Raw genomic sequence first — 129,249 nt, forward strand, 5'->3', positions numbered from 1 at the left:
TGTAAATGCGAAAACAAATACAACTGTTGTTGGTGGAATTTCTTAACTTAGTTTCACCTCTCATCTGAAAGGTTTTAATTCTAGCTCACCAGCTGGGGATCCCAGATAGTTAAACCCTGTTAAGTTTCCTTGAGTTGTTGACCCAACCCAGCCATTGTGTGAGTCGTTTGCATCGCCTGAATGAAGTTGTGAACGGGCTGCATTGTCAACTGATAAGTGGCTTTGAAGGCCATCCCTTTGTTTAGCTCCAGTTGAGCATTGATGGTTTCTTTCCTCTCTCTTTTAAACAATCAGTGTTTGCATTGTTGTCCTCAAATGAGTGTTCCTTGTATTTCAAATGTGGTGGTTTGCTGAGTCCCGATCTCCTATTTTGCACTTTGTGTTTGTGAAACAGTTCAGTTTTCCTGATGTACAGATCTGTACATTCCTCACTGTACTAAACAGTGTACATTACATTGTTCTGCTTATACATGGATGTGCACAGGGATGCAGTGTTTCTAGATGATACACATTTCCTTTTGAGTTTTTCAAACAGCTCTGCAATACAACGAATAACAGTGCTGTTCAGCTGATTTTCTTTTCCCACTTTGTCTGATCTCTGTCTTTTTGAGCTTTTGCAGAGGTCCAGTAACTTCATGTTTCAAGTGTTTCAGTCAGTGATGGGAATCAAATGGTTAATATTGATCTTTGTGCGTGGGTTTTCTGAATGCTGAGGCTTCACTAATCATTCATGTGCACTGTTCACAAAAGCCAGAATATTTTTGTCTGACATCCTCCCAAATTAACTTTCTGTCCACTGCATTGTTTTGTGAAAATGTCAACGTAACATGTTTTCAACCTGACCTAGCTGTCATCCACATACCTAAATCAGGAGGTTAGTGTATTTCCTGCAAAACAACAACAACAAAGAAACAAGAAGGACCACTGCTGGATGATATGTGCACGTGTCTGCCTGTGGAAACTCTCATTATATTAGAAGGAGGTGGTGATCAGGCTGAGATCGAGCAGCAAACATTGAGCAATTATTTCCTCTAAATCTTTACAGCTTCTGGGGTGGAGGCGCACATGTGGATTACCACAGTTTCACAAAAGTCCAGTTTTGTTTCTATGAACCTCTTGGCAAAATCATGAGACTTTTTAAGGTTGCATAGAGTGTTATCAACCAGCTAGGATGTGGCCCAGTGTGTGGTAATGTTAGGTAACCAAGCTGCAACAGATGATGGGTCTGAGTGATGCTCCTGCAGTGTGTATTTTAGGGACATCATAAACGCAAGAGGTGGATACCCTGGGGTACAAACGGTAATACAGTGGTCAGTCAATGTGTTTGTCTTTTTCCAGTCATTGCAGGCAGTGTAATACATCTTCTTTAGCTTAGCTTAGCATAGCAACTTCACATAGAGGCTGCTGCTAGCTCTTTGAATTCCTTTCAGCAGATTCTGTTATGGGTCTATTTCTTTCTTTCTTTTTTTTACACTTTAAGTACAGCCTCCAGAACACATCTTACACATTAGAGGGAAATATTATCAGATTGAAGTGTTTACGTATTTGAACTATGGTGGTTTGTTTATGGTACATTTTGTACTCAACAAAAATATAAATGCAACACTTTGGTTTTTGCTCCCATTTTTTATGAGATGAACTCAAAGATCTAAAACTTTTTCCATATACATAATATCACCATTTCTCTCCAACATTGTTCACAAATCTGTCTAAATCTGTGATAGTGAGCACTTCTCCTTTGCTGAGATCATCCATCCCACCTCACAGGTGTGCCTTAGACTGCCCACAATAAAACAGAGATGAAACACTTTTTAATTGTGATGTTTAGAGTAGCTTTGAGGCTTGATCACAGCAGGAGGCACATTTAAGTAATTTGAAACTTCTTTAGTAAAGAATTAGCAGCTTTACTGTGACAGTTGGAAAAACAAAGAGTGAAAATTTTGCTTTATAAATCAACAATCCTCAGCTCAGCATTTAGGCTGCCAACCAAATCAGTGACCACATCATAAAAACCAAGATCTGCACTTATTTTCTCTTTCTCCGATAAATCCAAATTGAGCAGAACATAAAAAAGCCCTTCATGCCTCAGTAACTGACAAAAGGTTGAAACTAGAGGTGCAGGTCATAGCTGAGGTCATAGGTCAAATGAAAGCTCCAGTGAACTGCCAGTTGTCAGAAATGCTCCTATAGGTGCAGTGACCTCGGGGTGAAATCTCAGCCTCAGCTGACCTGAATGTCTACGCCCATAAACAACTGCATCTGCATGCAGCAACACCAGAGTGTCCTCATTGTAACACAAAACTGGTGCTGAGTGGGGAAAGAAAAAATGAATTAAGTTGGTCAGGAAAACACAGATGACAGAGCACATGACTAAAAAGTAAGAGAAATACATAAAATTACTGCACAAACATTCTAGCCACAATAATAAAAAAACATTTGCTGTGTTTTTTGTGATCCCTTGTACCTTACTATGTGATGATCGGTGTACGTTTGTCTGTTAGTCTGTCTGTGCGCAACATGACTCAAAAACAGACAGACAGATTTAGATTAAATTTTAAGGGATGGTCAAAAATGACACAAGGACCAACTGATTAGATTTTGGCAGGTTTTAAAGTTTAGACAAAAACTGGGCCTTGAGTTTCTCCTTTTCTTTCATTTTGTTTTTGCCAACTATAGAATTAGTTTCTCACCATGCTTGTGTGTGTTTGATTTTTGTTCCGTGAACAAATAGTGGGAAGTTGCAGTGATTGGAACCTGGAGATGGATGTGTATGAGGAAATTATACTGAAAAAAGATCAGAGCAGCTCAGTAAGGCAGCGATAAGAAAAAGAACAAACGAACAGGAAGTACTTCAATTTTTGGGACTGCGAATGGAGTTCAAAATCCATAATTGTGAAATATGAACATGAAGTAGTTCATCGTATGTGATCTGTGTGAACTGCACTTTGAGCTAGCTGAATAGAAACGTTTCACAACTCTGGCACTGAGACTTTACAGTCCATCTTCCCAGAAAGGCCAAGGAAATCCAGCAAAGGAAGAACCTCATGATTTAAGGGAATCAGTAAAAATCTCTGTCTGAGTGAAGTTACTTATCGAAGGTACAGGCGAATACAGAAACAAATCAGAAAAGACTCTTCTTTTAGCAGTCAAAATCAAATTGTGATACTTACATTTAATTTTGTTTAAAACAGGCAAAAAGCACCTGCCAAGAATACATCTGGTATCTGGTGGCATTTAGAAATTACATCATATCTTGAAATCGTGAATTGATGCAAAGTTGGAACCTTTTTACCGAGAAGATTAAACATACCAAAAAACGGACATTTGTGCTTCTTTAATTGTTTATCTGATCTAATTCTAACAGTATATTATAACATATCATAAAATATTCAGTTACTTTACATTCAGGCACTGAGCACAGAGTATATTGAGTAAAAAATCCTTGTTTTGATTTTTATTTTTAAATGTCAGATAAAAACAGAGTTTGCTTTGAATGCCACAGTCCCTGTGGTTAAAGTTCATCTGACTACGTGGCAACCTATCAGAATTTTATACCACAAAGCAAGTCTGGGTGAAAACATTGTTGATGACGTGTTTGTTTTATGAACCTAAGTATGGGGACATTTACCGACTGCAGCAACTTACTGATATTTATATTTCTGTCGATAGTTCCTGGTAGTAAATAATTATTTGAACTGACAGGATTACTCTGTTAGCAGACCTAGAGAAACTGAATCTGTGAATTTTAGTAATTTATAATTTGACTGATCAACTTTACTGGGGATTTTTTATCAGTAAGACCTTTGTCCCAAAAATGTAAGACTGAAGATATGAATTTGAAGACCTTGAAATAAATGTTTTTAAGACCTACATATACCCTGACCGGTGAAAAATTATCATGGGTAGCAAAGTGAAATGATGACATATTTAAAATGCCTCTATTGCTTTATATCCCTGTCAATATAATTTTTGCAAGCTACATGTACTTTAGTCCCTCCTGGGATTTTGGACTCAATTCTTCCAGTGATCTGATTGGTAAACTCATGCTGTCGGCAGATCTGATCCTATGATTATACCTTCTCCAGAAACACATGGACACAGAGCCCAGTAAACCCGACTTAACATCAAAGATCGCTGGATAACAGATTAATATGATTTTGTAATACAGGCCCCTTGGTTAGAATTCAAAATTCATTACTTTATGACAAAAAGCTGAAAACCCAGACCTGCCTGGAAGGTGGGTTGTGGAGACTGCTGACAAAGTAAAGCTTTGACCGCTTTTCATTCATCATCACATTCAAACATTTTGGCTCCAAACAAAAGCCGCGAGCGAACACTTGAACAGCTCCCAAAAGCTTCCTCTAAAAATACCTGCTGGTCACTTTGATGTCAACAGACTATGAAGAATGTTACAAAACCGTCTCGTTTCAGCAGGACTGTCAATGGAAATCTTAGAAGATGAAATAAATAAGGATCACTGAGCGTCAGTTTCATCTCTTTGTGCAATACCACTGTCTCCACTTAGCGTCCTCGGTCCTCCTGACAGTTACAACCTCCCTGAGTGTGACGGAGACCAGATTTCATCCTGAGAGTCTGAGTCGTCCAATTCAAAATCCCCCGTCCCAGACACTACAGCTTTGTTTCTGGTGCGTGAAGCAGCTCCGTTGATGTCGGCCAGCGGGACATAGGAGTAGTCCTGGCGCTCGGGGAAGTGGGACGCCACTGAGCTGCAACATGCCTGTATGATGTGAACCAGCAGGCTGAGCGACAGGAGAAAGGCCAAGATGAAGGTGATTATCAGCCATGTTCTCCTGAGGAAAGAGGAAGGCTTGATTAATTTGACGACTCTGCAGCTCAGTAAGTGGAACTACAATCGTGGAGGTGGCCACAAAAATCTAGCAATTGTCTCGTATGTGCATGTAAACACAGCAACAGTCAATAAATTACGAGAAATGATAATTAACGTGCAGCATTCCCTGAGCGCATGTGCAGGATGTATTACAACTCACATAGGGTCCTTTTCTCCTCTGTCTTTATATGTCAGGTCTAATTTTACTACAGTGACTAGCAACTTTGACTTGCAAAGATCCCTTGTACATTTAAGTAAATTCTCAAAGTCACTGACATACAATTAATGATGTAATATATGTGCAGACACAGCATAACTTATCTATCTTGTCTGTTACTAAAAGGAGGGAAAAAAAACTAGACACAGAGATGGACAGCTTACCTGTTGGTGAAACACTGTTCAGGGAACTAACTAAGAAAAAAAAGCAGTAGCCCCTGAATGAGCTGAAAATATGAACTAAACTTAACCCTATGCTTGTAAAACACAACAAAAATGGCACTTTAACAACTCTTGTTTGAATTACTGCAGCTTAAGTACAACCAGTGAAGCAGCCAAATGCAGCGGACATCGTGGTGACTACAAAGATTCCCAAAATAAAAATGAATATGTCTATAACTGTTTGCTGTCTCATCACTGAGGATAGGAGTACATTCTATCAGAACTAGTTTGTCGGGTGCACTCTCAGACATGTTGGAAATAAAAAGCTTTCCCCATGTGTACCTGATCCGAACAACTAAACTCCAAGATGGACGGAAAAATTGCCAGTAACAGAGATGGAATATTGTTTAAATATTAAATATGGGATCAAAAGTGTATTAGGGGTGCGATGGATCACAAAATTTGAGGTTCAGATCAAATCACAGCTTTTGGGTCATGACTTAAATCACTGTTTGGGTCAGCAAAAAAAGTAAATTAAAAAGTAACAAAGAGATAAAGAAAATGCCATGGCTGCCACTCCCAGCTGCTTCTACATGCCCTGCTGATGTGAACACACAACTGCTTTGTGTCTTGTCACTGTGACTCTGCATCAAGATTTAGTCAATTATTCCCCACTGAGGCAGAGGAATGTTTGTTTGTCTGTGTGTTTCTCTGCTTGCCTCTTTGCAAACAGGATTACACAAAACAAACGAACAGATGCAAATTGTGAGATAGGGCATTGGCCTTACTTTAAAAAGTAACGGGCCTGATGATTCTGAGGTTGACATACGTAACAAATCCTGGCGAGGATTCATAAGACGTGACATCAACTACAGTCCACTATAGCACCAACACGCATGTTTTCAAACAGAATCTCCTAGATCACATTCAGTCTTCAGCTTGGCTGGTCGAAACAAACAATAAACAGATACTTTATTCAATCCAGAGAGTGAGCCAATTATGGCATGTAGTGGTTTCAGAAAGTTGCCAAAGATTGGTGATGTCAAAACGGCTCGGGGGATGGAGGTTTCCAACGTTATCTAACACACACTTTGGACAGACCATCAGACTAGCCTAAAATTGCCAGTGACAGACAGAAGTTCCAATTTTCTGGTCAAATAAAGCTTAAAACTATTTTTTAAAAATCTTTTCTCCCATGTCCATGACCAGTGTCCATTCAAAAAGAGCTCTACAGAAACCATAGCAACAACTAACAATCCCTAACTTGCATGTGAAAGGTGAGGAGGCTAATGAATGCATCCCATCCTCCGAGTGTCAGCCTTGTTTACATGTTAAAGAGAGCCTGAGACAAAAGGCCAAATGCATGTCTGGACTGCCTTGGAGATTTTTTTGTTGTTGTTAGTTTTTGTTATTTTGATTTTTTTCATTGACAGCAGGAAGCCGACATCTTTTAGTTTTCAAAATAGAATTATTTCTTTTTAAACAAAAACTGTCACATTGAGAAATGTAGCATTGTTGTTCTGAGCGTCTTGAAAAAGACTCTGCTTGGACTAGCCTCGAAGCATTTGACATATTTTTGATTTTCATAAAGAACTGGTGGGTGTAAATTTAAGGCACACTGACAGAAAACAGAGCAGCCATAAAATGGGTGTTTAGACGGCTGGGACAGAAGACAGCACGACCAGCTGAGTGTTAAATAACATGCATTTGGAAAACAGATGGGGCAAATTTTCTGCATCTGAGAGATGTTTAAGAGTCTTTTTTTTGTATTTCCCAGCTGTCATTTATGCAAGGGAATAGATTCTATTATTTCCCCTTATTTATTTTAGTACATAATTGGGAGTATTTGTCTCGCATGCTGAAAATAAATCAAAAGCTGATACTGCGGAAAAAAAGTGCTAAAACTGCAAAATGCCAGAGTTTATTGAGCGGGTATCAAATGGACAGCAGAGGTGAAAGGTCAAAGGTTAGGGTGGGTTCATGTGACTTGTTCTTTGACACTTACTCTGTCAGATAGGGCTGTTCTCTGTTAGCTTCTTTCTCTCGTCTCCATGATGTAAACATCTGTTTGGCCAGACAGTGTCCAGCTGTAGAGAAAGAAGAAGAGGTCAGTAAATTACAGAGGACATCGGCCATTCCTGGTCACCGTTTTTTTTTTTTTTAATCCCATCCTGAGTGAGAAAGTAATTTTCTGCACTGGAAATAAGTTAAACCACAGGTACCTTCAGTTTGTCTGTGAACTGGCTGCTTCCTTTGTAATTAAAATCCCATCCAGACCGACATCTTTGTATTTTAAGGTGTTTTTCTTTCCTGCATAAAGAGCTGCTGGTCCAGTTTTGTGTTGTTTTCTTATCAAATAGGTCAGCGTGAAATCTGAGAAATATCATGACAAGACCCAGTAAAATGCTCAGCAAATTTGCTGGAAGAAATTGCAGTTATTTGACTGTATTTTTGGAATATATTTGTTAACACCAGACCAAATTGTTACTTTTAAAAGTCATATGAGATATTAAAAGCTGCTGTTTGCAAGGTACTCACAGAGATAACAGACGGTAAAGAAAACCTGAAAATGTATTTATTATCAGGTATCAGGCAACTTCATTCTAGGACTTCCAAGCAGATTTATGAATGTTTTTTCACAACGGGTATTAGAGATGACGAGGAAGTGAAAGTCCTGCTGAATGATTTAATATGTGTGCTCAGACTGAGTTATGGCTCTGAGAATGAAGATCAGGTTTAGCTGATAACACAGTGCTGCCACAATATTTTCACAGAAAGCTGCTGACTACGAATTCAGAATTCACTTGCTTATAGACAGAAAACGCTCAAATGTGTGGTTTTGAATTGAAGCAGCATCATTTTTGACTCTTTCTGATATGTACTGGTTAATCTTTACATGTATTGGTTAATCTTTACAGCCTTTATTTCTACTGTGCTATTGCTTGGGAATAAAATTTTCATTTTAAGTAATTTACATTTTTGTGTTTAGATTAGAGGCAGAGTCGAGGTAAAGACAAAACCTAGTAGTCATGCAATGCCATTACCTATACACAACATGCACTAATAGGCATTTCTATTGGTTTTTGCCCACTCTACATGCATCATGATGGAAGGTTTAATAGCATCTGTCAGTATAATATATTACAGCACCACAAGCCAGTTGCAAAAAGCAATCACACAGCTGAATCAATACGCCTCTAAAACCAATGTAAAAATAAAAAACAGAGCATTATAACCTTCATGAAGGGTGATTTTATTGCAGACCTGTTGAATTTGTTTTCATGAGATGAACCTAATGAACTGGTAATAAACTGCAGAACAGAAGGTCATAAACAGTGTGAGTTGGAGCTACAGTACTGAGCATGGAGTTTCTGAAGCTGATATACAGGTGAGTAATATTTGCAGTTATCCCAGTTGAGTCACCACATTGCTGCTCTGTTTGGATACATAGCAACAAAGACAGAGCTGTTTCCAGCTCTGCTCTATGTAAACAGTCAAACATTAGCTAAACGTGAGCACACACACACACATTTGAAAACAATAAGGAACACTGTCTCTTCTCTGTGTCCATATTGAGGCTAATATGCACATTTAGTGTCACTAAATTCTGTCATACACACCCTTTCACCGTTACACTTTGGTAGAGATGCATTTAGCCTGTGAGTACCTCCAAGTATTTTCAGAAATGGATGAAAGGGCAGAGAAATAATAAATCAACAATGAATGAAAGTAAGTTAGTTAAAAAGGTTCACCTGTCATAATATGTTACTAAACTTCCAATCTGATCTATTGTCTAATCAGTGTAACTCTATTTCTTAATCTCGGTTAGTGTTTTTCTACCCTGAAACCCAACCTTTTCCAAAACAGTCAGTGTAGTGAGTAATTCTAGAAACATGACCCTTTATGCTGATTAAGCTGTCTGACAACAAAAGCAGCAAAACATGTAAATGAGAACAGTTACACCTAGAATTCATTTGCATTAAAATAAAGTATAGATGACCCACAGAGGGCAGAAGGACACTGAAGAGATGCCTTAGGCCGTTTTACATCGTATGTCAGGAAAAAGGACAATTTCCTACTGTCTAAGTTTTTGTGTAATCACATAACAAATGTTGACATAGGTGATAACACAGTAAAGATTTGTTCGTTAACCTGTGTTTAGATATATTTTATCAGAGGGTCTGCTGTAAATAAGGATTTGGTTCATTAGCCTCTCTCATTGCCAGACGCTTGCTGTGATGCCATTTTGTGCAGTTTCCAATAGAAAAGCAGGCAATGAAGACGACAATGAGTGGTTTTCATGTTATTCAGTTGTTCACTGTGGACAGAGCTCTAATGTGGACGCCCCCACATTAGAGCTCCACCACCCTAACATGAGTAATACAAGCACATACACTATCAACCAAAAGTTTGTCACATCTTCTCATTCAGTGATTTTGCTTGATTATTTCATAAATTGTAGAAAACAACACTGAAGACCTCAAAACTATAAAATAATACATATGCAATCATGTTGTAAACAAAAAAGTGTTAATCTACAATGTAGTAAATAATACAAATAAATAAAAAGCAAATGTATCCAAACGTTTGACTGGTAGTGTCTGCAAATTCAGACAAAACCACATCTTTAGGTGCAGGTGGGAACAGGGAAGAGGAAGCAACTGAGATGTTTCATGTAGATAATCATCTCAACATTTAATTCAGTCGTGAAAACCCTGAATCTACTCATCAGCTAGATGAGGCAATGATGTGACCCATGTATGCTTATGTGTGTGTGTGTAGTTGTTTAAAAATGCATGCACCTCTGTGTAAGGTGGAATTGGTTTCTTCTCTCAGAGTGGCATTACAGCTGCCAGTTTGCGGGTCACATGGACACAGGTTATCACAGTGACATTCCTGAGTACAGTTTGGACCGAAGAATCCCAGAGAACACACTGATAAAAAGACACAGAGAGAAACAAAAATAAAGTGGCATGGCATGTTTTTCACATTTTAGCAAAGACAAGAACAAATTTAGTGCCAGAAAAGCACACTAAATGTCATGAAAGCTACATTATTTTAGTGGTTAAGCAAAGAACAGTTTTGTTTCTGAAGGTTTCGCACAGTAAAATTTAAGACCATCTAGACCTCTTAACTATAGCATAAAATGCAGTTTTAAAAACCTGCTCCCCTGCCACACCAGCAACAATATAAAGTAGGATTTAATAAAACCTAAGGCTGTAATGGCGTGGAAGGATTTATTACATGATAATTTTTGATATTTCCCATCAGTGTAGACTATGACAATATTCTTTGCTTTTGCTAAAATTGATACAGGCTATTACGATGTTCCTCAATATTGCAGCTAGCAGTAGCAACAGTATTTATATTTTATTTATTTATTTCCAAAATGGAACAGTTCGTAACAATGAACAATTACATGTAATAATGAGAGACTACAGCCATACAGCTAATTTCCATCTCGAGTCCCATTTGCAGTGGCTGAACTCATATGTAGTGAAGGACATCTAGTGCGACGTAGTGCAACCTGTAGTTACAGGAACTGAATTGACACAAACGTTAACTGTACATTATAAAAGAGCTTACGTTGTTGACAGGTGTTACCCCGGAAACCAGGAGGGCATGTGCAACGGCCAGAAACGGGGTCACAGGAACCACCGTTATTGCAGGAACAGGTCTGATTGCAGCCGTCACCATAGAAACCTGGGAGGCACTCTTCAAAGATAAAAAAATAAAGCCATGTAATGAATGAATGAGTCATATTTTTCTGTCCTTTAATAAATGTTTACAGAAACAATAATCCCAAACCAAAGCAAACAATCGAGTATGTAAGCCCTCCAACACAAAGTACCGTAAGCAAAATTATGTGCATTGCACTGTGCAACTTAAAACCATGTATATTTGATTGAGTTCATCAATAACTCCAATTCATAAGAAACTAAGTGTGAAATAATATGTGGACAAATAAATCTTACAGCATTTTCCAAAGAAAGCAAAGGAATTAAAATAGGTGCAATTATTTTCACAAGTGTTTGAGAATTTATTAGACACACAGTGCTTATTTCCTTTCACAAAAATATGGGAAGTGCTGACATAAATCTCGGATCAAATACAGATGTACCATAAGTCCAGCTTTCAAAACATTTTTTGTAAAGAATAAAAGGTTTATTTCTCTGCTAATTTAGACAATTCCACTTCATCACAAAAGCTGAACAAAATAAAGATGGCACTTCATGAACTTTATTTTAAGTGACTTATCATTAACTATTTTAGTCAATCGATTCTGACTAAAACATAGCTTATGACTCTTTTTTATCAATTTTTCCCATGACACAACCTCCTCTTCCCTCACTACTTGGGATATCAATTTACTCCTTTCTGTGGTGCTTTTCTCACATGATCACAACAAGATCATAAAATGTGATGCTGACGTTGCAGAACCTAGAATTGCTCGTTTTGCTGTCACTCTTTGTTAATGAGATTTCACAGTATTTATAAAAGGAGTGCAACCAGCAGAGTCTTTCTGTTTTATCTGTACAAACTGTTTTGAACTGAAGAACTGAAGACCATTCAAGGGTAAATCGTAGAAGTAGAAATCAGTAAAAATCAACTGGACTTTTCTTGTAGGTTCTTGAAACCTACAAGGTTTCAGACAAGGTCTGAAACTGCTTTGGAGATGACACCTGTGTCAAAATCGAACCCCAAGAAGTAGAAGACGTCACAAAGCACATCAACTCGGTGGATAGCACTTAACTTAAAACACATCAATCCCAAGGATAAAACACCAACAACATTGTTTATGCAGTCCAATGCAGTGAAGAGTGCACAGACTTGTGCAAACAAAACAACAGCTTCACAAGTCTATTTGAGGACAGCAATGTACACATTTTGGACTGAGAGAACAGACAGTTTGAGAGAAGATTGAAGGAAGCCATGTATGTCAAACTGGAACAGCCATCTCTAAACAGAGAAGGGGGTTTGGAACACTGTGATAAGGTCTCTCCCCAGAAAGTTTCGCCATAGTAAACATCTTGAGTCTCTCCTGACTTGGCAGATTCACATCCTCTGTTGTGTAAACTGGCAGATCCACCACCATGATTGCTGCTATTGTTGGAGGACCATCTGGTTTCACAACAATTCACACCTTAAGGCATGTGAATCCTGGGTCGTCAATGGGCTGTTAGCCATGTGAGTGACTATAAATTCTGTAACTTTTCAACTTGAGAAAAAGGCAGTTTATAATCCAACAGAGGAGCCAGAGTTAATTTTATGACTTCCTTCAAGGGTTAGCTGTTTTGAAAAGTTTTGCTGTTGGTAAATGGAGCAAAAAAAGCCATTTTAAAAGCTGATGTCACGCGCGCGCGTGTGTGTGTGTGTGTGTGTGTGTGTGTGTGTGTGTGTGTGTGTGTGTGTGTGTGTGTGTGTGTGTGTGTGTGTGTGTGTGTGTGTGTGTGTACATGTTTATCTATACCGGTGGGGACTTGGTGGGGACTTTGACCTGACTCCACGCTATCTCGGTGGGGACTCGCGTCACGGTGGGGACCAAAAATGAGGTCCCCAAGGGGGGAAACAATGTTTTTTTGGCCATGTTGTTGTTACTGAAAAAAGTAAAAGTGCAAAAAAGTTTCTTTCGGGTTAGCCATTGTTTTGGTGTTGGTTAAGGTTAGGGTTAGGGTATGGGTTAGGGGTTAGATATGAATGGGAGTCAATGGTAAGTCCCCATGGGGATATAAGAACCAGACACGTGTGTGTGGATGTGTGTAGGTGTGTGTGTGTGTCCCTAGATAAGGTTTGATTACCTTGGCTACAGTTCTTCCCTCTCCATCCAGCATCACAGGCACAGCCATCTGCAGCACAGAGGACATAGACAGAAAGACGTCAAACACTGCAGAACAACGAGTCACCAAGCAGTGATAGAAAAATGTCGATCCATAAGTTAAAATCTCCCCTAGACATGTTTGCAAATACATAAACACTCGGTTCTTCTAACAAGTTTTACTTCTGAATTAAATGTCTTAATATCTAAGGATGCCAAATGCTTTGATATTGATTATGTAGAAATAAAAACATCAATTTTTACCTCCGCCAGGAGGTTATGTAATCATCGGAGTTTGTTTGTCTGTCTGTCTGTCTGTTAACAGCATAACTCAAAAAGTCATGGACGGATTTTCACCAAATTTTTACAGAATGTCCGGAAGAGCAAAAGTAACAATCGATTAGATTTTGGAGGTGATTCGGATCACCGTCTGGATCCAGGATTTTTTTTGAAGGACTCTGTACAATTGAGAGAGATGACCTTCTGTTGTGCTGTTAACAGACAAACAGACAGACAGATGGCCTGGCGGAGGTCTGCGCTCTCCGAGTGCTTTTCTAGTTGTTTGTATTTTTTTTAAACCAAACCCTAAAATTCTCGCAAATGTCCCCTATCCACAGATGTAGAGTTAATTTAATATGGCTCTGAAACAAAATCCCCCCCAAAGGATGGCCTGATGGGGTTGAAAAAAGAAGAGGCAAACAGAAACATCTAAACAAAATCTAAAACTTCACATTCAGTCTCTTTTTTCACCACCTGTGGCACTTGAGCTTCAGCTTCACACTTACTGGGAGTGCAGAAGCCATGGGGTCCACATGTCTGACACACCAGAGAATCACAAGCAGCACCCTGCCAGCCCTCCTGACACCTACAGTGTCCGTCCACACAGTCACCGTGTCCACTGCAGTTTGCCGGCCGGCACCGACGCTGATGGACACAAAGGATGGTGGAGACATTCCGACCACAGCGCCACCTGTTGTCTGGATTACTGGGAGGGAAGGATGACAGGTAGAATGTATGGACAGACAAAAGAAGAGCACATATAGGATCAAAGAAGTGCCATTTCAATCAAATGTGTTGTACACATTTTCACATCACATGGTATAGAAAAAAACATTCCAAATGTAAAGTTTCAGACATATGAAGCATTTCCTGGCTTACCAATGATCGGAGGGGTAGCTGGCCAATGAGCCATTAACCACAAAGGTGGAAGACCCACCTCCATCCAAGTTAATGGCATTGATCACTCCATACTTCTTCAGGAATTCTGCCACCTCCCAAAGACTCATTCTGTACGAACACAAAAACAAGTCTAATGCTGACGGAAAGCTGGAGACAAACACTCAAAACAGTCAGCCATTCTGGCAGAATGACACTGACAGTGACTGCCAGACACCATTCCCTCAGTCAGTCCTTCACAACAACTCAACTCAGTTTAGCAAAGGCATTCAAAGACTGCAGAAGAAAAATCCCACTGAATTTGGTAATCCTCTGACTATAGCAGCGCAAAATTTGTGTCTATGTATAGCCACTATGTTACAAGCAGTAGTATATATGCTTGGCAGTAGTATGCAGTTGCGGAATATATACATAGATGCAGATCTACTGCATGTGTATAAAATGTAACCTCTTTGCAGCCTCAAAGCAAGCTATAAAGTAGTATAACTTAACAGAAAAGGTACAAAGTATTAACATAATACATGTACCTGAAAAGTTTTCATGGCAAATGTAGTTTTTTAAACATCACCAAAGGATTTCTTGCTTAACACGTTCACAAAGGGTTCACATACTAAAATCAAGAACAGTAGTAGATGCTTATATGCAGAGTAAGCCCTTAAAAAGAAATTGCACCAAGCTGAAGAAGCTCGATGCTAAGCCAGATATGATGTCAAGACTTTCAGTCATCATGAAAAAGTGCCAACATGCGAAATGTTGCACAACAATAATAAAAGCTGGCACATTAACTTTTTTTTTAAACTCTGGCATACAAGCATTTGTTTGTTAACAACACTACATGTTGACCAGCTAAAGTCACAGCAGAATATATGGGTTGCCATTTGTCATTTATTTGCTGCCAAATTTCAAAAAGGCCTTTAACACGATACATGATAGGACGTGAGAGTGGAGAAAGAACAGAGGTAAGAGAGATGACGCTGTAAACAATGTAACTGTATGTTGATGCTGCTATGAACAATGCACTTTGCTTTAATTTGTGTTTGCTAACCTATTTTGAATTGAAACTATCGCTGACCTCAGCACATTGATAAGATTGCCAGGAGTAAGATGAGATAAATGACTAAATGGTCCCTGAGGGAAAATTTGTCTTGGACCATTTCCACCGGGCCGCTTGTGCCTCAAAGACAAACAAGCACCTTCAAAACAACAGCCATCAGCCAAAGAACAAAATACACAGACAACAAGCTAAAAGATGTACTAAATAAATGAATATGTGGATGTACACAAAGAGTAGCAGCACAGAGATTTTGCAAATCTGCTCAGCAAAAAATAGTCCATACATTGCAACATTGACATTAAAATGTGAGCAACTGAATATATGCAAAACAGAAAATCTAAAAGCAGCGATGACACAAAAAAATACTTGAGTTCATGTGGTAAATTCAAATAATCTTTTCTTGTTGTTAATGCATTTAGTTTAGGAGCTTGTCTGGCTTAGTGATAATAAAGGCCCCTCACCAAACAACAAATCCTTTTACCAATCAGGCAGAGAGATAAGCCTGACCTGACATGTCCTAAAATAGTGACCATTCAGAGGGCAAGTGATAAAGACACTGGTCAGTCCAGCTGTCTCACAATATCCCATTCGACACTTGTGTTTTGTGGTGCATGGAGTGCATTTGCTTTAGGGTGTTATTCTCTAATTAATAAAGAAAATGATTAAGCAATTATTACAGCAGTCATTAATTACATTTATGTTGCTGACTAACCTTTAGGCATCAAAACACATCATTTCTTTTTAGAGCCTATCTTCCCTGTGAATTTTCAGCTTTCATAAAGTAAAATATGCAAGTGGTAAAAGTAAATACAACACATAAATCCATTTTTAGTCAACAGTCATAACCAAGATGTGTACACGCTTTGAGACACCATGCCACATTTTCAGCAGCCTCCACTAGAAACATTTGACAATTTGAAACTGCAGGCTTGTTGTTGTTGAGGACAAAGGGTCCGTCTCGAGGTCACTTCTTTTGAATTTTCCATGTTTTATTGAGCAGGTGGAGGCGTGATATTGATCTAAGATACACAGAGAGCAAGCGGACATATGCAGACATGCCAGTTTGTTGCGCTTCTAAAGGCGAGATCATTAACAACAACACATTAATCTTTGGAGTCACTTCAGGTTTGCAGGGTCACCGCATCGAGGGTAGAAGGAAGGTCAGATCAATACAAATCGATCGGTGAAGGGGGCTTAGTGGGCTGAGCTGACATGAGCCTGACAGCGTTAGTTCATCTCACTAACTCGCTCTTTCAGGGCTATAAAACGACCTTTTTTTACAGCACCTCTATTCATCACATTCGCCATCAGATTATTTTCATTCTCAGCCTGGAGGCTCTTTATTGATGCTTCCTTCCCCACAGTCTGTAATATTGTAGCATTTTTTGTTACAGTAAACTGTCTTTGTCACAACAATCCATTAGGAAGCAAACAAACAGGTTGAATAAAATTATTTAGGTGAGTACGCTTCCGTTTCTGTTTGCTCTTATATTGTATTTATATCTGTCTACTAGGTTTTAGGGTTGGGCATTAAAGTTGTGTCCCAATAAAAATGTGTTTGTTGTGTCAAGTTTTGAAAAGCATGTGGAAAATTGGCATTGAGTGCTTGGCCAGTTTATTTGGCACGTTTACTTGTTTAATGATAAGATATTTCCTGAGCTAAAGCAACAAAACTGTTTATTTAGGCAAAGTCCTCGTAGAGGTGTTTGTGTCGTGAGAACATAAAACACTGATGCAAAAAAAACAAACATTGGCTTCTTTAGTTAGAAGGAAAGCATTTAAACTTCTATTGAAAACAAAGAGGCATTTGTTTTTAAAGAAAAATTTGTAATTACAATGATTTTACATGTATTTTTTACAATTATGTCAAAACTTTCACTGATCTGCTATAAACAACTTTTTTCGGTGAATGAACACAATCCAGAGAGCATGAAGGTCGCTCTGCTCTGTGTTTGGTTCAATAGTGGCTCAGGTCTATGAAATCAAACCCTGCATATTTAATTCATACTTGGGGCACTTTGTGTTAACTCAAAGGCCTGTGAGTCTCTTTAGGCTAATGGAATAAATTATCATACGTTTTTTTTCCTCATTCACATCTGTATCGACTCTTTCTTTCTCCCTGGAAGGAGACTACCTCTCTCATCCAGTTACTGGGTGGTAAATATAAAAGTACTGCCTCCATTTCATCAGTATTTCTTGCTGACTAAATGTTTAGAAGAAAACAGGAGCGAGCTATAAACATCCTTTAGCACTCTTCTTTTCTTACCCTCTTTGTCCCGTCTGTCCGTCGATGTGAAACAGGATTAGCTTTCCCTCTGCATCGTGGCCCACTGCTGTCCTGGCTGACACCACATCTACGAAAGTGCTTAGAAGCCCTGCAAACATAAAATAAAAAGGTTTGCTCTTAAGGCTTATTATTAAAAGAAGTTCAAGAAGGCTTATTGTATCACACTGTATTAGTCTGTCTTGGAACAGCTAATTTGTGTCATTTTCTATAAAAAGTCTTGGAAGAGCCACAGAAATGTGCATTTAATATACATTAATTCTATTTGTTTAACAGTTTTTTGTTTTTAACACAGTGTTTGGTATTTTTTATATTCATCTCACGTTTGGAAGGTCTAACACCTTGTCTTAACAGCATCTGTACATCCAATTCCAAATCAAAGTCACAACGGCATGGGGCTCTCTGCACTGAAAATGTCAAGTCGTTTTTCAAGATAAAGACAAAACCAAAACACAGAACTAATGAAAGTGTCCCTCCTTATCTGTTTGTGCATAATACAGCAGGTGATCAAGACAAAATCCATCAGTATTACACAATGTGAAACACACCATGTAACACGTTTTGCAACACTAATGGAAAAACGTCATTAATACAACTCAGCACAACTATTTCACTTCAAAATGTACTGCTTCCTCTGCAGGCTTGACGTTACATCAAGGTGTTCAGCTGCTGCATCAAGTTGTTCACAATTTTAAAGTGTTTCCAAAGTCATAATCTAGACGACTTAACCAAATTATTACTTTTCACAACTCAAATTAGCTCTTGTAGGGTTCAGCTGTTGTGGAGTATTTACAGCCATTGCTTGCTCAACGCCACTTTGACATGCCTAACTGACACCCATACTATCAATCTGTCGCAATCCAATCAAGTAACCATCCAGCTTGGAACTAGCTACTTCTTTGTAAGAACTTTGGAGGAACTTTGTGCAGAAATTTAGTGATGAATTAAAACAGTTTGTGCAACCTGGTCCAGGGTGTTTGCAATCTAAAACTGGAACTTAATTTGAGCTCTCCAGTATTTTTAGACTCAACACTCGACTGTCTGCGGTTGAGCTGCATGTCAGTGGTGTCGGCACCAGGCATCATAGAGGAAGTGCTTCACCGAAAAAATAAAAAAACAACTTAAAATATAGGCCATCAAAGAGGTAAATATTTTCTGTGTTGAAAAAAACATTTCGCAGTAAAGACCTGAAAATCAATTCCTTAATTTGGAGATAGATATTCCAAATAAACAACATGTTACCAATGATAAGGTCAAGTTTCAGGGTTATGTAAACTCCTACAAATCACTTCTGGGAAAACTCATCCTCATCTATTTTACAGTGTGTTAGTGCGCATGTGTGTTTGTGTGTGTGCACATGATTCTGGCTTACTAAGTTGTGTACATTTAACAAAACCTCGTGAACTTTGGCGGGTCTACACACTTTCACTCTTGTTAATCAAACATGGCTGTGTTGGTGTTTCGGTGGTGTGATGTGGTTATATCAGGTCACGGACGAGTTTCTGTGCTATGCAAACATTGGAGAGCAACATTGGTGATTTGGTTACATTTAATTACTGCTGAACTGAAGCTGATCTAGTTGCTACCTCCCAGCCTGGGCTGAGGTCAAGTGAACTGATCCTAGACAATGGGAGAGTAGTCTAGAAAGGACTGGAATGTTAATTCAGTCTGTTGAAGTTAAACATTGGAAAAATTCTTGAGTTATTTTGAACAGTCATGATTACAAGTCTATTGACAGCCTGTGTGATGTTAAGCAGTCGGTTGGCTTAATCTTAAACTGCCTTTTCTACATTATTTTTTATTTTTCTGATTAATTCTTTCCTTGTTGAAGAGGTGGCAAAGCCTTCAGTGTTTGAATTAACCAAAACCTATTTGCTGTGTTTAAAGACCAATTTCTGCAGGTTAAAAAGAAACATCGCTTTCAGCTGTTTATTTTTGCAGTCAGGACATGGATATACAACACCTACCTGTCTCCTGTGTCTTGTCACACTCAGCCTCCATGCTTTGGTTGATGTAAACCTCACCATCCCTCAGCAGCCAAATCACACCACTGACCAACTGGACAAACGGGTTGGACTGGTCCAAAACATCTTCCTGTGACAGATATCTGAAGTGCCAAAAGAAAGATAATACATCATTACAACAGCCCACAAAAACTACTATTATATTTCTAAACTTGACATTGTTGACAATCAGCCAGTCAACAATGGGCAAATTGGGTCCATTGCTGACTGGCCCGTTGGTCAACACTGCTGGTTTAGAGCAGGTATAAAAGCAGGGATTGCATTGTCATGGTTAAATATGGTGAAATTAACCATCTCTGCACTCTTCTGAGCTGCAGAACTGAAAGACACTGTACAGAGATATGAGACTTCAATGAATTTGCTGAAAAGGGGTACAATTTGGGACCGTTCAGAATAAGAAGCTAATTGCTAGCATGCTACTTTACAAACAGCCAACATGTTGTGCTCTGAGAAAAAAAACATTATAGGCAGCAAAGTGAGGGAACTAAAAAAAAAAAGAAAATCTAATTTTCAAAACAGTTGTGCATGACATCACCAGTACACCAAACACATTTAAATTCAGAAGGTTTGAGGAATGGCAAAAGTAAATGTCTTCATACCTCTAAAACATTTACTTTACACTTCAAAGATTTAAAAGACCACAACAAAAATGCATATGAATTTTAACCATATGGGATTTTCAATACACAGTCACTTCAAGGTCTACTTTTTGTTCTGTCTGACAAAAGAGGTTCAGCCCTTCACAACACATGATTTGCCACAAGTTAACTTATGGTAGCAACAGTGGCAGACCAACCCGTTTACATCTTGCAGCAGCTGTTACTCTTTGATAAAGTCCATAAAAACACTTATCGATCTGATAACAAACAGATATCAACATTTCAGATCCAGATTAGTCACGTGGTAAAACAGCTGGTAGTACTCTGAACTTTATTTAACTCAGCAGGGCGAGGCTACTTAGCAAATTGACGTTGTTTTTAACATGGAAAAGCTAAAGATCAGATTAGATAAAGTTCGCTGAGACAGAAATTTCCATTACCAGAATTGTTTTCACAATTTCATACATATCTTATTGGTGTTATTTGTGAGAAGCCAGTGTCCACAGGAGGTGTAAACACAGCTTTTCCGTTGCATCGCACTGAGACCACAAGTGGCCATTTTATGGATGAAGCAATATTTTCTATTTTAAAATTAGAGGTAGGTTTGTTATTAGCCTGACTTACAGGTGCAGAACAACATATTAAAACTCCTCTGTGTGGTTGTGAGGCAACAACCCAACCACAGAGAGTGTTGCATCAAGTAGGAATTCCTGGCATTTGTGACCTCAGTTATCAAACAAACAAGTTAAATAGACCTCTTATATGTTAACGGTGAGAGCACAGATGGTTGTTTGTGTGGGTTATTGAAATGTGTTCACCTTCTAGTGGCAGTGTAAAATGTGGCTCTATAATAGGGGAGTAATCAAATAATCCTTTTGGAATGAAGTTTTTTTTTTTTAAACTCTTATCTGTTTTAACCTTTGGGTGGATCTTCAGTGAGCAATCATTTAAAAAATGTCCTCCGTTATTGACAAGACAATTGGATAGAAGTTTCAAGCATTTCTATTGTCCATTCTCTATACACCGCTTTATCCTCACTAGGGTCGCGGGGGGTGCTGGAGTCTATCCCAGCTGACTCGGGCGAAGGCAGGGGACACCCAGGACAGGTCGCCAGTCTGTCACAGGGCTGCATTTCTATTGTGATTTATTATTTTACCATTACAACCCACAGGTTCAGCTGTGAGTCATGCAGACTTTGTGGATTGCTTTCAAGTTGTTCCTTAAACTAGAACACAGGTTAAAAAGCTACAGGCCTGTGCATAACAGGAAGCTACAAATTTGCAAATGTGGTTCACATGACATAAAACCAGAGAAGAGGCCAGTGGCAGGGGCAGACATGAGAAGAGATTACATACTAGAAATGTGAGGTCAGGTGCAAACCAGCAAAGAGAGGTCACAGACAGTGTGTTGTGTTTCTGCAAAATGGAACTTCTGTTTAAAGACATGTCTGTGCACTCATGATAACTTTCATACAGGCGGCCCGTGTCTTATCAAAATAAAAGCAGTTTGCATGCTGAATGTTGTAATCTGGCAGCTTGCCATAGCTCGCCTGCAGCATTTCTAGGATTTCTAGGATTCTTGTTTCTAACAATTGTCAACTAGCTTTGAGTTTCACTTCAAACTTCAAGTTCACTTAAAGTTCACTTGAAGTTTTTAAACTTTGTATTATATTATAGTATTGATTGTATTATTTACTGGAACGGTGCTAACAATATTCCGCTGCATCTTAGAACAAGGTATTAAAAAAACAGTTTACATATCATCATAGTTAATAGGTGGCGCACATAAATGGGGAGTGGGTGAGCAGGCATGTTCAAAACCAAAACTGTGGAGCAAATACTATGTAAAAAGGTCCATTAGGTGGCAATATTTTTCCCTTTTTCTGTGCCACAGCTGGCTGCTGAAAATCTTTCATACTATTCATTCTTTGAATCTCTAAAGTTCTTTTGATCTCTCTAAAGACAGACAGTCTTTCTGTGATTACTAGACTACCTTCTTATTTGTGAATTACTGATTGATTGCTGCAGTTTTAAAAGAAATCAATATGAGAAATGTGCCAATTATGGGGTCTCCCATTTCATGCAACTGCTTTATTTCGGTAGGTAAGGTGAGGGTTAACATAAAAGCGGAGCTAGCAGACTGACGAGAAGAACTGGTTAACAGGAAAGAAAGACTCCACGCATGAAAGGAGCTACTACAGGGAACTAAAGTTGCAGAAGCTGTCTGTGGTTTTGAGTTTTATTATTAGTTTTGTCTGCACCTCTTTATGTATACAATAACACAGGGCTCAGCCCCAAAGAAAATAAAACTATTTTATTCAGTAGAACAAGTGTGTTACCTTTTGTCTACATCGTCAATTAAACAAGTGTTAAAAATGGTGCATGTGGAGGTCCTGGGCTGGTGTGGTTACACGTGGTCTGCAGTTGTGAGGCTGGTTCGATGTACTGCCAAATTCTCTGAAACACCTTTGGAGACGACTTATGGTAGAGAAATGAACATTCAATACACGAGCAACAGCTCTGGTTGACATTCCTGCTGTCAGCATGCCAATTGCACGGTCCCTCAAATCTTGCCACATCTGTGGTATTGTGCTGTGTGATAAAACTGCACATTTCAGAGTGTCCTTTTATTATGGGCAGTCTAAGGCACACCTGCGCACTAATCATGGTGTCTAATCAGCATCTTGATATGGCACACCTGTGAGGTGGGATGGATTATCTCAGCAAAGGAGAAGTGCTCGCTATCACAGATTTAGACAGATTTGCGAACAATATTTGAGAGAAACGGTGATATTGTGTATGTGGAAAAAGTTTTAGATCTTTGAGTTCATCTCATAAAAAATGGGAGCAAAAACAAAAGTGTTGCGTTTATATTTTTGTTGAGTGTAGAACTGTATATTGAAGTGACTAAGTAAACCTGGTACCCGAAAAAGAACATACTGACAATTTGAAAAAGTGGCACTTCTTTGGCTCAAACTGAGGCCCTTAGACTTCTCTTCCATCTGACATTAAACACTAATGCGAAATACACAAGAAACACACAATGTCTCACTTATTTTGAGTGACATGAGGCCATGCAGAGTTCTGATCACTTGGATGAACCTACCCTTCCACAATAGAAGCGTGATTGTGTTCAAAGTCACAAGCAGTGTTTTTCAGTGTCACAGATCCAAGATGGATTTCTTACCCGAACACCAGGCTGCCATCCCTCCGGATTCCAAACTGGGCGTTTTGCACTCCGTGGCTGTCCTTAACCATCCTGCTGTTGCTCACCACATTTCCCAAACATGCGCCTGAACTTGTGTTGAAAAAGCCGGCATTCTGGGCATACAGACACCCAGCAGCTTTAGCGGTCTCCTCCACTGAAACCCTCTGATTCATCTTACAGCCGTCAGTCCCTCCTGGCTCCAACACTGACACCGTCCTCAACGGGTCATGGACCACCGTCATGTGACCTGGACACAAAGACGCAGCAGGATGAGATGAAATTAATTCTTTGGGGACACAACGTAAAACTCCCACACTCAGAATTACAATAAAACATGAGCTGAACTCAATGCTCACTGTCATACAGTATATACTAATTAAAGTCTAGTTCAGTGAGCAGTATAATGTTTTTTACTTTAATAACATTGTTTCATCAATATCAGTTGCTGTTAGTTGCAATATTTGTTCCACACAGAGAATCCAATCAGTCCAAAACATCCACACTGATGAAGTTATTTTGCATTCCTGTAACTTCAGACATCTTTACTAACCATAAACCTGTCTGGAGCTTCCTGGCACATCCGACACGAAGAGCATGGACTCAGCGACCGGCCCGCTGTGGTTACTCGATGGCCAGCTCTCGTGGGTGGTGTTGCCATGAGTGATGGACTGACAGCTTCTGACATGGCGGTGAGAGTGGGTGGGTCCGTGGCCATCAGCATAAGGCTGCAGGAGGTCATCATCCATAGAACCTCTGCAAAAGGAAATATTTATTCCTTTTAATTGCGGGGAACAAAGACCAACTGGAAATAACAACTCTGTGTATGGTTCGATAATTTGCATATACATCGATGTATGTAGGAGATTTGCTTCCAAGTTGTATCAAAGTGCTTGTACATCGTCATCTGCAGAGAGAGCCAATCAGGCCCAGAATTGATCAACATTTCGTCACAATTTAATTTCTTGCGTTTCTTCGTCATTAATGACAGTCAATGAATGTCTTCGGGTTTTGGGCTGTTGGTTGTTCAAAACCAGTATTCTGAAGATGTCATCTTGGGTAATTACAGGAGACTTTATTTTAACTCAATTTGAACAACTTACAGGCAAAACAGAAATTTCAGAAAATATTCAGCCGATTGTTACAGGTTATTATCTTGATAATGAAAATAATCAATAGCCACAGGATGAATTAGTGATTGTTCTGCATAATGGCTAATTTATAAAATTCCAAACATATTTAGCATATTAAACATATTAATTAAACATATTCTTAACTACTGTTAAGAATTATCACACGTGACTGTTTTGCAATCATATTAGATTTTGGTAACAATTAAATAAATGTTTCATTTGCGTTGTCAGAGATATACAGTGCATCCATCTGTTTTTGCCTTCACTATTTACATCAAATTACAAAATACAAATACTGCAATAGCTGATATTACCTCTGTTACCCACTGGTATGTTACCCATTGGTATTTTTCAAGGAAAATACAAACCCAGAATGAGCTCTGTTATTACCATCCACAACAACACAGCAGTGTGTTCAGTAATGTCAACAAATCCTGTCATATTTCATTGTGTCTTGCTGACTCACAGTGGAAGGAAAACATTCCCACAATTCTGAAAGAGATAAATAAAAAAAAACTTCCCTTTGGGGACTCTGTGGAAATGGTATATGTTTTTAGTGTTGCTTTTTAAAATATAAAGAAATCCTGTGTTGATTCATCTAATGGGGTAGATTTCATCACACTGGTCAAATCAGAGTTTCATCATTTGTTGGAATGTGTTTTCTAAAGAGCTGAGCTGCAGTTTCTCTTAAGCCTCAAGTAAAAACAGTCCATGTCCAATCTAGCTTTTCAAAACTTTAATATCTCATCATTATTTTAATGTTTAACTTATATCCGTGACTTCCTCTTTTAGTCATGCTGCTATTTGACACAAGTGGATTTGTCACGTGCCATTTTTCCCTAAAGAACTACTTCCTTGAAGAACTGAACACTAGAGATGCTGATGGCAGTATAACATAATTTAAACAATAAATCAGCTATGTTTTTTCTGCAATCTGACATTGAAACTGTGCAAAGTTCCCTAAAATACATGAATTGGGCTTGAAAGTTGCATTTGCAGTTTCTCTGCTGAAACAATAATATCTTCAATTTGCTTGTTTTCACTGTAAAATCGTACACAAACACATGATATTTAATTCAGTTTAGGTTATTTGACTTTAACCCTGCTGGATTGACAGCTTGAACTCCTGTATCGGATTGGAAACTGGACAGATGATTGCCAGATGAAGATCAGCTGACTGTCTGTTAAATAATAACAAAATATGAGAGTTTCTTTTAAAGGAGATGGCAGCAAACAATTTGAGTCAGTGGCGATTCTAAAGGTTTTTGTAGAAGAAAGACTTTATGTAGACTTGTGAGAATTTAAATCCCCAGATTGTTTGCCATATGAAAAGCCTAATTATACTAACAGATTTGTTTACTTCCCTCACGTAATTAATGCGCTCTTTCAAATTAAGTGGTCTTCTTTAGTTCATATTCAGAGAAATATATTTTTTGCAACTGAGGCATACAGCTGTAGTCAAGTGAGACTCTTTATGTGTTTTTTGCCACCAAAAAAATCTAATTACCTTCATCATATACAGAGACATTTTGCTAACCTTATACCATTGTGCATGACCATTCTCCATCAATGATTAAAAATCGGGGTGCAACAGAGCCATTTCCTTTCATATAATCGAGAAATAGTAGTGTCTCAAGAGTTAAATGTCTGTTTTTTGACAAAGAAACCAGCAAAAGTGATCTATTGACTGACGAATCAGTTAGTTCCAATACATATACTGGCAGTTCCACTCATTCTGAAGGTATAATGAAGGGTTGACACTACTACTACTGGGTGCAGAATCAGACATAGACTGTTAAGCACTCTGGCATAAAAAGCTCTATGCAAATGTAGTCAAACTATCATTTACTAAACAGAAAATGGCATGCACTAAAACAAGATCAGACTGAGGTCACCTCCACAGTGGGGGAGGGTCCACCGTTATGAAACTGCAATCTGGAGTAAAATGACATGGCTGTCTACAGGCCAACACTTGATATGGAGCTCCACATAAAATTAGCTTACATGCACTTCATCACATTTACATGTTTCTTTTTTAATACTACTGTAGTTTTTCTAATATCCATGCAGGCCTGGGTGATGCTGAGCTTATTTTTATTAGCTGCATCACATTTTTACTATTTTGACTACTTCGCTCCTCATTCAGGTAAATATGAGTTATTTTATCATTTTTTTTGTACGATTAGATCCCCTCCATATTTGTCCATTTCTTCAGTTTCAATTTAAGTCCAGGATTTTCAAACCTCACATACCTTCTCTATCACAAGATGTAACTATCTCTTCCTACAAGGCACTGCGGCGAAGTTATTATTATCATTTAAAAATGAAGAAAAAGACTTCTGCTAATCCCACAGCAAGAAAAGCATATGAACACAGGGGAACACTGTATTATAAAATAGCAATGGTTTAAATAATACACACTGATGTCTGAAATAGCTTCCTCTTTCTTGGGTTAAAAGTTACGAATGCAACAAATTATTTTCATTGTCTTGTAATCTTGAGATTATTTTTCAGATTGTTTTTTCTTATATAAAGTCTGAAAATAGTAAAAAAAAAATGCTGATTGAAATTAGTTATTAGTCATTAGTCAAATTAGTCACATTTCAAAGGGATGCATACGGATTTCCTGACTTGCTAAAACAATAGTTTAAAGGGTAAAAATATTCTTTTTTTTTTTTTTTAAATAATCACCTTATATAATAAGAAAGGTCACAAATTCATCCATTTGAAAAGCTGGAAAAAGAAAACTACAACAAAAACTTATACAAAATATTTGTTGATTAATGTTCCATCAATTAAGAAACTTTTTCGCAGATCTGTGCATTTTTATTAAAAAATGAAAAATTGTTTGCATGATGTTAATAACGTTTAACTTGTTTACATTGCACGTGAGTGGTGCAGCAGCGCCATCTTGCGGCTAACTGGTCGAACTGCAGCAACATTTTCAGAGAAGCTGTCAGCTTCCTTGAAAAACGAAAATAAAACTTGATGGCTCATCTTGTGACTCAAAGTTTGGTCTAAACAAGTCTTATATGCAGTTGAAATCATGAAAAAGCATGAAAAGTGAAATGTACCAAATGTGTTCAGTATGACAGATATAGTTATACCATTCGCTGTATTTATTATTTAGTAATAAACGCATAAACGCATTTCAAGTTATTTTTTTAAAATATGTATTTTTATTAAAATGGTGGTCTTGGGGGCTTATTTTATTTGGGATCAAACGACACACATGAAATGTCTGAACTTTGAACCACTCTAAGATATAAGTCTGTAAACACCGGATGCTGTTACCCAACAGCTGGCAAGTCAGGTTAACATGAATCGATGCGCTTACGTGTAAGCATGAAAACACTGCGTCATTTTAATTTTTAATAGATTTTACCCAAAATACTCTCAGCCAGGTACCTTAACTGTCAACCACGATGTAAAGAAACACATGTGGACACACTTCTCTAAACCCTCAGACTTGGCCAACGGCAGCTAGCAGGCTAACGTTAGCATTTAGCTCAAACATGAACCAGATTCTTACCGGGTGTTTTTGGTGTCGGACAGCCGAACGCAGAGCCACAGCAGCAGCCACACACGCGTACATTTCACCGACCCTGCTGCCATATGAGGAGGAAAACTAACCTGCCACACTCCTCTCTCCTCCTGCTGGATCCGACATTATCCAGCTAGCACTCAACACACAGCACCAGAGTAAACGCCACACAATGTACTTCCGGTTACTATACAAAATAAAAGCCAGCAGCTGGGAAGTAAAATCAGCGTTTTGAATTCATTATTTTTATTTTCTTAACAGGAGGTAAGAAGAAGAAATTAAAGCTGCAAGCAGTGTTTGTTGGGTCCTCGCATGCGCAGCCTGGCTGGCCCACGCATGTCCGCTACGTGGCGCTAAAACTGAGAGTGTAAAGTTTCAGCCAGATTGTTCCACGCATAGATATCCATAGAAAGGCTAGATAGCTTACAGACGCTCTAGGCCCATACACACGGAGGCCAAGGTGGCTGCAGCGTGAAAGCGGTGGACGCGACAATGTGCTGAGGTTTTCAACTGTTCGAGCCAGAAAATGTGAACGTTTGTACCCAGGCACACACAAGTAAGAAGTTTGATCTTCTAAAAGACTTTATGAACAAAAGGGACAATTTTTGATCGCTTAACCCGTTTAATCCCAAAATTTTCCCTGAAAAATGGGTGCAGGCAGGAAGTAAAGAGGCCTAGTCATGTGACCATTCACACTAGTTACACGACATTGATGCAATTTATAGGAGACAACCTTTTCTTTTCTTTTAAAACTTGCATTAGCTGTCCAAAGCCAAAACAACACTTTTAGAGAATACAAATTAAAAGAAAACGAGCGGCAACAGTTGTTGCCAGTGGGATTAAACGGGTTAATTACCTCCTCATCTCTGAGAAACGCACCTGCCGGTATCAACGCAATTAGAGCTACATGGCCGACAAGCGGGCTCGGGAGCACAGTAGGGGCAAGACCGATTTGTGGCACTGGCAGCTAGGAGTGACACTTTTTGTGGCACCGCTGCGGTGCCACGGTTAATGCCACTGTGCAGTGACACTTTTTGTGGCACCGCTGTGCCACGGTTAATGCCACTGTGCAGTGACACTTTTTGTGGCACCGCTGCCGTGCCACGGTTAATGCCACTGTGCTATAGGTCTGTTTTATTGTGTCCACAGATATTTCTGATAGTTACTAACGTTCATTTATCAGAGATTGTCTGTTCAATTAAATTGTTTGGTTATAAGTGGTCTTGTGCTCTGGTTAAAATTTCTGCAGCTGGACAATACATTTTATTAGACAATAAGAGATTTCAAAAGGGCACATCTTTTGCTCTTTTACTGTAGACATTTTACCTCACAGACTAAGTCCTCATTCTTGCATGTTGCATAACTTGAACATTAACAATAAAGCAAAAAGTCAAGTGGCACTGTTGCATATCCATATAAAACAAAATATGTATTAACAAGACTAAGGATGTATCTCTTGCAAAAGCTAGGGCATACTATTAAAAAACTGAACCCGGCCAGAACCGAAAGTAGTGCAAAACATACACATATTGTAAAGTATATTGCAAATTGTGAATATATAATTTTTGTAGGCAATACATTTCAAGCAAAATGGCCATTATGGATCAACGAAAATAAAGACATAAAAAAAGAAACATGGATAGAGAAAGACTGTAAATCAAGAGGCGTTTTAAGCGTGAACTTTGTATAATGAAAATATTTCATGAATGATGTGCTTTTACTTTGAAGAAAATAGCAGCGCTTCCGAAATTTTTGACACAATACACAAACTTGACGTAGTGAGGTCACATGACTTGTCTCCGCATGGCTAAAGCCACAAGTCTGTCACCTGTTCTGCATCATATACATATATGGACAAACTGAATGAGGAAATAACTTGACAGCTACAGAGAGGACATGTTTTATTCTGTTTTCTGCCTTTGCTCACATGACATGTTTCTGCTTGCATTAATTTTCTTAGCGTTGTACTTTTGAGTTTCACATTTGTTTTTTCAAGTTAGTTGAACTAAGAAAAGGGAAGGGGGTGAGGACACAATCATGTTTTAAATGCTGAAAAAAAGTCACATTTCCCTTTTCATTTGCAAAATTTCAGTTTTATTTGTAAAATGTCATTTTATGTAATCAGTGAAGCTGAAGCAAACTCTCTGACAACGTATCTTCCTCGACATCAGTTAATAGGACAGGTTTGTAGAAGACACCATAGAGAAACCATCTCCGACTCGCCTGCAGGAGGTTAAGCGCCTGTTGCTTCAGCAGCAGAGAGGCCAGTATGACAGTGATCATCAGCCAAGTCTGTCTGTGGAAATAGGGAGCCAGTGGCGTATCCAGGACTTTTTTACTGGGGTGGCCTTGATGGGACACAAAGGTAGTGTGGGGTGGCTATGGCATAGCGGAGTTTAATGCCATGTACGCAGCCGACCACAGTTCAAATCCCAGTACTTTGCTGCATGTGACATCCCCTCTTTCTCCCATGATTTCCTGTCTCATAAGTGTTGAATAAAGGTGTCTATTCTGGTTTATTTTTAAATTCCATTTCCCATTATTACAGTCCTCAATTATATCTGGTTATTTTAACTACTCTAAATCAGTAAAATATGTTCAGGATAGGGTACAAATTTTCTAAGAGCCATTTCCTTGGATTAAAGTCCTCATCTCTTCACAAATTAGATTAGATTAGCAAAATTCAACTGCTCTCAACTCGTCCTGTAGAATAACATTATCAGTCATCAGCTCATCAACTGTGTCACCTGTACTGTTGCTTTACTAACTGAAGCGCCATCTTGTACCAATTACTGCAGTAAGTTGCTAGGAATGCTAGATTCATAACATCGAATTTTAAACAAAAAATTGTCTCAGATTAGTTATTTCACCGGTAAGCAGCTGTGTAATACACAGTATGATGTAGAGAGCCGGTTAGATCATGGGTAGTAGAAGCCAGACACGGAGCTGAGGGGTTCTATCCGTCTTCTTGGCGTTTATTTCACTCTAGCTATGACAACCTGCTAACAATATATTATTCCTTACATACATCTTACATGTGAAAAGTAACCCCACAAGCTCTTGTTTCCTTACAGCGCTCAGAGCATCCATAGGCTGAACAGAAGTCCGGCATCTAAGTGTTGAGTGGCAAAACCAGCATTGTAAAAAAATATCCGAGCACCTTGTATAGTAACTACACGTGTGACGTTTCTATCATTGATTGACAGAATTTCTCTTGTTTCTCGTGTTGACGAACTTGACCAACCATGGCCAACCACCATCTCAGAAGTGAGGGGGACAAATTTTTCAGAGCGATTTATCATTCTCTTACATTTAATTGCACCGTCCTTAGTGGCTAAAGAACCACATAATCCCAAACAGCCACAGTACAATACCAGGGGACCAACTAGGCTAGTTCTTTAAACTATAAAGTATAAAACTTTAAACTATAAAATCTAAAGTTTTAGTGGCCAAACTCTAGTTGAGTTGACAACAATGTCCCTTGAACATCTACTGGACGAGTAGCCAAAGGTGCCAAACACTGAACATGAAATGATCAGTACTGCCTGGTTTCTCCCTGCAATAGATATCTTATTCTCAGGAAGTTATAATCTCTCCTTACCTGTAAAGACCCTACATCCTTGTCCCTGCTGCTGGCCTCTGATCCATCTCCTCCCTGACTCTGCTCTTTCTGTTATGGCAATAAACATAAAAAATGTGGTAAGAAAAATTCTGAAATAGCATTAGGAAGAGTAAAAATTGCAGTAGAATTTAACCTCAAAATCACTTTAACCCATAGATACATATTTTTTTCTCAGCCACATATATATTTTTTTCACCTCTGCAGACCCTGCATGGTCAACATTACTGCTGGCCGCTGCCTCTGGTCCATCTCCTGTCTGACTCTGCTCTTTGTTATGGAAATAATCATTAAAAAAATGAAAATCAAAATTCTGAGATAGAATTAGAACGAGAAGCAGTAAAAATAGTTGTAAATTTATACCATAGATAGCCTGTTCTTTTTTCTCCTCCCTGACTCTCCTCTTTTGGGACCAAAAGACTTAAATACATGGAGAGCAATTGTGAGCACATCTTCTGCCCAGAAATTAAAGAGGACTGGGTTTATTCCAAGAATAAACTAATTAGCAGTAATGTAACAGAGGCAACAACATTTAAATTATTGTTAACTAGCTTAACATATTGATATATTGCCACGTTTTACCTTGTCATCATTTAGCTAACAAGTCTAACATTGTTTGCATCGAACAAGGTCACACAACTTAGACGGTTTGTTTGGAAAAAACTGTGTGAAGATTTTGCTTCTTGCTAGCTCTGGCTGGTTTGCTAAACATTACTCCAGACACACGTTCAGCACTGCTCAGCACAGCAGCACGTCTCCTGTGGAACACCTGCGTTAGCATGCGCTCATGGTGCATTCAAAGACGGCTCGGGAAAACACGTTGCTGGATGCTAAAAACGGGTTTAGCTGTTGTAACGGCTGAAAAAAAGTGCGGGGGACAGATGTGGAAAGTGCGGGGGACATGTCCCACGCGTACCCCGCGTCCGTTACGCCCATGTGACCAACTACCTATCAGATCTGGGGTGGCCAATGAGATTTCAGGGGTGGCCCCGGCCACCCCAGGCCACCCCCTAAAATCGCCATTGGTACCCGGAGAAAACCCACGCATGCACAGGGAGAACATGCAAACTCCATACAGAAAGATCCCAGGCCCACCCCGGGATTCGAACCAGGATCTTCTTGCTGCAAGGCAAAGCGCTAACCACTTACTCCACTGTGCAGCCCCCAGGTGGTTTAGAGTTCACTAAATACCAACACTTTAGCCTCATTTAGTAGCTTACTAATGCACTAACGTGTAGAATAGTTTCAGATGCCTCAATAATTATACAGACACTACACTCATAAAACCATAAACATGAAGAATTTACTTTGAGCAGGAAGCAATTGTTTTACACCCTAAAATGTGTTATTCCATGTGCATGTAAAGGATACTTCTTCAAAAAGTTTGGCCAAATGAACAATGGTTTTCTAGAACCAACTAACCCACAGACTCTCCCCTAAGGGATATTTTCAAAAGGTGAAATTTTTAAATCTGTGATTCTGTTCAAGGTGTCAAAGTACAGTCATCGCAATCCTTAAGATCCAGTAATTATTCAGGGCTAGTAACTCTTGATGCTTCAAAATCTTTTGAAATTTGAAATCTGAATTTTTTTTCAGACAAGGAAACAATATTTTTTGGTGCCTGTAAATGAAGACAACAGGAGGGGTAAATAAAAAAAAAAGCCAAATGAACTTGATTGTGATTCAGTTTTGAATAGCTGTAAGCAGGGAAGCTTCTGTGGGGGTTGAATACTTTTTATAGGCATCATTTACATGCACTTTTCACTGCATTGGACTGCAGTTCTCAGCTTGTATTTGGTTGGTAGAAATTGAGAGCGGATTGTATTTTAAAGTCTTAACATATGAAGGTGAATCCATCAGCATGGCTACTAGTAAGAGGGAGTGAAATAATCTTTTGTAATGTTTTCAAAAAAAACATGAACAGCTCTAGACATGACGTATGCAGCAATATGAACAGACTGTGTTTTGGTATTATTATTATTAAATCACATTTGTAATAAAAAAAAATTCTTGAGTGAAGTCATGAACGGGAGAATCACAAAGATGAGTTTCACTTTTAACAATCATTTTATTAGCAGTCCCAAGAGGCAATGAAAAAAAAAAGAATCAAAGAAAAAAAAAGGGACAGAAGTTAAGATTACAGTCAAGACGGTGGGTCAATTAAAGTCAGTGAACAGAAAGACGGAACAGAGGGCTGCACACACACACCAAACACAAAGCCACGTTAAAAAAGAAACAAAGTGATAACTGAATGTAATCTCATGGGTAGTGTGTGTGTGTGTGTGTGTGTGTGTGTGTGTGTGTGTGTGTGTGTGTGTGTGTGTGTGTGTGTTGGCTGATCCCTCTGTTCCTCACGAGAAATTCACCAGGACCGACCCCACATTCACACTCGCACACAAACATATCAAAAAGCCTGTCTTCCCCTCTTCAGTAAAAAATGATTTTATATGCATACATGCAGCGAAACCAGCAGAGCACAGCCTGGGCTTTGCTTCCACCCTGTGTTCAACAGGCACAGCTGCAGGACGGGAGACGAAAAACAAGTGTGACCTTATCAGGAAGACAGTTGTTCTCCACACTAATGACAAAGTTTTATATTGTGGTAAATGGAAGGAGGTTTATTAGAATGGATTTTTGCATACTGTAGATTTTTGTCTCACGTTAGATAAAGAAAATTGTAAAATCAAAATGAACCCCTAAAGCTCAATATTTTAGCCAGGCATTATACTTTCCAAAAAACTTACAGCGCCCTCCATAATTATTGGCGTCCCTGGTTAAGATGTGTTGAAAACCTTAAAATAAATTCAGTTTTTATTGCCGAAGCATGCTCTCACACTGAAAATTGTAGAAAAATGTATTATAGGAGAAGATTAGGTGCTGTTTTGTTGGTAAATAGGGGGTTGTACAATGTATTAACATTAGTGGTGCCAGTGGCGTCACTAGGCTGAAGCCCCCCTAAAATATTCATAAGCCCCCCCTAAATAATTTTATGTTCATCTATTTTAAATTTTTTTTTTTTTTTTTTTTTACAAAAAAAGTGTCAAAAAGTTCCATATAGTGTGACCAGAATATGAGTTTAAATACATAATTACATAACCAGTCATTTTAACTTAGATATGATCATAAATCTTAGTTTCTCTTCACTTCATAGTGGAAGGTAGAGAGTCTGAGTCAGTGCGTCGTTATCCAGTCAATTCCACTTGTTCATATGGAGCACGCCCACATCACTGAAATCAGTCCATGTTTTCCCTCCAACCTAGGCTGCTCTCGGTACCTGCAGCACAACGAGCGCACAGAACGGACGAGACCAGCATTAGCAGAAGAACGTGAACAAGAATGGATATGCGAAATGTTTTCAGGAGAGTAAGTATTTATCACTGCTGATAGTAACAATAAGTTAGCTCCAGCCCCCCAGCTAACAGCAGAAAATCCCAAGTAATTAATGAACCAAATGCTCCCTGTTTACTTTGTACACAGGTCGTGAGACATTAGCAGCCCAGCAGGTGACAAAGACTGATATGGACTTTTGTTGATTTTCATGTTTACATTCTCTGCTTGTCGGATGTAAACCCAACCGTGTATGTTTTCTTTTTTAGCGATGAACCTAGACCCTCCACCAGCCTGTCCATCACGGTTAAGCCTGCAGACCCAGAAAACAGAATCAACCTGACAGGCTTGCCTGATGAGGAAAGTGACCTGAAGAGCAGTGAACATGAGGACAGTGACACTGCTAAAGACATTGAGAACAGCAAAGACAGTAACAATGATGAAGACACTAAAGGCAATGAGAAGGAGCAGAGAAAAACAAAGACAAAGAAGAAGAACTGCTTCCAACGCATCTTCTCCTGGAGAAAGAAGACGTTCTGCTGCTGCTGCTGTGTTCAAGTTTAAGGATGTGATATGTCTGACGTGATGAACTGAGCAGCACTAATGGACTGGATCCACATTTTCGGACTCACAGTTTTTTTTGTTTTTTTTTTTTAAATCAACAAAAGTCCGTATCAGTTCCTGACCTCAGCATCTTTCGCTGGGTTTACCCTCACCCCAACCGGTCGAGGCAGATGGCCGCCCTGTCTGAGCCTGGTTCTGCCAGAGAGTTCTTCCTGAAAAAGGGAGTTTTACCTCCCCACTGTCGCCAAGTGCTTGCTCAGACAGGGAATCCAAAGGAAACTTTGGATTTGTTGGATTTCTCTGTATAATTTTGTCTTTACTGTTCTCATTGAAGTGTCTTGTGATGACCCATTTGAAATGGTGAATAAAATGTATTGAAAATGAATTGAACGTTTCACCTAAAAAGTGTCTGGATTTTGGTCACATGGTTGATGCTCACAACTGCCCTGAGTCAGTCGTGGCTTCTCAGTTGCCGTGCAGAGCAGAGTCTTTGGGTTTCTTTTTTTACAATTTCCATCGTTATTTTTGGTGAATTTTTAAATTTGACATTTTAAATAAAGTGACTACAATGAAATGTGACAATTTTAGGCTTATTTTCAAGATGTTTTCTCTATGTAACCACACAAAACTGATGGTATTTATTACAAACAGCTGGAAAGTTGAACCACTCTTTCCATTTTTCCAATTTCTGGCTCTAAAAAGAGTGTGCATTTTGAAGATTTTTTAAAAACAAAACATGCCTTGAAAACAAAGTGGTGCTACAAGGGTTAAAAGGGACAAGCACATCTCATTGCAATGAGTGATGAAGTTATTTTTCCTGCACTCTGCAACTTACAAGTCTCCCATAACTATCAATCTTAATCATTTGTAATCCTTTACATTTTCATTGTGCAGTTAATTTTGCAGAGCTCATTGTTTGCTCAGACGGTCAGGCATTTCCTCATGGAGCTAAAATAGAGACAGTATTGGTTGTCATTGAAAAAAAAAAAGAATTTACCATTGAAAAAAATTGTCATTGAAAACACAATTTCCTCTGCTATAGTCTTGAAGGTCGGACTTCCCCAAACCAAAGAAAAATAAATTACAAATCTAAAACAAACACATTTTCAAGGCAAAAAAATATATATATTATTGAATTTTTTGGTTATCCACTCATTCATTTTGCTGTCAAACTACAGTTCCAGTAGTTTCTCTTCTGTTTTCTTTTTTCCACCATGTTTGTTTGTTTGCTGGGTCACTGGAAAGCAGGTGAGGTGAAGATAACCATATTAAGAGCTTCACAATAATCTTAATCCTTCTAAATTCAAACATGGACAGATGTTGACCTCAAACCTCTGAAAGTCAGGCCAAAATATCTGCCGTACTTATTCAACCAACCCAACCTGAATCTGGCAGAGACGGCAGTGAAGTTAGTTTTAGCCAGAACACCAGCAGCTGTAATGCTGCTGACGTTACAGCTGCATCCACCAACAAGCTCAGCAGGACAGAATAGGATCCATCTTGGCTCTAGATTACTGGTATTGGTAAGATTAGGTGCAAAAGTAAATTAAAATACACATTAACTCAACTTCATATTTTTGTTGCACATCAGCTCTAGATAACTGATAACTGATGGGTGCGGCATAGCTCAGTGGGTAGAGTGGCTGTCTTGTAACTGGAAGATTGCTGGTTCGATCCTCAGCCTGTCAGGTTCATGTTGAGGTATTCCTGAGCAACACACCTAACCCCTAATAGCTCCTGGTGGGTCGTGGTTAGCACCTTGCATGGCAGCTTCTGCCATCAGTGTGTGAATGTGATGTATGTACAATTTCATTTAGCAGATGCTTTTGTCTAAAGCGACGTACAACACAAGCAAGAATTCAGACATAAGAACAAACCTGTAGTAAGTGCAAAAAGTGCGAAGGATGTATTATGTAAAGTGCTTTGGATAAAAGCGCTATATAAATACAACCATTTAACTGATCCAATATAATAAAAACAGTGCATGTTAACTTAAAAATCTTTATTACCACCTGACCATATTCTGTAATATTAAAATGAACAAAAGCTTTACTTATAGTAATAGGAGATGAGTGCCAGCCTTTGTAAATGTCATATATTTTACTAATACGCTGGCCTAGCCACGCTAGACCCAGCTCTGACGACGCAAGGGTCTAGTTACCCTCGGTAAGCCTAGAGGCTGGATGCTCCTAAAACTGGCCGGACGAATCACCATGAAGTGTAGAGTCAGAAGGCGAGCGTAACTAAGTGACGACAGAGGCGCGATGATTCTGACAGAAACAACCGGAAACAACTAGCCTAGCCGCGTTAGACAACCCACGGCAACGAATTTAATTCTCTGCCAGGGTCGACAACAAAAACGACAACAGTCATTGAGCTCCATTAGCACCGAGTCTGAATAATCTTTCTGTTAACATGTCTGTAATATACTTGAGCTTCACCCATTGACTGTATAAATAAGGCTTCACCGAACTCCCTCATCCTCTGATTTCCGGCACTCTAGCAACTACGTCAGCCTATTCGTTGTGCTGATTGGTTGTATACCTACCCAATTGCTGCAGAGTGATTTGAAAGACAACCTTTTAGCCTGCCTCCCTCCCTGCCGAGGGTAACTAGACCCTTGCGTGACAGGCACCAAAGTAACAGCCAGTAGCGAGTCAGGTAGCAAACCATGTAAAACAAATCCAGTAAAACATAGTGCTAAGAGTACAGCAGCTTTTGGGCTAGCATACTTTAGATGCTCTGCTGTAATATTATCAGAGCCAGTAGCTTTATTGTTAGACAAATGAGCTACAGCATTGTGGACTTCACAAGGGGTGATAATCACTGTCTCATTGTTCTCAACCTTACCCATTTTATAGGGCTCACTTTGAACACAATTAAATATATCAGAGTAGTGCCGCCTCCAGAGTTCAGCAATATTCTCTGACCCAGAGATGCCCTCTGTAGAACTGGGAAGTAATATATTTACTCTACTCTGTGAGCGGACATCATTCCAGAAGCCAAATACATTATTAGATTGCAATTTTTGAGCCATTACGTTCACTCTCATATTTTGTTCACACTTTGTGATGTACCGAATGGCATATTTATACCTTGCATTGGTAAACTTTTTATATTCTAACACAGGCCCAGCTCTGGGTTTACCAGCAAACACCCATGCTCTATGAGCTTGCTTAGCTTCTACATGATGTTCCGCTACATGCATATTCCAGCCTGGCTTAATGGTTTTAGCCTTAGGTGTAAAGTATGGACAACTACTCTTAAAGACAGCATCAACAATCTCCTCATATAATGCACACAAATCCTTACAGTGTGATTTGTCACTGCAACTAATATTTGTACATTGAACAGCACGTTTAGGAAAAAGTATTTTACTAAGTGCAGCCTCAGTTCTCATACAATACATCTTTACATCAACCTGTGAGAGTTTCCTCCACTCCACCTTAGTTTTAGGATTTTGATTAACTATATGTGTTAATCCGGGAAGATTTTTGACATCCAGTATCATAGATAATGGTATGTGATCAGAGACTGAGTGCAGGTACAATATATCAATGGATTTTACAACAGCATGTGCATCAGCAGTGCAGATACAATGATCTAACCATGATGTTGTATGCCACGCTTCACTAATATAAGTGTAGCTATCTGATTGCAACAACAGCTGGCTTGATAGCACCAAATTATTTTCATCACAAAACTGTAACATATGTTTGGCAAATAAAGACTGTCCATCAGATACACACGTGGACAAAATTGTTGGTACCCCTCAGTTAAAGAAGGAAAAACCCACAATTCTCACTGAAATCACTTGAAACTCACAAAAGTAACAATAAATAAAAATTTATTGAAAATTAAATAATCAAAAACAGCCATTACTTTTGAATTGTTGATTAACATAATTATTTAAAAAAACAAACTAATGAAACAGGCCTGGACAAAAATGATGGTACCTCTATAAAAGATTGAAAACTATTTGACCAGAGTGACATGATTAACTCAGGTGTGTCATTTAATTGACATCACAGGTGTTTCCAAACTCATAATCAGTCAGTCTGCCTATTTAAAGGGAGACAAGTAGTCACCCTACTGTTTGGTGAAAAGGTGCGTACCACACTGAACATGGACAACAGAAAGCGAAGGAGAGAATTGTCCCAGGACATCCGAAAAAAAATGATAGACAAACATCTTAAAGGTAAAGGCTATAAGACCATCTCTAAACAGCTTGAAGTTCCTGTGACAACAGTGGCTCATATTATTCAGAAGTTCAAGACCCACGGGACAGTAGCCAACCTCCCTGGACGTGGCCGCAAGAGGAAAATTGATGACAAATTGAAGAGACGGATCGTTGGAATTGTATCCAAAGAGCCCAGAGCAACCTCCAAAGAAATTAAAGGTGAACTCCAAGGCCAAGGTACATCAGTGTCAGATCGCACCATTCGTCGTTGTTTGAGCCAAAGTGGACTTCATGGGAGACGACCAAGGAGGACACCACTGCTGAAAAAAAAACTCATAAAAAAGCGAGACTGGAATTTGCAAAAGATGCATGTTGACAAGCCACAAAGCTTCTGGGAGAATGTCCTTTGGACAGATGAGACCAAACTGGAGCTTTTTAGTAAGGCACATCAACTCTATGTTCATAGACTCAAAAACCAAGCATACGAAGAAAAGAACACTGTCCCTACGGTGAAACATGGAGGAGGCTCAGTAATGTTTTGGGGCTGCTTTGCTGCATCTGGCACAGGGTGTCTTGAAAGTGTGCAAGGTACGATGAAATCTGAAGACTATCAAGGCATTCTGGAGAGAAATGTGCTGCCTAGTGTCAGAAAGCTTGGTCTCAGTCGCAGGTCATGGGTCTTCCAACAGGACAACGATCCAAAACACACAGCCAAAAACACCCAAGAATGGCTGAGAGAAAAGCGTTGGACTATTCTAAAGTGGCCTTCTATGAGCCCAGATCTGAATCCCATTGAACATATGTGGAAGGAGCTGAAACATGCCATTTGGAGAAGACACCCATCAAACCTGAGACAACTGGAGCTGTTTGCTCATGAGGAGTGGGCCAAAATACCTGTTGACAGCTGCAGAACGCTCATTGACAAATACAGAAATCCTTTAATTGCAGTGATTGCCTCAAAAGGTTGTGCAACAAAATATTAAGTTATGGGTACCATCATTTTTGTCCAGCCCTATTTCATTAGTTTGTTTTTTTAAATAATTATGTTAATCAACAATTCAAAAGTGATGGCTGATTTTGATTATTTAATTTTCAATAAATTTTTATTTATTGTTACTTTTGTGAGTTTCAAGTGATTTCAGTGAGAATTGTGGGTTTTTCCTTCTTTAACTGAGGGGTACCAACAATTTTGTCCACGTGTGTATATCTGCGTTGAAGTCACCCATCACAAAGATGCATGTAGAGACTTAGCGGTCTAGAGTTAGATCAACAGCATAAACACAGGCCTAATCACGACAACTATGCATCTCTGTCCACATCACATTTTCACAAGAAAGCATTATCAAAGCTTAAAGTTCTTATAAAGACACTTTCACCCAAGAAATTCTGTCTGAAAAGCTTGCGTCCACAGACTTTTTAATACAGTCTATGGTATGAAGTAAGAAATGTGCATTGTGTTTAAGTATGCATCCTATATATACATGTATTTTGGGACATTGGAAGTATTACTTCACTGCAACTTAAAGAAGTAATCTCCTTTCAAAAATTGTCGTTTTTCGGTTCCTGGTTGTTTTTTCAAAATAAACGACTAGAAGTAACGTGTGAACCTGTAGTGAAAACCAATCCATCCCGTGTTTGGCCGAAGTTTCTGTTGCACCACAAAGCAAGCAAAACAAGTGATTACTCTGTTTTTGTATTTATTTATTTATTTATTACACAGGGACAGATCCATGTGTAGTGAGTGTAATATTTCCTACCCTTATTTTGGCAGTAGAGTCCAGTTCCGGTACAGTTGTCGCCAACAATAGTACGCTTGACCTAGTGGTTTCTTGTGATTCTAACGTAACATTTACCACATTTCCTGTTTTATTCGGGTTTTTTTGTCATAGTTTCTGGCTCTGTTATGTTATTAAGCAATTAGCGAGCCAAATTAGTCAAATTGAGAGAAATGTAAAGTCTCTCGGTGTCGGGTGTGCGGGGGAATGTTTTGATGTAACACAAGGAAAGGGTCCAAGGGGAACATGGCAGCTTGCATCAGTGCTAAATCTGGATTATTAAGCAGTAAAACCTCGCTGATTCACGGTCTTTACAGAACGATGTCCCCGAATAGTGTTTGTATCCAACGGGCGGCTGAAATTCAGAGTGTGAGAGCTTCAGCTAATGCAACAGTAGACCCACAACACAGTGAAAAGTACTGTCTGGACTTGGTCAGGTGGGTCTCTACACTCAATGCTAACACAAGCTAGCCAGCCAGCTAGCTAGCTAGTTAGTTAGTTACAGAACAGAAGCTGAGTTCAGGCTGAGAAAATCCCTCGTATGTCCCCTCATTTTAAAAGCTATAGTAGTTCTATACAATGATAACCCTCAAATTTAGTTCAGCCTAGGTTTTGTAAGGGGACATTTTCCACACCAACATACATTCAAATATTGAGTAATGCAATATTTTAAAACAGCAGTGAACGTACTTTGAAAGCCTGGCATACTGGTAAAATAATTTGTGTTCACTCTTCATATCGGCTGACAAATCCTGCACTCATTGTTGCAGCCCCTAAAAAGTATGTTTGAAGGAAAGAACAGTGTCTTGGTTGTGTATATTTGACCAGTAATAAAAATATTTTTGGGGAAAATGAAAACATCTGTTTTACAAACACTTCAGTAAGTCTCAAACATACTTAAAACTGTTGTAAGAAAATAGGGTGGTGGCTGATGTGGATATTTTTTGGTGTTTCCTCTCATGTTTTTTTTGTCTCTGTTTGAAAATGTTGGATGGACTCTTGACTATTGTACCTATTTAATAGTTTTGTTAACCTCAAGCATATTAAAATGTTGTCAAAATGTTGTGCACATGTGGCAGAGTAATGAAAGTTTTTGAATGAAAGTATGAAAACATTTTAAAAATACAGAAAGAAGTGCATTTACAACTTGAAGAGAATTAGATCTGCTACGTCTCTTCACTCTCACGTTGTTGGCATCTTTCTCTTTCCTCCCTCCTCTTACTTCCTCAGGTCCAGAGACTATGAAGGCTTCATGTCTTCGCTCCTCCTCCCGTTGGAGGCACGGCGCTCCTCTCTGGCTCTAAGAGCCTTTAATGTGGAGCTGGCACAGGCAGGTATTCCTACAGTCATGTTGGATGGGAAGTGATTACCGATAATACTGCTGTTAACATTTCACTGCAGGAGTCACTCTCACTGCTGCTACTGCACCATTACTCCTGAAAGTGCTGCTGCTCCTGTTGCTGCAATAATAATAACACAAATAATGTTAAGTAAAAATAAAGGGGTTTCAAAAAAACTCTAAATTTTGGACATCCTATATTTGTTTTCCCATAAGGTGAAGGACTCAGTTTCCCAGAAAACCATTGGTTTAATGCGAATGCAGTTCTGGAAGGCAGCCATAGAAGAAATCTACAGGGATGAGCCTCCAAACCAACCAGTCAGTTTGGAGCTTTGGAGGGTAAATATCAGCCTACAGAGTTCAGAATTATTAAATGTCTTACACTTCTGTTGTCTATAAGCTCTTGATACATTTCCGGAAAATTCTGAGAACATGAGCAGTGTCCTCAGCTGTACTTTTGAAATGTTTTATTGTTATGTAAACAATTGTTAGGTGTTGGATGTCTCATTTGAGTTGTGTGCTCTGCAGTCTATTTTGGTGTTTTGGTTCCTCAGCTTTGTGGTTAGCTGATTCACAGCAAGTTCAGTAACTGTTGCACATCAGCTCATTAACAGTTTGGATGATGTCTCACAGGCAGTGAGGACACATGACCTGACCAAAAGATGGCTGCTGAGGATCATAACAGAGAGAGTAAGACACATTGTTTCTAGTTAAGATGATGATTAGGAAACTTGTGCTCATGCTATATTTTGTTGTCAGCGATGCCATTGATTGACAATTTAGAAATAATTACTCAGTGAAAAAAATATAAATGAAACATTCTACACTTGTCTTTGCATGCAGATAATTTGTGATTCTGTTATACGGAATAACTGTGCTGCCTAAAATATTTTAGTACTTTGTCTAACTTCTTGATGAATTCCTGCATTGTTTGATGACCTTCTTGAGGCAATAATTAATTTCACAAACCATAGACATTTGCAACCTGTGATCATCACAAGTACAGTAAACAGGGCTTTAATTTCAGGATCTATTTGTTTATTGTAATTAATTCAATAAATAATGACTTTCAAAGTTAACAATCATCCAATCTGTCTGCTTCACCAGGAAAAGGATCTGGATGATAGAGCCTACAGAAACCTTCAGGAATTAGAGGCATATTCAGAGAACACACAGTCCTCCTTGATATACCTGCTGCTGGAGTGTTTAGGTAAGGACAGACAAAGCTGCTAATAGCTGAAGCATAAATGAAAATGATTGTAAGTTGGAGACGTCCCAAGCTAATCTAACAATTTGTTTCAAGACCAATCCCAGGCATACTTTAATGAATCGGCATCAACTTCAAAAAGAAAAAAGCCAATCATAATCTGTTTGTTTCTTTTCTGTGCGTTCTAACCGCACTCAGCTCTTGTGGCTGCTGCATTTCTTAATGATAACTGGGCTGTACGCTGCAGCACTTCACTAGACATAATATAAAAAGAAAGAACGCGTAAACATGAAAAATGATTTGGTCACACCAGTGATTGACTGTTTTTGCTTCCTAGCTTAACAAATCTGTTATTTCTCCTCTTTCTCTTGTTCGCAAAGATAAAATGTACAGGGTGCAACTTCTCATTTTAGCTGGCATTTGCACTGTTTAAAATCACAATAACAATTCCATGTGTTGAAAGCAGGCTTAAATATAATTGGACCATCGGTGGGGCTCTGTGGTCTCTGCAGTCAGTCATCCACAGGTTGTTTATGAGGTCGTGAATAATCGTCTTATAACTTTGTGCTACAGCCTCAGAATGTTTCTGTATTCCCAACAACTCCAGCAAAGAGAGATATCCTATTTGTATCAGGAGTTAAATCTTTCCAGTTGAACTTTTTGAACCAAATTGTTGGTTAAGTAGCTAAAAAAAAGTAAGATGTGCCCAATTTAAATGGCGGTAGCTTCAGATTGTCTGATACATACATCACCAACAGTGAGATGAGTATCAGGTGAGATTCTTTTTAAAGACACTCAGTTTGAAGGATTGAGACTGAGGCTGAGCCCAAACACTACTTGTTATGAAGACATTCCATGTGTGCTAAGACCTGTAGAAGTTTTCTGGTTCCAGAAGTAATGTAGATTCTTTTTTTGCTTTTTTCAAATCATCCAGCGATTAGTTATCAGTGTTAAGCAAGCTGCTTGGAAAGTCAAGAGCTACGCTAGCAGTAACTCTCCATTAACGGAAGCTTCATGTCACTGAATTTATCCAAGAGACGTGCAGTAAGCTATGGGACCCCAACATGGCAAAAGTAGTTTATTTCATTTGTTTAGTTATCAAGCAGCGAACTAGTGTTTACAGACCGCACTAAAGAATAGTATATGATGTCATGATCATGTAAAGGTACTAATGTGCTGCTGGCCATGTACTGATTCTTAGTTTTATTTCAGACCCTCACAGAAAGCTCCACTGAGCTTGTCACTTTAGAATTGCTCAAGAAAATACAAGTAACGCTACTTGCAATGCCAGTGCCCCACACTGTATTATTTTCAAAACAAAAACTTAATTTTGCTTCAAGCAGTGAGAATTACAGAGAAAGTGTGAATAACTTCAACAGAGAAATTGAGTTAGGTAAATAATGCCAAACTGTGTGTGTGTTTGTCTTTGCAGGCGTTAAAAACGTCCATGCAGACCACGCAGCGAGTCACATTGGCAAAGCTAAAGGAATCGTAACGTGTCTCAGAGCTACTCCTTATCACAGCAGCCGGCGGAAAGTCTACCTGCCCATGGACATCTGCATGCTGGTGAGTTGAGGATTCACAGTGACATCAACTGTTGAGAACTGAGGAAGAAGTTTACTGAAATGTCTGCTCAGCTGATCAGAATTTGATGAAACTCAGGAAGGTGACACATCTCAATCTCAGGATGATCAACACTGAATGAAGTCAAGTTAAAAGCATCCAGTTAGAAAACACAGACAGCCTCAGATCTAAACCCGCCTGCCGGAGATAAACACACACTGCAGATAAACTAATGACACGCAAACAGGTTTCAACCCTTCAGTTTGGCCATCCGTCAAACACGGAGAGAGCAACAAGCTGTTAGAGGAGGGGAAGAGATGGTGTATTCCCTGTGCTGCTGTTTGAAGCATGTCTGCTCTGCCCTTTAGCTGAAAATAAAATGCTTCTGATCTGAGACCTTCTGAGCGGTCTCACCTCGCTTCACCTCTGCTCTGCTGCCTGAAGGGGGCTCTGGTGTTTTGCTGAAATACCTTTCGCTCATGCAGAGGAACCCTTTAGCTCATGTTCTTCATCCAGTCAGCTTATCTACATGGACTGTTAAGATTACATTTAATATTTTCTTTGTTAACAGACGGTCATTTGCCTCTGTCAGACAGAAAACATACGGAGTACATTATTCTGATACCTAACTAATCATTCATTCTCATAATGGGAAAAAGTACAAGCTGAGGAGGGATAAGATAAGCCCACTGAAGAGCCACATTTATTTGCATAATCAGTTCACAGCAACAAAACCACCCCTTCATTGAATTGCTCACTGGTAATTTCTAATTTTCAACTTGAATATTCTGTTTATTTCACTTGTGTTTCCTCATCTTTTTTTAATTTCTTTTAAATCGGGCTACTTCATCTAACATTTACTTTCCTGAATGTAGTTAAATTTCATAGTTTGTACATCAGTGTATTCATTTACAGTTACTTTTATCACTAGAAAGAACCTGTAATTTCTTTTCTTGGGAGAAGCAGGATTCTGGTGTTGTGAGAATTGCATTCAAGAGCCACATGAATAAAAAATGAGCAAAATTCGAGCAAGGAAGTTTACATTTTTGCAGATTAAATGTGCAGTCACACCATCAACTATGAATATTTTGCCCATCCTTCATTCACTGACATCGACTTTTTTGCCATGGCACAAATATCAGTTAAATGTTATGAAACCATCAAACAGACAAGCCAAGGTTTTGGAAAAAAATGTGAATTAGATTGAATGCATCTTATCTCAATGCATAAATGATTGTAAGCCCTATTGATGCAACTGATTTAATCATGAAAGAGACATGAAGCTGCATTTTGTGTGGCATTAAAAAGGTCTTTAACAGTCTTAGAGTTAATGTGCTTTAAAATATACAACAACTGACAATGAATAATTGGCCACTTTTAGACACAGTGTGAAGTAGACCTGAACAGTATGCAAGAATCCAAAATCATATTGGTATTATTTTATTAAATATTATGATCTGAGTCAGAATTTCAGTGGGAGTGAGAATTTGAGCCCGCATGTTTGGTTCCAAGTTGAATATTTTGGCTTTTGAACTTTCGCTTAGACAAAATATGCTGCATTTTAGGGCTGAGGGAAATTGTGATAACTAAGAAAAAATGAAAATGAATTTATGCATATGCAAATCATGAGAATAAACAGTCACTGCAGCACTTAGACACTTTTTTTTCACCATTATTGTGAAATAGTCTGGTTGCAAAGTACAGTTTCCAACTTTACAAGGTGACAAGAAGCACCTGAAAGCATCACTACTGGAGCTAATTTCTTGAATATGTGTGTGTACGTGTGTTGTTTTTTAATCATTCAGGCACTCAGAGGAATTTGGAAGGTTTTGATTAGACACAACTTGACCCCAATCTCAACATTAGCAGGAGCGTTGGTAATTTATGAAATTGCTCTCTCTTCATGGGGTAAACCGCAAAGAGCAGAAATCCAATGACTCAATCAAGCCTCTTAGAGAAAAGTTAAAACTTTATTCATTTTGAAGCAATTTCTGTGAAAAATCATGTTTGAAACAGAATCAGTATGTGCAGTATACGGGTTAAAATACAGTTTAAACAACAAGATGCAATTCATGCGTTTCAGATGGAACCTATTGTTTGCTATGCTGTGCATTCAAAGCAATGAAGCAAATCAGTATAGTCTATAAATATGCACCAATGTTCCAAACTACTATTGGATATGAGAAAAAAACAGCAGGAGTCAACACTCAATCACTGGAATGAGACATTTCTTCCTAGTCCGCTCTGATCTTTCAACTTACTAGCTAAGTTAAATTATTTTCCATTAAAGATTTTCAAAAAACAAAGGTCTTACCCTGCAGTGTGGGTTGGTTCAAGTATCAGTGCAGGGGTGGCATCCCCCATGGCATAATGTCACACTTCATTACTGTCGCACCAGACCACAATTGGTGCAGTTTAACTTTCTTTTTAAACGGATTAAAGAAAACACTTGGCCAGGGTGTGAAGTGGGTTAGCTGAACTACAGAGATGAGCTGTGCTGCTTAATTGATATTATAGCTATGACCTCGAAACACAGACATCATGGGTTTCGTTATCGTGTGTTTCTCCAGCATGGAGCTTCTCAGGAGGACTTCATCCGTGGCAGTCGGGAGCAGAACATTCGGGATGTTGTGTATGACATCGCCAGTCAGGCTCATGTGCACCTGCAACACGTATGTACCAAGATCATACGTATGTGACCGTTTAACCTGTCATTGGAAAGTAATTAGGATTTATTCTGTTACATACCAGTTTCTGGATCCTGGTTGTAGGTATTTAAATGCATACAGAGGTTTATATTCACTTGGCCGACACTTTTGTCAAAACCAAGGCACAGTAGATTAAAGAATTGCTTTCAGGGAAAATGTTCTCAACCCTCAGTTCCATCCACCAGCTGACACAAGTTCCACAAGGCTGCAGGTGCGTGACACACAAAGTGCATAGCAAATTACTCCTTTTTTCTTTTGCAAGAGAAGAAAGGAGAGAGTGCACATTCAGTACCCTCAGAAGAGATGGGGTTTTCAGTGATTTTTAAAGACAAAGTGGGATTCTGCTGACCGACACAGAGCAATATTCCAGCTATACAGTACCTGGCAATCCTTGTCGATATTCTTCTTTTAATGAGATTTGTCAACGAGGAAGAAAAATATTGAGCATGAAGCCCTTAACACTCTCAGGGCGTGAATTAATGAAAGAAGCTGGAAATGTGTTTGTGCCGCAGCATTACAGTCATGTCACACAAGCTCGCAACTTATTTTTGCCTCATACAACTGCTGTCCAAAATTATGACATTATGAAAATTATTCACCGACAAGATAAAATTACTTTCACACCCGTTGCAGTCGTGTTGTGTAACACTCTTGAATACCTCTTAAGCCACTCAGTGGCTCCTTGTTTTGTAAATTTAAATGAACATGAGTGATCGTTAATGTGTAGACATTCTGTCTTTCTAGCTCAATACGTAGCTAATTAAAAATGTCCTTGGAGCAGCTTTACTTTTAGCACTAACTTGCTAATGAGATTCAAGTTGGGAGATTTATTAGCCTCCACTTACATGCCTCAGTTTTTTTTATTTTTGCACTTTTGGAGATTTTTTCGTTAAGCGGCTGCTCACACATTCATCAGCATTTATGTTTTATTTTGTTTATACTAATTAAGGATGTCAGCAACAGCTAAAGTACACATGATGATATTAGGTGTAAAAAAACTGGATTATAAATGAGAACTTCTTTGTCCTTGATAGATATAATGTGTCTTGGCTATGAGCAAGCTCAAAAGTGTCATACTAATTAGCTTCAGAAAACCACACAGCACAGGTTAATGCGGTCAGGTGGTAGAGCGGGTCGATTCCCGCTCTCGCCCAGTCATGTGCTGTTGTGTCCTTGGGCAAGACACTTTACCCGCCTTGCCTCCAGTGCGGCTACTCACACTGGTGTATGAATGCGTGTGAATGTTGGTGGTGGTCGGAGGGACGTAGGCGCGGATTGGCAGCCACACTTCCGTCAGTCTGCCCCAGACTATCATGTGGCTACAAATGTAGCTTACCACCACCAGAGTGAGAATGCGTGAGTGAATGAATAATGGATCCACTGTGAAGCGCTTTGAGTGCCCAAAAAGTGCTATATAAATCTAATCCATTATTAATTAGGGTCCGAGCACCGAGGTGCCGAGGACAGGCGGTGCAAGGGCACCGGCTGTCCAAGGCACCAACGGTGCCGTAGGACCCTATTGGAACCCTACGGTTTATTATTATTATTATTATTATTATTATTATTTGTCTCTCAGAACAACTGCATTTTTGAGGGCCTAAACATGCTCAAAAACTCATGAAAATTTGTACACACACCAGAACTGGTGAAAAATTTTACATTCTAAAGGAATTGTGGTAGTGTATGACAAAATGGCTCCATAGCGCCCCCTACAAAATTTTAAAAAGTGGTATTAGGCCAACTCGGAGGGAATTTGGCCGAGAGCTAAAAAATTTGGGAGGCATATGCAGCACATCAGGAAACACAAAAAAGTCAATCACAGCCATGCTCTACACCCAACAGGAAGTGCGCCATCATGTGTTAACTGTACAAAATCTATGATGAACTCCTCCTAGGGGAAAAGTCTGAGCGATCTGAAATTTTGCCAGTACATACAGCAGACCTTCCTGAGGAAAAGTTATCAAAATCTTCCTCCATAGTTAAAGGGTGTGGTCGTGGCGGCCTGTCGAAATTTGATCCTTCGCCATGAAACAGGAAATGCTGTCTAACTCTCCTGAACATGCTCCGATCTGAATGAAACTTTACATGTATGATCACAGACCTGCCTCGATGACATCCATACAGCAAGATTCATTCACAGTCACAGCGCCACCTTGTGGTATCAAGAATTTGACATTTTTTACACTTTCATGTACTATTCTTAGCCTGTTGCTCAGATTCACCTCAGATGTTGTGACATAAGCCTGAACACATTGATGATGAAGCACAGAAAAAATGGTGACGTGTGATGAAAAGGCGTGTCTGTGGCGGGACGGCAAACTTTCATGTTTCGCCATGAAAATTGAAGTGTTCATATCTCAGCTGCAAAGGATCCTATCTGCCCCAAACTTCATGTGCTGGACACCAGAACCAGTTTGAGGACATCCACACTGAAAAATTTAGAAAAAGTCATAGCGCCACCTCTTGGTAACAAGCAGTTTAGAAATTACATTTGCACACATCATTGCTCCAAACTTTGTCATATCATTCTGAAAATTGGTCAGCTGATTCTTCACCCCCAGACAATACCACAGTGTGAAGATTTTGATTTTTGATGAAATGCTGTTGCCGTGGCAACGCGTTGTTTTTGTGACAAACAAAGTACTTTTTGACAGGCTTAGAATGTTCAACAGCTCACCAAAATTTACACACACATCACAGTCGTCTCAAGGAATAACACTGTATGCATCTCTGCAGGGCATGTGCTATAGCGCCCCCTGCAGTATGTTTAATAAACAGCCCCGGCAGCATGTTTGACCTGCATCCACAAAATTTGGGAGGCCTATAGAGCACACCAGGACACACAAAAAAGCCTCTTGGAGCCATCCCCTAAACTCAACAGGAAGTCCACCATTTTGAATTAAGTGGATAAAATTTCTGTATTTTTTTCATTTTTGAGAGCGAACTCCTCCTCGGGGTTAAGGTCTAGAGAGCTGAAATTTTGCCAGGATATACAACACGATGTTATGATCAAAAGTTATCAAAGGCTTCTTGCAGAGTCAAAGGGTGTGGACATGGCGACCTCCAGAATTTTGATGGTTCGCCATGAAACATCAAGTGCTACCTAACTATCCTCTGCATGCTCCAATCTACCTCAGACCTCACATGATTAAACACAGTCCTGTCCTGATCACATTTATAGGCCAAAATACATCCACAGTATGTGTCATAGCGCCCCCTACAGAATTTTTAAAAATAGCCTCCACACAGACTTTCACCGAGGACTATGAAATTTGGCATGCATATGTAACACGTCAGTGCAAACAAAAAAGTCTCTTGGAGTCATTCTCTAAACCCAACAGGAAGTCCGCTATTTTGAATTAAATGTCAGATTTTTGGTGTTTTTGATCATTTTCAACAATTCATTTTTCACAGGCAATAGCTCCAAAACATCTGAAATTGGGACAATATATAAGAAACGCCTTCAGGTTGCATATTTGGGAAAATTGTGCACAAAACTCAAAGGGCATGGCCATGGCGGCCAACTGAACTTTAATGTTACGCCATGAAGCAGGACGTCTTGTGTAAATCCCCTGTACATGCTGTAATCTACCTCAAACTTTACATGTTTGATCAGAGTCCAGGCCTGATGAGTTTCATAGACCACTATACAGTCACAGACATAGTGCCACCTGGTGGATGGACACAAGGTTCTGCAAAACAGTCTGTACATGCTCCAATCTGTCTGAAATTTGACCTGAGTGCTCAGAATCCCGTCCTCGTTACATCCATGAGCCGAAATACACTTTGTTGCAGCATTGCCTGGTGGACATGCCTGGGGTCGCCGACCAGCAAGGATGCGAGGACCCGTCCAACGCTGCTCGCAGCTTTAATTATTATTATTATCGGTAGCGGCTGGTGGTAAAATTTGTTGGGTGGGCTAACAAATGCATAATACCAATTAAATAGTTAACATCACCTATGATACACACAGTTACATCAATTACAGGTACACTATACTTTAGTTCTCTCTCTCACGCACACACACACACACACACACACACAGATACACATGCCACATCGGTTGTCTCATCAGCTTGCATAGCCACAAATGCCTTCTGCGATATTTCATCAGTCACTTTTTGTTCATAAACAGCTAACATACAATCAAGCAACTCATTTTGGCTAGTCTTGGAAGTGTACTTTGCAACTTGTGTGTTTGACAGGTGATCTGCTGTCTAAAAAAAGAAAATTGGCTAACCAGGTCCAGAAATACGCCGCGTTGGGTTGAAGTGGGGGATTCGTCAGACCCCCGTAAAGCTAGCTCGTGTGCTCCACAAAATGTAATACAGTCCACAATCCTTGATAGTGAATGTCTATTTTTTTCACCAGCTCATTGTGCCTCTGTACAGCGATGCAGTGGCCCTCATCCAGGTGACAGGCGATGTTAACTTTTCCTAACATGGACAGCTTGACGCTTTTTCCGATGTGACTTGTGCTGCATTCATGTTTTCTGATTTTGTCCGACAAATGTTTCAAATCCACAATTCCTTATTGAGTCCATGCGGTATCTCCTCCAAAAAGTTAGCATGGGAAACAGAAAAGTGAATTCTTAGCTACACTTGCTGTTAGCCAGTCCTTTCTGTCAAACCAAGAAACGCAAAACTTACGATTTTGTCGTTTGTCCCGTTGAGTTATCATTTGGCCGATGTGATCCCAGTCTCTTAACTTCCAGCTTTTCCTCCAAAGACATTGAGGAAAATGGACAAGAAAGCAAATAATCCACCTCATTCATGCAAACACCTGTCATAGCTTAACTTTTTCTCCCTCCTTCCTAGCTCTGGCACAAATAGCAGCACCGCTGTGTTAACTTGCTGTTATTGGTCAAAAGTCAGTGGCCTCTGGGCTGACTGAAGTTAGCCCAAATGATCAGTAAATCACGGGCGCGGGACATGACACCTGTCAATCACTTACAAGAACGAAATCTGTATCTGTATCTGCTGGGGCTGTAAAAAATATGGCCATTTAGAGATATTCTATGTTTTTCTTTTGACTAATTGGTGCTGTTGCTGCCTTTGGTTTCACCTAAACTTAAAACAATCTGTTGTAAGTTATTTAAAAAATAATTTTCTCATCTTTTTTGTGTTTGCTTGGGAGGGCTTATCCCTGTTAGCCCATTTATACCAGCCGTCCCTGATTATTATTATTATTATTGGGGAAACACCTATCAGGGTTAAGAGTCTCTGTGCAACAAAATGCGAGTTAATTGATATAAGCTGTGTTTCACATTTAAATTAGATATCCAGAATGAGCAGGAGAGGTTTAAACAGCTTTAACCAGTTGACACTCGGCACATTTAGCATGGATGATGATTTTGCTTGCAAGTTGATCATTTGTTTAATGTCTGTATTGTTTCCTCTCCTTCAGGCTCGATCTTTTAGCAACAGTGTTCCAGCAGCGGCCACTCCGGCCTTCCTTCATACAGTAAGTCATCAAACATCAAATAACAGGATCAGAATATACTCTAAGGACAAATTTATGGGGAAAGTTATGATATATATGGGATAATTATTAAGGTCAGTTGTCCAATTGTTTCATTGAGTTCTCGTGAAAAGCTTTCCAACACTGGCTGCAATATTTAGGAGCTGTGAATGTCAGTTTATCCAAATGAGTATGAGAGAGTATAGTAGTAGAAAACACATCTCCAGCCAGACTATAAGCACATAAACCTCTTCACTTGTTATCGTGAGGTAAATCGACATCTCAAACATCCGTTAGAGTTAAAAAAACAATCTGACTTTAAGATTGTGTATCTGTGAGCCTTAAAGTTGTTAGTGAAAAACTGTAATAAAGAAATACAGAAACCTAGCATAAGTTTCACATTTTTCCTCTCTGATATATAGATGAACAAAAGCAAACTGTCCTTGATGTGGATTAGTTATTACTTTTCTCTCTTTAGGCTGTGTGCTCTGGATAAGATCGCGTTTGGAAGTTTAAAAACCGCCTATAGAAACTGAAAAGTATTGCTTCTGCTGACAGAAAAGGAGACAGATGACACACATCACACATCTAATTATTCTGTCTTGAAGGGAGTCATTATAAACAGTTACGACAATCTGCTTAAAGAAGAAAATGTTTAGAATTATATTTGTGTCTGTCTAGTTATACTTAAGGGTCAGTTCATCTGTCAGTCACATATGAAAACACTACTTCATTTTGGATAGTATTTTGAATGATCTTTGCTTCATTCTTGGATATTTTTGGAGGAAGCAAGTCAGAGAACTGAGAGGACAAGACGATACCAAGCAGAAGCAAACAGCATGCTTTATTATGCTCCCAATACATTCAGCTGTCAGCTGCATAAAGCCAATAACTAAATGTGTTTTCAGGCTTGTTAGCCTGTGGAGTAACAGCAGTAGGTCTGCTGTAACTCTGGTAGTTGATATCTTAGAGTATTCTCTGAAACTCCAGGCAGTAAAAGCACTTCTTGATAATGTGCAAATGCATCATTATCTGTAATCCAGTATCAATCAATTTCTGAATTTTGAAAGTGCAATAATAGCAATACCAAAATCTATGCAGCTTTGAAGTGAAGTTTATAAATGAGCATAATTTTAACAGCAAATCCTTCCCTGAAACACAGGACTGCTCTTGTCTATTCTAAAACACATGAAGTGCAGCTGGAAACCTGCTGTAACTACAATGCAGAGCTGAGAAGAACAGCAGAAAGCACTCTGCCCTCCTGAATGGAAAATCTTGATTTTACGCTGCAGTGGACCTCCGCTGTGTAGGGGTGGTTATTTGTACATATGTGAGCATCTTAGTGTGTGCGTGAAGTTCTTCCACCTCAGTGTGCTTCTCCACGTGAGAAAGCCGACAAAGCCACTTGAAGTTTCTTAACCTGCTGAAAATTTAATTCGCAACGGATCACACTTTTGGATGCGTGTCATGTGAAACAGCAGGGAAGACAAAGCAGAGCTGCTAAACCACATCGACTAACCACTGGAGCTCTTTAATTTGAACACAGGACCATTTATTTAACCTGACTGAACCAATAAGGTCAATATAAAGTTTTCAATGTTAATACTATATAATCTAAAATGTAAATATTCTTTTTGATGTTATACGAACATTTCTTTCAACTGTAAGTTCACCTAACTGTCTGAAACTATTTTTAACAAACACTGGTATCTGCTGTAGTCATGCATATAATTTTAGCCCAATTTGGTACAACTTCAATTTTGTTTTTCATGCTCAAATGGGAAAATTCAGCAGCACACATTTATGGTTCCAGGAAAATATAGCATCCTCTGATAGACCTCCAGTTTTTTCAGTGACACACAGGGGTCAGAGATAGGATCAACCAGTCAGAGGTTTGTGGGTAGGATTAGAATGTTGGTGTCATTTTTCTGTATAGCTTCTTAGTTACTTCACTACTCTCATGAAGAATGGATGAGATGGATGCAGATCTACAAGTTTGACGATCAGCTTACACTAATAACTACTTAGATAAGTACTTGCAAGTTGATCATAGTGATAAACTTTCAGAAAATGATAGCCTCAGCTTTAGTCTGAAGTTTTCAGGTCAATGTTTTGAGCTAGTTGGAGGCCAGCCGGTTAACATAGTGGAATATATAGCAGTAAAAGAGCTGAATGTTTCTCTCAGGAGGTGGTGGAGACCAAAAACAGAGCCAGAAATATAACTCTTGGACTTGGAATTTTACAGGAACTCCAGAAAGTAAAACATTTGTCCTGTTATTTTCATTCATTCGTCTTTAAAGATGTAAAGGATGTGGTCAATGTGCTCTTTGCAGCCACTGCCTCAGCTTCTTTGTTTGAAAGTTCTGTCCATATGTTGCCTGTTATTGATTGGTTAGCAGAAAACAAAATACCCTCCCTTCCAACGAGAAGTTGAACATATACAATGTTAGGATAAGTGAATAAAGTTTAATCATTCAATAATCATTCATTAATCTTTCATCAGTCTAATCATTAAGCTAGAATAATGTTTTGTTTTCTCTGCATAGTCCAAAGGGTGTCCAGGATGAATCTCACTCAGTCAAATCTGATGCAAACTCACTTAAACTCCTTGTAAAATGTGTGATGCAGGTGGTGTTGGAGGACTACCTGCAGAGAGTGCGGAAGGCAGATTTTGATGTTTTCCACAAAAGCCTGCAAACCAGAAACCCACTCCTTCCCATCCAGCTGTATATCCGCTCCTGGAAGAAGACCTACTGACTTCAGTTCTCCTCCTCGGCCAGTCGTCCCGGTTTGTTTGCAGCCTCTAGGAGCTGCAGGACTAAATCCCAGAGACTTCACCTCTCTGGGGATTTCTGCCAGTCGACTGCCCTAAAGCAGGCTTGGAAACATTTTGAACCTCAGTCCTGCCACTGAAGTCTGCCTTCAGAGAAAAACACCAAAACCATGAGCCAATCCAGACCGTTGTTTTCAGACCTCTGGTTCAAGCAGCAGCTTCGGTCGGTAAAAACGTCAGTGATTTAGCCAGAAGAGTTCGCTGGGCATGCGGATTATGTCATACATCAGACAGTATTTAATGAATTATTTGAAAATGTGCAAACAATGTCATTCTTGAACATATGTCTTTTAAATTATAATCCTGGTTAATTACATCTTGGGTCTTTTTTTGTAGTTTTAGCTAACACTTTAATAAATAACTTTAAAGATAAACTGCACTGTAGTTGACACAAGTAGTTAATGGGAGTCCTGGCTTATATTTACAGTTGAGTTTCAGATCTGCCACGCTGGACTCATTTATTGTTTGTGATCAGGCCGTGTCATTCCCCAGAGTAAGTGCGTTAATATTTTCTCATTTACAGTGTATCAACATTTTACCACTGAATTAGCACCTGCCAAGGTAATGAATTTGTATTTCACACTGTCTAGTCACTGAATGAGAGGCAACCACTGAGTAATCACCTCGTTTCTGTTCATTCATTTACACGGAGAGCACAAACAGGGTGAGCAGAAGGTTTGTAGTTTGATCACTGTGGTGGAACTTCTGGTGTAACCTCACATCCTATGCATGCAGCCACTGTAGGGTCTCTTACCTCACTATAAATCCAGCTGTAGCTCCTCAGATCTGTAAAAATGGCATCCCTTAAATGCAGCGTGCAAATGTGATCCACTAGTTTTTGTGAAATTCAGTATCTCCTGACAGTCACTGGCTGTCCATTATGTGTGTCTGTTGCAAAAAATAGTCTTATATTCATGCACAAACCTGTCCTGTGTACGTTAATACTTGAGCAAAGGGAAAAGCAGCGGGAGGGAGTCTGTCTGGTACATCTGAACCATCTAAATGCGCTTTGAATTCGGGCAAACTTACCTGAAAGATCACACAAACTGTCCATAGTTCACGCTTATCGCAGGTTACACACCAACATCTTTGCTTTGACATGGACCGAATACATGCAGCAAGCAGACTTCTCATTCTGTAGTACTTGTCCAGAGAATGGTTGCTAAACCTCACAGCATTGTGCTGCTGACACAACTTGCTCTGTATGTGCATTGAACAGGAAAAATGAGGGAGATTGCTCTGTCTTTATTACAGTACAACCATGAGGGCCAAAGTGTATGATATTTAATTACAGAAACACGTGCAGGATGTGTTGTATAGCGGGGCTTTATCTTCACTGCAGCAAAGTCAGGAAACCATGCAGCTGGTAAACATTGATAAATGACTGTCCTCGGTGTTGGTTGTGTTATGTTGCCTGTTTTGTCATGCCCAAATGGTTCATTCATTCATGTTTTTTCACACATGCACATCTCCTATTTGTGTGTTAGCTTCAGGACACCTCATCTACAAATCTGAGATGTACAGAATTCACTTCTCTGCGCCGTTTGTGTTAGTTCAGTTCTCGTACATCCGCCTGCAGTACGTCGTATTTTAACAGTAAAACTCATTCTGTGTTAGCTTAATACGAACATGTCCATTCTTCATAAGGCAGGGGGAGCGTTCTGGTCATAGTTCCTGAGCTGCTGACAGCTGAACACCTGCTGGTTTAACCCATTTGTCTGACTTCAGAGCACACAAGCTGCCTTCTCACCCTTCTTCCATCACAGTTTAATTTTTTGATTTGAGAAAAGATTAATGTTTTGAGGGTGCAGGTTCACTGCCTGGTCTTTGATAATGTCCAAATCAGCTTGAAAAGGTCTTGAATTGCTGAATTTTAGGGGGACACAACTTGAATATCTCACTGCTTTTAATGGAAGAACTATAGAAATAAGACCCATGTTATAACAAGCTCATATTATCCGTTACATTTTTTGGTTACAGTGGAATAATGAGAGGAACAAGAAGAAGATAGAGGAGAGATGGGAACGTCTGGTGGAAAAGCTGCTGTACAACCATAATGGTTGCTATGGTAACATGAGAAAGTCTCTTATCCATACATTCTGCAATTTTTACAGCGTACTCGGCTCCTAAATGTGAATCTTCAGTTCTGAAATTATAAAAAGAAAATTTACGCTGTAATTGTCTCCTCTGTTCATCAAACACAGAGTTGCTATAGTGGAAAATATAGCAGAGAGCTTTGATATGATTTGTTCTAAAGTTCTGGAGGCCCATGGGACCACTGAGAGGAGAGAAACGATCAATAGAAAGATCAGAATCTCCAGAGATAATGAGACAGAAGATATTCACTCAAGCGGCAGACAGTATCAAATAAGAAACATTTCATCTTTGAATAGGCTCGATACAAAGTGCCCCTGCGGAGAACTGTTTGAAGTTTGCTACTGCACAAAATAGCTCGGTATGTTCAAACTGTCTGAGAGTTAGAGTCCCTTTATCAGATGAATCCGGTCTTCTGCTGCTGTTATACAACCAAACAGAGCCCTAAACAGAAAGAAAGGAGCTGGTCCGAGTCAATTTTACGTCACGCTGTGACCGGAAAACCTCCAGAACTTTGGGACCAATCGCAGCTCTGGAAACTGAAACACAACGGCAAATCGTTTCTGTAGGATAAAGTACCACCAGCATCTTTAAATAAAAGATCATTTGGGACTGTTTCTTATCTGACCTGTCTGGTACAGCTTCTTTGGTCCTCTGATATAAAGTGTTGTTATTTTAGGTACCTGTAGTCTGTGTTACTTGATTATTTCTGTTTCCTGCCAGTTTAAATATTTACTTCATTACATTTCAGTAGGAAATATTGTACTTTTTAACTACATTTATCAGACACCAAGAGTTCATTTTGAAATTAAGATTTTATGTTTGAAGAACAAGAGCTTACAAAAGTGCCATTGAGACTTTTTAGAAGAGGAATCATTTCTAAAGCCCTGTAAGGCAATTATCACCCCTGAAGGGAGCTAGGGTAGGAGCCAGATCTTTAAAGCTTTTTGTTTGTTTGTTTCTCAGTTGGTTGTTGCTAGAGGTACGGACCCGTACCCGTAGCCTGTGGACTACGGATACGGCACTTGCCAATCAGATACGCGAGATCTGATCACGTGACTCCCGGTAGACGCTAGCGGTACGGACCCGTAGCATCGGTACTACAGGTACGGACCCTAAACCTGACCCAAACACTAACCTTAACCTTAACATTTGCTTACCTTTCAACAGTTTGCAGTGGTTAGCAGCTTTTTGACTCGCGAGACTCGCGTACGGGTCCGTATCTGTCTGGCAAATGGAAAGTGACGTATCCGTGGCCTGTAGACACTACCTTCTCGGTTTTGTTTTTGTTTTTGCTGTTTTCACTAGATTTTTTAAAATCTCACTCAGGACAGAGAATCTTAGATTTCAAAACTTTCCCAAGTGTCTCCTATCAATAGAGGCCAAGGTTTTTCATTTCTACCATGCAGTTATACACCTGGAGCTCAACTTAAGAGGAAATTATCATGTTTTTTTTTCGGTGGAATTAAAGGAAAAAAACTGTCTTGGGCTTAGGGGCACCTGAAGAGATGAATGGATCCACTATTTAGTGAAAAACAAATATTAGTTTGGGCAGTGAATCAGTGAAACTAGCTAACTGAATACCTAGAATTTTAGTACCAAAAATTCACTTCTAAATCCATGACTTTCACCTGTCATTGGATGTTTTTTGCCTTTTCACCTAAACAAATGTTTGTTTTTTTAAATGGTCTGACAGCAGCTCTTAGACCATTTGGAGTCATCTAACAAACGTCAGTGAGCCTTTGACTCCAGAGCAGCTGCTGTGAGTGTGAACATGTTAAACGTGTTTGAGTTAAGTTGGTTTGAAAATGAGCTTGTAAGTATTTAGCGTATAGTATAGTGTATCAGGCATCAAGTGACCCCTTGGTGCCACGGAATAATTTGTACACCACAAGGCGAATGTGGAAGGAATATTTATGTAATCCTGATTAGAAAATTATTCATATATTAATTAAGTCCACCTATGACTCAGAGTGCTTTCATACACTTGACTTTTCATGCCAGACGAGACTCAAGAGTCTACAGAAGACGTATACGTACTGCACACCTGATTCTGAAGTGAATATCATTAGTTTTGCAGGCAGTGAGTCATAAACTAAGAATTACGTCATCATGAAAATTACATAAGATGATGCATGCATGTGACTGTAAATTCCCAACCTAGTTCGCCACACACACAGGTACATATCCAGAATACATGTGACAAGAGCCCAATGGCTGGAAAAGAATTAAAGACTTGAAATTTACTTGAGGGTGTAGCTCATACGGTGAAGAGAAAATATAAGTCCCAAGGCAGCTCACTACTACTGTACATTCTAGCAATCACAAATCGTATGCTCTTGCACATAAGAGAAAATAATAGGTATCTTAACACTGATGAAAAGGGAATTGCTAAATTTATATGAAGCCTTTAACTCAAATGATTAAACTGCAATTTGAGAATTGCCCAGCACTCAACAATATTGCATTTTGTCCAATTTCAGTTAATAAGAAAAGAACCCTGAAAATAAGGGAGAAAAAAATTATTTAGAATACAAAAAGAAGCCATTTACACCTGGACAAAGTAAAATTTTGATTTGATTGCTAAAAATTGTCACAATTGTGTGTCTGTAAACAACATGTTTGCTCTGTTTTTTATGATCAACTCTGATCTCATAGTATTACACATGACTTTTTTTTTAGATGCATTTCTGACCAGTAATATGTACAATCCTCCAGTTGGTAGAACAGCAATGCATCAAAACAATTATAATCTTAATCAGATAGACTTAACATTCAGTGTACAGATTGTGTCCTTTCTGATAGATTGTTATATTTGCGTCTTTTCTACAGGGAGAATTGCGCTTTACTGTCTTACTTCTGACTGATGTTCAGTTCTAGTCTGTTATAGGAGAACAATAACTGTTCATCTCTTTGCATTTCAGGAAAAATGGAGTTATCAAGGCTTTTCTTGCAATCCAGCCCCAGCAATTTCCTGTAAAGGGAGAATCTCAACCACCCTGCAAGGAGTGCATTACATGAGCAACTATGACAGCCGACGGAAACTGTGGAAGGTTAGTCTAACAGTTGGGCTTAATAACTAAATTCCATCAAATTCCACATTCGACATGACGATCAAAATACATAGTTTACAAGCTGTGAAATATGACTCCATATGACCCATAGCAATATTAAAGACCCCCTCTGGTTTATGGCAAGTTCTTTTATTTACCTTGTTAACATGATTATATGGTATTATATAGATGAAAAATCTATCATGAGTGAAATATTCAATGCCATGGCTGAGAATTTTTGACCTGAAACTGCAGTCTGTCGATGACCGTCTCAAAAACACAGATTCAGACTCAGACTCAGGAGCCAATCCTGTCTACGTATGCATTGCTACTGTCTGTTTGGAATGTTTCCAGTACTAAAAATTTCCATTGTGTGGCATAGAGATTAATGGTGTTTGACTAGAGTCATAGTTGAGCTGGTGTGCTTGAGCAGGTGGGGAGGACAGAGTAAAGAAAGAATCAAGGACTTCATAGATGTACACATTACAGAGGAGGCGACAGTGGAGAGATACATTTACACTATTTTAAGGCAGAAACAAAGAAAGAAACATTTTGAAACACGGAAATTAGTTTTTAGGGCTTTTTTCAATACCTGGAGAGAGACATTTGTATAGATTTGAATGCCAAAATGTTAGATTTCCATATAGCTTTGAAAACATTTGTTCAGTTTCTTGTTCAGATATAGAAATGGTGATGATCTGGTCAAAACTGACCATTCAAAAAGCAAAAACATGCTAACTTCCTCCATTGTCCGTGTCGTAGCTGTCCCCTGCTGCAACAAGTTAGGAAAATCAGGATGTAACCTGAGAGGCAAGATGCAGGGCAACAAAGCCCACGTTGCTACTTGCAGGGCTGAGTCAACTCAAGCTGGTGGGCCAACACTTTTCCTTTCATTACTAAACCTCTTTAAAACAACCTGAACCCCTCAGACAGCGCTGTTTGCGTTATGGAGATGATTCCTCATGAAAAGGAGCTTATCCATGCCTGAGATGGTTGGATGCAGAAAATGTGGGGTTTAACATTGTCTGCTTTGTACAAGTGTTTGTATGAATATTTGATGAATGCCCACTTTTCCAGAGCAAAGACGTAGGCGGTACTTATGCACAAGTTCAGAAGATATTCTGAGGTCATCTGAACACATTTTGTGTCAGACATGCTAGTATGCTAATGATGCTACTGATATGAATAACGATGTACTAATTATGTTGTTCTATAGCATGTAAGTGGGTAATTTACATAATGACTACAGTGCGTTCCACACCACATAGCGTAACCTGTGACCTGTATGCATGCCTGAACAGACACCCTCTAGAAAGATCTTGAACCGAGGCGTTTCTGCATGGACTTTAATGGATCTTTGAGGTGGAAGTATTATACTTACATCCACTTGATCGCTTCTTGAGAACATTCATGTGTATATTACAAAAAAAAAAAAAAAAATTCTCTGAACTGGAAAGAAGAGCAGTTAAACCAAATATTAGTGTATGACATGTTGCATAAGACTGAATGCAAATGAAAATGTACAATTTCTAAGCTATGACTGGTCCTTATGGCATATGGACTGAAGTGGTTTGAAAATGCATTATTTATACATTTAAAAGAGTTAAAAGTAGAAAAAAAGTAGAGTGAGAAGTGTGTTTGTCTTTGGTGAAATAATGAAACAGACTTACAAATATTAGAGTAAATACAGCACCTTAAAATATTCATCCCCTTTTAGGGTTTTCCCCTTTTTCACGTTGAATACCGTTCTGTTTACCTAGTTTTTGTGATGATAGTTTACAAAAATACTCTTTCATGTCAACGTGAAAACAAATTTCTGCAAGACACTGTTAATTTATTAAAAATACAAAATGTAATCACATCAAACTATTTATATTGACCATTATCCAGTGTTAAAAACTGCTTGATAGTTTGAAGTCCTTTAGAGTTTTCTATATTTCTGCATGAATATGGCCTAAAACACTATCACAAATCTAAACGTAGAAAATGAGAACCCAACTGAACAAATAAGGCAAAGCTTTTACACTCAGTAAATATTACTGAGGAGAAAGATCCAATATCTGTGAGTGGCAAAAGTATGTTAACCTTTGCATTCAGTGTCTGGTATGATCCCTCTGTGCAACAATCACTCCAACTTAATGTTTCCGGTGTTGTGGAATTACCTCGATGTCGAGAGAGGATGAGAAGGCAGACAGAGAGAGACACTGGAGACTAAGATGGCTTTGGTTGAGAAATAGGTTTACTGACATCAAGAGAAGTGATACAACGAAGTAGCACATTCATGTGAGCATTGCCAGCATCAATTCTCCTGATTCTCTTTAACCTCCGAGTATGTATTGGGTTGGGAAGAATGCCAGATTTAGATTACAGACTAACATGGGGACCACTTATAAGCTCAGGCACGTCAGACTAGACGATATCTAATCTTCAGTCCTGACATATCTTCTTCCTACAGCAGTTGTCTTTCTCATTTACATACAAGCAGAAGAGAAGGCCTGAATGTGCTCACAGCCTTAGTTTGAGAGAAGTAAATAGGAACAGGGTTCAAAGAAGATAATTTGTGCGATAATTTGATGTGACTCATAGGATCTATAGGATGATTTAAGTTGACTGCAGTTTACAGTTGCAACCTGTATGATGTCTTTAGCTAACAGCTAAGAACTACCTGCTAACAGGTGCAAAAAAATTCCTTAGAAGGAAAAAGAGTAATTTTTCCTTCACAGTAACTGTTGATCAGTCCTGCACCTCCGGATGGACTAATGTTAGTCCATTTCTTTGTACAGAACAACTACAACTCTGTGATGTTGGTTTGTTTCATCACATAAACTGCTCGCTTCGTTTCATTCTGCAACATTTCCATTGAATTCAGGTCAGGATTTTGACTTGGTCATTGTAGAACATCCACTTCATTCTTCTTTAACAATTCTTTGGTAGAATAACTTTTTGCTACATGACATACTTTTTCATGACATCCAGTCATAGACAGATGCCTTGACCTTTTCCTTTGTAAATTCATTGCTTCAATCAATGATGTTGGACAGTCCTTGCTCAGTTGACGAAACACCATGTGCCACTGTAAGAAAGGAGCGTTTTCCTTTCTTCAGACACAACACTTCTCATTCAAACCTAAACAAAAGATCTATTTTGGTCTCATCTGTCCACAAAACGTTTCCAATAGCCTTTGCTTGTCCCTGTGCATGGGCAGCAATGTTCCCCTTTTGTCCTTGCAGCCCTGCCGAGCACACCGTCATGGTTCAGTGTTCTCTTGATGGTGAACTCACAAAAACATTACCATTGTGAAAAGGGCTTTTAGCTGTTTGTGGCATTACATGACTTGATCTTTGTTCGCCGAGCACTTTTGGGGAAAGTAACAATGTATTTTCATCATTTGCAGAACTGAGGTGATTTTGTAACCTTTTCCAGCGTGATGACCTTTAACAGCTCTTTTTCTGAGGTTCTTCGAAGTCTGTTTTATTCCTGTCATGATGCACATCCACACGTGAAGAACAGACTTTGATTGACTGCTGCTCTTTAAATGAACAATCACACCTGATTGCCATCCCACTGATTGAAAACGTGATTATAATTTCACCTCCAAATGAATTGCTAATCTTAGCGGTAGAAATCCCATTCTTTAGGTAATATTGTTTCATTTTTCTTAAAATATAAAGGACCACATATATTTGTTTTCTTATTTGTTTCACTGGGTTCTCCTTATCTGCTTTTTTGAATGTGTGAAAATCGGAGAACACTTTAGACCATAATTGCGCAGCAATATAACAAACTTTAAAGGATTTACAGACTTTCAAGCAAATACTTTGGAAATTCGCAAATACTGTCCGTGGCTGAATAAGATGTAAATAGTTGTAATGCTGCACAGTGATTATATAACTGCTTTGTTCTTACCGTTAAGATCTTTGTCAGACATAATGTCTGCCATCTTATCATCTTTTTGGTCCAGCACTTGCATTGTGCTTGTTTTTGTTTCGGTAATTTTCTTCCTAATTCTGATTATTTTATGCTGATTAAAGTATGTGATAGGAAATGGCATTATGGTGGAAAACTGTGAGGTGAAATTGTCACTTCACCTTTATTATTCAGTGTAATATTTATGATACTCTGCATGCTATTTTCTCTTATGTAGGGGAAAATTCAAATTTACATTACAAATACATTGTTCCAATGTGAATAATTCTTACACAGCCATCAGAAACTATAGAAACCAGCAGGATTGATGAACTCCCTGAAGACTGTTTCTCATGTAATTTAGGTGGGATTCAAAGTGCTGCTGCTTCAGTTTTTTGCTCGATTCTGCTGTTTTGGATGATTTGTGCATACACTGTGCATGCTAATTTCGTTGCCATTGTTTCCATGTTGGCACCTGCATTTGTGTTTCTAAATCCGTCACTGAGGAGACACTTTACAAAGGACTGCAATGAAAATTAGCCAGCTAGCAATAACAGAAATGTTTATTAATGTGCACTGTCCATAATGTTGAATATTATACAAAAAAAAAAAGTTATGTCCATGTCTGACAAATGTTTAACCACTGCAGTGGTATTTTTGGCCCATATGTGCTGGATGCAGCTTTTTATGACCAAGTTCATGTGCTTTTTATGAAAAAAAAGCAACACTTCTGTGCACCCCCATACCCACAAAAACTGAAGTGGAGGCAACCGGTAAGTGTGCCAGTTAGGTAAATTATACAAGGGGTTGCAGATCTAAACGGTTTGATGTCAGACGTAAGTCACTGGTTTGCGTGGGGTCATTCAGTTGGCTCTTTGTGACCTGGCAGGTGCCTTGTTAGGCCTTAATTAAGCCCCAGCTGCTCTGCCTTTAGCTGGCACTGTCAGCACAGAGACCAATGATTATCAACTCTGACCTGGGAAGCCCTGCTGTTCACATCAGCAGATTTATACTGCGGAGAGAAAGCATTAATTAGGTTATATCTGCCCCATTACGAGTTATTAGAGTCAGAGGAGGAGACATTTCTTCACCTTCACTACTTTAAAGTCACTGAACTGCTGCTCTAACTTTAAAATTGCAATTTAGGAGGCAGCAGACCTTCACACATCCCCGACTAACACAGGCCTGAGTATAAGACAGTATCTTTCACTTGAAATTAGGTTTTAAAATAGTGTTGGCCATTTGATATATATAATTATTTATTTAGAGCATTAGAGCATTTAGAGCATGTTGATTTTGAATAGACAGCGTTAACACAGTGTTCTGCACAGACTGCTGCATGATGTTGCTGGGCTAGTGAGTGTTTCAGTGTCAAGGAGGCAGATTTGAACATACATGTGCACACGCTTGCTTACATGCTTTCTGTGCAGACATGTGAGAAGGAGTCTGCACGGACAGAATCCTCGCTGAATCTATAAACTGACCTTCAGTCAGCCATAAAAGTGTTTGGTGAGTGCACCTTAATCTTTGGGGGTTTCTGAAGGTTTGTGTACCATGTTTTGCTTCCACAGGTGAAAGAAATCCATAACAAAAGTGAAAGAAGTTCGTAGCGTCTCCTAATATCTTCACTGCAGAATTGAAGCAGTAGAAAAATCTGTCAAACAGCCAAGCTGCTGTCATAGTTGATGAACTCAAAAAGGCAGTTTGAACAGTCAGCGAAAATGACTCTGAGCCTGTGACTGATAGATAAGATACACCAGATTTAATGTATTTCATGGTTCACAGGAAGGAAAAGGGATTCAATGTTGAAAGCTTCTTGGATTTATACTATTTCAGGCAAACTTCACCAAAAAGATGATTGTCAAAGAGTTTATCCTCTAGAAATCTCATATGTTGAGAAGAGTCCCCTATAAGCAGGGACAATATTGACTGCTTCCACTATGCTGAAAGCACCCCACAGCCCAACTTTATTTCTGAGGCTTTAACGTGAAGCTTAACCTCAACCACAGAGGACAGATAATATGAAAAACATCAGCTATTTGATAAACCATGCAACACCTCATAGCATTTGACTGACACCCATTTGGAACCAAAAATCAAACTTAAGTTAAACTAGACGTCAAAATTCCATAAAAACAAAACCATTAACACTTGAGCTGCCACCAGGACAGTGCATCACCCGAGGCTTAACTCAACCGTGACCATTTTTTCCTGCCTTGAAGAAACATTTCATACTCAATTTTCCAATCCTCAGATACTGGAGGGACACTATTATTCACATATATCCACGTGGCATCGCTGTAGAGCCACTGCAGCATCAAGAAAGCTTTTTTATTCTTGTCAGTTCCATTGAATTTGCTGAAACAAGATCAGTTCTTAGATAAATTACGACACATCACTCCAATTTAGAAGATATAAAAGCAACAATTTCGCCCTTTCACAAAGATGACAGGTTCATTCATCTTGGGTTCCGACACATTTGCTGAAAGCTGAAAGTAAAAAGCTAAAATTGGGACCCGGTCACAGCAAAAGACAATGAAACCTACTGTCAGCTGTAATTGTAGGATGGACACTGAGGATGAAATAACAACTCATACTGATTGGTAAGCAAATGTATGCAAATTACATTCAAATGAGGAAACATAAAGAGGGTGTGTATTTAAATACTGGACAAAAATAACAGACTTGTCACATCAAAAGAATAGATCTGTTTGTCCTGACAAAACAAATGCGAAAAGAGATAATAAAGAGCACATTTTCAAACATTTAGCTGTGGCCTTCACTTCGATTGGCGTTACAAAAGAAGCAACACATCGCAGACCTCACAGGTGATAATATTTGCGAGGTTGAAAGTGAGAGGCAACAAATGGAAAAACAATATCCAAACTAAAGTAGATATGAGGAGTCCAAGCAAAGACATAAGATCTGAGAGAAATAATTAAGGTTGGCTTGAGTAATATCATTCATTTTAGATCCTTTCTTAAAGCACACACTGGATCTTGGCAGGATGTGTTCAAGTTTCTGTTTTTTGCATACTGTGGCATGTCTGTAATGATCAGTTAAATAATTTGGGGGTTATTTAAAGGTCGTGTAAGAATATTGGGCAGTTAAATGCAGGCTATGGAACTGAGCAGTTTTCAGTACTGTGATAAAGTTTACTGTAGTAGACTTATCTGGCCTGCTGCAGGACAAGTTGTTGCATCAATGATCACCATTAGATTTGGATCAAGGTTTGCAGTCATAAATCTGAAATTAAGCTCTGTCGTCTGGTAGCAAATTGTTGTCCAATTTTGGTGTGCCTGTACGAATTGTAGCTTCAGTTTCCTGTTCTTAGTTGACAGGAGTGGCACCTGGTACAGTCTTCTGCTGCTGTAGTCCATCTTCTTCAAGGTTGGACGTGTTGTGCAGTCAGAGATGGTATTCTGCATTCCTTGGTTCTAACAAGTGGTTATTTGAGTTAGAGTTGCCTTTCTATCATCTACAACCAGTCTGCTCATTCTCCTCTGCCCTCTCACATCAACAAGACATTTTCATCCACACAACTGCTGCTCACTGGATATTTTCTCTTTTTTAGACCACTCTCTCTAAACCCAAGAGATGTTTCTGTGTGAAAATCCCAGTAGATCAGTCGTTTCTGAAATACTCAGACCAGCCCATCTGGCACCAACAACCATGCCATGTTCAAAGTCACTTTAATCCGCTTTCTTCACCATTCGATTGCTCAGTTTGAACTTCAGAAAGTTGTGCTGACCACGTCTACATGCCTAAATGCATTGAGTTGCAGCCATATGATTGGCTGATCAGCTATTTGTGTTAACAAGCAATTGAACAGGTGCAGCTAATAAACTGGCCGTGAGTGTAAGGTCCCTCTTTTATTTTCTTTTTTTTGGCATTTTGTTGGCTTCATTAGATAGGTTAGTAGAGAGGTAGACGGGAAAGTCGGGAGAAGGATGGGGTGAAAACCTGCAGCAAATGCTGCAGCTGGAATCAAACACAGGGACTGTAACCCCTGTTAATGGGCCGCCCGCTCAACACTTACCTGAGCACCCACTAAGGTCCCTCTTTAACCTCCATCCCACTGATGAGTCACAACCTTCAGCCTCCCACTGACGCTGTTGTTGTTGTGGACAATGAGAGGATGCATTAGTAAACATTAAAGCCACACTGGTACTAATGACTGACACTGCTGCATAGAGAACACAGTGCAGGAGACTGACTAAAGCTTTTAGCAGAGCTTCTGTGTTGGTGAGAAGCACATAAACCCTTAAAAAAAATCTGATTGTTGTGTATTTTGTAAAGGATGTTTTTTTTCTTACAATAATTACCATCAGTGAACCAAACAGTATAACAGCATCATGATGCATGTTTAGCCCGTTAACTCCACATGTAGATTACATATCATTATTTTGACATATTTTACACAGAATATTTTAAAGTCTTATTTGTCTGCAAGGTTTAACCACAAAGCTTTTATTTTCATCTTTAAAATTGTGCTGTCGGGAAGAATATTTAGATATGAAAAGTTACACAAACATGCTCAATATTTTCCTTTATCCACAGTAGCCTTTTTAAAATGTCAAACAGGAGGAGGGAATTTGCTGGAGACTGTTATCATCGCTTGTATTTGTAGCAGCTAGATGTGACTCACTGATATGTTTTGAATCATTTTTGGACTATAATTGAGCAGCATTGCACAGGAGAATGATATAAACAGTATCAAAATCAAACCACACTACATTCATTGTTGTTTTGTGTTTTAATAAAATCTGCTATGAGGAAAAATAGAAAATCAAAAGCTTTAATCTTACAAGGGTCAATGCTTTTAAGGTATTTGTTTAATGTGCATAAATTTGACTGCACTAAATTATAAAAGCGGATAGCTCCTTTTACAAAAGCAATTGCTGACTGTATGGGAATCTTGCATCCTTCCCTCTCTGTCAGTTTATATATCTTTGTTGTGTCTTTACTTTTACTTTCAGTTAATTTTTGCCTTTTTTAAAAATGATTTTAACGATTGCTTTCATCTGCAGATGTTTTTTGTTATCCTGTTTTACCCAAAATTCATTCAACATTCACTTTGTGTTGCCTCTTCCTGTCTCTGTGTTTTCAACTTGGTCCTTCTAAGAGCATTACATAACATACTACGGCTATTAGAACTGTTGCTGTGACAGCCCAACAAAGCCTGTGGTCTCTAGATAAAGAAATCCTGCCTTTCCAAGAAAATAATAAATCAAAAAGCACGTATGTGAAGATTGGTGTAGGTGGATGTACTCAAACTCATCCTGAACCATCCCACTCAGGTTTAGACCTGGTGGTTGTAAGGAGAGGGCAGTTCTTCAGCTCCATCACTCTGCTTCTTGGTCAGACTGCCTTTACAGAGCTTGGAAGTGTGTTTTGGGTCATTTTCCTGCTTGTTAGCAAGTGAAGGTATTTCAGTTTAACTGAAATCAGTTCAATTTCTTTCAGTTCAGTTAAATTCAAATCAATTCGCTTAATTCAATTTAAAGACCTCTCAAGATTTAAACAGAGAAACCCAAAAAGTTAGTCCAGTAAATCAGATGGGATTGTGTGTAGTTGCAGAACACTGTAGTGGACATGGTGGTTTAGCGTTGCTCTAATCTCGTGTGTTCTTTTTTCATGATTTAAGGCTGGTGACTCAGAACGTTTTCCCATGCAACAGGGGAACTCTTGGTGTTCCTCATCATCATGTTTGATCACTTTTTTCAGCTTCACTCAAGAAACTTTCTGAGATATTGTTTTTTTTTTGACCAACTAAACTTAATGATGAAGAATTACAAACAGCTGCTCTGTTAGCTGAGTTGTTTGAGCCTTAATTTGGATTTATTCCAGTGGCTGAAGATGGGGAACAATTCAGAACAACACAACTGCTGGTCCAAACTTATTATAAAAACGCAATTCCGCAAATACACTTTTGATGGAGCTCAAATCTCAACTCAAAAAAATTATGCCAGCTGACCCCCTCATTAATCTCATTACAATCCTCCAATAGTTTGCAATGCCGCCCAAATATGAGGAATATATTACTTTGTTTAATGTTATTTTATAGTTTTGAAATCTTCAGTGCTGCTATACAATGCAGATAACCCAGACATATTGAGTATATTCAGTCATAAATCCTGATATATCTTTGTTGTTCCTACGGTTAAAAGTCAAATGAGTCATTTTGGTTGTGGAGTATTTAGTATAGTATGCTGCTCCATTTATCAAATGAATAAGTAATTTGAACTCCACCCTGCTGTTTTTCTTCCACTTCCATGAGTCAGTCATAGTCTTCAGCCAGATAATCAGATGAAATAATCAATCATAGCAAAGCGAGTTTAACGTACAGATGACATGTGATGAAGAATGTTAGCTTGGCTTTTCCACTCGTCTGAAGTGTTTAGTGGTCCAAGCAACTCTCAGCAGTTTCCACCTTGAAGGCCTGATTCACACAGTCTCCTCCTAACAGGTGATGTCCAGATGTATCTGCTGTTTGAATTCTCTGAAGCATTGATGTCTTCTGTGATCTGACGCACTGCTGATTTCTGAGGTCGCTAACTTAAATGAGCTCCATGGTCTCCTAATCTTCCTTTACTGGGGCGGTCCTCATGTGAGCCACTTTCATCAGCGTGTTTGACGGTTTTTGCATGTGAAGAAAGTAAGGTACAAATACACGTGGAATGCTGATAAAACTGAGAGTGATGAGGAATTATTAGTAAGATCGTTATATAACAGTGAGATTTGGTAGTCTTAAGCTCCTTCAACTCTGGCAAACATCCAGACGACTTTTCTTTTCACTGCGCTTCTGCCATGTAACATAATCTGAACTTATTTAAAATTGAAAAGGCTAAAGCCATCCCAGGACAACTGAGAAAAAAAATACACCAACATGTTTCAAGACATTTAGTTTCCTCTGTCCTGTCTCTTTTAGCTGTGCTAATGTGGACTTATTATCCATAATTGTGACAATTTGAACCTTTCTGGCTTCATTGTTGAAGGTGTGTCATGTTTTGGATGATAAGTAGCTTACCAAGGGCAGAGATTTTAATTGGACCCTCTCAAATATCCACCTGATATCACAGGGAGGAATTTATGCTTTAGCAAAGAGGCTTTGACTCACACGTCAACATAATTGGTTAGATAAGGCGCTGCTTTCTGCATACCTTTGATTCCACAGCTCCTCTGACACTCACAATTATTTTCATTCTTGGCATTATTCAAAACATTCTCAGATAATAACCACGAAGCTTCAACATGTGCACAGTATTTATAAAGCTGAAAGCAGGCGCAAATACAGAGAAAGGAAATAATGATAGAAGCAACAATAGTACCATGCAGTGACACTCTAGGCAAATTAATGTTTTTTTCAGTGGGAAATCAACACCGTGTACAAAGATTTCAAAACCATGAGTGTTTACATGAAAAATAAGCATGAAACTGCCATTTTTATAAATGTGTTCAACGTACTGAATCAGTCTCCCGCATGGTTTTAAAAAGGTTAGCACAAAGTGAACATAAATCTTTATTTATTTTTCATTTTTGAATGCAAACACCTCTGTATCAAAGTTTTCTCTATCCATAAAAAGTCTTCTAATTATTGCCCTATACGTACACTAGTATAAGAAGGACTGATACAGGGCACCTAAAGGCATCAGAGCAGCAGCAGTGGCACTCTGGTTGCTTTGATGTTTAAAGGACCAAATACGAACCGAAAATAGTGGGTTTTAATCAGGCCAGGCTTGTTTCATGTGGTTCCCTATTGTTCTTCTTCTCCTCTCTGGTTACCACTTCTCTGCTGGTAACAATTAATGAAAACTATGTTAAAAAATACTTTTAAGAATTAATTATACAGTTGCCTCAAAGCCACTTTCATTTCCTATTATCTATAATAATCAGTCGAATTGCATTGGTCTGACTCTTCAGATGTATGCTGCAAGTATAAGCTTGTGAAATTCATTTCCATATTTTCCCACTGGAACATCCATGTCAGTACCTTTGTGTCCAACCCATCACCCACTTAGACTCCACAAGGTTGAGACTAGCAGCCTACAGCGGCTTTAATGAGAAACTTTGCTCTGGGAACAGACAGAAAAAAATCCTAATTGAAAATGGTATCTTTCCAAATATGGCGATTACTGTTCAATGTACTACAAAAAGCTGTGGTCAGGTAGGGTTTACCTACACTTCGTTTTACAGCTTATAAACACACTTACATTGCAAGCAGTGCCTTTCTTTCACATAATATGCGGGAAAAGACTTGTTAAGGCAAACTTGCAAATACTATGGATTAGGTGACCAAAGTGAGAAGTCAACTTCTCTTCTTTGTGGCTCTGCTCAGGCGATGCAGCACTTACTTGAAAACTCTCAATAAAATAAGGACTAGGCTTATATTCATGTTTTGTAATCATTTTTTCAGTCCCGGCTTGTCATGCAACTTGTGCTGCCAGCACCATCTCTGAAAGGCATCTTCCAGTGAGCAAAAAAGATTAATTTAAATGTCATGCTTGAAGCAATAAATATGAAGTGAAAGAGCAATTTTGGAAAGATAATAAGCCTGATATGTTTTGATAGCTGTGGCAAGAAAACTAAATAAAACACAGCCTTTTTTTTTTTCTAAAAACGCATTACAGGAAATGTCATGAAGCCACATGTAGAGGAACAAAAACAGCAAAAACAGACAGAGGAAAACATGAGGAGACGAAGGAAACTCCACTAATAAATTGGGTCTGATCTGTTGCCACGGAGACCCATCTCTCCTTTCATCTTGTCACTTTGACATCCCGACTCATTCATCTCCATTTATTTACCTGGTGAATGCAGAACCTCCTGAGAGGGTCGTAAACCAGGACTCCAGCGAGCATCTGCAGCCGATTTCTGATGAAACAAAACCCTCAGCAAAACCAAATTAAATCAATCACAATGAAACCTGTGAAATTTCACGTCCTGCTGTCACTCCCCAAACATCCCACTTTAGTGCACATTTCTAACTAAGGCTGATTAAATAGAGCTATTGTTTTACATTGCGCTGCCTTCATGGTTCTGCAGGACGTGACACAAACAGGAGATGAGCTAGTTTCAGGCACAGAGGGACAGACTGAATTCTTCTGACTGTTGTGTTCAAACTAACTGCATGAATCTAAAGCTCAGTGTATCCACACTGAACTAAAATGATTCTTGATTAAGTTGGACAAGCAAAAAAGACAAGTGGTGATTTACAATTCAGTTCAGATGTTGTTTTTAGAGATGTGAGCCAGTCTGGAGGCTCAGATGAGGCTTTACTGCACTCAAGGTGTATTCAGACAGTTAAGGGCAGCAGATTTCTGTGTCAGCTGCCCTAATTTACCCCTAATTAGCAATCTGCCAACAGTACACAAGCTGCATGCTAACAACAGATGCACTGACTGCTTATGTAACTAAATTTAAGACTCCAGAGGAACTGCATCTTCCCGTTGCATACCATCATCTGCATCTAAATTTGCTGTAAGTTGCTTCTTCCATGTCACCGTAAATATGCTGTTATTAGCAGTGTTTTGAGCTATTATGCTCATTTTTAGCAGGTATAATGTTTAGTGCAGTAAACACAAAGCACAGCTGAGCCTGCGGAGTGAAATCTGATCATAAAATGAATTATAAATTCTCTCCTGTCACGTTGTCTTTCTCATTTTCCCTCACTCTAACTGGGTCAGGGAAAATGGGGAACTAAGCCTGGTTCTGCTGGAGGTCCCTCTATAATATAATATCGTAAAGTCTTGTCCTTGCCATGTGAAATGCCCAGTGATGGCAGTAGATAAATTTAATCTCTAGCTGACCAATAGTTGTTAAGATGTTTCAATCTGGACCAAACACATCAGACATTTCCATTTGAAAAGCCACACTGGTAGCGTGGCTCAAACCCCTCATCATGGTGGTTTAGAGCAGAATTGAATTTTAATTTACTTATTTTTCTTTTTAGCTCTCTCATTTTGTTTTGCTCTAACCAAACAATCAGTTTTCTTTCAGTATCCTATTACAGCTGCTGATTTGTTAGAATGAGTTTCCATTTTAAACAGTGACTGCAGAAATGTGTCAATTAAGGTGATTTTTTTCTTCAAGTTAAGTTTGTTTCTGTTTTCCTGCCACATTTTCTGTCTTTATTTTCGGTATCTTTCAGAGAAAGATGGTGTCCTTTTTCTCCATCCTGAATCCTGACTGACTCATCTAAACTGAGGAAACTGTGATAAATTACTCCAATAGACCTGCCTAAATTGATGAAACAATCAGCAGTGAATCAGTAATTCTGGCCTGGACACAGGTTTAATCATTCTAGGGGCTCAGATGAGAATATAAAATGCTTTGTACCTCTGCCAACAGTGTTTCCATTTCCACTCTTTTCATACTTTTCATTCTTCACTTATATTCTCAAAAGAGTCAGCGGTATTCTGCAACTCACCTTTTCAGAATCCCATTCTTCAAATTCACAAATATGTTTCAGCAGAATTTTTTTGTGGAACAAAATGACAGAAAGTACCCACTCATTGCAGGCTTTTCCAGTGTAAATAGAGGAGAACAAAGAACACGGTGTGGAATTTCAGTTTATTTAACAGAACAGGATTCAGCATTTTAGAACTTCTATTTAAACCCACCTTGACTTCATAAAATTTCCATCAAAGTCAAAGAAAAATCTATGTATATAAATATATAAATCTTGTACATGTAGTATAATATATTCTCTAATTAGTAGACTAAAGCTTCTACAGCCTGATAATGAATACTCTTGGATTCAAATACAATAAACTGGAATACGTTAGCATTTTGAGATATACACTCAACAAAAATATAAATGCAACACTTTTGTTTTTGCTCCCATTTTTTGTGAGATGAACTCAAAGATCTAAAACTTTTTCCACATACACAATATCACCATTTCTCTCAAATATTGTTCATAAATCTGTGATAGTGAGCGCTTCTCCTTTGCTGAGATAATCCATCCCACCTCACAGGTGTGCCATATCAAGATGCTGATTAGACACCATGATTAGTGCACAGACATGCCTCAGACTGCCCACAATAAAAGGCCACTCTGAAAGGTGCAGTACCTGCAAAAAACAGTACCTGCCTGTAGCTGATATTGCAGCAGCCCAGTGATCAGTTCACAGTCAGTGTAATTTTTTTCCCCCACTGTCATTTTGGCTTGCAAATAGACCAATATGCTGGTGGCAGTATTTTTCTCCATTTTCATACAGAAGGACAATTTCACACTGAATTGATAAAATGAAAGAGAATAAGGCTGCATTCATTATGGTCTGTAATTTAGGCTATATTTGTTACTGAAAAGGCAGTGTCAAAATTTGAATTGGCTTAAAACTGCTGATTCTGAGAGGCAATGTGAAAAACACCGTCATACACCGTCATACGTGTGCTGCACAGTAAGGTGGGTTTGCTTTTTCATCCCACTTCTGACACCAGACATTATGGGGATCTCATTTATAAATTTGGAAGAAGATTGATATAGATGGAAAATGGCATGATTTAATATGCTGGATTCTCAACCTAAAAAAATAAACAGAAAAAATATCTTATGCAGAAAAATTATAATATTATAAAGAAATATATTCAATTACTCAACTATCTTTCAAAAAGATATTTAGGAGGAATTCACAATCACTTATGCTTCCTAAATAGACAGTTTGATATCACAGAAATTTAGTGGAATTAATGTTATACTGTGAGGATTAAATGTTTTCCTTATTTTTTTAGAGTAGTATATATACCTACATAAGAATGGGCAGTTCTCATATTATCTTGCAAGATGAAATGTTTACAATTTTCGAAAGCCATGCATATTTTACACAGTATTATTAATAATGAATCTTTTCATATATTGTCCTTCAAGCATAACAAGCATGGTTGCAAGAATTAATATTCCAAACAAAGCAAATCATTATGCAGGTTACATGACCATTATAGCATACAGGAACATACCATTTAACAGACAAATGTGCAACGTACTTCACAGATACAGTAAGTGAACATCACATTTGTATGAATGAAAGTGAGAACCATTAATATCAAGGTTTTATTGGCAATTCAGTGAGATTGAAAGGGAGGAGAGGAATAAGTGGTGAGTGAGTGTGACACAGTGACAGAGTTACAGTCTTCCCTATAGAAAAAAAATCCCTTCTCATGTGGCTTTGAATGGCTTTTCTGAATTCTGATCGCAAACCTGTATATATTTTTTTACGATATCATCCAAGAAAATCGCTGTGTGCAGTTGTTAGCAACTGAACAGTTTTGACACGGTGATGGTGTACATGTTCTAACAACTGCAAGTCCAATATTCACTGTCCTAAGATTGGTTTCTACCATCTCATGAAGGAAATATCTTCTATCTGATCTTTAGCTGCTAATTTTTCCACTTTTTTTTTTTATCACCTTTAACTGTGTCTGTCCACTCTTTCTTGCTGTGCAGATGGTGTGCAGCGAGTTTAAACCTGCTGCTGCTGGAAAACATTCTGACCAGTGAACCATCGGGTAAAATTGCACCCATTGAACCAAATAAGACACTTCCAAAAGGCAGCAATGAAGTTAATTTTCTCCACTGACATCTGTTTTTAACATTAAAATAGAGCTCATGTCACTCCCCTGTTCATCTCCCTTCACTGGCTTCCAGTTGTAGCCAGAATCAAATTCAAAACTCTCCTCTTGGCTTACAAAACATTTACAAGAACGGCCCCAGCCTACCTGGATTCCCTGATCCAGGTCTACTCCCCTTCACACCCACTTCGCTCTGCATGTGAGAGACGCCTGGTGCTTCCAGCCCAGCACGGCTTGATATCTCTAGCCAGACTCTTTCCTTTGTTGTTCTCCAATGGGGGAACAATCTACCAAACTCTGTGCGTTCTGCTGAGTCCCTTTCTACTTTTACGAGACAATTGAAGACTCAGTTGTTCAGAGAACACCTAGGCACTTAATCCGACTCCACCTTAGAGGTAGAATAAGTCAGGTGGTCCAAAACCCAGCACTTATTTAGCGCTGACAAAGTAAAAAAAAAAAAAAAGTGGTGGTGTGTGTGTGTGTGTGTGTGTGTGTGTGTGTGTGTGTGTTGGGGGGGGGGGGGTCTCATTGACCAATCGCACTTGAAGCACTTTTTGCACTTACTACAGGTTTTTCCTTATGTCTGAATTCTTGCTTGTGTTGTATGTCGCTTTAGACAAAAGCGTCTAGAATTGTAGAATAAGGATTGCTGTTGCTATGCAGGTTTAAGGTCATAGATTTCTGCAGTTCTTGTGGAATTTTTCCAAAACTTTGGTGCAACAACTTGTAGCAGCTGATTTTGAACATGTTTAGTGTAACAGGAGTTCCTTTAACTGGACTGACTCGAATTTCTTGTCAGATTAGGACCCACGTTTAGAGGTAACATGCATGTTTTTAGAAGTTTTTCCAGGAGCTGCTTTTCGCATTAGGACGTTTTCTGAATTCTGCCCTAAGTATGGGCTGTATTAGACAGTTGGTTCTGGTAGTCCAGATGTTGAACGCATGAAAAATGTGAACACCTTGATCCACTTGGGCTTAACCATCTCTAAGTACCTCAGTTTGGATAAACTATGACCTTAAGTTGTGGTGTTGGGGGATTTGCTGGAATTTCTGCTTGAAAGTGCTGCTGACATCTTAATCCTGACGCCACAGAGGTCTTGTAAAGTCCACGCATGAGGAGATCAGAGCTGTGTTGGAAGGACATACACGACAACGTTCACAGGGAGAGGCTGTCATAATGTTCTGGCTCCACAACGATTTTGAGGTTGTGCTTTGTTAAAAGTTAAGCATCCTTGTGGCTGAACTTTTCTGTCAGAGTTCAAAGGAATATTGATGTCAGATTATTGGTGCCTTCCTTCCCTGGTTTGTTTTTGTTCTGTGACTTTGTTTTTGCATGTCCTTGAATTGAATTTTGATTTGGTGTCTTTATCTTTTGTAAATCTGGTCTTAAAGGTTTTCAGAATTCCATCACTGTTATATAAGAATGACTCGTTAATTCTTTAGTTTATGTGATAAACTAAAGAGATATGACTTCATAGCACTAAACAGGACTCAGTGGCATGACTCAGAGACAGGTTTTTAAAAAATGAAAATATTCAGCTAGGTTTGGTACAACCGTAGTTAGTGAAAGTGGACCCTATCAGTGGGAGACACACAAGGGAAGGAGGTTAAGCTTCTGAAACAGAAGTGAGGTGATTTTTTTAGAAACAAAATAGTAAGAAACAATGAATAAATGACTAAGGAATGTGCATCCTAAGGAGCTTTCAGATGAGCCTGCTGTCTGATTCTTTTGATGAAACTCAAAGGTTTAGAGCAGTTTTATGACTCATATCTTCTGACCTCTTTGTAGATTGAGCAAATGAAACAGATCACGTAGAAATTGCATCACAGTCACTTATTTTGTCCCTCTTAAGCAGTTTGTGGAGCCACGTGTAAGTAATAGAAGTACTGCAGCAAACACGATTGCTGTGTCGGATGTGAATCGATCAGTCACAGATCAGTTTGAGAGTCTTTTTATATGATCTGACCACCTATAGGGAAGCCATGACTCCAGTCCAATTTCTCTCCTTTGCAACAAAATACATCTGAATAAATCCAGCTGTCCTGTTAGTGTAGTACACTCCAGATAATGACATGGCAAAATTCATAGAGTGGCCTATTCTGAATGTGCACCGGTGCCTTCTGGCATCAAGTCTGTGTTCATATATTTACATTTTCTCCAGAGTGGTTCAAGATTAGTATAAAATGAGAAAAGTGAATGAATAATTACACTGTATGAGAATGGAAAGGAGCTACAAATTCATCAGTGAGATGCAGAGTGACTCATATAAGTGGCTAGAATTAAACCAGCAGGACATTAGGGGCACAAAGTTTGAGTCATTCTTCTTGTGAGACTGGACTCTTTCTTGATATCCGTGATTCTTAATGGTTGCTGATTGCTCTTCCCAACAGAGTAGCTTTCCAGGGCTGCATCAGACACTCAGTTGTCTGTGAATCGATACTTCGTCACTGATAAAGCTCACAATGCTCTGAGAGAACGTTGCAATGATTTTTTTTCATCGTTTCTAAGCCTCCTGAAGTATAACACGGTGCCTCTGACTGTCTGCAGAGAGAGAAAAGTCCAGAATCCACAGCCTCATATTGAATCCTGTTGAAGCTAATTAGTTTCTTAATTTAATAATTGACAAATGAAAACAAACTGCGTTACTTTTCCACTAAGATACTTTCTGAAATACGGATGTGGAATAGTATTTAGATATTTGTTTGATGAAAATTTTATTTCTTCCTTCCTGCAGAGATGTCTGCAGGAAGGAAGGAAATTTAAAAAAAAGAATGTTTGGGTGCATGTCCTTAAGCCAAAGAGAAAGAACTGTTTGCTCAACCTGAGGAGCTGAAAGTGTGTTCAACGCAGAGATAGGACAACTAAATCAGGCTTTGACTGTTAGTCATGACTGTGTACAGAGGCATCTGTGCAGCTGCAACACTGACAGTAAATCTGTATCGACACAAGATGCTCTAAAGCTCCCTGCAGCACTGACTATTCTGCTGTGAGATATGGCGAGAACACACACGCACAAAATTGATGTCCAATACATCTTAAAGTCAAAATTGGTTTTGCCAACCTTAAACCTTTTTAGAAATCCCTCCGATTTCAGCAATTGTAATAAGTGGTAAAAAAAACCAAACATTTGGTGCTTAGTTTGTTTTAAAAAAAAATGGCAACAGTGGGATCCTATAGGATTATATCAAAATCACTGACTGTCAGTATAAGAACCTCAATTGCCATTTAGAACACACACTTGCAATCTGATGACAAATGAACATGTCGATGGCTGATCACTATGTTACGCACATGTCTTAATAAGCCCCAAAAAAAGAAGACACGGCTGCTGTTGATTTAAGAGGCACTTAGGCTTCAGTTAGATCAAACTGATTGGTTGTCTGATGAGATTACTGAGCAGTCACGTTCACTCCCTCTAGACGCCCAAATCTATCCACAGAGGCAGTGAACAGATGGGAATGTTGACCGCGGGGAGTTTCTTGGTGATCATGTTTATCTCATCCTTCATGCAACTCATCATCTGCAGTGAGTAGGCCAACTCACATCAACGTCAAACATGACTTTTCCAACTTTTTTGCTACTTGTCCAGATCTTGATAAGCAAGGTTTGATATATATATATATATATATATATATATATATATATATATATATATATATATCATAACATTATTTTGTGTATCTCACATATTATATATCAGTAAAAAATGTCACCCATTGGCTTGTATTGTAGCTAAAGTAAAGCCTGGAGAATGACTGGTTGATGCTGTCTTTTCCAGCTGGGGCCAGAACCTTTCAATATGGGAAGCAGAGTGAAGCAGGAGCTTAAATCCAGTGGGGAAAAAGCATCATCAGGGTCATGGTCGCCACATACAGCTTTTATTTTACAGTCTGAATAAAACAAACCAACAAACAGCAAAACTGTCTATGAAAAATGTGTTACTAGTGATGATGACAGTGTACATGCATCTTGAGTTAACAAGTGAATGAGGCTCATGGGCTGCTGCACACAAACTAGTTCAATCACTCCAGAATAGTCACATGACTAAAAAACACTCTATAATATACTCTATATTAAAGCTTAGTATCCACCTAATTATTAGAATTAGAATTGTTTTTAATTTAGCTAATGTCACCATAATGAAGTTGACACTTTTTGAATGGGAGTCTATTGGAGTCAGAGGTCTCTTAGAGCTAGCAGCCACAGACTCTCAGTGATGTTGCTGTTTAAGGTACATCTGCATTGGTTTGAATTTCAAGACACTGATGTTGCCCCTTAGTCTGTGAAATCTAACTAATACCAATACCAGGATGAAATATGTACCTCTATAAAAGAAATACTTTAAATCTCAAATAATTCTATAGTCGAAATCTGTTAAAAAGATGAAGGTGATGATTTAACATTCAAATAAATAAAACATTTATAAAAAAACAACAACAGGAGAACATTATAACACATGCATCATTGATGGCAGTACAAAAGAAATTCACTCAAAGGCTGCACCAAATCTTTTGTTTGTTCCTTAAGAAGTCATTTATTATGTTACTAACACGTAACTATTTTGCTGTACCTTTTACCCGTACCTTTGTATAACTTCTAAAAAATAAAAAAATAAACATTTGAATTAGCAGTACATAAAGGAATATTCCTGCTGTCACTGCAGTAAAACAGACCCTTTACCTCCTCATGCTCCTTCAGGATGAAAAAGATGTCCAGAAACGTGACTGATACCGGTCACCCCACCCGTCCGCCTGCCTGCCTGCCCCTCCTCCTGCTCTGAGGGGAGTGAAAAACAAAGCCACACAGATGAAACATGGTAATAAATCTGCTTTGAGCAAAGTGGGGTGTTCTGTGTGAGACTAACTGTCCTCTAATGGAAATGTCAATGGAAACCTGAATGACTGAGGACCACACAGAGCTGAACTAAATCCAACAAATTGAACAATCAATCACTGAAGTGAATGAAGTACTTGTTGTACAGGTGGACAAGATGAGGCACTAGGTTCTATATGTTCAATCTTGACAAAGCTGGTCATTCTTTAGTGAAAGTGTCCTTGAACAACTGAAGTGATCTGTTGAACACCTGAGACGACACATGTACTGAAAGGATGTGAAGAAAGACATTTTTATTCTTCAACTAGAGGACACAAAACCCGGAGCCTTGATTGTGGGTTTTTCACTGCATGTCTGTCAAAGTGGACTCATATATGTCACAGTGTACACTGATAGTGCCTTAATGTAGGAACTGATTGACAACTCAGTGCAGCATTTCATCTTGTTGATTGCAACACCACCTGAATCTCTCTCACACTATGAGGCTATGCACTACTTTAACGGTCACTTTAGGACCACATGAATTTTCCCTTAGAGACTAAAAACGTTCTGAGGAACAGAAGGTGCACAGGGCCCCCACATCCTATTTCAACCAACTGAACGCTCATCTGTACAAATCACATTTTCTGTGTGTAAACTAAGGTAGCCAAGTTTTTAATATCCATCTACTGAAATTACAGAGTAAAGTCAAAGGAGAATCGATCCTGACATTAGTATTCTGTTCCACCACAAATACTACCACAAACAAATCAATATGTCACACTGTTGCCTTGAATTTTTATTTTTATTTTTATTTTTAATATTCTACAAAGACTGTATTCTTCTGCAAGGCTGCTGGGAAATCTGTAGCTGCAGGACTGGAGTTTGAAGCTAAAATAAATCATGAGCAACTCTAAAATAACAACTTTTTCTTCCTAAAAGATTGACACTACAGTGAGGACTTCTGTGGCTATTTCAATATGGAGGCACTTTTGATGACTGACAGCTCTGACTTAAGTTTTTTTTTTTTTTTTTTGATGGATTTTAGATTAAAAAAAAGCTTTCCAGCATGTAGCACAAAAACAATATCAGTGAAGTGAAGACTCTAAAAGTGGTGGACAAATTTGTAGACAGGTTTGATATTTCTTCCTGTTTTTCCCCACCAGATAAACACACACTGTAATGGAAAATGAATAATAATTATAGGTGTGATTAAATGATCTTATGAATGCTTCACTTTTTAATGTTTTAACAAATTACACTGATATTAAATTTGAAGTATTTCAGCATCAGTTCTGCCATCATCGTGCCATAACAAGGAGCTGAATTCATGGTATCACCCACCACCCTTTCCACTTCTCATTTGTCATCATGTCCACACTGCTGCTTCACGCTGATGTTTGCAAACATTCATCCATTTTCTTATCCAGAGTCTGGTCTCGGTGCCAGCAGGCTAAGCAGGGCCTTTTAGCTCTACTTCTCCCTACCAATGTTTATCAGTTTCCTGGGGGATTCCACGGCATTTCCAGGTCAGATGAGATATGTAATCCCTCCAGTGAGTTCTGGGTCTACTCCAGGGTCTCCCCCCAGTTGGACGTGTCCTTAAATCCTCTAAAGGATGGCACTCGTGGAGGCATTCTTATCAGCTGGTTGCTTTTAATGTAAAGGAGCAATGACTGTACTCCAAGCTGCCTCCAGCTGTCTAAGTCCAGTCACCCTACAGAGAAAACTCATGTCAGCTGCTTGTTTCTGTGATCTCATTCTTTTAGTCACTACTCTGAGCTCATGAACACGGGTGGGGGTTGGGGCGTAGACTGAAAGATACACTGAGAGCTTTGCCTTCCACTCTTTGCTCGCTCTTTGCTACGACAGCCTCGTACAACGCCTGCATTACTGCTCATGCTGCACCATCTTAAACTCCATTTAACCATCATTCATGAGCGAAATTCTGCCATACATAAACTCCTCCAATTGCAGCAATGCAACTCCAACCAGAGAAAGCAATCATGGCCTCGTATAGTGGAGTTAATGATTCCACTTGCCATCACTTGCCATTCGATGCAATTATTTGCCTCATTTACGATCCATTATTAAAGGCATTATGGAGGATGTTTTTTTTTGTTTAATTTGTCTGATTCACATAAAATGAATATACTGACCTTTAGTGGACTTGTATGTATGGTTTCTAAAAAAATAAAAAATAAAAAAAATAACTGTGGACATTGCAGTACCTGAAAAACATCAGCCAATCAATGCGCTCGGCCCGAGGCGTTTGGTTTGCTCCCTTTCCTGTCAATCAAAAATCTTCCGGCTCAGGCCTAGTTACGTAGATTACGTACGCCTTGGACTTACGTGTTTTCTGTATGTGTTGCTTTGGTATAGCTTCGTAGTTAGCAGGCGACTTGTTTTGCTCATCTTTTTTGACATAATGGCAGATAAAGATCCAGGAGGACCCAGCCGTAAAAGACAACTTCACGAGTCCTACGCAAGTTTCTGGAGGGGGGCGTTTCTTCGTAAATGTTAAGAGGGGGGAGGTTGTATGTGCGGGTGCGCATGCTATGTTCAAAGTCATAGGAAATTAAATCTCCTCTAATGCCTTTAATTTCCCACAGGGACTGGGAGTAATGACAGCGCCCTCTGCTGGACCCCTGCAGACTGGAGATGTGCGCCCGACATTACGTTGTAAGCTTGCTGTATCCTGTTTCCATTTCAGGTCGATTGAAAGTAAGCTCTGCTGAAAATATTTTAGTGGTAAAACTCCTGGCTTTTGCAGCTGTTCTGCTTAGTCAAAATATACAATGAATTACAAGTACGCCCTGTTGTTGGTGACTTTTGTTGTGTTTTCGGGCAAAAACACTTGAAGAAGGAAACACTACGCAGAGGAGTTTCTTTTTCGTCTTTATAGTGGGCGCGCATTTTCATAACAACACGACACTTCAACACTTTCCACCACTTTACGATTGCTTACTTCTTTATCAGTTCCTTATCAATAACAACGCTCCACTGCCACCTAGTGGACTGGTAGTATGAACTCTCAGGACACAACATTTTGCCAGCGGGATTGTAGCTTCACTAGTAATCTCCATGGTATCAGTGCTCACTAATAGTTCGCTTAGTAACTTCTTTTGTGTTTTAGTAATTTCTGGAGCTTTTTTCCACTAGGGTTTCTATGAATGCTCTGAGCTTGATTCTTCACACAACGCAAGAGAAAGTACACAACCACTACACTCACAATGGCTGCAAACTGTGCCAATGCGTGCTGAAGTCTGAAGGCAAATAAACAATGTCATCTGCAAAAGATAGAGCCTCAGCTCCGAGTTTCCCAAAACAAACACCCTCCTCACCCTACCTACACTTTTCTATGAATATCACAAACAGAATCAGAGACAGAATCATGTCATTCTGTTTGTTTTGTTCTCAAGCAACACACATTATCCACTACTTTTTTAAAACATTTTCTATCACATTAAGTGATCATCATTTACACAAACAATTAAATCGTTTTCAGCTGTTTAGAGTTGACTAAAAAAGCACTTTTTAACACACCCTTGCATTTACGATACACTTTTGTTGCATCAATGAGTTATCAGTCAAATATTCACTTGATCATCCCAACATTTAGGTTCAGTGGAAGAAAAGAAGAATGTGGGGAACAAGAGCAAAACGAGTGGGAATGTTAAAGAAAAGCAAATATCAGGCTCCTGTCTTTACTCTCAGCTCATTTATCATTCACCCACCTGCAGGCTCAAATCTTTCAAACCTCCAGCGGGGATTTGCAGTGATTAATAGCTGTGCTGCAGTCTGTTCCTCAGCATGAATTACAGGTGTGAACTGACACAGATAGACACCAACAAATCTAAATGTCACACGTACACCATTCTGCTTTGAGCTCATCTCATTTTCTTCTGTCTGCCCATAATCACCTGTTTGACAGCTTTGTCTTTGCATGCTCAATCTTTGCTTCACTTCTACAACAAAAGCTGTCCAATTAGCAGACATTTAGTTTTATCATACAAGTTGTCTCAGTTTTAGCATGTTTTTTTTTGGTGGAATTTTGAGTTGAATTGTTTTGAATGGATGGCAGTAGTAATTAGCTTATTGATTTTTGTGTCTTTCTTGTTTCATTGAGGCCATCTGGCAGGACTGATGATCACTAAGAGCGGCTGAGTTCTTCAGTTCAAATAGATATGACATGTAGGCACACTGTATTCACAAAAACTTTCCTGTAAAATGCTCTTGTGTAACTCACTTCTTCCACATTCTTGCTCTCTTTTGACTGTACTTTTAAGTAGCAGCAGCAACCGTTTTCTTCTTACGTTATTTATACAGTAAATACAAACTGTAAATCACAGAGTGTGTGGTACAACATCACTCACCTGCCACTCTTGATATTTAAATTGGGAAAAAACAGATAATTTCAGTCTGCGATGGCAGAACACCACAATATTGTTTGTCAGTTGTTAGTGAATTGGAAGACATTGAAGAAAGCAATCAAAAAATGTTAATTCTTGGGTAGTCCATCAAGACCAAATGGCATATTTGATTTTGGCCACAAAAGACTTTCTGGAGTGTGGGCTGATTGTCACTCAGTCTCTGTTTTTTTCTTTTCTGTGCATCTGCCTCCGTCCTCTTTCCTTTCCCCTCCTTTTCTTTCTAAAAACACTTCAGTTTCAGTCGATGACTTTTATTAATATTTAAAACGAGGACAGCGATGTGGCAAATCTCTTCCCTTTCATCTTTTTCTAATTGATTCTGACCTTGTTCCTTTCATTTACACCGTGACTCACCGCTATAGATGTATGTTGTGGAAAATGCTCATAAGTTTTCTTTTTCCCACTTTTTTCCCACAAAATCTGATTTAATTGTCTTTTATAAGCTGTTGAGGTGATTCTGATGACTTGAAGCAGGTTTTTGTGAGGCATGAAGAAAGCAGTTTCAGCTCCTTTGACTGTGAGCCAAATAGTTTTTTTTTTAAAACAGCTGTGTTTAAATATGCAGCGACCTAAATGTTTTTCATTTTTCATTCCCCTTGCACAAGTCAGCCATTTTAGTCAGAAAAACTGGAACGAAGCCTGAGGAAACCTCGACTAATTTCATCACAGGAGAAAACAAAACCTTCTGTGTTTAATTAACCTCCTCACTTTACTCTCGCTCACACATCAATTCAATATACAAAATATTGATTTGTTTATTTATTAGCTGCTTTGAATGCTGATGTCAGCCTTAATTGGATATCTTCACAGCTTCTGTCTTCTGCAGCCCCGTATCATAACACCAACACCTTTGTGTTTCACTGCTGGGACTATGCAGTCACTGTAGTTCTGATCGTGTTCAAGCCAAACATTTTGGAAGCCATCTGAACTAAACAAATTTATAATTTATGTAAAAAATGTGCTGCTAATATACATCTGGCTTCTTTTTGTGCATGTCCTCTACAGAGTTTGACATTATTCGTTGTCCTTCATACTGTCTGAGCTGTCACAGAAACTCCGTTTTTTTCATAATTTCTGTACTGTGTTTGGCGTTAGGACGGCTACTGCATCTCTGATTAGTGGTATAATGGCTCATTCTATGCTCACTGCTTACCGCTGTGACTGTGTTTTGACTGATTTTTAGTTGGTTGCCAGTTTTCCGGTATTTTTTTAATATCTTTGTGAAATCACACAATCAGATCAGGTCCAAAATTGAGATTGCTCTAGTGTTTGCAGGTCATTTTAAACCATGCTTGTGCAATTAGTCTAATTTAAAATTACAGTACTCAGTTCAGTGCTACACAGTGAATTCCGTTTTGGTTTACTTATTTCTGTGTCAGTGATCACAGTTGTATTTATGTGTGTTGTTCTAAACATCTACTTTGGCACCTGGAATTTCAGTAGTATTTGCTTTTGATTGTTCATAAGGAAAAATATTTTTCTTGTGGCCCAAGAACACAATCATCAAGAAGGGATGCAGTTTAATTTAATTTCACATTTAATTAATTTGTGCACACAAGTGTACTCATGTCCACTGTATAATGGTGTATATGTAAGTAATAAATATTATAGAGCTGTAAAATGTACTGCATATTGTGAATCCTTATTATTTACTGTTAAAGTACATCTTTAAGAATTATCCAATTTAGACCGTGCAACATATGTGTGTACCTGTGAGTGTTTACATGGCGCCTTGGATAATGATTTATTATCTTATATCAGAAATATAGCTCCCTTACTAATAATTCTGTTGCATGAAGCAATCACTTTAACTGTAGCATCCAAATAAATTTGCACACAGTGGAAACAGAAAATAGATTTTGCTTTTATTAGTTTTTTTAATTAATTACACTCAGATAAGCCGTCAATCCACAGACTGAAACAGGCCTCAATTGCTTAACATAACACAGAACAAGACAAATTCCCGCAAAGAGGGACATTTCAGTTTAACATTTGCGACCCAAGAACACTCCATGCTTTTTATCGATGTAAAAAAACGAAGCAATTTCACAACAGCAATCTACAAGACATGCAGACACGTCTCTTAATGAGACTCACAATGCATTGAACAAAGAGTTTGTGCGACACACAAACATCTAAATGATGCAGTCCTGCTCAACTTAGCTGCTAGATTTTCGTCACTGTTGTTTTTATGTCGTGGTGGTGTCTTTTTGTAGGAGGCAGAAGGAGTTTGTGCGCACAAAGTCTGAACTTCTGATCCCTCACGCTGTAAATGATGACATTCCAGCAACTGTTGGAGGCCAAAATCCAGAAGGCAAAGAAGGAGAAATTGCACCACTTATTCCCCAAAACGTTACCAACAACAAAGACGGCAATGGGGGTGAATGATGCAGTGAAGGCCACCGTTAGAGTACCAATGGTCTTGGCAGCTTTAATGTCTGAGAATGTAGGTTTGGAGATGCTTTGGCATTCGGTCTCAGCCAGGTGTTTCCTACGTCTTGAATGCTGTCTGATACTGGAAAGAGAGATGATGTTAATGACCACAGTGCCACCAAGGAGGGTGAAATCAAACGCAGGAAAGAGGAGAAGGATGTTCCAGGCCTGACTGGGGAACTCGCCGATGGTCCCCAGAACGTAGTTACACATTCGGCTGCAGGAGTTATACTCCAGAGCGATCTCACTGCTGAAAATCATCGGAGACACAGCCAAGAAGAAACTCCCCACCCAGGAGAGGACAATGAGGATGGTGGTCCTTTTGCGAGTAATCACAGAGTCCTTGTGCAGCGGCTTCAGCACTGCGATGCTCCGCTCAATCGTCAGCAGGAAAATCGTTGTGATTGAGACAAAGGTGCACCCACCGAAGATGGGGCCGATGACGTTACATGGGTGGAAACTCACTGATTGTGAGTTGTAGAAAGTCCACTCCGGTGCTGAGTCTGTCACCATGAGATAGACCTCGGCGTAGACGGACAGCGGCACCACAAACATTCCCACCGCCAGATCAGCCACAGCAAGGGAAGCCTTCAGGTAGCCCTGTGGTGTGTGGAAATGTTTGGTCCCCAGCACCACAGCCAGCGTCACCAAGTTCCCAAACAAGATGGCGAAGATCAGAAGCACCATGAAGACTACCATGAGGATTTTGTTGACCAGAGTACAACAGCAGACAGTGCAGTGCGCCGGTTCAGTTCTGTCCAGCATGGTCGGTGTACTGGTGTCAATCATTGGGTAGGATGCTGCCTCACATTCACATCATGACCTAAAATAAACACAAACAGAAAGCGATGTCAGGTCTGAGGTGTTTGTGCAGAAAATATAGACATAAAAAGATAGAAATGCTATGATACACAAATCGTACACGAATTGAGACCGAATACCACAACAAATCATGTATGCCCTTCCAAAGTGCATTCAGGATTCTGGAGGTAAATATTGTTTTGGTTTTCTGATAGACAGTGCAGGACAACCAAGCAGAGTCCTTCATTTAAGACAACTGTAGAATGGTGTTTTTTTTTAAAGGCCTTTAAATCATATTAAGTCTTAAAATTATGCATAATTAAGGCATAATTAATTATGCATAATTTCAATGATGGGTGAGTGCCATGGCCCAGAGACGTTTGCATGGCTTCCATCAGCTCCATTCAGGCTCCACCTCTTTGTTTACTTTTGGATTAACCCAGAGTTAAGCATTGTCAGACACTGACAAGATTGCAGCAGTCAGAATCACCACATTGAGCTTCAACACTACTGTTGAGGAAACCTATGGCTAATATCACAAAGGGTTTGTCTTTATGTAAAGTCAATGGGGCAACAGAATTTTAGATGTTGGTGAAAAATTGTGCATGAAAATGTGGTTCATGAAAAGAGGAGTCAACTCCAACTTCCACAGTACATTGCTTTAAGAAATATTTAATCCTACAGTTATAAAATGGGAAACCGACAAAGCAACTTCTTCGTTAGACACAGTGTTGAGGCTACAAAACTGCAGATTACATTCATTAACAACTCTTTATTCACTTGTCTTTTCTAGAATATCTGCAAATGTGAAATTTGGAATGATTACAGTAGATGAAAAACACAACTATTGAAATGCTCAATTTTGTTCCGTATTCTTTGGGATTAACATTGGATTTCCTCACCTGCAGCGTGTTTCTATGTAGGCACTCACAGGGATAAGTAATTGCCAGTTTCCAAACATCAATGTTAATCATTTCCTCACAAAAGCAGTTTTTAATCAGATTCATTCCTAGAATGCGTCACTGCCCGCTGGCTACTCTCGTAAATCTCATTTGCATCATCAGAAGTGAAATGATGCAAGGCCTTGAAACTTCCTGTGTTGGTATTGGACCTTTACATTAGAAATTAATGGTGTTCATGCCTTTTCCCTCCTTTCAGCCACATTCTCCTTTTCCTTGCATTTTCTTATACATTTCACTACGCATTATACTGTGTATAAGACTGTGTCAGACTTCAGCACCTTTCCCAGTTCCCTGACTTCCATGTCCACCTGTTTTAGATTCTCCAATCAACCCTCCATTTATCAGGCTGGCAGTGCTGCAAGGGAAACCTGATGGCTTAATGGTGAAGGTGTATAATCACACTTGGTTTCGGGTTAAGTGCATCTTTCTTACGGCCTTTCATTTCTGTCTCCATCCAGACTATTTAAACTGTTATTTTGCTTGTCAACAAAACAACAACAACAACAACAAAAAACGCTTTGTGCTTTTGCTTCCCTACATCCACCTGTTCCGGCCTACCTGTTGCTTTCATCCATCACATTTCTAGTGATTCTCAGCTAATTTTGTTTGGAACTGCTGGCCTTTGCATATGGTATAGGAGCTCATTTCAGAATAAGATATAGTCAGATAGACTAAACACAGGCTTTTTTGAGGGGGGTGGGGGTGGGGGTGGGGGGGTGGGGGGTGTTGCAAAGTAGGAAAACACGACCAAATTAGAAAAGAGCTGCAAATGTAGAAAACACATCAGGCAAAATAGGTGCAAAAAATAAAGGTAAGTGCATAGTATAGACCAGTAGAATGGGTAAATGCTTTAGGATATATGTGCAGCCCCTCAGCTGCAGATATGAAATGTGTTGTACCTGTCTGGCACAGAGGGTGGAGCAACATTTAAAAAAAAATGCATAAATGGTGAAGTGATTTTACAAATGGCCAGAAATCAGCAGTGTGTTTAGTTGGAGGATTTTTTTTTAAATGAAAGTCTTCTGTTTTTTTCCCTCTCTGAAGTTCCTGCGTATCAGGGGCAGGCATGACGCATTAAACAGAAGCAGTTTGACATCAGTTGGCAGCTCTGCTCATCACGTGACGACAAGCTGGGCAGCCCCTGGGTGCTGGATGGTCGGATGGGCAGATGGACGGATGGATGGATGGATACTACCAACTTCAGCGCAAGGAAATGTGACGTTATAATCTGGCCGGTCCACAACAACAGCTGTAGTAGTAAACAAAACCCAGCTGACGCTCGTGGCTTCGTTAAAGGCAGACCTGGACATCCTCCTTCTGATACACTGAGATCTCAAACTACAAACACGAGTCAAATTAAATTCGCTTAAACCGGTTTAAAATGACCATCAATAATTAAATCTTAATTTTAAAAATGCAGATATGTGCAGCCTTTTTTAAGCTACACGAAGAGGTCAAGATGAAGTCTCCACGTCTGCGTAAAAGTGCATTAGAGCCATTTTCCCAAGAGCGCACATGGAGCAAAGGGTGGTTTAGAAATGCTGATTTAAAAGGCAACAGTATGCATCTAAAGTGAGATTAAAGTTCAATAAGATGCTGTTTTTCCGAATTCCGTTTTTAGAGATTTAACAAATACGCAGCTACAGCGCGCAGTCATGCAGAAACTCCCCGCATATCCATCCAATATTATTCTGGACGCGAACAGAAATCCATGTAAATGTGCTCCAGTGCGCACGGATCAGCGCCATCCAGCAAGACTCTGTGCGTCTTACAGGACGTTTGCTTTAGAATATGTAATTATCTTTATGTTTTGACACAATAACTTTATTTTGAATTTTAGAAAAGAATTAATAATCATTTTGGTCGCTGTTTGGTCGCTTTGGTTTTGGAAAGCGCAAAGGTCTCACGGGTTTTGCGCAATTCCACATTTCTTAGACATGCCTTCTTTAAAAAGAATTTTCAGTTGGATAAGCGCATCAAGGGTGTCAGATTTTTAAAAAGTTAAATTCATCACGGTCTGATAATATTAAATATTGAAGTCAACTACTCACTTTCTGCTTTAAAATCCTCTTAAGACGCAGATGCCATCGGGTCCGTAAAGCAGCATTTCTCTGCTGGATACCCACGCTGCAGCTTAAAACATCCCACAGTCCTCAGGACGACAGCAACAAAACAGAAGAGTCCATTATGAGAAGAAGAAAACTCACTTTAAGGTGTGCAGCTTTTACGCACAGACGGTTGGATCTGTGGCGCCGGACGCTGCGCTCTGGTCTGCACCACTCCGGAGAGAATGTTAAAGCTCCTCCGCTGGTTTCTCCATTGGCTGAGGATGCTGATGACAGAAGAGTCCACCGCCTATAATGTGATGCCTGCTGCGCTCTAAGGACGAAGGTGTGTGAGGATGAGGAATGTCTCTAGTCACCATGTCAAGGTGGGCCATTTATCTAACAGTCAATTCTTGGCTATATGAGCATTTTTCATCATTAGCCCAGAACTACTCCTTTTCTAAAACCTTAACCAGTTTCTCATTTAATTTCAGAACTGCATCAGTTCAATGCACCTGACCTCAGCGCTGCAGCAGGCGTTCTCAGTCTGAGTCATTTCTGCAGCATGAGAGACTATTTTTTTCTTCTCCTGTTCAATTACTTTCATGACATTTTTTGGGCAGTGCACAGCTGAAATGCTGTTTCACCAATTAGGCTATGTGAGCTATTTTCTCCCAAACCCAAGGTCCTAGAAACCTGAAAATCTGGGAGCACTGCAAGCACAGCATCAGATGACATGAGTATTATAACACAGTCAATCTGGTGTTGGGTTTCCAGCATAAAAAAACATATTGTGGAGCTAAACAATGACCTAGAAGTTCGTTTTTGTCCCATACAGCCTCCTAACAAGGAAATCTTCAACCTTAGACTGCACACTGCACACTGGAGATGGACAAGGAACACAGAGAGAGTAAGAAAGAAAAAAAAGTGACAATTTTCTATATTCTGAAGGAATTTTGCAGTAACAATTCCTGCTATATATGAGAGGAGGAGAAAAACATGCCAGCAGTTGACAAAGCAAGCTTGACTCAAGGTGAACTTCTGGTACTGAAATGTTTAAAAGTCCCACATAATCTTTGTCAGTAAGACTGTTTAGTCAACCGTTTTTTTCCCCAAAGGGTAAAGAATGGACTGAGTCCAACATTTTTCTCCACATGTGCAAGACGTTCCAGAATAACAGAAAAAATCTAAATCTTCTGAAAAACATATAGATGAAAATGAAAAAAAGTGCTCCACCTGATGCCTCAGAAACAAGCAACTAAGTAGGCTTTGAGTTTGACTGTTTCGCCATTTGGCAAGTAATTTAAAATTGAAATCAATAAACCACAACAAAATCCACAGCAAAGAAATAAGGAATGCGGAAAGAAAGCATAAAACTGGACAAATCAATACATTACATAATAGCACTCATTCAGTTATTGGTCATATACAGAGCAAAATACACAATTCAGCCACAGCATCGAAAGCAATTACAGGTGAAGTGGACAACAGTGATTATTTTGCTACAAGGCAAGTGAACAGTCGGTTCTTGAAGCTGGTGTGTTGTAAGCAGGAAAAAATATAAAGACGTCTGAGGTGTCTAGAAAATTTGGCCAGTAAATCTCCAAAACAGCAGCTATTCCATGATGATCCTGCTGTGCAGTGACTAAAGTGGTTCAAGGAAGGACAACTTGCAAAAGGGTACAGTGAAGGCTGCCCTGTGTGGTCTGGTCCCACGAGGGAGGAGGGTAACTGCAGAAAAAATTGCTGAACCACTTCACACTGACAATGATAGAGAGGTGCCACAAGATAGAGTTCTTCACAGCTTGTAGTGAATAGAGTTGCCTATGCCAACCCCAGCGGGATGCTCTGAGCAGTGTCCTGCTGGAGAAAAACAGGGTTCTCTGTGCACCTGACAGCTAAACAGAACTAAGTTAGGTGACTGCAGTGTCTTTGTCCGAATCATGTTAAAACATTAGTCTCTTTTCACAATTAAAGGGTGTCAATTAATCAGTGTCAGTCCCCTTTTCCCTCTATAAGTTCTGCGAGTAAACCTAGGACTTAACATTCATGTGGATGCTCCATTGTCATATACCACTACCTGCAGACCACATATCAAAGCCATGCCCTTGTGGTTCTTCATGGTGTCACACTGCAAACATTGTTCAGGAATGTAGTTTCACAGTTCATGAAGCTGACTTGGCGTCCTCCAGATTTGAATCCAAGTATCTGTGTATGTCAACTATCTGTGAGATGTGCTGAAAAATGGGCCCATGAATGCCCCACCTTACAATTTGCAAACATCATGAAGACTGAAACCACAGCACACCTTCAGAGGTCTTGTGGAGTCCATGCGTGGACAGATCAGAGCTGGTTTGGTAGCATGAGGTGGATCTACACAGTATTAGGCAGGTGGTTTTAATGTTGTCGATGAGCAGCGTAAGTAAACGTTGCATGGGATAAAGAAAAGCAGGAGCTGTACATAAAGCATCTCTCTGACACTAATTTGCAGCCACAGATGTTCTAGACTCAGCTCTCCTATCGTCCACGACAACCACAGAATCTGTTGAGTGCCGGGAAGTGTTGCTAAACGCTTCTGGTTGTCTAATTCTTCAGAACATCTTTGTATTCTGTGCTCTTCAGGAAATTTCGGAAAGCCCTCTGACTGCAGCAGGCTGAAGTGTAGTAAGCACCGCCTGTGTGTCGTAATAGTATCATTTATCTGAAGGTCTGACTTCAGTCCTGCAGTGAACACAACAAAACAAAAGCGTAATCCCGTGCTTCTCTGTGTGTGGTGGGTAATCCTTAATCCAGGGGTCATAGCGGGCAACTCTGGTCCAATGCTTCAGGGAGGTTGTTTCTGGAGCTGCACTCAAACAAATATCCGTCAGCTGCGTCCTTTTACTCACTGCCTCACCTGTTTTTTTAAGAAAATGATCTTCAGTGAATAGTTGAAAAGCCAAAAACTATAGTTCCTGCTCAACCAACCACACATGAGTCATTTCTGCACTGAGTTCTTTCATTTCCTCCTCCTCTCCTAGTGACACATACTTTTGCTAAAATTTAGCTTTCAACACAGGGATTTAATTTGAAATCAAATATTTTTAAAGAGTGATGCCCTGCTTTTATTTGTAATGTATTTACTTTAACACGTTGTTCTCCTCCATTCTTCTAATTCCCCCCATCCTTCCTTGTTCTCTGTTCTCCAAGGTCCTTGATCACAGTCCACGATCATCAAGGATGTTCTAGTCCATTCAGTGTGTCTCGGAGGAGCTTCGAGTATGTTACAACATAGTGTTTGTGATTAGGCAAGTGCCCTCTTCTGTAATGCACAACCTACATTTATTTAAAAAGGACCTTGTCACTTACGCAAAAGAAAATGTTTTGTATCGCACAATGAAATGCTCAAATGGTCAAAATGCTCAAACCAAACATTCAAGAGCTGAGAGAACAAATACTGCAGTTAACAGGAAGAGATCATATTTGATGTCATATTTAATGTGATATTATCAGTCCCAGCAACAAGCACAGTATTATCACATAACCGCCATCTGTGCAGGTTCTGTCACAGCCTTGTTGTGGTTTGACACAAGTAATAGCTTTTATTACTGAATGATGAACGATTCATGGGGAATAGGAATAATAGCACATATGGCTGTAATGTTAGTCATACTTATTCACAGAAAAAACACGTGTGTAGAATCTGAAACAAGAATGAATCATGAATCATCTAATTAAAGTGCTGCTATAAGACAAGACAAGACAAGATAAGATATCTCCACATATACATAGAGTGCAGACTTTTTCAGAAGCTTAAAATGCAGGGACCTGAGGTCAGCAAAGTGAAATTTAAAACAAAAAGACAAAATCTAGATTTGAACGGCTAGATTATTATTAGTCCTGGTGTTTAACAAACCATAAGGTGACATTTTATTTATAGCATTTAAAGCTCCCTTATGTCTCTTTTGTCCTTGGAGTAATACATATATATTTAATCATATATTTGTATTATTTCTATCAGTCGTGGCATGCTAAATCTTACATGTTACTGAGTTTTTATTTCACACCTGAGGTTCTGTACATCTTGAATAGTTGCTGCCCCATTGGATTGAATGACCGTGTTCTGGTTTGAGACGAGGAGTCACATCTGTGAGATGGAAAGCACATCATGTTGTTAACCACTGGTCAACCAGTCTCCTGGTGACATCTTCACAAAACATTCCAAAGCCATAACTTGCTCCTGGTTAATTGAGTGAGAAGAAAATCTTCCAATTCCTGGGTCACTAAGACCTCCTGTGATGTTGTGTGAGACACAGTGATAATGAGCTGTTACAAAGATATCACCTCAAGCTCAATCTACCTATCTCAAGAAATGCGTGTTAACAACAATTAAGTCCCTGATAAAGACCAGTTACTGTACACAGAGTGACACGATGTCACCCATAGCAACAGGGTCTCAGCATCTTATTGAATAGATTGAGAGAGGAAGCTGAGTGATGGTGGTAAGATGAGATTCTTTGTGAATATGGACCCTGACCATTCAGCCTGCTTATCTCTGCCCTATGAGCCTTTTACCTCATAGCTATACAGTTACTCCCTCTGTCAGTGCTCATACCTTGGTAGCTTGCCTAGTTGCTGTGTAGACCTCATCCAGTTTGTTTTGGGCAGAAACACTCATGCCGTATTCCCAATGACATATGTTTTCTTTGTATTTTCAGAAAGTGTAAGAGTCGATCATACAAAGCACATAAGGTTGTGTGTGGTATGGATACAACTGGCACAGACTGCTTTATCTTCATACGGCACCCTAAGCTTTGAGTCATATTTACATCACAGTTTGTAGTGAAAAAAGAGCTGTCATTGGTCTGTGCACTCTTGGTGGCTCAAACGTGGGAGACACAATGACGAACGTGACATATGACGGTGGATAAGCAGAAAAGCATGATGACTAACATACTGCAAAATGCGACTAGATGTAGTGGGACATCCTGGTGCTTTTGGTACGCTGCATTTGACTAGTATGTATTGGGACATAATAAATCTTATTCTGGCATACTACAGCTGCAGGGAGCCACAGAAACCTCCTACACTCAGCCACCAGTGAGTGTACCTATTAGCATGTCATCAAAATGCACTTTAGCGCCTCTTTACTACAGAAAGTGGTGTAAAATAACAAGTTCCAGATGCTGATTTTTAAAACATCCATTGTGTTCTTATCAAGGTATTCACTTCCTCTCCTAGACAATGAATACTGTCTTGTTCTATCTTTAACTCACTGCTTTCTGTGTTTGATAACTTGGAGGAGTACCAACGTCCTTAAGGGGTTTCAGAGCACAGGGAAGGATGGAGCACGCTGATTTATGCAGAGCCTTTAACTGTGCAAATGTTTCAACACTACTAATTGCAAGGCCATGAATTAATTGCTTGATTTGTCATGTTTTCTCTGGATAGTCACATCTGATATTCTATACTGTTTTCTATGTAATTTTAAGAGCAGTCCATGTTCCTTTGTTTAGAACATGTCTGCACTGACTATAGCAACTCTTTAATATAACATCCAGTACATATGGAGCCCTATTAAACCAGTTAGTCTATCTCACTTATGGTTTCTGTTGAATATACTGAAATGCTTAAGTTGAATCATTAAAGGCTGTTCATTTGTGAGTGCGTTCCAACCCCCTTTTAAACTCTTTGTAAATTTGCTGTCCCCAAGAATAAAAGCATCAGCTGCAGTTTGCTGGAAGACACGAACAGAAAAGAATTCTCAGATAAAACTAAAAAGGACAAATCCTCCTTCCTCTTTCTTGTTTGCTTGTTTTGTTATAGCCTTTCAAAATGCTGCAGAACATTAATTCTTGACATTAGAAAGAAAACAAATGGCACTAATCTAATAGTCGCTCTGAAGCTTTTGTTTGTCATCTGATCTCTGTCAGCAAATGGATCGGCGCTTTTCAAACGTTATCACATTTCTTTGTTGCCGTTGATCAGTGTATCTGTCTATGTAGCTCCGTGCAAAACACAATTGCTTGTGTCGGCTTATTGTTGAGACATAAAGCAGGACTTTGAGTTGATTTTTAGTGTCAGGCTGAGCTAATTTGGAGGACAATGAAATAAAAAGAAATCTAGTTTAAACATCACAATTACAATATGAGGCCTCCAGCCTTAAAATATGCCAGATCTCTTTATTTTGTTCAACTCCCATTCACTGTCTTTCGAAAAGTTGATTTCTAGAATGCCGGTTTAAAGATTTATTTCTGAACTGTTTAACACGTGCTGTCATATCTAGCATCCCATGTTGAGCAGCCGCCAATTTTACATCCAGGTGGAATCCCAAATTCAAGGACATGTTCACAGAAAACACATTCACTCAAACCAGCTGCACTTCAATGATCAGAAAAAACAAGAAACCCTTTAAAAATGTCATCCCCCCTGAAAGACAAGCACACAGTTCTGGCAGTGTAACAAGGTCTTTTCCCATTTACTGCTTCAGCTTCTCTGATGCCTGCTTGCTGTTTCCTCACAGAGAGCTTTTTTTTTTTAAAGGATTTCTGTCAAATGTGAAAATAAAATCTCCTCCTTAGACTGGTGGAGCCTCCCTCCACAGTGTCTAATCAAATGCAGACAGTAAGACCCAGATCTGTCAGGTTATTAGATGTTTAACTTAAAAGTCAAGTAGAGACAATGAAATAACAGCCTTATTAATACAGGTGCTGGCCTGACATGTCAATTTGAATTTCATTACTGCAGCTTCCAAATGAAGAGCTCATTAAGTTTAATAGAGAGCTTCAGTGTTTCAGCATCATCGCACTGCTTCATAAAGAATGATGTTGTCAGAGTAAAATTCTGCATGTAAACATTTGACAGTCTCCTATCAGCAGATTCAGTTCAAATATTGACTCACGCTGCGTACACATAAATATTCAGTCGCATTTAGCTTACTCACAAATTAGATTCAGAAATGCCTGTTGAATACACACGCAGAGCTGCATCCGTGCTTGCAGAGGAATAAGATTTGTCGACAGTTAAATCACCTCTTTATTGGAAATATAGCACTGAGGCAACGTGACTTTACACACAGCGGGAAACGCTGTGATGCTAAAATGTTCACAGTGACAATGAATGCATGCTGATGTTTAGCAAGCACAGAAAGGTTTGTGCCTCCATGGAAAGTTAGAAAAAATTATAAAAATGTGCCCTTCTGAAATGTCTTTCAGTTTTTATTTATAGGCTTTGTTTAACCCTGAAAAATATTTTAAAATGAAACAGCAATGTTTGCCATGATCTCCATCTTAGTTGATGGGATTATCTGATTAAATAAAGACCACAACTCCTTGGTGGCATATTTTAAAAGCACTGGATTCCCTATAGCATATATGAAAGGGAGTTCAAAAGCCCTGTGACAAAACTGCAGTATTTGACATCCTGGGAATGAAAATCAACTGGCTAACATTTGCTTATTTGCAAGAAAAGTTATTTATTTTTAGTCCCAATAATGACACTCGATGAAACCACTAAGCGGCCAGCTTGGCCAAAAGAAAAAAAGAAGAAGAAGCAAAACTAATCAATAATTTTTCATTATATTCTTTTAAGTAATCTTTTCATTTATTAATTAATTTTATGTATTACGTATTTTTTTTCTTTTTAACTCATATTAGCTCACGGCCATCATGTCTATTAGACTGTTATTTTAATTGATTACAGGTAAATGTTTTTTTTCTTAGAACATTTTAGGCATATGCAGTAATTTTTTAAACATAAAATTTGATATTTTATGCAATTTTCTGTTCAAATAAAGCTCCACTTGTTGCTTTTCATTTAAAGCACAGTAAATATTGCATAGATTCAACAAGGTGTTAGAAACACAAGAAGCAAACAAGAAGATTTTGGTCCATATTGACATGATAGCATCACGCGGTTGCTGCAGATTTGTCGGCTGACCATCAATGATGCCAATCTCCCGTTCCACCACATCCTGAAGGTGATCTATTGGATTGAGATATGGTGACTGTGGAGGCCACTGGAGTACAGTGAACTCATTGTCATGTTCAAGAAATTGGTTTGAGAAGATTTGAGCTTTGTGATGTGGAGCATTATCCTGCTGGAAGGAGCCATCAGAAGATGACCTCAGTGGTCATAAAGGGACGGACATGGTTCACAACAATACTCATGTAGGCTGTGGCATTTAAATGATGCTTAATTGGTACCGAGGGGCCCAGAGCATGAAAATATCCCCCTCATCATCAGACTAACACCAGCCTGAACTCTTCATACAAGGCAGGATGGGTCCATGCTTTCATCTTGTTTACGCCCAATTCTGACCATCTGAATGCCGCAGCTGAAACTGACACTCATCAGACCAGGCAACGTTTTTCCAGTTTTCTGGTGTCCAGTTTTGCGGAGCCTGTGTGAATCATAGCCTCAGTTTCATGTTCTTAGCTGACAGGAGTGGCACCTGGTGTGCTTTCTGCTGCTGTAGCCCATCTTCTTCAACACATTGTGCATTCAGAGATGGTATTCTGCATTCCTTGGTTGTAACAAGCGGTTATTTGAGTTACTGTTGTCTTTCTATCATCTTCAACCAGTCTGTCCATTCTCCTCTGACCTCTCACATCAACAAGGCATTCTTGTCCACACTATGCTCACTGGATATTTTCTCTCTTTGGGACCATTCTCTCTAGACCTTACAAATGGTTGTGAGTGAAAATCCCAGTAGATCAGCAGTCTCTGAAATAGTCAAACCAGCCCATCTGGCACCAACAACCATGTTTAAAGTCACTTAAATCCCATTTCTTTTCAATTCTGATGCTCAGTTTGAACCTCAGCAATTTGTCTTGAGCACGTCTACATGCCTAAATGCATTGAGTTGCAGCCATGTGATTGGCTGCTTAGCTATTTGTGTTAACAAGCAATTGAACAGGTGCACCTATTAAAGTGGCCGGTGAGTGTATATCTCCTCAGTAACTGGCTTATGAATTTGTATTCAAGGTTGGCTCTTTGGAGCAGCTTTAAACATATTTTATTTCCAGCATTGTCAGATAAAATAAGAATTTCTGGGGCCATAAGCCAACTTTAACTGTGTCTGTCTGCTGTTTGCTTCTCACCAGGTAAAATACAGTGTTATTTTTAGCAGCTGCTGTGGCGAGAAAGGACATTATGAGAGCAGTGAGTGAACCAATCAGTAAAGCTGTGACACTTTGACAAATTCTCTGTAGGTTCATCACTACCAGAGACCGCTTTTGAGTCATCATTTTATCTGTTATTATTGTAAAAATGCTGATTACAGCCACTTTAACACTCACCAACTGCAGAACTTGTGTGGTTTAATTTCATTTGATCATAGAGACCCCGATACATAAGCAACAACCCAATAGGATTCTGATTTGGAAGCATCTTACATCACCTTATTCAAATTTAGCCCCACATCAAAAGCAAATTCTGCGCTCATTGTGCTTTCAAAGGCAACGCTTATCCTCAGTCCACATGATCAAAGCGATAGAGCAGATTCTGTGGCGTGTTCTTTCATGACGAAACACAGGCAAATACTGACTCATCTTCAAGTGTGTCTCATTACTAATTTAAGCAAAAAAGAAAAAAGCTGCACATCCTGCTATTTTAATGATGTTTTCTGAAGAGATTTGAGTGTCAAAACTCAATTCAGATAAAGTGATGTGGATTAATATATATATTTTATTTATAAAAACAAAGACAGCTGTACAATCAATAACCCATTTTCAAGACAGTAAAAGCAGAGAAAATCAATTATTTAATTCCTGTCTGACTTCATCAAAACAGTGTATAAAGTTTTAGAACGCAAAAGAAAAGCCAGAAAAAGAATCACACAGTAAAAAGCAACCAAAGATTGTAAGAAAAACATTTATAAATTAGAAAATATAATAAATAAAGAGAGTGATCTTAAAATCAATTGTAAAATCCAATATTAGACAAAGAAAGAATTCCAATAAGCACATGGTAATCTAACTTCTCTTCTCAGATAATGAGCTAGAAAGAAGAAAACACTTTTCTGCTCCAACAAGAAAACAAGCAATTACAGCTTTCAATATTTCTCACCTAATGTCATGCTGCGTCTTCACTTGACCAGGAAAATGAGGATAATGGTTACCAGAAGCACTGGTGGTAGCACTGATAATTTGCCAGCCAATACTTGTGTCCGTCAACTTACAGACCCGACTGAGCGACGGAAGGGCAAGAAGACGACAACCTGCGCAAACGAACCAAAGATAGATGTGTTATATAATCCTTATCTAACCAGGTTTGATGACTAAGAACTCTGTATTTACGGTAATACCCTGAAGGAACAGAGTTATTCTCATGTCTGCACGTACACTCCTCACATCAGGGTGATGCTAGGTATTGTCTTCTTCAAGGAAATAAAAATCTCCTTCAACCTCTTTATATAGTTTGCTTACACTTTGAGCTCCAATTGTGACGCGAAATTGCTGAAAAATTTGGCTTTTTCTTCAGGAATCGACAGCAGTTTTTCCTTTGTGAGGCCAAAGACTCAATATAAAACCTTAGTGTGTCGCTCATACATCTACTTTGCTTTTGACCTGAAATTACACATGAAAAATAATTCACTGTGGTTTTAAATACCCCTCTTACAAAAAAAAAATTATTATGGCAACCATTTCACGTGTGCAAATCACATATTTTGAACTTCTTGTTTTAGTAAATATCTCGAATGCAAGCACAGTGTGAAAGAAGCTTCCCGAATTATGTGATTCTGAACTTTGCTCTGACACACCTGCATAACACTGGATTGGATGAAGGCCTTTCCTTTTCATTGAAAAAAAAACAACTATGCAAGTAGGTTATGAGGCCAATACAAAAGTATTAAAAATTGCAGTTCCTCAAATAGCCACTGGAGGCTTGGTCCAAAGGGGATTTAAACCTTGTAGACACCAATGTTAAAATTAAATGAAATAAACATGTTTACAGACTGGTACGAAAAACAGTTTTGGTGTCTGTAACTAATTTCCCTGTTCATGACAGCTATCTAGGGGGGTACGTTTTTAGATAATCCACTCATCTAGATTGTATCAAGGCTTAAAGTTTTGAAGTTAATTGAGGACATTGTAGCTTTGAGTGACCGGCTGTTACAATCACAGTGCAGTTTATGGCACAAAAAAATGTTTGCATGGCTCACCTGAGGTCAAATTCCACTCTATGTCTTTGCTCATATTTAGATTAGCTGAGAGTTAGATGGAGTCAGGTACTTCCAAGATGGCCGGAACCACCACATTGAGCTTCAAAATTGTTCCGGAAACCTATGACTGAAATCAGGAGAGTTCATCAACCTTTTATAACCATCCTTGAGCCAAGACAGCATGAATCATCTTCACCAATGTACCAAAGCAACACATGTTCACCTTCAACTGACTGCAGCCACAATAATTACAATGACAGGAAAGGAGGAAGTCAATTGTTATAGTTCTGGAGCTACAATGTCAGTGAAGAGAGGAGGTCAAGGTTGATGGATGGGTCAACAAAGCATTGGAAACAACATTTTTTATTTTTTCAGTTTGGGCACATCAGCTCATAAATTTGATCTGTGACTTGTAAAATCGACAAATTGCTTCCTAAATCTTCCATAACAAAGGTTTCTATTGTTTTACTTTGATCTACAGTATTTTTCATATTTCTAACAAGCTATGTCACCCCTTTTTAATCTTAATTTCATAATTGTTCATTGCTTGGGTTTTCTTCGTTAACTGTACTTTTGTTGGCCTGATTTTCTTTAATTGTATTGAAATGTTTTATCTGCATTTTTCTTTTCTTGGGCACAACCTGCCCTGCAACTCTTTCACCCCACTTTATCCACAGAACACACTGGATCATGACAGCAAATTTAAACATAGGCTCCTAACCTTTGAATAACTCTTTAGCGGCTCTGTTTAGAGCTGTATAGTTTTCTCATCTTACTGGCTTGACTGCTGTTCCTTGCAAAATTTAATGAAGACCAAATGACCTCTCATCATTTCTGCCTGGTTCTATTCCCCAGTCATGATGTCTCAGCTGCTCTTTGCACAGAGATGCTCCTCGTGTCTGTGAAATTTGAAAGAGAAGTCACAAAGGGCAACAAAAAATAAAGCAGTCAATGCAAACTGTTAACAAATGCAACAAAGGTGACATGAAATGACTTTGGTCAAAAAGAAATGGCACATTTCTTTGAAATCTCTTGCATTTTCATCAAATTTGCAACACGTAATGCACTTAGAAGATTATTCTATCAAGTTACATTTTCAAATAGAATTTAATTCTAAACAGAAAGAAAAGATATTTGCTCCAATGAACCAGTGAAATTAGCAGTAAGTTTGAGTGTTGGCTCTAACAGTCTTTAAAGGAGAACTTCGTTTTTTTTCAACCTGGGGTCTGTTTCCATATGTAATTTCATACATGTGAGTGATGGAGAAATGAATTATTGACATAGCTCCAATATTTAGCCAGACAGGCAGCTTCGCAGCTCGGCTAGCGAAAAGTATGGGGCAGATGGCCCCCCCGCGTCAAAGTCCGCCTTAATGTGCTTTTGCCCCACACTGACCGGCTCAGATAGTCTCAATGAGTGTCCCACAACTTATTAGAGATGAGAAGTGAACGAAAACCTCCACATTACCTGGTGATCGCTCTTTGTTGTGGTCTGTATCCAAATCTCAGGATGCTAGAAAGCAAATCTCATTCTGAAATCGCGCGATTTTCGCGATTTCACGATTTCGCGAGCTCTCGTCCGATTTCGGAACGAGATTTGCTTTCTAGCATCCTGAGATTTGGATACAGACCACAACAAAGAGCCATCACCAGGTAATGTGGAGGTTTTCGTTTCGAAACAGACCCCAGGTTGGAAAAAACCGAAGTTCCCCTTTAAATTGCATTTTGAAGCATTTAAAGATGTTGAATTATTGTCATGATGTTTCATAAGCTATGGGTGTTTTTTTAATATTTTTTTTTTGTCAGCTGAGGAAGCACAGTCAGCTGTTAGTAAAATAACTATGTGAGCAGTGTCAGCGTAGTTCACTTTGTCTCTGCTCTTTTGAGCTTAAAGTGTGACTTAGGGAAATAGAAGAAGCAAAGGATCCCATGCTCCTTTTACACTGAAGAACTCTCTAAAGCTGAAATGAAGTTCTGTTTCTGTGGGTGTCATGCTGGCAGTTTGTCCCTGCAGCAGAACAACATTCGACTCTCAGTTTGTGTGTCTGAGTGTTTCGGGACCAAAAAGGGATGTGAAATTCTGTAAATGTCAGCGCTGCAGGTAGCAGTTCAAAAGCAGAGACAAAATTAACACAATTCCAGAAAGCTGCTAAACTTACAGCCAAGCAGTTCCCCTTACATGCACCAAAGACTGTGGTGGGGGGGGGGGGGGGGGGGTTGCGTAGATTATAAATTGATTGGTGCTTATGTGAACCTGCATGCTTGTTTGCCACTCTGTGTTGACTCTGGGATGGAATGATGAGCTGTCCTGTCTGTACACCACCTTTTGCCCTATGTAAGCTGAGATACGACCAAATGGGTCCAGATGGGAATATTCCTGTAGCTACATGATGGGTTGCCTTAAATTATTACACAACCATAGCTTGCAGATAATGCGCACTCATGACTTTTGGAGACCCACTAAATTTTTCTGAAGCACCACCAGAATGTTAGAATGTGTTTGACTTTTGGAGGTGTTTATACATTGTTTAAACATGTGTGCTGAGTCTCACATGTATGAACATGAGCTTCTGTATATAGAGAGACAAAACATTAATGTGAAATTAAATGTAATACTCAGGAGAATTAATCCATACCGTTAAAAGACCATTAAGATGGATTTATTCTTCAGCTGTCAGGTTGGGGGAATTAATTTACAGTGCAGCACAGGATTTCGGATTTCAGCACCATTGCTACCCAAGATGAATGTGTCATATTCAACCATGCAGCATGTTCATTATTCATCCAAAGCCCTTTCTTCCATGGTCATGGAAAGAGACAATCATGGAGTCTGTTTGAGTTTCTGAACAAGTTTTCAAGCACATTTCTAAAACTGACTTTGACAGTTTAATCCTGACCTGAAAATTCTGGCAAATAAAATCTATACAATAGAATTTCCCTGTCTGTCCTTCGACATTCACTGTGTTACTTGCTTTCAATTTGTAGTTTTAATTGCTAAACACAAAGAGGACACTGACTCTGTCGGTGACAGATCTGGCACAATTGTTTCTTTAGATACTGTGATGAATAAAGGATGATGTTCATACCTGAAGTGTGTCTATTTAATTTCTAAATTAAGTGAAATCCGTGCTGAACTCAGTAATGGTACGATTGGTTGAGAAAACAACCTAGAAGAGGAAGGCAAAGCTATAGGAGATGAATGGATTGACAACAGGAAGCGAATTCTGATCACCAAGCCAAAATCCTTTTCATGTTTTTGGAAATTACATTTGCATTGTGAACAGTAGACTTCGATGAGAACAATTAAAGGCAAAGCCGCTACCTCGCCCGGGATAGGGAAACCGGGGCCTTTCCCTGGAGCCAGACCTGGGGGGGGAGCTCGTACAGGAGCGTTTGGTGGCCGAGCCTTGGGGTCCCGTGGGGCTCGGTCGGGCAAAGCCCGAAAAAGTAACACGGGGCCACCGCCCAGTGGACCCACCACCTACAGGGCAGGAAGTCGGGGTCGGGTGCTATGTTCACCGGGCAGTAGGCAGGAGCGGGCGCCTGGGCGTGCCGCCCCCTGGTGGCGTAGACTAGCTCTGGGGACGTGGAACGTCACCTCACTGGCGGGGAAGGAACCTGAGCTGGTGCGGGAGGTGGAGCGATACCGGCTAGATATCGTTGGGCTCACCTCCACGCACAGCAAGGGTTCTGGAACCAGAATCCTGGAGAGGGGTTGGACTCTCTCCTACTCCGGAGTTGCCCAGGGAGAGAGGCGCCGGGCGGGTGTGGGGATACTCACAAGCCCCCGGCTGAGCGCCGCTTTGTTGGAGTTCTCCCCGGAGAACGAGAGGGTCGCCTCTCTGCGACTTCGTGTTGCAGGGGGGAAAACTCTGACTATTGTCTGTGCTTATGCGCCGAACAGCAGTTCAGAGTATTCGGCCTTCTTGGAGTCTCTGGGTGGGGTCCTGGAAGGGGTACCGCCCGGGGATTCCATAGTTCTCCTGGGAGACTTCAACGCTCATGTGGGCAACGATGGAGAAACCTGGAGGGGGGTGATTGGGAGGAACGGCCTGCCCGATCTGAACCCGAGTGGTGTTTTTTTATTGGACTTCTGTGCTAGTCATGGTTTGGCCATAACAAACACCATGTTCGAGCATAAGGTTGCTCATAAGTGTACTTGGTACCAGAGCACCTTAGGCCAAAGGTCGATGATCGACTTTATAGTCGTATCGTCAGACCTGCGGCCGTATGTCTTGGACACTCGGGTGAAGAGAGGTGCAGAGCTGTCAACTGATCACCACCTGGTGGTGAGTTGGATCCGATGGCGGGGAAGACTGCCGGACAGACCTGGTAAACCCAAACGTGTAGTGCGGGTGAACTGGGAACGTCTGGCGGAGGACCCTGTCCGTAGGGTTTTCAACTCCCACCTCCGGAAGAGTTTCTCCTGCATCCCGGGGGAGGTTGGGGACATGGATTCTGAGTGGTCCATGTTCAAAGCCTCCATTGCAGAAGCAGCTGTTAGGAGCTGTGGTCTGAAGGTCACTGGTGCCTGTCGCGGCGGCAATCCAAGGACCCGCTGGTGGACACCAGCGGTGAGGGAGGCCGTCAGGCTGAAAAAGGAGACTTATCGAGCCTGGTTGGCTCGGGGGTCTCCTGAAGCAGCTGACAGGTACCGGCTGGCCAAAAGGGCGGCAGCTGCGGCAGTGGTGGAAGCTAAAACTCGGGTGTGGGAGGAGTTCGGGGAGGCCATGGAGAAGGACTTTCGATCGACCTCGGGGAAGTTCTGGCAAACCATTCGACGCCTCAGGAAGGGGAAGCAGGGCTTCGCCCAGGCTGTGTATGGTCGGGGTGGAGAACTGTTGACCCGTACTGGGGATATCGTCGGGCGGTGGAAAGAGCACTTCGAGGAACTCCTTAACCCGGTAAACACGTCCTCTATGGAGGAGGCAGAGCCTGAAGACTCGGGGGTATCTGCGTCCATATCCGTGGCAGAGGTCGCCGAGGTAGTTAAAAAGCTCCTCGGTGGCAAGGCGCCAGGTGTGGACGAGATTCGCCCTGAGATGCTGAAGGCTCTGGACATTGTTGGACTGTCTTGGTTGACACGTCTATGCAATGTCGCGTGGGCATCGGGTACAGTACCTGGGGAGTGGCAGACCGGGGTGGTGGTCCCTATTTTTAAAAAGGGGGATCGGAGAGTGTGTGCCAATTACCGCGGTATCACACTTCTCAGCCTCCCCGGGAAAGTTTACTCTAGGGTGCTGGAAGGGAGGATCCGACCGATAGTCGAACCTCGGATTCAGGAGGAGCAATGCGGATTCCGTCCCGGTCGTGGAACAGCAGACCAGCTCTTTACCCTTGCGGAGCTGCTGAGGGGGTCATGGGAGTATGACCTGCCAGTCTACATGTGCTTTGTAGATCTGGAGAAGGCCTACGACCGTGTCCCCCGAGGGGCTTTGTGGGGGGCACTGCGGGAGTATGGGGTCCGAGGCTCGTTGTTACGGGCCGTTCGGTCCCTGTACAACCAAAGTGAGAGCTGTGTCCGCATACTCGGCATTAAGTCAGACACGTTTCCGGTGGGTGTTGGACTCCGCCAGGGCTGCCCCTTGTCTCCAATCCTGTTTGTGGTTTTCATGGACAGGATTTCAAGGCGCAGTCGTGGCGGGGAGGGTTTTCGGTTTGGGAGCCTCAGGATCGCTTCGCTGCTTTTTGCAGATGATGTGGTTTTGTTGGCATCCTCAGACCGTGACCTCCGGCACGCACTGGAGCGGTTTGCAGCCGAGTGTGAAGCGGCAGGGATGCGGATCAGCACCTCCAAGTCCAAGGCCATGGTTCTCTGCCGGAAACCGGTGGAGTGTTTCCTCCGGGTTGGGGGGGAGTTGCTTCCCCAAGCGAAGGAGTTTAAGTATCTCGGGATCTTGTTCACGAGTGATGGGAAAATGGAGCGGGAGATGGACAGGCGGATTGGTGCGGCGTCAGCAGTAATGCGGGCGTTGTACCGAACCGTCGTGGTGAAGAGGGAGCTGAGCCGTAAGGCGAAACTCTCGATTTACCAGTCCATCTACGTTCCAACCCTCACCTATGGTCATGAGCTTTGGGTAGTGACCGAAAGAACAAGATCGCGGATACAAGCGGCCGAAATGAGCTTCCTCCGTAGGGTGGCTGGGCTCAGCCTTAGAGATAGGGTGAGGAGCTCAGACATCCGGAGGGAGCTCAGAGTAGAGCCGCTGCTCCTTCGCATCGAAAGGAGCCAGTTGAGGTGGTTTGGCCACCTGATTCGGATGCCTCCAGGGAGACTTCCTCTGGAGGCTTTCCGAGCACGTCCGTCTGGGAGGAGACCCCGGGGCAGACCCAGAACTCGCTGGAGAGATTATATATCTCGTCTGGCCTGGGAACGCCTCGGGATCCCCCAGGAAGAGCTGGAAAGTGTCGCTGGGGGGAGGGACGTTTGGAACGACCTGCTTCGCCTGCTGCCCCCGCGACCCGGCCCCGGATAAGCGGAGGAAAATGGATGGATGGATGGATGGATTGTGAACAGTTAGTAGTTCAAAAATTAGCTTAGATTTTTTTTTCATTGTTAGCATGTCTAAATTCAGGTTTTTTTGTATGCTAGAAGACAAATTAAGCAATCAAGACCATAAGTGCATATTTCTATCTTGAAACAAAGCCTCAGTGTACCAGCTAGTGTACAAACCTAAGAAATCAATCTTGAGGACGGCCTTTCCGTGTCGTTATTCTTCTTCAGAATCCGGTTCTAACATGCTAACATGTGTGGCTGAAGTATGCCAGTATTGCAACTTGCCTTTTGCAGATCGGTTTCACAGTGTTTGAGAAGAGATGCAGGTGAGCTGGTGTGCTCAAATTGCAGTAAGCAGGTTGAGTGGAGTAAAAGGCGGAGACCAGATCTGCACATTCCAGAGGAAGCAATGGTGTAGAGTTACATGTAAGCTATCATAAGGCATTATATTGAGGGTAAAAACTCCCAAATATGTAATTTTGATGCATAGAGATAAGGTGTTAAATCATTGGCCAGAAAGGGATTTTCGTAATTGTGCAAACGCTTTCATTTTTGAGAACTTATACCTTTTCTACTTCAATATTCAAACAGTTTTCTGAAATTTTGCTTGTTTTTTCTCCAAAGTGCTACCAAAGTTTTTAAAGCACCTGTTAAAATGCACATAAAATCAAGGGAACTGCTCATAATGTGATGCTACTGAAGAGACAAGATTGGATCTTTCTTCAACTTGCTCAACGTTGTCTTCACTGTTATCGAACTTTACTTTTCTCAGAAACACGGTGGAGGAAAAGTAAGAAGCCTAATGGCAAAGACCTTTTTAACAGCTGCTGAGCCGAGTATGACCGTTACGTGGGTGTGACAGCTGATGTGACCAAGTTGGACTGAGTCTGAGCAGCTCATGTTGACAGTTGGCAGATCGAATTATATAGTTTGTAATATGTAGAGGTTCTCATAATCCTAGTATTAACTTGCTGCTCGTCATCCTCATAAAGATTTGCTAATGATATTCATGGCAAAGATAAACAGGTATGTTTACCATGAGTTTGTTAAAGAAAGCTTACCTAGTTATCTCCAGTTTCCTCTGTAGATTCTACCGACTGACACATTTCTGTGTCTGAATCCTCTGTCAAACTCCCTCTTTTTTGGCAATTTTTGCACAAGTGTCGCCACATCTTGACAGTGAAAACTGCTGAGTGTTGCCCATGTATATTTATTACAGACAGCAGCTGTCACTGGCATGAGATTCACTTGGTTTCCTACCTCCACACGTGTTATTTAGCAGAAGTAAGGGAGGTCTCGTACTCCGTTTACTTATATTTACATATATTTTGTTTTCCCACTACAGGCAAACAGGCCTGATGAATGTATGGCCCTGCTGGGACACAGAGCTGGTCTGAGATCAGGAAACTTTCAGGCTCGACTGTAAAGTCTGGAGAGTGAACATTTTATTCCGTTTTATCTCAACATGACAAATAAAGGCTCTTTTCTTTAAAGTGCAATCTGCAGATGGCAAGAATGTTTTAATTTCTTTGCAAAATAAGGTGTTGAAACATGCAAAGTCCCATGTTTGTTTTACAGCCACAGCTTAGGCTGAGAGCTGTGGCAGGGCTCTCTCCTCCCTCGGCCTTGCTCTCTCTCTCTTTGCAGATGTGTGCTGTGCTGATGAGGAGTCCAGGTGTGTGTCATCTGTCATCAGCGGATCATGTGCAGGTGGAGGCCAGCTAATCAGGGCCTGGCGTCCGATAAGAACCGTCGTCAGTCGTTGTTTGATGCCGGACTGTCTTTGTCCCTCCATGTTGACCTCTGCTTGCTTTTGGTTACCTGACTCCTCTGGCTCCTTGGTCTGCTCTTGGTCCTCCATGGATTCCGCTACTATGCAGACTCACTGCTTCCTGCACTGACGCTGGCATCCTCCACAATGAAACAGGTTTCTGAAATACTGGGCAGAGCTCCTGAGCAGATAAAATGCAGCTTTATATACTACGTGTGTGCTGTGCTGGAGAAGAGGTTTACTTAAGTGAGTCAAGTGGGAAGATTTGCTTTACTTCCATAAATTTTGTTTATGCTCAGAAGAGACCAAGACCAATCCACTTCAGAAGAGGCACGAGGTCGGTCAGTTTGCAGATACAAGAGCTGCATTTCTTTTCACACAGCTGCACAGAAGTAGAACAACAACTGAGGAGAGGAAGCCAGGGGGGAGAAACCATACAGTATACAGCGAGAGAGATGGAGATCATTGCTGTCGAGTGAGGTGGCGGCGGTGGAGGGGGATGACACAGCAGCTCGCAAGGCAAGGGCACCCAATCCCACAGCTGCAGCCAGCACGCCACCACCACGAGTTGGATTAATTCGCTGTGACTGTGACGTGCTCGCTTGTCTGTGGGGAAAGACAAGCCCTCTCCACTTCCTCCCCCCCTTCACATACCCCTGACTCCCTCCCGCCTCCCGTAGCTTACTCCCAGGTCACCCGTATCTTCCCCCTACCCCCCTGCTGGTCAAATCTCTGGAGCGCTGATGAAGCTCGGCTGGGGGCTGATGTTGTGGATTTCAGGCGACAGATGGGAGTGCTTGCAGTCAGCTGAGCTTCACGGCCCGCTGGCTCGGCCGGCCGCTCTGAGTCATGTTTGAGTGTGCCATGCATGATGTCATCTTTGTTTGGACTTGCGTGTCCGAGTGAGCAGGGCGGGGGGGAGGTGGGGGAGGAGAGAAGTGGGTTGCGGGAGAGGTCGAATCAGGCTGCCACTGTAAGATCATTACAAGAGACACAGCTGGGCCTCAACAACTGTCTGTACGCCCTGATTTAAATTTATGTAACACTGCTTTAACCCTCCTGTTGTCTTCATTTACGGGCACCAAAAAATATTGTTTCCTTGTCTGAAAGAAATCTAAAAATTCAGCAAAAACATTCCCCAGATTTCTGAAAATTTGCAGAACCTTCAGGAAGAAAATTCCAATAATTGCTTAAACATTTTATTTTTAAAAAAATCCTCATTTGGCAAGAAAATTCTTGTAAATATTTTCAAAAAATGAATAAAAATATCAAAAGTGATTACATATATATCAGTAAAACTTCTAATATTTTCTTTAAGAACATTTACAAAAAAATCAACCAAAATCCAGTGAAATTCACTGGATTTTTTTTGTTTTTTTTTAGTGAATGTTCTTAAGAGACATTTTTTTTAACATTTCTTTTTGTCCTTCAAAAAATGTTAAAATTTCCCGAAAATGTGGACATCAGAAGTTTCACTGTGAAAACATCCCCCCCCCCCCCCCCCCCCCCCCCACACACACACACACACACACACACACATTTTCAAACTTTAAAATGGGTCAATTTGACTCGCAGGACGACACGAAGGTTAAGATGACAGAAAACCTTTACGCAGATGATGACAGTGAGCTGAGCTAAAACATGAGATCACAGCATAGCCAGAAGTATGTGGACACTGGGTTGTGACAGTCACTAGTGGAGCACAGCTCAGTAGATTTACTCAACTGATATATCTGAGTGCAAATTTTAGGTATTTTAAAATTTTACTTGCAATTTTCAGTTTATGACACTTTTTCTCTTTTATTCCAGTACAATTCAAAGACATTCACTAACTATAGAACACAGGTACTTTGATTTTACACATAAAACCTATAAACAGCTGATTTAAAAATGCTTGTAGATTAAAGGACACACACAGGTTTGTACCACTACATGACTTACTAGACCCACTGAGATGACAGTAGAGCTGCACATACTGGAATTTACATAATGCCACTAATCCGAAGGAACAAGTTTAACTTGTTCTGCAAAACAACAAGCTGAACTTTGCCTTTTTCTTTTCTACTTATGCACATATGATTCACATGCACGAGTCCAAAAACATGCTGAGTTAACTGGTGGTTCTAAATTAGGTCTGTAGGTGTGAATGTGAGTGTGCTTGTTTCTCTGTGTGGCCCTGTGATAGACTGGGGATCTATCCAAGCCGGCTTGGATAGACTCTAGCCCCCCTGTGACCCTAGTGAGGACTGAGCGGTGTATAGATAATGCATGGATATACACTCAACAAAAATATAAATGCAACACTTTTGTTTTTGCTCCCATTTTTTATGAGATGAACTCAAAGATCTAAAAGTTTTTCCACATAAACAATATCACCATTTCTCTCAAATATTGTTCACAAATCTGTCTAAATCTGTACACTTCTCCTTTGCTGAAACAATCCATGCCACCTCACAGGTGTGCCATATCAAGATGCTGATTAGACACCATGATTAGTGCACAGGTGTGCCTTAGACCAGTGGTTCTCAACAGCCTCTGCAGAGGCTTGATGACGAGCTGATCATTTGAATCAGGTGTGTTGGAGCAGGGAAGCATCTAAAACCCTCAGGACATGGGGTCCTGAGGAACAGGGTTGAGAACCACTGCCTTAACTGCCCACGTTGGAGAGGTGTTGCCTTCACAGATGAATCCCAGTTTACACTGTTCAGGACAGATGACAGACAGCGTGTGTGGTGTCGTGTGGGTGAGCGGTTTTCTGATGTCAATGTTGTGGATGGAGTGGCCCATGGTGGCGGTGGGGTTATGGTATGGGCAGGTGTCTGTTATGGACAAAGAACAGAGGTCCCGGGTTTAAATCCCAGACGAGCCCCCATTTATGTTACACCCCTAGCTCATTGGTTAATGGTATTAAAGATATTTATTAGTAAAAGAATAAAATTGTGACAAATGAAAATAAAATGACCAAAATAACCAATGACCAAACAAATGCTGGGAACTGAAATACAAACACAAAGAGACTCTAACCTAGAGTTTGGTCTGAAATATTTCCTAACAATCAAAGTTAGCATGTGTGAAAAACAACAAACAAAAAAGACTAGTGCCTCCAAATATACAGAGTTTTCTACTAACTAACAATGTTCACTAAGTCGAGGCACATGAGCAGAGCTGGTTACAGCAACAAGCTTCAGGCTTGCTGGCTTCTTATGCTGATCCATGCAGGCTCCTGATTGGATGATGTCGGCTCAGGCCAGCTGTTCAAAATCAGTCATCAGGCACAGGTGAGGAGGATCAGCTGCAGCAGCAACCTGAGAGCATATAGAAAACAAAGGCATACGTGCACACACACACACACACACACACAAGCACACACATGGAGGAGCACAGAATACGGCGGCACCCGTAACAGGTGCATTTTATTGAGGGCAGTTTGAATGCACAGACGAGATCCTGAGGCCCATTGTTGTGCCATACATCCAAGAACATCACCTCATGTTGCAGCAGGATAATGCATGACCCCGTGTTGCAAGGATCTGTACACAATTCTAATTGTGAACTAAAATTCAAATTTTAGTAACATAAAATCATTTCCTCATGCTGAACAGGTTCTCATTCTGCATGTTCCAGTTCAGGTACACCGAGTTTGGTTTCCATATTTCCTGAACTGTAACAAAAGATAGTCATACTGCTACTTTTATTTACATACAAGTATACGAGAATATAATGATTGCTTTTGTGTTTTCTGTTTTTGGTTACATTTGGTTTTGTGTTTGGTTTGTTTGTCTGTTGCTGCTCCTTCCTTTTTTGTTCTCCCCTTTTTGCTCTGCGGTGTAGCACAAGGTGTAGCTTGCCAGCAGAAGAGGCCTCCCTCCATTTCATTCAGCTCCTTCACAATTTCAAGATCCAAGAGTTTTTATTCATCAAATGCTCATACTGTATGTGCGGTGAAATGCAAAGTGACTGTTCTCAAGGATGTATAGTAACAAAAAGACAACACAAATCCCAATTCTTAAAAAAAAAACAATAGAAAAGAAAATAGTCACTATGTCATAAATAATAAGACAGAGATCTTGCTCCCCTCCCTTGGTAGTGCTACAGCAGCTTCAGTGTCTCCTCCAGAGATTCAGCTGAGTATTTCTGCTTCAAGTGGTTCGAACTGACTAACACTTGGTTGTCAGCCATCCCTCAGCCTCCTTCACCAGTCTGTGACTTTTTTATAATTCCCTTTTGTACCACATTCCTCTCAGTGTCTGCTGATGTGTGCAAACTCAAAATTAAAACCTCACAGAATACAATGTTTTTGATATTCAATTAATGCCCAGATTCCCATTACATAAGCCTATGCCTTTGAATTTAGAACTGCTGATTGGACATTTGATGATGTCTCCTGAAGCTTTCAGATGCTGTGATTGTAGTTTTTTTATTTATTTGATGAATTAGGAGAAAATATTCAACACCTTAGTCAATAATGTGAATATCCTTTAGTTGCTTTCGTTTGTAAGATTAAACACTAATGTTGGGTTACATCTGGTTCACAGTTTGTGTTCCGGTTCATCTTAGCAGCGTTTGACAGGCTTGAGGTCAAAGCTATCTGTAGACTAGTCAAGTTCTTCTACACCTTTGATATTTCTTTACGCCACTGGATTTGAAATCTGGAGTACTGTTATGCTCAAAAAGGAGAGAGACCAACACAAGCTGTTGACTAGCCCTCCAGTTAAACTAAAAGGCCAAAATTAGTAGAAGACAGATTGATGTGCGCACATATTTTTCTTTTTTGTGTAATATCGGTTTTAAAGACTGTATGTGTAAATAGAATTTTGCACTCACTATGCCAAAAGATGTGGACAACTACATGCTTTAATAAAAGATACCATCAGGTCAAAGAAAGCAGAAATGCAATACATTAAGAACAAACAAAACTTGACCAATTTCACTAAATTAAGAGTAAACTACATTGCAGGATGAGCCGCAAGTAATCTGCATCTACTTAAAACTGATGCTTCCACTATGTCAATTCAGTTAGAGGAGGTTGGCTATTCCTTGGTACACAACAATTTATCCATCCCCGTCATACTCCTGTCTCACACATCTAAGACAAAAACCACAAAACTACAGTTATTTACCAAGAAATAACTCTCCATTAAATCGCTGACCTTTACTGCTGTCCTTGGATTATTATGTGGATTAATGCTGAGCTCAGCCAAAGTCCTGAGAGGCAAGTCTCACCACTCAGTAGCCATCTCCCCAGCACCCTCAGGCAATTATTTCTGCCTAATAAGACCGGGACCATTCTTCAGTGGATGTGGAGAGAGGCCTCAGTTCAGCAGTCACTAGGATGTACAAATTATATGGAATCATCTGTTAAATCCAATAAAAAAAATTGCTTCAAGAGTTTGGTGACTTCACCCAAACTTCACTTCAGTCAATGCTACGACATGATTGACTGGATGTTTCCCAGTTCAGCTGTTATAAAGCAGACAGTTGGCTTTTAGGGAGGAGGGGCAGAGCATGTGTCACACAACTGCAGCCTTTGCCTTTGTGGAATTCTTTCATAAATTTCTATTCAGGATTCTTTAGATGGTTTCTCTCCTCCTTAGAGCGTCTGTGGCTCAGTTAGCATGTCCTAGACCAATAGTATGTCAAAGCAAGAGACAAATCTGTCTTAACATGTACTTGGAAATTGATTTCCTGTAAGGTGTCTGCAGCTGGTTCTGTCTCTTTTCCTTCCTTGACCAGATTTTCCTAGGATAATGAGATGAAGGAAAGATGTAGAGAAGTTCCAACGTTATTTCATTCATCTCAACTATCAGATTTGTCCGACGTGACCAATATTGTTTGCATTTCCTTCAGAAAATTACACAAACTAGGGTTTGAATCATTTGACACATAAAAAGCTTGTTTGTTTCATTGTCCTCTCATGGGATTTCTCCCTTTCATTTATTTTCAGCATAACAGAGGTAATATAGGAGAAAGTCCTGCATCAAACTGGCAGCAATTCTAATATGTCAAATACAATAATGACATGGGTGACGTGCTTTGTTTTTTTTTGTTGTTTTTTTTTTTGTTCTGAGGAAGCACAGTCTGCACAATTCAGCTGCCACAGAAACAAACAGCAGCGGACGCCTGTTTTCCTCCGTCAGCAGCACACATGGCTTTGCACCCATCAGTCAAACAGGACTGACTGACAGCTACATTGATACATCATTTGTCTGCAGAAACTGAGTCAGCTCTGGTTCCCCCGTTTGACAACCTGGATGATAGAAACAAAAGTAGAGCACAGAGAAGAGGAGCAGCAACAGTCAGCTGGGATGGAGGAAGAGGGAAGATTAAAGGTCACAGTGTGTCTGTTAGTATTAGACTGAGCTCAAATTCAGGTTTTTATAAGGAATAATGCTCTAAAATGAGACAACCACCAATCATCTGAAAATGCCTGGCTATAATTTACATAAATTCTTAGTTTGTTTTCCGAACTCTACAATAAGCTACATAACAGGCAAACCACAAATTATCACCATCATTGCTTCCAGCCTGATGCTTGTTAGCACGTCCAGCAGATACATGATCATGCAAAAGGAGCTAAGTTTGTATCCACCTGATTACTCTAAATCTAATTAGTCCTCACCAACTTCTGAGAAAAAACACCTGATGTTTCTTCAACAGCAGAAATGTGCAATGAGAGCCATACAGACTCAGAGCCAATATGTGGCTATGAATGGTGTCTTGGTTGTAATGTGTTGCACAGAAAAGCACACAAAGCGAACTTCTCAGACCTGCTACGTGTGATCGATAAGCTCCAATTATGTTACAATTGTACATGAAAGAAATGGTCACGTGCATGCAACAGGTGACTCAGGACATTATGTGGTCAACATGTTGTTCTGTGTTGCATGGGATTTCAGCATGGAGTTGCAGAAGCAGCAAGTCAGGAAGGATCTCTGTCAACAGACGACCCAACCTTCATATCAAGGATCATCAAGAGTGATGTGAGTTGGGTCTATGGCTACAGCCTAGAGGTCAAACAGCAGTCTTTGCAGAAGAAAAAGAAGAAGGCAAGTCTGATGTGCACCAAGAGGATACTCAGCATTGTGTTTGATATTACTGCGGCTGCACACCATGAATTCATCGTTCAAGGATCAGACTGTCAGTGTAAGGTTCTATTGTAATGTCTTGAGGCATCTGAAGGAAAACACCTCGCTGCAAATGATCAGAACTGTGGCATGTTCCAATGTACCAGCGTGCACTAGCTCACAACAAGTGTTTTGCCCTCACCAACTCCATTGTCTCTCCCCTCTTGCCAGACTTGACCCCCACATCGGACTTTTTCCTCATCTTCAAATTGAGAGTGAAGTTGAAGGATCACTGTTTTGACATAGTGGTGGAGACAGAGTGTTTTGCAGATGATGCTTAAACAGGACTTCCAGAGAGCGTTCCAAGAGCGGAAGGAGCGCTGGAAGCAGAGCAGACCGGGTACAGTTTTTGCATTTCATGGGTCCAGATTGTGAAGTTTGCGGTTATACCTTGTATTACCCAAAGGCCTGTTTTGTTTTTTGTACTCAGTGACTGATGAAGAACACTCAAGGAGTAAATATGGATAAACCAGTCGTTAAAAATAGTCCCAGAGAATCACTCCTGTTCTGTTGATGTTTTTTGAAGGTCAACTATCTGTTCTTAAAGATGTCTTCAGGAACAAATGTGCTTGGGGCTGAGAGCCACAGACTCTGCAGCAAAGTCATAGTACTGAGACATGGGCACATTGTTGGTTTGTGTCTTTTTCTGACATTCATTGGGAACAACAAAAGCACAGAATTACACCACCCTCATCCCTCAGAGGACACTTCTGTCATCTGTAAATACTCTGGGTGTGATTGACGGGATCATGCACAGACCAGGCTGTGATGTTCAGGGAATTGATGGAAACAGACTGTGTGTCACCATAATCACACAGTGTTTGTTTCCAGCAATGATAGAGGAAGTGGAGAGACACCTCCTGCCAGGAGCAGGCGTATCATCTGTAATGATCCCCTGCAGGAGTCTCTCAGAAACTAAATGTTTAACAGTGAGGTTGAAACCACCTACGTACCTCAAACTCACTCTCACAGGTTACGGACATTATACACAAATGCACTGAGTGAAATGTTAGGGAGATGATAAAAAAGCAAGCATGATTTTATTTTTTTTTTAAATTACTATTTACTGCTGCCACCCTGCCTGTCCAGGTTCCCCTCACAGTAGTGAAATTAAATTATTTAGAAAGCTATGACAAAATTATTTCAATAAAAACAATGGTGCTAAATATTTAAAGACAAGAAAAGATGACATAATTATAAATAAAGAAGCTCTACAGCGCCTTAAATAACTGTGAATCAGACGACTGCACAGACAAATCCACAACTGGAGCTGCATGATACTGAACGATTCAAATTTTCAAACAATGAGCATGTTGTCATCTTAACAAAGATTCAGCCTTAAATCCAACAGCTGCAGCTCCCATTCTGTATTTTTTAGCTTGCATATGTATACTGCGTGCCACAGTAAACGTTCTGAGCCAGGCAAAGCCACAGTCTCACATTTCTATTCTGTGAGGAGCTGTGAAACCGAACATGACTAGATTGAAGGCAAACAGGGGCAGGTGGATGGCGCAGAGGGAAAAAGCGAAAAACCAGTCAGCTGTCACGGTGCAGTGAACCATCACACATCTTAACACGCTTTTGTTTCCCCTTTAAGGTTGTTAAAAATTGCACTGCATATATTTGCCTGCATTATCTCTATGAAGGGTAAAGTATATGGTGAATGAAAGATTATCTTTTGCACCCCTTGTCTACATTCAGCTAGAAAAATTTGCATCTTCAGCAGACTATACATTAATTTACTTTTCAGCAAATAAATCTGACCCCTGAAATAAAATGCGGACACCTGAAATCAAATCTCAACAATCAGACAGCACAATGAAATCACAGAAAGATGATGACGACTCAGAAGTTGGAGGTATTGCAGCATGTTTTGGTCCCACCATGTTTATGTCACGCTCATATTCACATGCTCATATGACATTCATGTGCAGCTGCACTTTGAGACTCATGGGAGCTGAGGCTGTTTAGCAATTATTCTTGATTATTTTTCAAATTTTGCATACACAAGCAGACTGGGTATGTATAAGCTTTTTTTTTATTTTCAAGTGTTGACTTGCGAATCAAGTGTCCACATTGAAACTAACTAAAGATTTTCAGTGTTGTCAGATGTTTATTTACGTTATAAGAGTCATGGAAGCTCAAGACTGCCATGGTATACTTGGTATTTCCAGGTGTATATGAACTTTGGTTCATGACTGTAATATTTTTTCTGTATTGGCAGTATCTGAAGAACATTGCATATTTTTTGAGTCACTGAAATAAACAAGAGATGTGAGACATAATAAATAATATCAATGGCAATACAACTGAAAATTGACACATTGTAATAATAATAAAGCACAAAAGAAGAAGTTAATTCAAAGAAGGAAAGCAGAAATAGATAGAGCACTGATATATGAGTAGTATGAAATAATGGTTTCCAAACAAAGAGGAATTTGTTTTGCTTTCATCTCTCAAACACCTTTTATCTTTTTATCGTAAATTTGACTTACACATACCTAAATATTGCTTTGAAAGAACTCCTTATGGGCCTTTATATTCAGTATGTACAAATACTAAAACAAAATACTTACAGTATTTGAAACACTGAGTGTCACAGCTAGAAAAGCCAGACATAACATCTACAGGAGGCTGGAATGATAATGTTTATCAAACCTTTGAATGGAAAGAATGTATGTTTTTATGTATGTCATTTCATTATTGTGGATACCATTGAAAAGACTGACCACCCTGTAAAGGTGTCCAACTAAAGATGACTGCTTCAACTGTTCTTTTACTTGAATGTAATTCCAATTAAAGAAAAAAAACCCAATATGTTAAAATAAACAACATCAGACCAGGTGATGATCATGTTTCAGTTAATGGAACATCTTTTAAAGACAATTTTAAAATAACCTACCACCGTTTACAGGTGTGCCTCTGCTGTCTTTTGTTCCCTCTCTTTTAACCTCACCTTTGTTAGTTGGTTGAGGCAGATGGCTGTCCTCTCTGACCTCGGTTCTACTGAAGATTTCCTCCTGCTGAAAAAGGACACTCTTCTTTCAACAATGCTTCCTCAAAGGAAATTGTTGAGTTTTTCTTCATAGTGTAATGTAATATAATGTACATTGTTTTCATTGTATATTTATTTATGTTACAAGATGTGTTCTTAATCTTATTGGATGCATATTTTATTTTAGAGGACTTTGTATTTTTTCTGTATTCTTAGTTATGGTCTGCATGGTGGTGTATTAACTGTTGAAAGTTTATTCTACAGAAAAATCACCCATGGAATAATTCCTTTGTCTAACCACTCCCTCAGGCAGTTATTTGTTTAAAGGCTCTTGGATTCATCTGTTTAAATATGCACACCAGCTGGAGGCTCTATGGCTCAGTTATCCTTATTCTACTGAAACAAGCGATAAAAATCTAATTTAATTAAATATCAAGCATGCAGTTATTTTTTTCAGCAGTGCTAATGTTTCTGACAAATTGTATTAAACTCAAAAATATTCAATTTTCAGAGTTATGAACCATATTATCAGCAGGTCAGGGCTGCACTGCGGCCGCTGTAGAAGAAACTCCATTTTCATCGCCAGAGAGCTCATATGTTGGAAATCAGACATGGTCATAAACCAGTTTTAGAAATTTAAGCGACATATTTTCCATTAATTTAAGCTAAAGTACACACGGTTCTCATTCTCAGTTCACTGGAATTTAATTTACATTTAGACGACATGGAGCTCACATCAGGGTGAGCAGGTTTGAATCAGTGCCTTGATCAGGGTCACAGAGCTGCTGATGGACACTTCAGCTGCAGACGAGGTTGAACCTGTAACCTCTCCGCTACAGCAAATGCTTTTCAGATTCACCAGGCCATCCTGCCCTCAATTAAATCTGCATCCCCGCGTTGCTAACATGCCTTCTTGATCTTTACCGAGCAGCTCGTGTGTTTAAAAAAACGGGCTCCTTCCTCCTTTTACTTGGAGGAAATGTCAAATAATTAAGGGATGGAAATCTTGTTTCCATACACAGAACCAACCTTTGGACTCTTATCTGACAATTACTGTCAGACAAAGACACAACAGGGTGATAGAATAAATCACATTCAGGTATGAATCTGTCAAAAACAAACTTATTAACCATGCCTGATGTACACGTCAGCGGGGTTACTGGATTCGCTTCGGTATCTGGCTGGCTGGCTGGGTATGTATGTATGTATGTATGTATGTGGGTGTGTGTGTATGTCCGGTCAGATATCTCTGGAAGTGCTGAAGTCAGGATGATCAAACTTGGCACTGACGATCGGTCTAAGGTCCCCTGCTCACTTGTGGAGTTTGAGGTCAGCAAATCAAGTAGGAAGGGATATACGTAGGATGATCAAAATTGAAAGCTACATGTGTGACGGTAGGGGCTGCACAGTGGCAGCCAGTAGATGGCGTGGTTCTGCCATCTACTGAGGGCTTGTCTAGTTTTACTATGCAATTGTTTACATAAATGCAGAGAGTTTCAGCATAGAGATGAGGGCATGATTGAATAAAAGAAGGAGGATTCACAAGAAAAATAAAAAAGTAAAAGGAGGTTATTTCAAAAAGGCTAAGACCAACATGAGATGATCGTTCAAACATCACATTACATTCATGTTTCTGGTTTTTTGAAAATTGTGACAAAAACAATGTTTCAGGTGTTGCAAAAAGAGAATCACAGTGTTTTGGGCTATGAAACTGTGACCGGTTTGTCAAAATTCAGTGAGAATAATCAGTTTGTGGTCCAAATGGATCAACAAATCCTTCACACAGCCCATATTCAGACCATTATTTGTGAGAAAGTTTTACACAAGTATGAAGGGAATTTTAGAAAGCATTCTAATTAGAACGTAATTTTTTACATCGTACTTTTTCTTCTCTTTGACGTCCCCCCGCTTAGTAATTCTTTTCATTTCAATTGAATTTGTTTAGTTTTTCTTTCTATCAGGATAATAAAACTACATGTTTTTTCTCTCTGTTGTCATTGCAGCTGATGCCATGCTGCCCCTTCACCGCCCGATCACCTCCAACATCAAAGTCCTGCTATTGGCTCCTTGAATGGGATCTATGGTAGCCTGCATTGCACCCATAAATTACCTGCATCAACTCCAAAGTAGGGGTCTTCACATGTGGTTCAAAGGATCCAGGGTCAGCTTAGCTACACCGTGTTGTCTGACCTTGTCAAAATGGAAGAATTTAAAGAAGAGTGAGATGTGAAATTGTTTAAATTGTGGAAAACAAGAAAGGTGAGGGGTTGTAAAATGCTCTCTGGCTTTGTAAGTTATTAGAGAATTCTAAATTTCACACCTCAAGAGTGAGTGGTTTTGAGCCTGCATCCATCACATGCTACATAACACCAGAAAATCAAATAAATTATGGTTGAAAGCTTTAGCAAAAGCTCAGCCTTTCCATTGCTATGCTGAGTACATATCTGAGGCTGAGGCTGCATTGCAGCTCCTCAAAATGTCCAGCAAAGGAGGACACCGGAATTCTTCAACAGCCAGAAACTCATCCATGGGATCAGCATATACCTCAGGAATGGTTGTAATTCATAAGACAATGCCTAAGGCTAAGCAAGTGAACCCTGGCTGCATTTACAACAGCAGATTATTGCCCTTTTCCATGTAGAATCAGACTCTGGCTCACCATCAGCAGTCATTACTCACAGTAAAGTTGCTGCATAAGGAAATATGCATTATTCATTAGAAACACGCTGGTATAAGAGAGATATAACTCTATGCAGTAAGGATGTATGGATTTAAAGCTCTCTAAGCAACTTGCGATGAATTAAATGTCACAGATGCATATTTTTCCATCCATCCATTCTCTATACACTGCTTTATCCTCACTAGGGTCATGGGGGTGCTGGAGCCTATCCAAGCTGACTCGGGCGAAGGCAGGGGACACCCTGATCTTCTTGCTGCAAGGCGAAAGCGCTAACCACGTCACTGTGCAGCCCATATTTTTAAAAAGACTATTTCCATGGGGACATTCATAGCTTTGGACTTCTCACTTTATCTTGGCAAACAGTAGCATGCAGAAACATCCATCCATCCATCCTCTATACACCGCTTTATCCTCACTAGGGTCACGGGGGGTGCTGGAGCCTATCCCAGCTGACTCGGGCGAAGGCAGGGGACACCCAGGACAGGTCGCCAGTCTGTCAAAGGGCCACATACACAGACGAACAATCACACTCGCATTCACACCTACGGGCAATTTAGAGTACTCAATTAACCTCAGCATATTTTTGGAGTGTGGGAGGAAGCCGGAGTGCCCGGAGAAAACCCACGCATGCTCAGGGAGAACATGCAAACTCCATGCAGAAAGATCCCAGGCCCACCCCGGGATTCGAACCAGGGATCTTCTTGATGCAAGGCGAAAGCGCTAACCACGTCACTGTGCAACCCATATTTTTAAAAAGACTATTTCCAGAGGGACATTCATAGCTTTGGACTTCTCACTTTATCTTGGCAAACAGTAACATGCAGAAACATGCATTTACATTTTCCCAGTGTTCTAAAATTCTGTTTGGTTTGCATCACATTCAGATGGAAACTGAGCTGTAGGGAGTGTGAGACATGAAAAAGATTCAACTGAAAGGGAGGAAAAGGTTGATGTGTAACAAATAAAAGGAGGATGTCAAGAGAGACGTTTGAGCTCTTGCTGGTGAAATAGAGCAGAAAAGCAAAACCAATCTGACCACCTTTGCCCTGCAAGTTCCCATAAGGTTCGTGTCTGTGGACGCTCCAGGTTACGGATCATTAAGTAGAGGAAAAGCAGCTTTAGAGTCTGTGGACCCTTGAGTGGTTTACCACCCTGCCTGCTTAGAAATCCAGTCTTGGATGACAATGGAACAGTTCTTGGTGTTGATGTTGCAGATCTTTAATAGAAAGCAAACAGCACATCAAGTTACAGTAGGAAACTATTTTGCTATTTTTGAGTGACTAAATTGTTTTATTAGGATTATTAGAGTACATGATTCGTACCAGTTTTAACTACCGAATGACCTTAGATGTGGTTCAAATGTTTGAAGGACTCTTTGTAGTAGATGTTTTTCCTCTTGTTATCAAGAAATGAATAATTCAGACTAAAAACAGACCATTTAGGTCACTTTGTCTAAGGGAGGTGATTAGTGTTGCTATAATCTCTGTGACCTATTCTTGTGTCATCCAGTGTCTCAGTGCAGCATTAGGATCTGTCATGGTTTCAGTGAGTAATTACTTTGACTCACTGTAGATCTATAATTGGACTCGGGAGGTAAGTGAGTCCAACGAGCATCCTGATCCTCTTAACGTCTTCGCAAGTAATCTGGGACAATTTGTATTTTTGGCCAAACACACATTGTAACCGTCTCGAATCTCAGTAGACTTTAGTTTTTTTTTTTATGTGTGTACACAAATCCACAAACTCTCACAAACCTTGAGGTCTCTACTCCCACTTTCATTTCTTTAGTGTAATTTACTGTAATTTTCTATTTTATTGTATTCTTTCAAACTCCTTTTATTGTCTTTTAAGTTTGTGCTTCTTTTATTCATTGTCTCAATGTGATGGAAACCATTCTACAAAAATGATCTGGCCTTTCTCCATTTTGACTGGAACAGTTTAATGGCTGATGGTCCTACAAGATATGAAGACTTGCTTTAAAAAAAAAAACATTGTAGAAAGGGTTGACTGCTTCGATGGCTTTACAAATCAATAAAAATTACCTACAGAACATGAAAATAAGAACTTTCAGCATTTTAAATTTCTTAATTTTTACCTAGTAACATGTTTCTAAATAGTTTTCTGGTTTTCTCGTATAAAGCTCCACCATCTTCTCCATCATTTTCAGCTGTGAAACTCTGATCTTCAACTGAGTATTTCCACTTTTTAATATCTATTTCATTTATTTTTCCTTCCTGTTATCATTGCCTCATCTCCTTGAACTTTACCGTATTCAAAATCCATGCTTTTTATATGCCATTGTGAACTCCTCAAAAACTTGTGTAAAAAGTATAGAAATGAAAGGGTACACTGCAGTAGATTTTTTTTTATAGCTTCGGTGACAGTACATTTTTGCCTGGTAAGCCGCAGCATGTCCTGTCCTGCTTACTAGTCTGAACCAGAAGGAGGTCTCCTCCCAACAATACAGCTTCTGGCCCTGCTCATGCTGCCTTCACTGCACACGGGACTAATCAATTCAACTGCTGCTTTGTGAATTAAATGGCACTGAAGTAAAGGAGAATCCTCACTTGCTGAAACTTGTTTGTTAGTGATCTCTAGCATTGATGTACTCATGTACTTGTGTGAGTATTATGTGGCAAATACCACGCTGGCAAATATATGAGAGAAATTTTGTATGATTTCAGTCCTAGCTCACCATTTGAAAAACAGTCTTGGCGTCATCAAACATTTGTGTGGGAATAAAAATAATACTGTTGAGTTGTAGTTGAAAGTTGATATAAAAGATTAAAAGCATTATTCACTACTTCCCAAAGGCCAAAGGTATATCATGCAAAATCAGTGTAATACTGTTTAAACCAAAAAGAAACCACATATCTCATGTTGTTCCTGGAAAACAAAATGAAGACAATACAAAAAATCATCAAAGATGATTGATGAGGATACATTAACCACGATCTAGTAAAAAAAAAAGTTCTTCAAAAGTTAATTTTGGTGAGTAATAGTTACGTATTCTCTGCTATCCTTCACGGAAAAAAAGCCATAACAATTGATGTATGGATTCCGTAATTATATCCGTTGATTTTAGATGATTTTGGATAAATTGCATATTCTCCATCACTATAAGTTACATTTTTGTCACCTTTCTGTGTCCTATTAGTTTAGTACATATTCTTATTATTTTATTAAATAGTTTCTCAATCGATTTTCAAGAAAGTTTATCATAATATGCATATATGTGTGTGTGTGTGTGTGTGTGTGTGTGTGTGTGTGTGTGTGTGTGTGTGTGTGTGTG

At 39.7% G+C, this 129,249-nt stretch overlaps 3 protein-coding genes and 1 long non-coding RNA gene across 5 annotated transcripts; 2 read left to right on the forward strand and 2 right to left on the reverse strand.

Moving 5' to 3' along the window:
• Positions 1 to 3,152: 3,152 nt before the first annotated feature.
• On the reverse strand, positions 3,153 to 28,236 carry nagpa (N-acetylglucosamine-1-phosphodiester alpha-N-acetylglucosaminidase). The gene is made up of 12 exons (XM_022216150.2): positions 28,050 to 28,236; positions 23,938 to 24,140; positions 23,367 to 23,634; positions 19,525 to 19,664; positions 17,540 to 17,648; positions 14,202 to 14,330; positions 13,829 to 14,028; positions 13,027 to 13,074; positions 10,814 to 10,942; positions 10,030 to 10,161; positions 7,233 to 7,314; positions 3,153 to 4,811 (listed from the first exon to the last, which is right to left on the reverse strand). The coding sequence occupies exons 1-12, from the start codon at positions 28,130 to 28,132 to the stop codon at positions 4,547 to 4,549; spliced, it is 1,788 nt and encodes a 595-aa protein (XP_022071842.1). The 5' UTR covers positions 28,133 to 28,236; the 3' UTR covers positions 3,153 to 4,546.
• A 13,345-nt stretch (positions 28,237 to 41,581) lies between these two features.
• Positions 41,582 to 59,352, forward strand: ndufaf6 (NADH:ubiquinone oxidoreductase complex assembly factor 6). 2 transcript variants are annotated; one of them, XM_022211904.2, is made up of 9 exons: positions 41,582 to 41,963; positions 42,757 to 42,856; positions 43,082 to 43,204; positions 43,499 to 43,555; positions 43,973 to 44,075; positions 45,505 to 45,638; positions 48,206 to 48,307; positions 53,750 to 53,806; positions 56,432 to 59,352. In XM_022211904.2, exons 1-9 carry the CDS (start codon positions 41,773 to 41,775, stop codon positions 56,558 to 56,560), a joined length of 996 nt encoding a protein of 331 aa, XP_022067596.1. In that variant the 5' UTR covers positions 41,582 to 41,772; the 3' UTR covers positions 56,561 to 59,352. The 2 variants fall into 2 exon arrangements, with proteins under 2 accessions (XP_022067596.1, XP_022067598.1); XM_022211906.2 differs by having other exon boundaries at positions 41,822 to 41,963; positions 42,757 to 42,860; positions 56,432 to 56,952.
• A 409-nt stretch (positions 59,353 to 59,761) lies between these two features.
• LOC127536536 (uncharacterized) lies at positions 59,762 to 89,244 on the forward strand. The gene is made up of 3 exons (XR_007945559.1): positions 59,762 to 59,836; positions 61,655 to 61,783; positions 85,688 to 89,244. It is a non-coding gene; the product is annotated as an uncharacterized LOC127536536 (long non-coding RNA).
• Positions 89,245 to 89,352: 108 nt separating this feature from the next.
• LOC110963514 (5-hydroxytryptamine receptor 1B) lies at positions 89,353 to 96,816 on the reverse strand. Its single transcript, XM_022211910.2, has 2 exons — positions 93,756 to 96,816; positions 89,353 to 90,764 (listed from the first exon to the last, which is right to left on the reverse strand). Exon 2 carries the CDS (start codon positions 90,728 to 90,730, stop codon positions 89,675 to 89,677), a length of 1,056 nt encoding a protein of 351 aa, XP_022067602.1. The 5' UTR covers positions 90,731 to 90,764; positions 93,756 to 96,816; the 3' UTR covers positions 89,353 to 89,674.
• Between the last annotated feature and the right edge of the window lie 32,433 nt (positions 96,817 to 129,249).

The sequence above is a fragment of the Acanthochromis polyacanthus genome, chromosome 12 (assembly GCF_021347895.1).
Source record: "Acanthochromis polyacanthus isolate Apoly-LR-REF ecotype Palm Island chromosome 12, KAUST_Apoly_ChrSc, whole genome shotgun sequence".
Lineage (NCBI taxonomy): Eukaryota > Metazoa > Chordata > Actinopteri > Pomacentridae > Acanthochromis > Acanthochromis polyacanthus.

Excerpts from the sequence above, each read along its gene's own strand:
- LOC110963514 (XM_022211910.2), bottom strand. The coding sequence starts at position 90,730 with ATGATTGACACCAGTACACCGACCATGCTGGACAGAACTGAACCGGCG.
- ndufaf6 (XM_022211904.2), top strand. The coding sequence starts at position 41,773 with ATGGCAGCTTGCATCAGTGCTAAATCTGGATTATTAAGCAGTAAAACC. Across the intron at positions 42,857-43,081 it reads TTAATGTGGAGCTGGCACAG|GTGAAGGACTCAGTTTCCCA; the intron begins GCAGGTATTCCT and ends TTTTCCCATAAG. Across the intron at positions 43,556-43,972 it reads TGAGGATCATAACAGAGAGA|GAAAAGGATCTGGATGATAG; the intron begins GTAAGACACATT and ends CTGCTTCACCAG.
- nagpa (XM_022216150.2), bottom strand. The coding sequence starts at position 28,132 with ATGGCAGCAGGGTCGGTGAAATGTACGCGTGTGTGGCTGCTGCTGTGG. Across the intron at positions 17,649-19,524 it reads TGACAAGACACAGGAGACAG|GGCTTCTAAGCACTTTCGTA; the intron begins GTAGGTGTTGTA and ends TTATGTTTGCAG. Across the intron at positions 10,162-10,813 it reads GGGTAACACCTGTCAACAAC|TGTGTTCTCTGGGATTCTTC; the intron begins GTAAGCTCTTTT and ends TCTTTTTATCAG.